Consider the following 144,179-nt stretch of genomic DNA (forward strand, 5'->3'; position numbering starts at 1 on the left):
CCTATGGATCCACTGGCACCATCTTGGTCAGCAATTTCACATTCTTTCACTCACCCTTTTTGTGAATTTTGTGTAATGCTTAGAAGCAATGGACAATGACCCCTTATCAGTGCATTCAGGCATTATAAAAATGCACATAATAATTACATTACTATTTTGTAGAATATTAATAACTAATTACATTGTAAATTTGCATAACAGAATGCCACAACATCCTGATTCTGCAAGTACACGCATAAGCTTTATAATGCCAGTGGAGCAAAATTACCTTGCCAACTGTGACCTCTGTAACATTACAATATTTCTTTGAAGGCAGAGCTGGAAAGTACCTTTAAAGCTATATGGAAAGGAAACTATTTGGAGAAAGTGATAAAATTACTGGCAGCATAGCCAGGATGAGGTGTGATAATCAGAATCTAGGTTTTATGCTTATTCCTTCCCTGAGCAAACGGATTTTGCACACGTATGGGTAATACGCACATTCAGAACAAAAGGCCATCCTCTGAAAAAATTGTTCCTGGCAGGGAATGTTCCCAGCTCACAGAGTGGTGTTTAGGTAACAGCTCCCTGCATTGTGTTGAACTGTTTGTTGCTAGTGATGATACAACTCCTCCAGAAAATTCACAGCTTGTTGCTTCATGTAAGTAGTCTGATTGAATTGTCTGCTGTGGAAACGAAAATAGGAAGAAATTGTCCTCAGAGATTACAAAAGTAAAACTGTCTCATAAATTAAGTGTTCAGTGATGATAATTTCAAATAAACTTTGAAGTTTGAGTTCATTCATCTCTGAAATCAGTAATACTACATTTTAAAAATGCAAACCCAAAATGACTGAAACGGTATTTCTGGGCCATTCAATTAAAAATATTTGTCTTCCTATGATCAAGCTTTCTTACTGAGTAATTAGAGGAGACTAACATTATGTCTATTTTACTGTAGAATTATTTGCTGATAAAGTGTTTAAAAATCTGCTAAGAAACAAGCTTCACCCTTCACGCCCTAAGGGAAGATATGGTCAATCCACCAAGAGGTCTGTATGTATCAGGAATAAAAGATTTAAAGTTCTGCCGAAGTCTTTTAATTCTATTATTCTTCTAGTTGGTCCACACACACTATTTAATGAGTTTCAGGAACAGGTGAGGCACCTCCTGTTTAGTGGTTGATCAATTCATGCTTTTATATGGGCGTAAATTGTACCACAAAAACTGTAAAAACAATTGATATGCGTCTTCAAGGAGAAATTAGAATGACGTTATTTTACCAGCTGTATTTTGTTGCTATTATAATAGTTTAGTGCGGATCAGGAAAAACAACACTTCCAAAGGGCACTCTGCTATGTTAAATACTCATCTAATTCTGCTAAGCAAAATGCAAGGAAGAAATGAGAAATTCCTAATGCCAGCGTACACAGTTTAAAATACTATTCATTTTTTGCAGCAGACTTGAATGAATACATCTTGGAAGAAGCATTTGTTCTGCTAAAGCACTTAGAATCAGATTCTTTTGGGCTTTTAATTTTATTTTTATTTTAAGAAAATATATTTTTAGAGAATTCCCATTTCAAATTATTTCACTGCTATTTAATAATCTGCGGAATACAGACTTAATGAGAAAAGGGAATTTCCTCTAAGAGATATTGGTTTGAGCTGTAAAATTAATACAAGCAAGTACAACGACATGAAATGTATCTATCTGAATAATTTCTATGCTGGACCCCTTAACAGTTCTCTCAAGAATTGTTTTAGTTAGGTGGGTTGAAATTGCTGATGACCTATGCACTATTTTGTACTATCATCTCTGGGAGGGCTATGCCTGATGTTCTGTCCTCAAGGTTTTCAAATCAATCAGTTAAGCACTCTGGGAAACAAGCTATGAGGCTTTGATAAGAAGTAAACCTTGGGGTGATAAGCCAGGATGTTGTTGTAACACAGAATTTCAGTTGAAGGCCAGAGGAGGTGGGGGATATGAGAAGTGAAGCAAGAAGGTGAAACTGTCTTCGCAAGAACAGTGCGTGATCAGCATTGTGATTGAACTATTTACCTGGGGGATTTTTAAAGAAGCCAATGAGATTGAATGTGGCATGCTCATGCAGGCTGGGAAAGTACCTAACAAGGGGAGAAAAGGGCTTGATTGTAATAAAGTTTTGTCTCAGTATCCTCACTGACCTGAGTCCATGTCTCAATACACCACAATATAATATTAAACACCTCAAAACTATTAAGAATACTTATTATGGGCTAGTAGTCGAGTTTGGTGCTGTTATTACAGCAATCCAGTTGCAATAATTTTCAAATGTCGATGTTCATGAAAATCAACTGGTAGCTTGGGATAGTGCATCTCTTTCTACCCAGGTTTTCTGCTTCACATGAGATCACAACAGGTGCAAAGTTTCCATTAACCTTTATCATTGTTGGGAATTTCATCTCTCAGATACAGATAACTTCTTCATATCACTGCCAATCATAGCGTAGCTAGGGTTGGGAAGTTATGTGATGTGCTTCTGAGGTGGACAAAGACTGTTTGGCTTTAGAATTATTTCATATGGGTTACAGAAGAAAGCTCAAAAAAGTGTATTCCACAGGTCAACTTCTGCGGAACAATCCACTTCAGATGAAGTTTATGCTAAAATGCATTGTTTTCATTAACTGTAGACATAGGGATTATGTCATGTAAATCTCTGTGTGAAGCTAAAATATTAATTAAATATTTGGTTTCAGGGAGGGAGGTTTATCACCTTGAAATATAGATGTTTGCAGGTAGCAAGTGAGTGATTTAGCCCATTCTTCCTCACCTCCATTATCGTGCCACTGGAAAAGATTATTTTTGAACCATCCTCTAGAACTGTATATTATTTCAGACAATTTTCTCTTTTTCTTTCTTTTTGTAGTTTTATTAGGTTTTTAACTAACTAGTACATGGGTTGTCTAAAAGAAACATCTAATTTTGTAGAGGTACTGTGACAGCAAAGTTTAATTCAGAAATCTCGAATTACTGAATTTTCAGGCGCAAAAAGATAACTATCTACAGTAGGTTTAATGCCCATTCTTAATGGCTTTTGTATTATAGAAGCCACAAACATTTTTTAAACAGTTTTAATGCATTTCCCTGGCTTAGAATAGGACTGCAAGTTATAGGAAGTGAAAACGCAAGCCTATTTAGTTGAATTTGCTTTATCATAGGGAACCTAAAGTACTTGGAAAGTTCAGGTGAACTGACAATTCAAGAATAGTTTTGGTCTACAAGAAACCAGTAGAGCTGGAATTACAATCTAAAATGCCACAAGTGACTTGCCACTTCGCAAATGTAATCTCCTAAGTCTTTACAGAATGGCATGTGCTGGTCTGCAGAACTGATCCACCTACTACTAACCTCCTGAGAGGGACGCATTTGTGCTACAAATGGATTTAATCTGATGTGAAAAGATATGTGATACACACCCTAAAAAGGCTGTATTCAAAAGAAAGACTACAAATTTGGCTCAGTCACGTGTTTTCCAGGTTCGAGCTCTATCCTTTTTCATATCACGTATGGGTGGGAGATATCAAATTCACATGATTTAATTAAGGGCTATGCTGTATAAACCAGAAGGCTGGGTTTCATCACAGTTTATACCTTCCTACCTGTTGTGGGTTCAGCAGTAGCAGTCATTTTTCTCCTTCTTAGTAGCTGGTGCAGTGCTGTGGGTTTGACTTTCAGCCTGGGAACAACGCTGATAACACCAAGGTTTTTCAGTTGTTGCTAAGTCATGTTTAGTCTGACCAAGGACTTTGCGAGTCTCATGCTCTGCCAGGGAGGAGGGGAAGCAGGGAGGAAGCAGAGACAGGACACCTGACCCAAACTCGCCAAAGGGGTATTCCATACCACAGCACGTCATGCCCAGGATGTAGAACTGGGGGCAGTCACCCGGAAGGGCTGGATCACTGCTCGGTTGGGCTGGATTTCAGTCGGTGGGTGGTGAGAGGTTGTGTTCTCTTCCCTTGTTATTTCTCTTACCATTATTATTATTGGTGGTAGCAGTAGTGGTTTTGTGTTATACCTGAGTTACTGGACTGTTCTTCTCTCAGCCTGTGGGAGTTATATTCTTTTGATTCTCTTCCCCATCCCTCTGGGAGAGGGTGGGGGGGAAAAAGGGGGGAAGTGAGACAGAGACTGCATGGTCTGATTTACAGCTGGGCTTAAACCACAACACTACCCTAATTCCCTAAACTGCCCGGGCACAAACTCACACCCAGACAAAACAGCCTGCATGCCTGCATGGCCAGTGTCCTGCAGGCTGCTTGCCAATGCTTATTACAGCAAGAAACTTTGCTTGCTCTGTGATGGGGAGGATCAGGCTTTAACAGAAGAGCATAAAATCATACCAGTACACCATCTCCTTCTAGACAGGGTATAAAGAAGGCAAAGCCCTCTTTCAGTCTGAGGTTTTCACCTCTTTGCAGAAAAATACCTTCCCAACTGGTAAACCCACTGGTGAGACCTCCTTGACGGTACGATGGATACAGTCCTCGCCTTGGAACTGAAAAGAGAGCAGGAAGTTCCTTCGCAGCCAGCTCAGCTGCTCAACGAAGCCTATTTGTGGGTGTTGAAAGCCCTGGGCGCTGGAAACCGGTGGTCGCTTTAGGGGTTGGGTGGGGAGGGATGACCTCGTCCTGATATTCCCCCTCTTCTGTCACGAGATGGCAGTATTTGGCATCCACTCTTCTGCTCTAGAGATGCCCAAATCCTCTCCCCTGTGGCCCTGTGAGAAGAATTTCAGGGGCTGAGATATGATTAATGTATTTTTCTAGGCAATTCGTTGATGCCAAATGCTGAAAAACCATTAACCTTCAGTTCTTTCCCAAACACAAAGCTACCATGTTAAAATAATTTCCTGATTTAGTCAAGTCTTAAAGGAAGCTGTCTGATGCAATATTGCATGGTTTTAGGGATTTAAACGACTTTGCAATGAACTACCCTAATTTTCTCCCAGGTAGATTTGGCACGAAAAGTGGCAGTTCTCTAACCTCAGCCAATACTATTCATAAAAAAATAAAGGAATCAACACTAATAAGTTCCCTGATTATTTTGATTGGGTAGAGTTTTCAATACATTTTCAGATCACAGATTTGGAATCCCAGATCTATAATTATTGACAAACATTCATCTAATTATTTCCAAATGCATTATTTTTTCCAGATTTTTTAAAAAATATATATGACTATACATATAAGCTGAAAGAGACTGGATGTAGATTAGACATGAGGAAAAAATTCTTCCCTGTGAAGTTATTGAGACACAGGCACAGGTTGCCAAAGAAAAGCTGTGAGTGCCTCATCCCTGATAGTATTCAAGGGCAGGTTGGATGGGGCTTGGAGCAACTTGATCTAGAAGAACATATGCCTTCCCATGGCAGGGGCATTGGAACTAGATGATCTTAAGGTTCCTTCCAATACTAACCATTTTATGATTCTATGATACTACCAAGAAAGGTAGAGAGACACAATGTTAATATTTTTCTGCTTTAATACAGACATTTTTAACTGACATAAATTCTTGTAGTCTTAGGCTACTATAAAACCAGAATCTATAGAAAAATAAATTCATAGGAAAAAAAAAAAAATTCATAGGAAATTTTCCAGGAAGGTCTCTTTAATGACTGTTCCCTGCTAAACAAGACTTTTTATTTTCTGTATACAAGTATTCAGAAAAAAAGAAGTGAAGTCAGAAGGGGGAGAGGATCAGGCTTTCTTGCACAAAGAATCATGAAACCCCAAGGAGTTTTTTATTCAGTCATGTCATGGTTTAACCCCAGACAGTGACTCAGAGCCATGCAGCTGCTCTCTCACTACCAATGTTCTTCCTCCCCCTGCTGCCAGAGGGATGTGGGGGAGAATCAGAAGAATGTAACTTCCATGGGCTGAGATAAGAACAGTCAAGTAACTAAGGTGTAATACAAAACTGCTACTGCTACCACCAATAATAATGATAAGGGAAATAAGAAGGGAAGAGAATAAAATTGCTCACCACCCATTGACTGATATCCAGTCCGATCCGAGCACGGATAAAGCCCTTTGGCGATTTTGGGTCAGGTGTCCTGTCTCTGCTTCTTCCAGGCTTCCCCTTCTCCCTGGCGGAGCATGAGACTCACAAGTCATTGGTCAGAGTAAACATTACTGAGCAACAACAAAAACATCGGTGGTATCAGTATTGTTCCCAGGCTGAAATCAAAACCACAGCACAGCACCAGCTACTAAGAAGGAGAAAAATGATTGCTACTGCTGAACCCAGGACAGTATCCACCCTTTATTCCATACCATACATGTCATGCTCAGATCCCATATTTTCAACATACCATCACTCTTATCTCATATATATATATATATATAAAGATATATAAATATACATATATATAGATACCCATATATAAATACACACACACAAAGCAAGAGATGTCATTCTTTAGTGCATGGATAAACCCCTATAAACCTGTTGAGTCTTTTCGGTCCATGGTGTCGGGCTCCATCTCTTGTAACAGTCTTGTAACAGGAGAGATGGTGTGCAGTGTTGGATTGTTGCCCGCTGATGACAGCGCAGAGCTTGCCTGGTTTCATCAAAGTTCATTCTTCGTTGGTAGGATGATCAGAGCGAAGTCAGAGCCAGACGTTGCTGACCTGAACACATCTAGTTGGTGGGCTATAAAAGTGCTACATAGCAGGCAACAGCATTCAATTGAGTTCATTGGCTGTTTTCCCCTAAAATCAAATTCCCTTGAGGTATGCATCAGACTTCCACATCTTCCCACATTACCCACCACGTATATCTGGGTTCCTGAGAAAAAGCAATCCCATGAGTGGGTTTGCTTTTACCTGAAGCAGGAATAACTCAGATTGTGTTCCCCCACCAATTCTTTACGTGCACCACAGGAACTTTATCCCCTTCTACAGTATGTAGAAGTTCTGACTGGGCAGGGCCAGCCCAGTTGGCAGATCCCCTAATGTTGACCAACAAAGCAGCCTTTTGTAAGTTTGTATCCCAATGTTTGAAATTCCCACCACCCATTGTTCTCAGTGTGACTTTTAACAACCCACTGTACCGTTTGATTTTCCCAGACGTTGGTGCATGGTAGGGGATGTGATATCCCCACTCAATGCCATGCTCTTTGGCCCAATTGTCTACAAGGCTGTTGCGGAAATGAGTCCCATTATCTGACTCAATTCTCTCCGGGGTGCCGTGTCGCCACAAAATCTGTTTCTCAAGGCCCAGGATAGTGTTCCAGGCATTGGCATGGGACACAGTACACATTTCCTGCCATTTGGTGGTTGCTTCCTCCATAGTAAGCACATGGCGCTTGCCTTGACGGGTTGGTGGGAGTGTGATATAATCAATCTACCAGGCCTCCCCGTATTTGTACTTCAGCCATCGTCCTCCATAACAAAGAGGCTTTAACTGTTTGTGTTGCTTAATTGCAGCACATATTTCACAGTCATGAACAATCTGGGCAATCGTGTCCATTGTTAAGTTCAGCCCTCGATCACGAGCCCATCTGTATGTTGCATCCCTGCCCTGATGGCCTGAAGTGTCATGGGTGCACCGGCTGAAAAACAATTCACACTTATGTTGCCAATCTAAGTCCATCTGAGCCACTTCAATCTTAGCAGCTTTATTCACTTATTCTGGTGTTCCTCAGTGGCCCAACTCTTGGATACATGAGCATCCACACGGAGTACCTTCACCACCACGTCTCAGCACCTCTTAAATTTTTTCTCCCTTCAAGGCAAATATGTCTCAGGTGTAGCAACTGTGTGTGCTTCTACCCGCAGAATGGGACAAGAGGGCAGAATGAACAACAGGATAATCTGAATGCCTAAATCAAACAAGATATATCACAAACATTCGTAATACCCATGGTGATTTGTCCAGTTGTAGATGACATGCTTTCTAGTGGTATCTGATGGAAAATGAAAAGTTTCCAGAGGACAGGGTTTCAACTATCTGGTGTGCTTGTAGACTGAGTAAAGACATTTCAACCAATTACATTTTCGTTAAAGGAAAGTGTTCTTCTCTGACACCCATTTTATGCATAAGTTCTAAGGGTTTTTCTTCAACATGACCAATGTTCAGCCTTTTCATATTTCCGAGACCAAATAAATACTAAAGAAATTTAACAGAGAATAGCAAATGATGATGCAAAAGAAAAAAAGAAAAAAGCGTAATCAGAAAATCTGAATGTGACAATGAGAAACCTTTTGTTTATTTTCTTACCTGTTGATAATGCACTACGTAATTGGCCTGGATTGACACGCAAAGTTTGCCCTAATGCATGTTGATCCATTTGTAATTACATTCATATCCTGTCAGTCCTACCATAATGCACTACAGCTATAGAGCAGCCTTTCAATAAAATCTGGAAACAGGGTCTATTGAGGAATTGAAATGAGAGCCTTATAGATTTTAAGTGCTTCAGTGTTAGTGGTTTTAGGTTGTCAGCTTTGATTCATGTAATTTAAAGTTTGGAATACATAAATATGTAGATTGCCCCAACACTTAGCAAAGGATTGGATATAATTTTGAAATTACTGAAAACTTATGCTCCTACAGATGGATCAATTTTTGAAATAATTGTCTCAGAAAAATCTTACCTGTTAAACCTGACTAGCCAGACATATGTTGCAAAATATGAATTTTGTCCTATCATTGCTTTGATTGCATTCCTTTGATTGCTTTATGTATCCCCTCCTGCTCTCTGAAAGTTTATCCATTTGACTACCTATGTTGGAACTACAAAAACGAGGAAATCCCATTCCCTAAATGTGACTCCTAATATAATAAATATAAGTTGCTGCGATCTAGAAGTTCTCTGCTGACTTGTCATATGTTGGCATACAAAAGTCTCCCATCTCAGAAATGTCTTCTGGCATGACACGGTTTTCAGGAAGAGGCAATATCTTGTTTTAGATCAGATATTGTAGCTGCAAAAAGGCAAGATTTTAGATTTCCATACTTCCTTTGGGTTTGATAAACAATAAATATTTACTTGCCTTTTGATGTCTGCACTTCCTAGTTAATGAAATGAGGTGTTCAGTCCATAGGAGATAGGGACCTTGGAGAGGATGTTTTCCAAGAGTTCTTTTAAGAAATGCTTATATCAAGCTGTTGAGTTGGTTTTCCACTGTCTTTTGCTTATTCCACAGTACCATTCGGTTTAGATTATACACTTCCAGTAAATTTAGTTGATTTTCTAAATACCAGTGATTAAGGGACCTATGATAGGCTATTATAATAGCATGACATTACTTACATAATTACTTCAGTTCTATTATTGCCTTACTTATGTAATTACTTAGTGATCATAGAATCATAGAATAGTTAGGGTTGGAAAAGACCTTAAAATCATTTAGTTCCAACCCCCCTGCCATGGGCAGGGACACCTCACTCTAAACCATGTCACCCAACGCCTCATCCAACCTGGCCTTGAGCACCGCCAAGGATGGAGCATTCACAACCTCCCTGGGCAACCCATTCCAGTGCCTCACCACCCTCACAGTAAAGAATTTCTTCCTTATATCCAATCTAAACTTCCCCTGTTTAAGTTTGAACCCATTACCCCTTGTCCTGTCACTACAGTCCGTGATGAATAGTCCATCCCCAGCATCCTTGTAGGCCACCTTCAGCTACTGGAAGGCTGCTATGAGGTCTCCACGCAGCCTTCTCTTCTCCAGGCTGAACAGCCCCAACTTTCTCAGCCTGTCTTCATATGGAAGGTGCTCCAGTCCCCTCATCATCCTCGTGGCCCTCCTCTGCACTTGTTCCAACAGTTCCATGTCCTTTTTATGTTGAGGACACCAGAACTGCACACAATACTCCAAGGGAGGTCTCACGAGAGCAGAGTAGAGGGGCAGGATCACCTCCTTCGACCTGCTGGTCACGCTCCTCTTGATGCAGCCCAGGATACGGTTGGCTTTCTGGGCTGCGAGCGCACACTGAAGCCTGCTCATGTTCATTTTCTCATCAACCAACACCCCCAAGTCCTTCTCCACAGGGCTGCTCTGAATCTCTTCTCTGCCCAACCTGTAGCTGTGCCTGGGATTGCTCCGACCCAGGTGTAGGACCTTGCACTTGTCATGGTTAAACTTCATGAGGTTGGCATCAGCCCACCTCACAAGCATGTCGAGGTCCCTCTGGATGGCATCCCTTCCCTCCGGAGTATGAACCGAACCACACAGCTTGGTGTCATCAGCAAACTTGCTGAGGGTGCACTCAATCCCACTGTCCATGTCACTGACAAAGATGTTGAACAAGACCGATCCCAACACCGATCCCTGAGGGACACCACTCATTACCAGTCTCTAGCTGGACATCGAGCCATGGACCACAACTCTTTGCGTGCGGTCATCCAGCTTTAATACATAGCACTGAGCTAATACACAGTTTTCCGACATCTTTATTATATGCATACAATTTGGAATGCTTTTAATTGTGCGCAGAGGACATGAGCTCAAGAAAATAAGCTTTTGTATTCCAGGATAGTTATGGAAATGAAATTCACCTCTGGGCAGTGAGGAAGCAGGCAATCTACACAGTATTGTGTAAGAACTCATTGTGTATATTAAATAGGCCCGTGTTGGGCTGACTGGCTCAGAGAGGCAAATTTCATCCACACCAGATTACACTTACACAAACTGCACAATAACTCCTCAGATATGTAGTTGTTAATTGCTATTCAGTAAGGAAAGTACAGAAAATTATTGACGAGGGGCATACTGTGCTATGCTCCATTTCTTCCTATGTTATGGATTGCAGAACCAACTTGATTTAATGACAATAAGAAATAATGTATTTTGCCATATAATAGAAATGTGGTTGGTTTAACTTCCAAAAAACAGACTACTGGGTTGGTTTGGGTCACTGCCACATAGTATCAGGAAATAAACTGTGAAATAAAGTAATTTACTCAAAGGAAGCTGTAGATTCAGACTGATTGTTGTAACTCAGAGAACTTTAAAGGCTGGAATTTTTCTTCTCTCCTTGAGTACTGGTTTTTAGCTATAAAGTAATGGTGATACTTCAGGAACGTGATTGTGCTTCCTTTTATTTTATGCATTGCAGACTCTTTCCTTGCTCATTATATACCCTAAATGTATACCAAGTAATGTTCATGTTAAATGAAGCAATAGATAGTATGTATAATGTGATTATTTTAACAAGCCTGCTAAAGCTAACAACATTCTGATTGAGTTGCAGCAGGAGACAAAGCAAAAGTGACAGCTCATAAAAGGAAACGCAGAAAATTGCCAGTCAAAGGGAGTATTATAAAATATATTCAAAGAAACCAGCCAACTTGGAACACTTCTGTGCTGAGAGATAAATGTGAAAGTAACAAGGCCCAGAGATGCTTCTAACAACACTTCAATTTGGGCCACTTTTTCTTGAGGGGCCAACATGGCACAAAAAATAGGGTTTGGCCAGGGAATAGAGAATGAATGTGGGGAATCACAGGGGGAGACTAGAAAGGCAAGCAGAAAGAGGCAATCAGAAGCAGCAGAGGACAAAGCACTTCTTGCCCCACAAGTAGTTATATAGAATATTAAAATCTCTGTTTTAGGTATGTCTAGCACAACTGAAAACTTTTACAGCCAAATTTTTTAAATCTCTTATAGTAAGAACTAGCTTGAGACATTTCAGAAAGATCAGTGTCCAGAAGGCAGACTATTAAGCAGACAGTGTAGATTGAGACCACTTTCAGATTTGACCTGTAAAACTAAAGCACCCAGATGACTTAATCACTGCTTTTGTGTAACAATTTGATTTTGATGAGATTCTTCATATACTGTGATAGGACTTGGATTGATTGTTCCTATGCTTTCGCTCTTACATTTAGGACTTTAACTTCCTTCTGAACAATTACTGAATACAATTGCAATTGTTATAATTATAAAATACAATTGTAAATAATAATAATTTTATAAATATAATTATTATATTATAAATATTATATATTATATTATTATAATATATATTATATTATATATAATAATATTATTATATTATTATATTATATTAATTATATAATTGTAAATAATAATAATAATTTTATAATAATATAAAATACAATTATAAAAAACAAATTGTTATAATTATAAAATACAATTGCTTGTAAAGATAAATTTCACAGTTTACTTTTCTACTGAACTAAAAAGAAAAGAGGTGTGTTCCTATGTAATTGTGACTCAAGAAAGCACTATGAAATGACTTATTTAGAATTTGTTTCCAAACCATTTTAATTGAACATTTCAAAACTTAGGCAAGATAGAATTACTGACATGATCTTCTTTATTTCTGGTTGTGACTTCAATGCAGTTTTTAATTAATTAGAATCTTGTATCACAAGGCTTCAGTGATATTTCTATACTTACCAATTAGCTTCAAAACCAGGATGTTGTTGCAAATACCTAAACATTTGCAGTAGATTAATCAAATAATCAGATTTACTTATTTGCTTATCTGTTTCAGAGGGAAAGCAACTTTTTTAACCAGTGCAATTCCCTTGTCAGAAAATTAATCTTTAACCTGAATAAATTTGTAGACAGACCCGAAACCATAAAGCATAGAAGCTCAAACCACAGTGCATTTTATGGATACATCCATAATTCCTATTTATATATGAATCTTACATCACAAAAACATTAATGAAAAAGAGACAGCGAAGGAGCTTTTCTGATTTTCCCTAAGACCTTGATTTCTCATAACACATAAACAATAATAGAAATGATATAAAAATTACTGTGTGCTTTGTGTCAATGATTGGACCTTTCCCCCGCTATTCCTTCCAGGTTGCTTAATTTATCTCTGCCCTACAAGTGAAACATTCTGAACCAACAGTTTGGTTTGTTTAAAATGTCTTTCCTAGAAACTAACAATATACATGTTTCATCCTGTGCTCAAGGGAAAAAATGTTTTAGTTGTCCTGTAGATCGGAAGACTTTTAGTTGTGTGTAATGGGGCCTGTCAAGAGTACTGATTACACTCAAAAAGATGAGAGTAAGTCAAACACTCTAAAAAGCAGATTATATTATCTTTGCTTATAAGTATATAATCAAATATATCCTTGTCCCTAAGCAAAAGCAATCTTATGGGTGGGTTTGCCTTTACCTGAAGCAGACTGTCTTCCCCAGCAAATTCTTCACGTGCACCACAGGAACTTTATCCCCCTCTACAATATGTAAAAGTTCTGATGGGGCTGGGCCAGCACTGTTGGCAGATCCCTAATGCTGACCAACCAGGTGACCTTTGGTGTGTATTCCAAGGTTTGAAAGTCCCATCACTCACTGCTCTCAGTGTAGTTTTTCACAGCCCATTGTGCCATTCAATTTTCCCAGAGGTTGGTGAGTGGTAGGGGATGCAATACACCTACTCAATGCCTTGCTCTTTGGCCCAAGTGTCATAAGTTTTTCCGGAAATGTTTTCCATTTGATTGTGTTTTGTTCCATTTGAAATCGTTTTCTTCTCGGTCTCGTGATAAAAAGGGCTTACAATCAAACTGTAATTTAGGATGTGCATTCTCCAGAACCTCACACCACCTAAGAAAGCTTGTGTTTCTTCCGTATTAGTTAGTGGAGACATTGCTGTTATGTTGTTGATCACATCTCTGGGGATCTGGAGATGTCCATCTTACGACTTTAATCTTGACACAGCAACAGAGTCATGCCAGGTCATTGATTCCAATGAGTGGGCATATGATGATGGCGCACTTTGTGTAGATTTCCACCACATGGGTTGTGTACATTCAACTTTATCTATATCTATGGATGCATTCCCAGCATCCGGCCTGTAACAGATCATTTCTAAAATGGCTGATTCCCTCAGAGATATCTTTTTCCCTTTGAAGGTGCTGGATAGTGTTGAACAGGGCTTTGTAAGCTTAGGCAAAGCCCCAGCACGTTGCCATAATTTGTCCTTTGTTGTAGGTGCATTGATTCTTCACCTTTTATCGTCTGTGTAACAGCTACACGTATATTATGAAGCTTTGCTACTTGCAGTCGTTATGCAAATAAATGCACACATCTTTTCAAACACTCTGCTGCAGTGTTGCTTAATTAAAATATCCGTATGAAACAGTATGAGAATTAAAGTGTTTCTCAAAGTCTGGGCTACTAGCAATGATGCTCCTATCTTACTGTTACTTCTTAATAACATGTAACATGTCAAATGCTCTTCTTATTTATCATTATCTCTGTTACAGATAAATATTATTGTTAGATTTATAGGATATTTAGCATTATAATATACAGTACTAGGACTGCATCTCATAAGTGTTTTATTTTCATATATAAGATAGTACGTATTTTACATTCTGCCTTTCATGAAAACAGTTTTGCCTAGGACTGTTTTGGATTCCAGATTAGTGATTTAACTGGACTCTATATACCTGATCCCTGTGGGAGAATTACCCATTGTTTCCATCACAAGCCCTTGTCTCTGGTACCAGTTATATTCTTAAAATTAAAATGCCTGTTAGTCTAACTCAACACAGCTGCCAAAAAAAATATTAAAGGAGCATCATGCAACTGTCAGGTCTCTTCTGACTTCTGCATAATCGTGCATATTTTGTTTTTAAAGGCAGTTTCAAACTGTTAAATTGATTACTAGACTCTTTTTTCCATTTGGATCCATTTGGATTTCCATTTGCTCAGTTCTTTTTCAGTTCCACGCTAGCTTCCTCCGAAAGTACTCTTCACAAGTGGCTACTACAAGGAATATAGCCAGTATAAGAAACACGAGTTGTTCTGGTAGCATGGAAACTGCTGTCAAGGTGCAGTGTTGGTGTATGTTTGTGAAGATCAATTGTGAAGAGTGAGAAAGTTGAAGTTAAACTTTTAATAGTAATAGAATTCATTATTATTATTATTGTTATATATATGAGAAAGATGAGAACTCTGGTTTGTCACTGACTACAGCAATAACCTATGTTTAAACAAAGTCTTAAAGGCAGCAAAGTTGACAGTCACCAGGAAATAATGAGAACAGATAAATATTACAGTTAAAAAGATTTAACACAAATAATCAACGCTTGAAATATTTTTCAAGTTGAAATATCGTAGGATTTTTTCACTCTAAGTTACTACATATTTTAGGATACCAGAAGTAATTTTAGCTGAAACAAAATTGAAATTTACAATTCCAGTATTTCTCTCATTCATATAAAAACCAAACAACACTGGAAATAAGCTGTTTCAAAATCTGCTGAAAAGAATTAACTTTAAAATTACTTTTGAAACACTGTTATAACTGAATCTTCACAAATTTTTCTGAAAATCCTAGGGAAATTTTGCATATCAGAGCTTTTGGATGTTCAGCCTATGTTGCGCCAAGAAATCTGATTGTTAAAAACTTTTTATACTCTCAACAGGTAAGGTACACTAGCGTACCGGAAACAATATTCAAAATGACAGGTAATGTTAGGGTCTTAGGGAACTTAGATTATGAGACGTAAGAATGGTAGAAGACAGACTCCCGTACCATTCTTCTGAATCAATAATTCCAATAGAAATAGATGGACAATATTTTAAATCTATAGATCTAAATGCTTTTTCTGCAACAAATTGTAAATGTAAATGTTAAAAATGAAAAATTTGTAACAAGAAATCAAACAAGTAATTTATATTTATCTGAAATGCCTATGGACACTGATGAGAAAGAAGACATAGCTACATTTTTTTTTTTGTTTTAGCACAGTGTGGTCAGATTTACATTACAATAAACTAGAGATTGAATCTCAAAATATTATTCTTCTAGTACACTGTTCCAGAGTTCCTTCTGGCATCACAAGCAATGCCCCTGAACTATGAATGAAAGGCAACAGGAGGTTCATACAGTTTTTTGTGGGGACACATTTCAGATGAGCCTTTCTTATTTTCTCCCACTTCACTCTGTTTCCCTTCATTTCAAGTTTATTTTGTGGAAGGATAGACAGAGAGGAGGCAGGTTTTGTTAAGGTGTCAAGAAGAAACCATATTTTTAGACCACTAAAAACCTTTATTAAAATAAATTGTTACACAGTTGCTGCAACTGGAGTTTTCATTCCATTCATAAGAACTAACTTTCTGCGTTATCCCAGACTTGCTCTGCAAAAAAGTTCTTCCAAGACTCATACACATCATTACACTTCCAAACAGAAACTAGTATGGAGGAAATGGATAGGTTTCATTTTAGAGCCATTTTTTTATTTCATAACAAAATAAAAATTTTCATAAATAACATCCCTTTTTCATTTGATATTTTTGCTTATTCTCCCCAGTCTTTTTTTTTTTTTTTTTTTTTTGACCACTTCTACTGTGTTGTGCTGCCAGTTTCAGTCTTCCTTACATCATTGTTTTTCTTTCTTAATGACACTCCATAACACTCCATAGAGTGGTTTTTTTTTTCTGGCTGCATTTTTGTCATCAGTTAATCATGAAAGGCTGCTATGAGCACATTCTTTGGTTACAAAACTGCTTCCAGTTTGCCCTGTGACTCCTGTAAAAATGGTTTCTTAATTTTATTTCAGTTCAGAAATAAACATTTATTTGATATGAACCCCATTATGTTGTGTTATAAAGGGGCTTCTCGTACAACAGATGATTTATAGGATTTTCTCCTTGTGAAACTTATGGAGCCATCCTAATACTGCTTAAACAGAGTTTTCTGTTATATGTAATTAATGCTTGAAGTACCATGCAGATGTATAATGCTGAAACATACTTTCAGCTGTGGCTTCTTAGAACTGGCATAAGGAATAAAAGAATAAATATTTATGATATTAAAAACTAATTCTGAAGTGTGCATTTAGAAACTTAATTTGGCCCAGTATATTTATTAGGCAATGGCCTAGGGGTAAAGAGTTACGATCTGAAAATTTTATTTGGAGACATTGCTAAGGGCATGTTTAATCTTTGTCCAAACTGCAAAACTTTCTCACATAAAAATTTTATTAGGCAGATCATGACAATAGCTGAGGTCAGCAGAGGTAGCAGCTACATGTCTGTAAGAAGAGAGTGTGATTTAGTTCCTTCCCCAAGGAACAGCAGAAATACAGTTTGCACGCCTATCATATTGGCTGGTGTGAGCATTTTTCTGAGCACAAGAGAAGCTCTGAAATACTAGGGGCTAGAGGCAAGGAGGCAGATGATTAGAAGATAAATGGTCTTAGCATGAGGTCAGGCAACTTCTTCTGTAGGGACCTTGTTCAAATTGATAAAATGTTCCTCTAGACATTCTGAATTAATTTTATCCTGAAATAATTCTGAACCCAGGTAAGTAGATGAAATGTATTATGCAAACTCTTTCTTTTGCTATGCTTCTTACATCAGAAAGTGAATAATGGTGTGACCTGCTCATTCCTTTACAAGTCCTCTGTCTTCCTGGGAAGTGTATAGGAAGCAGATTTGAAATGGACTGAGGCATCCAAGATACTGTTGTGAACAGAAGGCCACATCGATGCAAGCTAGTGAGAAGTCTCCAACTGCTTATCTGTGGGACACTCCTAGCATGTGGTCTTTTTACTTTTCTGAAGTGCTGTCCCAGCCTGCTCTATGAAGTGACTGTAGTGCGAGATTCTACTCATAAGAGGCCTTTTCAGCTGTGCTAGAGGTGCAAAGCAGTACTTCCCTGTTGCTATCAGAGTACATCAGTGAAGGCAAGGCACAGCTAGTCTCTACTTGCTATTAGTCAGGCAGAGACTTGAGCTGAAGTGGGAATTTTGGCCAGTCTGGACATGGAAGGGATAAGAAGAGCTGAGAGCTGCCCAGGGACAGCTGAGAGCTGAATCCAGGACAATTAGAATTAACTATATGTCAGAAGTGGCTGGTGAGAACCTACAGAGCAAACAGAAACACAGAGGAAAGCCTTTGGGCACATGTGAGAGATTTTTAACTGCTGACAGCCCGGTGCTAGATGGGCATTGCCCAGTATGGTTTGGAAGGCGGGTAGTTCAGTTGCCTTGCTGTGCGTGTCTCATGGTCACCATTATGTTAGCATACATCAGTCATAATATAGCTACATGGTTTCTGCACAAGAGCTGGCTTCAACCTGGCCAACCTGAAGTGCGGGTGGAGTGGAAGTTTCTGTTCGTGTTTAGGAATAGGTCTAGAAACTTGAAAATTGAAATTCCTTCAGGAAACAAGAAATAAGTGTAGGGACATGCGTATAAACTGGTACATTAAACAGCAGGGAAGATTTCTGAAATAGTAGATTAGCATATGAGTACGGAATAAGGATATTATTATTTTACAGGCAGTGCTTTCCTTACCTCTTTCATCGCATTTCTATCTTGAGGCTGTCTGTAAAGAAAGCATTTACAATAATTTTTTCAAATTCTGAGGCTACACATAATAAAACTGTGAGGAGATGTATCATTGCTACAAGATACCTGTCGGCTGTCACACAAAGCTAAACGTGGCAGACCTATGGAATTTTGAACTTTGCTGTACAGTGTATCGCTGTGGAAGACTTACAGCTTCACTTTTGAAGAAAAGAGTTTTACTTTGCTGAGGTTGTTAGCTGCAAAGTAATTGTGATACAGATCAGTTGTTTTAGCTTCCTGGGCTCATTAGATACCTTTATGATTGATGTTGCAGAGAAAGTTGTATTTCTTTACAAATTGCCCTTCTTTATTTTGAGATATTTTCCTCAGTTTTAGAGTTCTGTTTTCCATTTAATGTTTTGAACAGGTTAAAACAGTCATGGCTGCCCAGGGAAGTGGCTGGGTCACCATCCCTAGACTTGTTTAAAAGACATTTAGATGTGGCACTGAGGGACATAGTTTAGTGGTAGACTTGGCAATATGTTAGGTGTATAGTTGGACCTGATGATCTTAAGTGTCTTTTCTAACCTAAATGATTCTATGATTCTATGTTTGTATTTGTCTATTACCATTTTCTTTTTAAATTGCATCACTAAGGCTGACCTGGATAACTGAATATGCCTCTATCTTCCTTTCTTTATAATCAGTTTCAAAGCTTTGTTTCCTCTGGGTAAACTGCCAAGTTAAGAACTGTTATACTCCAGCTGTGTTATATTAAGTTGCTAAAAGATTCATTGCAAACACTAAAAATTCCATGATACTTTGTCTGCTAAAACTAAGAAAAGCCATGCCTCTGGCATCTGAAACTCCCATTGTTAACCATGCAGTTGGGCTTTGTTGAAGATTTTTTTTTTAAATACTGGGCTGTGTGATCTATTGAAAAGCAGTAAGAAAACTTTGATTCAGAATGGGAATCTAATATCTGCTTGACAGTAAGATTTCAGTAATTCCAGACTACAATGACAGGGTTCATATGTTTAAAATTAAACACCTTTTAAGAGACTTTCTGGGTGTGATATGTATTTTAAACTGATGCGACTCAAATCTATCAACATAATAGCTCTAGAGATCCCCATCATTAGATTTACTGAAACAAAAGACAAGTCTACAATTGCCAAGGCTACTTAATTGCCCAGACTATGTTTCTGGTTTTCTTTCCTTCTGTGTAATAAACTCAGTATGCTACTTAGCGTAGGTCCTCCTACTAGTGCTGCCTACTTGTCTTTCTGTAAAAAGATCCAAGGGATTTAATTAACTTATTTAAATGTGCTTGTAAGCTAGACTGAGAAAGGACTCCTCATTATTTCCGAAAGAAGGAAATCAATTAGGCTTTACCGTTCTAGCTGTCATGCTGTTGTAGGGCATTCTACAGCTGCAGAAACAAGGACTTCAGTCAGAATAATTCATAGAAGCCATACACTACCTTTGCTCAGAAGTGCAATTTTTGGCATGGAGTGCTTTGTTTTCTCTTTTTTTTAATGTTTCACTGGCCCCTTGCTCCACCTAATCCCAGGAGATCTGAAGGCATCCCTAACTGTGTGACATTAAGAGGTAAAGTTGAATGAACTATTGTGTGTGATTCATGGAAGATTGTAATATTTTAAATATGTATGTGTTTTTCTGGCTGTGTGATATTTATGTACTCTTATTGAGCTGAATAAAATTCTCAGTCTTTCATTTATTTTTTTTAATTTAGAAAGTTATCCAGACTATAACCACAGTTTACAATAGCCCTGCTACAACCACTGTAAAAGCATTGGTTATTAATACTTACTAATTTTTAGTAAGTAAATGAACAATTGTTTAGTTTCAGGCCATTGTTTATTACAGCAACTCTTTAAATTTGTACGCAGCGACCACAGAATAGTGTTACAAAAATGTGTCATCCTGCTCAGCTAGCTGCATAATTCATTTACTCCCATTTGCTTCCTCTGGAGTATGTTTGGGCTGGAAACCGGAGAGATGAGCTCCATAAACATCTGTTTCTTTCCTGTTTCCATGTTCTTAAAATGGGTCAGTGCTAGTCTCCTCACCTGGGCACGTTTTGTCACAAGACCCGGCCTACTGAAGGCCTATGTGAAACCTCATCAATGAGAAATGTGTGCAAATGGAGACACGGGCTGACATTTCACAACCTGTATGAGTCAGTCCAAGAAATGGTCCATCTGCCTGTCGCCACCCTAACTCCAAAGCTGAGATCTTGCTCCTGGGTTCTATCTTCTGCTCTGTAGTGTGCTGTCTTCTGCTTGCAAGACTGGAAATATTACAAGTCTGATAGGAACCCTGATGAAATTTGTCAAGTATGTCACATCCAATGAGATCGGGTGTCAGCCCTCATCATAGAATATAATTATTGATGTCACGTTCATAAAAGTTTTAAGTGTCTTCACCATATTAACCTGAAATTTTGCCAGCTTTTTATATTAAGTCTTCCTCACTGAAAAATGAATCAGAGGGTAAATCATCTAGAGAAGGAAAGAAAGGATTTTTTTTTCTAGCACATATAAACCCCAAAGTGTTCCAATTACGTGAAAATAAGAAAATTAAGCTGCACATACTTTGTGCAAAAGTTATTAAGTAATATATGTTGCCATACAACGGAAAACACTCATGAATCAATTAGCTGACAAGCTGCCTTTCCACAAAGGGTGTCTGATCAGTGTGTTATCAGCACTGTTCTCAGGCTAAAGTCAAAAACACAGCATTGCACCAAGCTACTAAGACGGATAAAAACAACTGCTACAGCTGAACCTAGGACAAGGAAGCATATAGAGAGTGAACAATTTTATTTTGCATTAAATAATAACTCTAAAGTAATTTGAACACTGCAGATTTGATTAACGTATTTTTTTAAAACACCAACCAACAAGTTAATAATGAAATAGCAATATAAACCATAGTTCTCAGTGGACAAGTACACCCAAAAAATGACACAAATAAATTAGATTTTGATAATATTCTTCCTACTGTTGGCAACTACAGGCTGTGAAATGATTATGCTTTCTCTTCTTTTATTTTACTTGAGCTTCTTGTTGGTCCAATTGTGACCAAAAAAAAAACAAACCACCACTCGATTTTTCTTTTTAGTTTCTCTACCTCAGACTTCTGCCAACAAACGTCCCTTTACATTTTTGTAAGATGTCTGGCCTATTGAGATAATACGTGTCATGCTGGATGTGTCTCCTGTCAAAACTTCCAAATCCAAAGCATTTTGCTACAGTGACCACAGAGGAGAAAGTGATAATCATTTTGATAAATTCCTTTTTCCAATGACAGAGAAAGAAAGATGCACTGGGTATGGGTTTTATCTCATAAGGCACAGAGTTTATTTTGGTCTCTTAACTGGATTTCTAAGAGAAGATCCTTCATTGAAGGACCATTTTACAAGGACATGTATTGACATGACAAGGCGGGATGGCTTTACACTGACAGAGGGGATTTAGAATAGATACTAGGAAGAAATCTTTTACTGTGAGGGTGGTGAGACACTGGCACAGGTTGCCCAGAGAGGCTGTGGCTGCCCCATCCCTGGCAGTGTTCAAGGGCAGGTTGAACAGGGCCTAGAGGAACTTGGTCTAGTGGAAGGTGTGCTCATCTATAGTTCAAGTTGTATAATAAGTATTTCAGCTGCTAACACTAATAAATTTTACATTCAGTTACAACAGTAAATGCATCTTAGTGAGCTAATTTGTTCTCTATTAGGGTATTTCCAAGTTAATGGAACTTATTAATGTTAATGGAATTGCTAGTTGGCATGTCAATGGAGGCCTTGGCAAAAATGACAGCCTGTAGCAATGTACCACTTCATCATATTAAAATGGAGATAAATTTAAAAGTGCAGCTTGAAGAGCATTTTTTAATTAATTAAAAAGTTTCATCATTCTCTTGAGTTCTTTGCTGCACAGTCCTCACACAAAACTCAACTTTACTGAATTTATTTGTTCGTCATATTTTCACATTGTAAATGATATGAAACTAGTTTTCCTCTAGTCGCTTAAGGACAGATTTTAGCAATCGTGAAAAGCATGAAATAGTCTTGTGTATAGAGATAAAGCATAAGTATACATGAAGGTATTAAGGCATGAGATTTCTTAGAGAATAATGTTTAAGTTACTTGGCTACAAAAGGGGTTTTGTTTTGGTTTGCTTTTCTTCTTTGCAAATCCTGAAAGAAACAATAGTGCCCTGACATTTTAGTACAGCCTCAGAGCTTCAAGCTAAGCCTCTGAAATCTGTATATTTCTGTACATATTACTTGTATGAAATCATTGCACACAGTTAAAAGCCTTTTCTTCCGTATGTCATCCTTTAATTGTATGGTAAGTCACATTTAAGCGATTAGAATTTTATAGCAGTCTTGTTATCTTTGTTTTGGAAAGAGTCTGCAGAAGCCTCAAAGTCTGACTGTATGTAATTGTAAAGCTTTGTATTTAATGGCTAAAATTCACTGCCTATATTTGCTGATGAATTTAAATAGACTGCAGTTAAAAAAAACACAACCAAAAACTCCAGGGATGGAAATTACCTAAAATATTATAGCATCTATCCTTTTGCCTCTGAATCTGTGCTACACCTGACTCTGCACAGTATGTTATTCAGTGTCATGTTTTGTTTAATTTTGAAATTCTACGATTTTGCTTGGGAGCATGTGCTGCACACAAGGTAACAAATTGTCATGAGCTATCCCTTTTATGTCTTATACTGTTTACCTCATTTCAGCCAAGCTAATACCTTGTAGCTACATTCCTCTATACTGTTCTAATTTCATGTCTGCTTTTGCAAGATAAGCAATTCTCAGACGAGTAGATCTGGCGAATAACAGGCAACTTCACCCATTAGAATAGTGAAAAAATGCTTATGTTTAAAATTCTTTGCTTTTACTTTCTTCATTTGTGGTTTGCAGTGGCAAACATAGTGAGACTAGTCGATAGTTGAGTTCCTACATAATGCTGCAGTGCAAACTAAAATTACTTAATAAACATAGCAGTAGTAATGACTTTCAAAGTGGATAGGTGTGTAACACAAAGTAGGAATTTTCCACTAAAATGTTTTTTATATTTCTCTGACGACGTTCGACATTAGTGAGTGGTACTCAGCCTACAGTATGCATAGCAGAGATTTTGTATGCCTTTATGTTATTATCCTGAGTGTTCAACTGCAGTGAACAAAAGCCTTCTCAGTGATGTCTGACTGCTGAAGCAAAAAACTGGGCAAGGGAAATAACCAAAGTTCTAACCTTTCATTATAAAACATTTAGAGTTCTATGTTAAACCAAATCTCTTACCCAGTTCTTTGATAATACCTATAATTTACTCATAAATATAAGCTCACTATTTTCATGTACTATCTTTTATAAAGCTGTAATGGTTGTAATCTGTAAGTGACTATCTTATATGTGAACTGCTTCAATACATCTGTATTGTTACAGTTAAGATTTATGCTTTGATTCAGCAGTGACTCAACACAGTGTTTCCTTTGAAGTAATAAGGAAAACACATATTGAGCATATTAAATATCCTATTCTTTATGATTCACTTATTAAAAACGAAATAACTATATCCTGTAGATAAATGTGGATAAATTATTTCAGCATAAGATGAAATATTATTCCTATTTGATCTCTAAGATAACTATAGATTTTTTTTTTTTTTCACTATCCACATCCAGAAAATCCTGTAGTTATGATAGCATCTAATCATACCTATTGCAAAGCCAGATTCACTGCAAAATTTCTTTAGCAGTTGCACTGCAATCAGGGTTGGACATTATCAAAGAGTGAAATTATAAGGTGAAATATTTGCATAATCTATCTCTCTATGTACCTTGTTAGGACTTTAGACAGTGACAATTAAAATGATACCTGAGTACTTACAAAAAAGTTCAGTACCCTAAAAGAGCAGTGGAAATGCAGCAGTCATCCAGAACAAGAACAACACCAGTGAGTCCAGGCACGATTTCCGTATCATAGAAAGTGGTTCCATTCAGTGCCGAATTTGCCCTTTATAGTCATTAGTGTGCTTGAGATCCAAAGTAGTCAGGCACCAGAATCCCCTTCCACAACACTCTCCTAAGAAAAAGGCGGTGTTGCAGGAAGCAAAAAAGTCAAGTCCTCTAACAGTGCAGACTAACATTGCTCAACAGATAACAAGAACCTGACATTCTCTTGTGCCACCTGGTGATCTAGCCTATTAGACATACAAATAACATGATTTGCTATGAGTGTAGCAGTTATAGGCAAGGGGAATCCCTTCATTGTAAGAACCTTTCTCTTGGTTTAATAGGCTTGCAAGTGTGGTTTGGGTACCTTGTGAAGAGCAAAGCAGAGCTTTTACATCTCTTCTGCCCAGGTCTGGCCTACTGCTGATACTGCTTCTTTCCGACTTTCTGAATCCTACCACACCACCTTGGCAACACAGCCTCCATCAGCAGCCTGGGAATCCTACCAATGCCAGCTACATGTTCGAGTGTCCCCTACAAAGGAAGTCTTTGCTTTTGGAATGAGGAAAGGAAGATGGGCTTGAGGTGAAAAGCAGTGGTCTGAGACCAAGTGAAACACCAATGAACTGAATCATAGTGAACCATATGTCCTGCAAAGAAATTGTCCATATTGTCCACATAAAAACTGCCCACATAAAAACCCTGCCTTTTTAACCTCCCTCAAAGGAGTTTTCAAAAGCAGATGACCTGCAGTAATATGATGAACAGTGAGGTATGTCCCCATGTCAGAAGTATACCTTTTCAAATATGATTCACTCATGGACAATTAGAACAACGGAAAATTTGACCAAAAGCAGCAAAATGTCAAGCAGACAGTCTGTCTAACAGAAACCATTCAGTAACAATCATGAAGGACAGTATTGCACAGCCCGCAGGCTGTTTCTCACTTCTAATTCAGACATGGAGAATGCTCCATGCTCACACTGCAGCATATCACAGACAAGGCAACAGCAGAATGGAGCGCCATACTTCTCTGCTGTGTCTTTGCAGAATACTGGCCTACAATAAAAAGAGCTTCCTTTCATCAAGTGCGCAGCTAAGGTGAAAATACAATTTTAATAATATAAAAAGAAAATCTCTGAAGAGGAAGACTGAAAATATCTGGCTCTTCCTTTATTTCTTCTGTCCTCTCAATGATAAGTGAAGGATGGAATATTTTTTTGCATTAAATATTTTTTAACTTTCAGCTTATTTTTAAAGAAAGCTTTCATTATGAAGATAATGCTTTTTTGCTTTCAAATTGGCTGTACATGCAGTAATAGGATTAATCTTGAGTCCTTTTTTTAATTACAATGAATTGTTGGTTAAACGTATTCTGAAAATTATTTTATAAATAAATTCTGAGTGCAGTGTACAGTTTGATTTCAGTTTCAGCAAGACACCTCTGTGTATGAGTGAAAACAATGCTAAGGATATCTTAATTAATTATAGAGACTAGATTTAGCTTTATTCATCATCCCATCCTTCCTTTCATATCTACGAGGCAAAAATCAGAGACAAATACAAGGATAAGTCTGTGTCAATAATTCTTTGCAATGCATGAATATCTAGAATCCTAACAAAGTACAAACACGCTTCTGCTTGAGTGAATGGCTACCAGTTGTATTAATGTCCTTTATTTCACCACTGTAACTGCAATGCATATTTCTACAACTAGAGATAAAAAATTGTTGAAAACCCTGAAGCTTACAAAAGAAGGTGTTGAAAAGACACCAGTACACCTATGTAATAAGCGACCTTGTTTATGGGACCATCTAGCTCCTTTTGTACTTTTCTTGCACCTCTGAAAAAGTATTTTACTTTCACATTGGCTGCTATCATATGTTTGCTTTATTGTTTCTGGCAAATGTGAAGATGACATTCCTGAGATCTTCCTACAATGCCTGTGTGACTATTGAGCCATGAGGATGAACTATGCACTTGTAGCCCATACGGGATGGGTCCTAAATTTCAGTTCTAATGTTTCTTATTTTATGTCTTTATGCTGAGCTTAAAAGAACATCTCCCATTTGGATTAAAATAATATGAGAGTAAAAGCCAAATAAAAGAAATAGGAAGAATGTCTTGCTCTGAGGCTCAAGATCTTACGTGGTCTACATCATTTCTCTTTAACCTCCCTCCTTCCAGAAGAGTGTTATAGGAAAGGTAATTCTCTTCACTTCCTGTTCACTGCAGAATCGAAATGCTACTGTATCAAAACAATTTCTCACAAGATAATGCACAATAATTTTAGTAATTTATTGAATAAACAAAAAAAAATAGCTGGCTCATATAAGTGTTCAGGAGAAGAATGTACATAATTGAGTTCACTGTGAGGTAAAGCTGAGTAGCAGTCACACAGCTGTAATGAATTCTATGCTAAATTCTTTTGGAAAAGCTGGTTATTATCATTTTCTGCTACCCTTATTTCTTTCTTCATGTACTGATTAGTGGAGGCTGCTGAGAATCCCAGAGGACAAGATCAAGGGTAGTGGTGACTTGGTTGCCATGGAATGAGTAGTAACCCTCTAACAGATGATGATGAAACATTAGAAAACAATAAAAAAATATGTAAGCCTAGTGAAAAAAATCCTATAAGCACTAAATAAACACTTGCAACTACAGAGAACTAAATCCCATGCTAAAATATGCAATGGGATTTGAAAAGGGTGCTCATTGCCAGACTGCAACATTGGAAAACCAGACATCTCAGATTCTTGCACTAGTATTTGCCTTCATGATACCTGAATTTATGAGATATGATGGAAGTCATAACATCCAAAGGCAAATTGTCACCAGTGAGGTTAAACACTGTCATAAATCATTCAGTGTGTTGCAAGAGAAATTCAGGAATCCAGTGTCCCTAATGAACGAAATTAACTGTGAAGCATGTATTTTTCACCTGTCTCTAGCCCACTGCCAGTGTCCAATTAGAAGAGGAAAAGTTTTCATGAAAATATTATTTGTTACTTTGTGTCCCTAAGTAAAAAAACACCTTGACAAAGTTTTGTGAGAAGTTCTAATAAAAAAGACAACCTCCCCTAAGACTCCTGGAACGTCGACTAAAAAGGGCAAGAAAGGACACAATTTAAAACCTGAAAATAGCTGAAATAAAAGCAGAAGCACTGTTTAACTCTGGAGTAGAAAAGGAAATTGACAAGTCCAGGGTATGATCAGGGAGCTGACATTTTGCAGGAGGTGGGAGCTGAGGGTGGTGGGGAGGCCAGCAGGACTATGCCTGCCAGGGTATAGACCCACTGCAGATACACCGCACCCCAACAAGGAGAGCGGTGCAGGGCTGGGAGAGTGACCGCGGTGGCCAAGGGATCTGAGGCAGCTCCACCAGCCCCACTAATGAAGCAGGTTTTTCTTGCCTCACAGCTGTTTTTCCAGCAGTCTCATCCAAGGATTCACCTTGGCAGGGCTGAGCTTGCATGTAAGGCAACTAAACTCCTGTGGCTTAGGGAGAAAACATCTGAGCCCGTTGGTGTGCTGAGTGCCTGCCTGACAGATACTGGCTTTAAAAATGTCAGGACATGGAACTGTTGTCAATTTTCTCTAAGTATAAATCGTACAGTCTTGTGTTTTCTAATAGTAATGCAGAAGATCCAAGACAAAAGTACTGGTACAGTTACAAAAGCAAAAACCCATAGAAAGATACTTAATGAAGGTGATGGAATTGTTTATCTCTCAGTAACTTTTAACGTGCTACACATGGAACAGAATTTATTCAAAAGTGTAAGTAAGTTTGTTGCCTTATAAACCTCTGCTGTTTTAAGCTGATGCTTCCACAATCATAAAACTGGATCAGCACAGTGATACAAACGTGACATGAATCAGTGACTGCACTTCTGTAGAATTTAACAAAGAATGTGGTAAAGAAAATAGATAAGACAAAAATCTTTCTTTCTATCATTTTCTTTCAGGCAAAATAAAACCAGTCTGAAGCATACTTATGCAAAATCTGTGAGAATGTGCTCTTTGCAGGTTGACTTATACCACAGCAGGGCCATGTACTACACAACTGCAGCGTTTTCTGGTCCAGCACAGGGAGTCTGAGTGATGAAGGAACCTTCTTCCTAGCAAGGCAGCACGAGCTCCTTTGTTAACCATGGATTTGATGCCACCAGAATCACAGCTAGGTCTTCTTATTCAAGGCTAATGTTAACTGCCTGTATTTCATTAGTATGAATTTATTTTTTCAAGAATGCGTTCTTTTCATTCATATTTTTCTTTTTTTTCAGTTGTGTGCTCTTGATTGTTTTTTTTTTAATTATTATTATTTTTATTTTTAAAAAGCTTCTTTTAATTAAGTGTAAGACTTCAAACATTTTGCAAACCTTTAATCTAAAAGGATGTTACAGGATGATTTCATGATGGAAACCATGAACCTAGCATTATCATGTGTCTTCACTACCATGATGACTGCATTCCAGTGTAAGAAATATGTTTTATTTCGGCTACTTATACATTTTATGCATGCTACAAGCAGCTCAGAATGCAACACCAAAGACACCATTCAGAGTGGGGTGGAAAGCCGTGCTCAAAATCTAGCAGAAGCATAGGCCAACAAAAGAACTATTAATGTTTATACCTCTAAAGGCATGGAGCAAGAAATCTGCTGAAATTCTGAGTCTTTCTATATTGGCATGTAGATTTCAAACCCTAATTGTGGAAGTATGCAGGAGTACAAAAAAGATAAAAGTCTCAAGATCAAGGCACCTCAGTTTTAACATCTGGGAGGGCTATAAGAAATCCTAAACAGTTTTTCAGCACAGACTAGATACTGAACTGGGGAAAAAAATAACAGTGCTAACCTTTGCAAAGGCTGAATCTGTACTAGGCAGTGCATACCAAGAACTGGTATTGTAAGGAACCAAGACCTATTTTTTCTCCCAGTTGAGTTGATGAAACTCAGCGTGGGGTTGCTATTGTCAAGTGTTAAGGAAGGATTGCGTCTAGGAAGCATAAGCCTCTGCATCTCTGCAAAAAGCAGAGAACTGAAAGCAGCTCCATGTACATGCACAGACATATGTCTTCATGCTTCTGAGCTAACTTCCCATCAGTGATTTGCTTTTGTGTCAAATTCAGTGTACACATGCTATTTCTATCTTTTACTGGTGTGATATGTTGAAATACAGAGACAGATTTGTTGCACAGCAAGGTAACTCAAGGTAAATGCAAACAGAAATCAAACCAGCCTTATGTATTAGTGAGTAGGAAGAAAGTAAAAAGGTCCTTACTGTAAAAGGTATGAAGGAAATTGACTTGGTTGAAATTTCTCATAGGTAGAGTAAGGAAGTTGCTCAATAAATATCAAAACATTCCGTTCTTTCCTTGTCTAATGTGTTTAAGGAAGTTACCTGTTCCTTTCCATTCTGCTGGGTTCCTTTCTTTTAATTTTCATGGAGGACTGCAGATATATGGATCACAAAAATGCCAGGTGAAAGTCATCAGCTAATTGTTATTTTGCCTCCTTTACTGGTCAAACATCTCCCTGTCTTCCTTCTTATATCTACTCTTTTTATTTTGGCAATGCTGACAGGAGACAAAATACCCTAGTAGCCTAACCAAATCAGAAAATTAATGTGGGGTGCTATTGATGTAACCCAGATTCCTGGTACCTTAAGGATTGCAATGTCTGCATTGGTTTCAACACACAGCTATTGTAATCAGATGTTCCTTTCTTCAACAATAAATGTTAAGGGCAGGAAAAATGTATTTAGTATGTATTGGAACTAGAGAGATAGTGGAGAAAAGTAGTACCTGCTTAAGTCACTGTTGCAAGCTTTTTTATGTCCTGAAAAATAAAACCAGCCTTCTGTTCTTAATGCTAAATTTTGTGACCACATCAGTTGATTGTTCTTCCCTTTTCCCATTTCAATTTGTTGGGAATTCTGTTCTCAAAAAGCAATAGTAGCTTTTGATGAATATTTCTGGTAGTACAGTATGATTAGAAGTGGAGCGAGCATCTCAAACAACAAGTAGAAGCTATATAGTTGTGGGCAAAAGTGCTTCTGACTCTTTTTTTTGGCTGATTTTTTGCTGGGGAAGAAGTTTGATGGTGGTAGATCTCGCCTTTAAGGACGTAACTTCAAGAAAACATTTTGCTAAAGAAGAGATGTCTTCCTAATTTGCAGGCATAAATCCATTCCCAACTCTAAGCTTCCAAGTGCCTGATTTATTTTGGCATGTAACTCACCAGGAGTCTGACCAGGAAAGCAGATTCTCTGTGGTTCTGAGACTCTTTGTAATCCAGGGAAACTGGAGAAACTCCTGAAAAAAAAAAAAAAAAAAACCAAAACAAACAAACAAACACTGTATCCCCAAGAAGTAATTTGCTCTCTGCAGCCACATTCTGCATGCAACGCTGGAGCAAAAAAATGTCTGGCTCTGATCTTTCTAATTTTATCTATTTTATAAGCATAGGGTGAGGAATGGAAGAGAAAAGCCATTTTTAAGAGCTTGTTTCCTTCAGATAGGATGTACACAAGGATACTGAGGGAGCCAGTAGATGTTATTGCTCTGCTACTCTCTGTCATCTTGGAAAAAATCATAGAGAATGGGAGAGGTGCCTGATGGTTGGAGGAAAGCCAATGTCACTCCCATCTACAAAAAGGGCAGGAAGGAGGACCCGTGAAAATACCGGCCATTCAACCTTGCTTCTATCCCTGGAAATGGGATGGAAGAATCATTCTGGAGGTCATCACCAAGCATGTAGAAGAAGATCATCAGGGGTAGTCAGCACTAAGAGTAAATCTTGCTTGACCAATCTAATAGCCTTTTATGATGACATGGTAAGATGGGTCAATGAAGGGGAGAGCAGTGGATGTTATCTACCTTGACATCAGCAACGCTTTAGACACTCTTCCATAACATTCTTGTAGGTAAGCTTATGAAATGTGGGTTAGATGAATGGACACTGAGATGGATCAAAAACTGGCTGAATGGCAGAAGGTTGTGATCAGAACAGTAGAATCCACTTGGAGGCCTGTAGTCAGTGGTGCTGCCCAAGGATCAATACTGTGTCTGGTCTTACTCAACTCCAAATCCTCAATCTGCTCGACCCTGGTGAGGACACATCTGGAGTACTGTGTTCAGTTCTGGGCTCCTCAGTACAAGAAAGACAAAGACACTCCTACACTCTGTCCTCTGTAGCAGTGGAGATGACATATAAGGTCCTTCAACTTGCATGTAAGTAATCCTAGATATATTAATTTTTGTTTTTAAATATACAAAGTCAAGTGCTGCATCCCTGGTAGGCAGCAAGTTGGCTGCTTCAGATGCTTACAAGTGAGAGGAACCACTGTCAGTTTTCGAAAGTTTGGTCGGGTTAGTATGAGCAAGAAATCAAAACAGATACTAAGTTTTCTGATTCAGGGAGGTTTTAAAAATTCCTCTGACACTGGTATCAAGAGAATTCTTTCCTGAGGCTGGAAAAAGTTCTCTGCGAAGAGCTCACAGTTTGAAAGAAATGAAGCTGAACTCCTTGGGCACAGCCGTTCTTTTACAGGTTATTTTATTTCACACTTTTCCCTCTGTACAGTTCAAGTTTCATGGTGACTTTAACAAGCCTTTACAAACGGCTGCTGCATTTTAACAGAAAGGACTCCTGGTTTCTGATGTGAGACAGAAGAGCTAATTAAAAAAAAAAAACAAACAAAAAACCAACAAAAAACCAAAAAAAACCACCTCCCCAAAAAGATACAATTTTTGAAACCAGTCTGAGCTAATTGAAGTTCCCTCCTATGACATTGGGACTGACAGTATTTATAGCAACCTAATTTAATTTTTCACTTCCCCAAATGGATTCACTGTTAATAGTTTAAAGAAGTACGTGAAACTCCCAGCAGGCTCAGCTTTCTGGTCTAGAAGGCTAATGTATGTGGTATTTAGCCAACTGCTGGAAGAGAGCCTTGTTCTCTGAACAGTTCAGTGGGTGAACTGGCATTAGTGGTTTGCTTTTCTCTTTTCTTAATTTGCTTGTGTTAAACTGCTCTGGAATTTCAGTCTGTTGGCAGAAATGAATATGTGCTGTAGGGCTCGAGGTCTGTGAAGTTAATTAACAAATTTTAGGTGCCTTGTCACCTTGTCTTTTCAACTACTGGTTACCTTTCAGCTGTTTCAGAAAAGCAAGTCTTGTGGACATTCGATACTCTCAATCTAAAACAGGAGATTCTCTCAGACTCTTCACAAACTTACAGAAGAAATTTTGAAGGGAAAAACCAAAATAATCCTAGAATGTTCAGGATTTTGGATGCAGAAAGACAGTTTTTTATTTAAACAACATCTTTGCAGCTCTGTTGTGATTTAAGCCCAGCTGCTCACTCATCTCCTTCTCTTCACCCTTCCCAGGGAGCAATGGGGAGGAGAAATGAAAGAATGCAGATCTCATGGCTTTTATATTTTAGTTCAATAACTAAAATATAACATAGTACTATTTATAATAATAGTCATAATAACAAGGGAAATAACAAGGGGACAGTATATGAAACTAAAAAGGGGAAAGGAAAAAAGTAGGCACAAATGATGAACAGTACAGTGCTCAGCACCCACTGATGGATACCCAGCCAGACCCGAGCAGGGATCTGAGCTTTCTGGGTAACTCCTTCAAGTTTATATACTGGGCATGATGTGCTGTGGTATGGAATACCCCTTTGGGTAGTTTGGGTCAGGTGTCCGGTCTCTGCTTCTTCTTGGTTTCTTGTGCCCCTCCTCACTGGCAGAGCATGAGAGACTGAAAAGTCCTTGATCAGGGTAAGTGCTACTGTGCAACAACTATTTTATCAGCATTATTCTCAGACTGAAGCCCAAATACAGTACTGAATCAGCCACTAGGAAAAAAATAACTCTATGCCAGCTGAAACCAGGGCAAACTTTTCAGTACTACCTGTCCTAAGGCACGTCATGCTTTTTTTCCTGTTTTCTTTCATGCATCGATATTTACAAAGGAGAGTGAAATGGCCATAGTCAATGGTTTAATGATAGTCATCAAACTCGATCTCTAGAAATTTTCCACTAACTACACACCCAATCCATAGCTCTGGTTCTGTGGGTTTTGAGAACCATGATGCTCAATGCTGTAACTGAAACAAAAAACTGGGTTTTGGCTAGGATGAGCAGAGGTAAAAGATTAAGATTAATTACTCATTCATTAGCTCTTTTTTTTGAGATGCTTTCTTTCTTGTTCATGAGGAGACTATAGCTTACATCAGTGCAAGGGAGCTCACCTGTGTAGAAGCCATGTTCGGTAGGTAAATCCAACACCAGCTTCTTGGCATGGGTAGCCACTGAATTCCTGCATTTGAGAATTGACATGTGAAGATGCAGCTCAGGCCAGAAAAACTAATAAAATCCAGGCAGGCTGACCAAATCTATTTATGTATAACCACATTTACAAAGTAAATTCATAAGTTCTAACAGCATTAAAAATTTAAAGGTCATTTACTGTGTTTAGGAAAATGTAGGTGTACTTTGTACTGCACCAAGTAGATGTTTTATTTGTTGTCGTCTGTTTTCTCCACATTATTTTCCACATAGCATCCTCTTGTCAATTATTATTTTTTTTCTTTATGTGGCAAATAGAAGCTCAACAGATACTCAGATTTATGAACTGGGCCCTTTAATAAAAACTCTCTAGGTAAAAGTGTCCTAAACAGCAAACTTGATAATTGCTGTGCCAAAGTAATACCTGCATGACTCTGTAATCCTATGATTCATGTCTTAAAGACAGGGTGGATTGAAGTGTTGTACTGTAACAGTGAACCTACAAACACTGAAAACCAGAATTGACAGCTAAGGTCACGTTATATTGAGGGGAAATAAAAATGTCACTGGCAAATATGGGCTGAGAGCAGAAGGTGGACTCCTTTCTATGTACATAAGCAAATGATGGTGTGCTTTAATATTTACGTAGCTAGATTGCTCTGGCTTGAAAAGCTGCGATATGTTAAAGGGAGTCTGGGGTATCCCAGATGCTGTGGGCTCCAACTCTGAATGAACTGCAGATGCTTTCTGACTAGTTTTGCAGTTTATGCATGAAGCATATGTTAGGAATCTACAGGCAAAAATTCTGTTTCTTCAACACCTCCACACACTAGCTGCCTCTGAAAGGTGGCATGCACATCATTAGCATAGGTGAGCCAGGAGCTTTAATTAACAAATATCTGCACAGGAAAGAAGCCTTGTGGAGACGTCAGAGCTGGACATCCATTTTAGGATTCTCTGCAGTTATAGGATTACAAGGGTTTGTGACTGAGGAAGTGATTCCCTGTTAGTTACATGTTACCAGTAACTGTGGAGTAGTGAGCTAGATAGCTAGTTTTGGTACAGATTACTACCTCTGTGAGCATATAAAGTGCTCTGACCTACAACACTGCTTCATAAAGCAGTGTGGCATGCAGGCTTATGCAATCAATCAGTGCCTTCTTTCCTCTTGAAAGATTACGCTAATTTCAGAAAAAATTAACAATGAAGAAAACAAAACAAAGAGTAAAACCAGAATTTTTTACAATACCACTAGCTGGGGGAAGAGAGGATCAGATATTACTATGTTGCTGGCGGCAGGGCTGTGGCACAGCAGCATCCATGGCACAAGACCTGGATCCTTGGCTAGAATCTGTTGAACAGCCAGTTTTGCAGTCTCTCCACTCACAGAACTGTTTAAATGTGAGTCTTTATGAATCACATAGAGAGTACTTAGTGTTGTGCTTGAATAAAGGTGACTTTGAGTGTCTTTTTGTTGTTGGTGGTGGTGGTAGTGGTTTGTAGTTTTGGATTTTTTTTAAATGAGACCTCTGGTCTAGAGTTCTGCACTGTCTTTCTTGCGATAACCTAAAGATGAAATATACAGGTAAATTAATTTTAGAAATATCTCTTTTTTTAATCTTAATTCTTGCAAACTGGTTGTCTACAATCTTAGCTTTTTATTTAGCTTTCTTAATTTTAGATAGACAGCAGTCTTCAAATGATTATGGTATTTGGTACCCTTCCCAGTTAGTTGCCATGGCCAAGGAAGTTGCAGTGGATTTGTATTCAAACTCCAAACCCAACAAAAAACTTCAAAGCCAACATAAAATGAAAACTGAAAGGGGAACCTCAGAAAGAGCAGCACAAAAATCCAAAGCCTTAGTAAAACAGTTTAGAATTTTTTGCACTATCACTTCCTAGGGTAAAAGAGGTTACATTGGGCGAAAGATAGAAGATAGAAGGTTAAAGTGGTACTAATAAAATCGATACTAATAAAATTGATACGCTGACATATTGGCTCTCAAAAAAGAAAAAGAAAAAAAAAAAGAAGGCAGGATCTGGCATAACAAAAGGTTTGGTCATGTGAGAGTAGTGCATTTCCTTGTTTATCGTGTGTAACTGTAACTGATAAAGTTAGGTTGCCAAGGATTTGCAGCAATGTATCTGAAAGGTTATGTCTTTTTGAAATAGGATATGCAGATTCCATGTGATTAGCAGACAGCTGCCAAGAGCTAGCTGATAGAAATGCTGTTAGAGCAGGAGGTGGCCTATGAAATTAGGGTGCGGTCTTCATGGAGACCTACAGATTCTGCCACAGTTCCATATAGCGAGCTTGGTGGATGAGTTTGTCCCATGCTTTTAAACTTGTATAGACTTAGGTGCCTTTGGGAATGGGTAGGGATAGTCTCCCAGCATACAGTGACACCCAAAACACATAACAACCCCAACCTTTGCTAATCAGAAGAAACTGTCCCCACTGTCATTATAGATCATCTAACATACTAGTAATAATGAAAATATAACAGAGAAGGGAGCACATTCTTTCAGTGATGTGAGGATGGATTGTTAGTGATGATCACACCTGTTCATTTCAGCAGCCTGTAGCTTTATTGTGCTGCCTTTTGTTTAGAGCTGTCACAGATGTCAGCTTGAAGCAGAGTGAATAAGTTTTCTGCAAAGAGGAACAGATTTGTGTAAACAAATCCAGGGAAGAACTCTGCTGTTACTGAAATGAAGGGGGGAAATGAATAATATATAAACATTTCCACTAAGTGTACCTTAAGGGAAAAAAATACTCTAAGCTGTACCTAACTGTAAAAAGATGTGTTACACAATTGAAAGACTTTTAAAAATTGACATAACTGATGGAGTAAGTTAGTAACTGTTGTAGGGGGTAAGGAAAATAATGCTGAGCATCTTTGTGCTTTGTAAGCTATGTTCCCATCATCACTAACAAAATCTGTTGGTTTGAGTAGTACTGCCATTTGCTTCCTTCTCAAAACAGAAGTTTAATGCATGTCACAACAGATCTACAGCTAAAAGCAAATGAGCAAAAATAATTGCAAGTTTGTGTTATGGGTGTGGTTTTACCTACAGATGCTACAGATGCTATCCTGCCTTTCCAGCTAGAAGTAAATACTGACTGACACTGTGTCTGTCTACTGAACTGTGGCATGAGAAGGGGCCCATGCTCTGTAGGGGGAAGTTGGCCAAATGTGTTTTAAGGGAAATTAGTTTTCTCATTGAGGACAGATTATTTAATGGAAGAAGTGTTATTCTCCTTCATGACTTGGAAACAGTGAAGGAAACTTCTGCTGAATTGCAAATGAGTAAATATGTGGCTGAAATGCCTCTAAAACAAGTTGTCCTGGGTTCAGCAGTAGCAGTCATTTTTCTCCTTCCTAGTAGCCGGTGCAGTGCTTTTTGACTTTCAGCCTGGGAACAATACTAATAACACTGATGTTTTTAGTTGTTAAATAACACTCCAGTCAAGGACCTTTCAGTTTCATGCTCTGCCAGTGAGGAGGGGCACATGAAACCGGGAAGAAGCAGAGACAGGACACCTGACCCAAACTAGCTAAAGGGGTATTCCATACCACAGCACATCATGCCCAGTATATAAAATTGGGAGAGTTAACCGGAAGGCCCAGGTCATTGCTTGGGTTGGGCTAGGTATCAGTCAGCAGGTGGTGAGTGACAGTATTCTCTTCCCTTGTTATTACCCTTATCATTATTATTGGTGGTAGCAGTAGTAGTTTCGTATCATATCTTAGTTACTGAACAGTTCCCATCTCAACCCATGGGGTTTACATTCTTTTGATTCTCCTTCACATCCCTCTGGGAGCAGGGGCGAGAGGGAAAAAGGGGGAGAGTGAGTAAGCAGCTGCGTGATTCTCAGTTAATTCTGGGCTTTAAAGCACGATAAAAGTATAAACTATCACTGTTTGATTTGCCTTATGTGTGCTGCAAAGCAGGGATTGAGCCAGCATCTCCATGAACACCCAGACTCTTAGCAGTATACTGTGGAGTCACTTTATTATGAATACATTTGAAAGGCTTCGTTTATTTTTTATCTTTGTTCCCATACAGAATAAAATTAAATGTTAAAAGTTGATGTGGTGCTGAACAATTACATTAGTGTTTAAGACTCCTGTAGTTAAATGGTTTCCCAGCTGCCAAGATAGCAGCAGCAGGGTGGCAGGACCTATGTGCCATTCCCTACTGCATCCCCACACAACAGCCACTGCTTCGATTTCTTTTCCTTCGTGGCTGTTATTTGCTAGAAGCTGCAATAGTAGTGGAATTCCCTTCTGTTCTCCTGGAGAACAAATATGCAGCCAAATACCTTCTTTCCCTTGGAAGATGTAACAGGTCATGAAGGTCTAATATGTAAATATGTACAAATTGCATAGGACGTAAGAAATGGTTAATGCTAGCCCAGAAGAATTTATATAGTAACGGAAGTGTGCTAATCTTACAACTATAGGTGCTTCAGAAAGTTAAATCTTAAATTAAAACTATTCCTTGACTGATTTATATATGTGTGTGTATATTATGTAAAAATTGACTTTGGGTGTAGCATTCTCCATTAATTTTTATTTATTTTCTCTCCATGAGTGTCAGGGAACAGCTGCATTCTCTTTGCTTATAGCATGACAAGGCCCCGAATTAATTACACCTACGTAGGGTGCCAGGTATTTGATGTTCCAGCGTTCTCTCCCAACATTACATGACTTTCTCAAAAGTTGATAAAAACTGTTTGAGGATTTCTAGTTAGCAAGTGGGCAGCTAAAGTTAACCCTTCACAACTTGTTGAAACAAGAGAGTCCCTTTGAGAGAGTAGTAAATGAGTTCACTGGTGGATGGCCTACAGTAGTTGTGTGAAGTAAACTCCCAGCACAGCTGAGAATGGACACTTTTGTTCATTATGAATGAAATAGACTATTTTACAGAAACCAGTATTTTTTGTTCAGACCTGGAAGGCTGCGGCTGTTACAGATGAAACAGCACTGGGTCTCAACCCCCAACCAGCAGGTGAAATGTAGTATTACTTTCTTCTGATCCCATTAAACAACTAAAGAGCTTTGTTTAAAACATTCCGAAATCTTTTTAAAAGATTTCAGAGTTAATCTAGACTAATTTTAATTCCAAAATATTGCTGTGGGGTTTTTTGTGGCTTTGGTTTTAATTATAACCTTTTCAACCTTTCTGTAATTCTACCCCTTGTCCATTGTATTGGCATACTGGATATTCTTCATCTAGCTGTCTTTGTCACCGAACTGATAGGAACTGGCCAAAGTTAGCTGGATGTGAATTTTCTGGAGTCCATTGAATTTTGAGCTTTCTTGGCTGGGAGGAAGACTGAAGTGTTGAGTAACAAAAACATGACTCCAGATCATTTCATGCGCCACTAGTGCCCGTGTTACACTTGTACCTATTTGTCACTACTCAAAGACAATACTAATGACAAGCATGTGAAAGTCCAGAAGAAAACTGATCATCAACAGTGAAGGAGGATACATTTTTTGAAACAAGTATCCATATTTTAAAACAAATTTTATAACTCAGCATCGACTTTTTTCTTCAAAAACACAGTGCTTATCCCTTGCCAGTAATTCAAGGAATATTGAAATAATGCAAATACGAATGAAAGGAGAAGCATAACATTCAACTTATTCCATGTAGTTCTTTCAGAGTCTAGTGTAGTTGAGAACAGTGATGTTGCATAAATATTTTAGAAGGAAATCCTCTTGCAATTCTTTTTAAGTGCCTGGTTAACATCCAATGGTTGTGCGTTACAAATTATATCTGAAATCGTTAAATATATTGTAAAAGAAATCACTTACAGCATTTTACATATTATTAAATTCTTGTAATGTTTAAAGTAAGAAATGAACAGCAATAACACTGCTAGTTTAGCTCTTTACCTTTATTTAACATGTAACCAAGTATTCTACTAACATTTTGTGTGTGTGTGTGTGTACTACAGAAATGTCTATGATATGCTCTGGGAGTTTAAAAAGACCAAATTTAACTGACAGGAAATGAAGTTTAAAAAATAATTTTCATAATATTCTAGAACCAGGGCTCTCAAAAGAATTAAGGTACTTTACATACCTCCTCCCAAAATAGTCAAGGTGTCCAGTGGAGTGCTCAGACCTGGCTTTGGGATGCAAAGCATCTTGGGAAATAACAGAGAGAACTAACTCATTGTAAAAAGATGACAGAATCATAGAATCAAAGACTGACTAGGGTTTGAAAGCACCTTAAAGATCATGCTGTTCCAACCCCCCTGCCGTGGGCATGGATGCCTCACACTAGACAAATTTTTTTCAAGGCCCCATACAAACTGGCCTTGAACACTGCCAGGGATGGAGCAGCCACAGCTTTGCTGGGCAACCTGTCCCAGTGTCTCACCACCCTCATAGCAAAGAACTTCTTTATATCTAACCACAAATCTCCCTGTTTAAGTCTGAACCCTTTGCCCCTTGTCCTATTGCTACCTTCCCTGATGAAGGCATTCTTCTAGGCCCCCTTCAGATACTGCATGGCTGCTACGAGGTCTCCATGCAGCTTCTCTTCTCTAGGATGAACAACCCCAACTTTCTTAGCCTGTCTTCCTAGGAGAGGTGCTCCAGCCCCCTTACTCTCCTCGTGGCCTTCTTTTGGACTAGCTCCTACAGCTCCATGTCCTTCGCATGTTGAGGACACCAGAACTGCCCTTCTGCTCCAAGTGGGGTCTCACAAGAGCAAAGTAGAAGGGCAGGATAACCTCCTTCTGGTCCTGCTAGTCACGCTTCTTTTAATGCAGCCCGGGATGCAGTTGGTTTCCGGGCTGTGAGCACACACTGAAGCACATACATGTTTAGTTTCTCATCAATCAACACCCCCAAGTCTTCCGCAGGGCTGCTCTGAATCCCTTCTCTGCCCAATCTGTAGCTCTGCCTGGGATTGCCCTAACCCAGGTATAGGACCTTGCACTTGGGTTTCTTGAACTTCATAAGGCTGGCATTGGCCCACCTTTCAAGCGTGTCGAGGTCCCTCTGAATGGCTTTCCTTCCTTTCAGCATGTCGACTACACCATACAGCTTGGTGTCATCGGCAAACTTGCTAAGGGTGCACTCAATCCCAGTGTCCATGCCTCTGACAAAGATGTTGAATAGGATCAGTCCCAATACCGACCCCCTGAGGGACACCATTTGTCAGCAGTCTCCAACTGGACATTGAACAGATGACTGCAACTCTCTGCGTGCGGCCATCCAGCCAATTCTTTATCCACTGGGTGGTCCATCCATCAGATTTATGTCTTCCCAGTTTAGAGACAAGTATGTGGTGCAGGACAGTGTCAAACACTTTGCACAAGTCTAAATAGAAGACATCAGTTGCTCTGCCGCTCTCCATCATTTCTGTTTCACTGCCGGCTTCCTACAGAATTAGTCTCTAAGGCACAGAATCATTCCATTATTTCTGGGGGCAGAAAACCCACACCAATATTTGTTTATTCTTTCTGTTATAGAACTTTAAAAGCAATTTGCTTTCTCTTTACATTACAGGCCTTTCATTTTTTCTTTTTTTTTTTTCCTGCAAAACCAAGGTGGCGGGATAGAAAAAGCCCAGGACTAACTACACAAGAGGCATTTAACAACAGCACTAGTTCTCAAAGTGTTTCTGGAACTTGTATGATTGAGTTACTCTGTCTGATTTGCTTCCAAATTTTTTTTTTAATATTACACTTTCACAGTGTTGCCTGCTGCAGAAGGTCAGACTTTGTCTGATTCCAAAGAGGAAGGAGCAAAACACTAAGTGGCCAGGACTTCCTCCCATCCAGTAAGACAAGGAAGAGGCTGTAGGGAAATACGTACTTTCTGTGGCGATCTGAGCCTAGCCTTTCTGCTTTCAAAGGCATGCACCCTATTAACAGGGAGAATGAAGCTGATGGATGGGTAGTCATTACAGCTTGCACCTGGAGAAGAGCAGGAGAATAAATCTGAGTGCCAGTTCTTGCTCTAAGTATCTTTAGATTTGAGTCATCTGGGCACGTACACAAAACTAGACAGCTGAACTAAATCATGCAAAAATGAAAACCTTTTTTTTTTTTTTCCTACTAGTGTTCTTGCTACCTTGGGTTTGGGTTAATTCAAATGTTTTTCCTAAAAAATTCCTCCACACCACTCCGGGTGTAGATAATGTACATTCATCCCTCAGGGTTAGAAATCAGGCCTTAGGGAAAAGAGTGATATTTCCTATAATTACTTTGGATAGATAACTTTATCGTTCTCAGTGACTTCCCTTCCATGGAGGAGTAATCTAGCAGAAACACCTGCAACAGGAATTAATTCATTTGCCATCAAGATTTTCTGAGTGTCATCTTGGAAATTACTTTGAGCAGTAACACATAGGCAGCTTCAGCAAAGGTTGTGGTTCTGTTCAAGTGAATTAAATAGAGCAACGAGATAGATAGTGCTCATTCACAAGACCAAAATCACCACATCCTTTAATGGGCTCCTTTGTGCAGTTTCCCTGTACCTAAGTACAAGATGCCTTGGTGCTCTGCCTATTTATCATGCATTCAGCTGAACTAAGCCACAACTGCTCAAACTACTGTAAAATAATTTGTGGAGCAATAACAGGTGTGCTATTCTGTAGCTCTTTGCAGGGCAAATAGCATGAGTCAAGGCAGGTGTAACTTCATATCCGGAAGTATGCATTCAAATGCCACGAGCTAGTAGCTGGCCATTTCAGACACATGTAAGAGGTATTCTCTCCACTAACTTAGAAGGTTACAAAAGGCCTCTGCATCTGACAATGTCTTTTTTGCATCCACTAAGCAAAGATCAAAAGGGGCTGGGGGGGGGGGCGACTGTGAAGACAGCTTTAAAAATAAGAGAGAGACTTTGCCAATCTGCTTGTCATTTAGAAAAAGCTTAATGTATAAATGTCATGGAAACAAGCTATTCTTTCTAAATAAAACCAGTACTGTGGTTCTTATTTCTTTCTTCTTTTTTTTTTTTTTTTTAATCTTTTCAATGCAGAGGAAAAAGAAGGCAAATGTTATACAGTTAAAAGCAAGTATTTTCTATTGTGGCAGTCTAGCTATCTGCATTTCCTTTTTCTTTTTTTTTTTTTGTCCAGTCCTCTTTGAATATTGTATGCATTCACTGGAGATCTTTGAGCAGAAATCTGTTCTGCCCATCTACTTCAAAGGGGAAGTAGATGTTCACATGGGGGAAGTGTAGGACAGGTGTCCTCACGCTGCCACCACACACCAGACCATATCTACACTGCAGAGATGGCCCATGTCTTCTCCATGGAAGATGTGGACATCACTTCCAATGAACAACTCAGATGTACCCATTGATCACTGACAGAGAGTCCACAGGCTATGCCAGCTGAGGATCAAGCCCTCTCTCTGTCCTAATTCTCGCTCTCCGAAATTTGTGGCAAGACTTATTTGGAAAGCCTACCTGCTACTTGCCCATCTCTCTTCTGCTTCCCTTCAGCAGCAAAGAATATCTGTAATTATGGAAATGCATTTATTTCATACTGCTGTATTACAGCAATTGCTTCAAATTGAAAATAAATATAGCTGAATCACTGAATATATTTTATAAGCTAGTGAAAACAGTAGAGCATGGCAGTGAATATAACTCCGAGAGCTCTAAAAGCAGTCTATTTCTTACATACAATTTTTATGTTTAATTTCATGCACTTGATAACAGAAATTAAGTATGGCCTAATTTCCTACCACTGCACATTTGATACTTGATTAGCTTCCTCTGTGTGTAGACTAACTAAAAAGTCTGCAAGAACAGAAACCCTTCCAGCTATTCTTGCAATATCTTCCAAAGCACCTTGGAAAATAATGGGAAAGCTGCTTCTCTCCATACCTGACAGGGGATAGTTTGCTGAGCAGACAGTAAAAGGTGTTAGAGCACCTGCTGACCAGGTTAATGGTCAGCAGGGCACAACCTGTGCCATATTGGATGGGCACAGACATTTTTTGGCACATCCATGGGAGCAGCCATGGACAGCTACCTAAAGTAAGTGCAGATCTCCAAGTGTGGGCACTGAGCGCAGCAGCAGGAGGACTTCACACTGTGGTGAAACCACAAATGTAATGTACTTGTTTACCATCATTAGCCAAATTGTGATTCAAAGGAAGCTAACAAAGCTAGGTGGCTTCCTTACAGCCCTGGGGCTGTCTTCTGAATTCACATGCTCAGGAGTGAATCTGCATTTCTCACTGTCACACAGCACAAGTGAGACTGAACTCCAGCCAACACAGATATCTAGAAGGGCTAATTGATGCCTCTCCTTGCATCAATTTCCACCACAATCCCCCCGCCTTTTTTATTTTTTAAATAGACTGTAATGTTTAACCACTTGGAAGCCTAGCTCTTAAACCTCATTGCTAAGCCAAAACACCTTACTAAGTTTTATTCCCCTTGAATCTGGAGAACTTGGGCTGGTGGATCTCAAAAACACGTACTTGTCCAAAAGGGTCCTTCTGAGTGGCACAGTGTTTTCCTGCGCTCACGGTGGAGCAGCAAACTTTGTGCTTTGCTCCTAGCAGTGGCACAGCCTGTCAAAAGGAGAGAGGTCTTACCACACTTGAGATTATAGAATCACAGAATGGTTTAGGTTGGAAGGGACCTTAAAGATCATTTATTTCCAACCTCCTGCCCTGGGCAGGGACACCTCCCAATAGACCAGATCACTCAAAGCCCTATCCAACCTGGCCTTCAACACTGCCAGGGATGGGGTAGCCACAGCTTCTCTGATTAACCTGTGCCAGTATCTGTCCACTCTCACAGTGAAGAATTGCTTTCTAATGTCTAATCTAGATCTCCCCTCTTTCAGTTTAAAGCTATCCCCCTTTGTGCTGTCACTATCTGTCCTTATAAAAAGTCCCTCTCTAGATTTCTTGTACGCCCCCTTTAGGGACTGGAAGGTTGCTCTAAGGAGATGGGTTGGAAACACGTTTTTCAGTCCGTAAGACCATTTGAGAAGTATAAGAACATAGTGATACAGTGACAGAGAAGGAGAAGCGTGGTTATATGCCAATGCTCTGCTACAAGAGCCATGATCACCTTCATGTTGCGTCTGGCTATCTGCTCTCTCCAGTTACATGCCCTGGACCAGTGGTCCCTCAAGTGCTCCATGAACACCTTTCCCTTCTGATCAGTACTGGTGGCTTTGTATCACGGGTGCTGACAGAGGCAGCCATGGTTCCCATTGATCAGCAGTCGCTGGAGGAAAACGCATAGACAAAAGGGCTGCGGGTGGATTGCAGCAATGGAGGGAGTGATGGTGGCATGCACTGTTGAAAGACCTTCTAACCAAAACAGATGTGTGTGTGGCAAGTGATGTTTGCAAAAATAAAATCTCAGAACTCTGATCATTACTGCAGTACTACCCAGTGTGCCACAACTATTTGAAACTGCAGGCAGGTTTTGTTTTGCAGTGATTCTTAATGCGGATTTCTTGTTCTACGCATCACAGGCTCATCTGCTGACCACTGGACATCTAACTTCTCCAGCAGGTATCTGGGCTCAGTCACTGTTAAGAGCACTGCCACATATCATTTTCCACAGATTTGTGCCGCTCACTACATTGTATAGTTTTTGTTTGTTTTTTGGTTTTGGTAGGGTTTTTTTTTGTTTGATTGTTAGTTTGTTTATTTGTTTGTTTTCAAGGGAAGTAGTGAGTCTGCAAAGCTGCTCCCAAGGTATTTTTTGTTTGTTTGATCAATTTTTTCTTGAGACCACTTGAAATCTCATTTCTTGCAATTTTTCTGGAGGGTAGGTGCAGGTCATTTGAAACACTAATTTAGCAGAAGCTCTTTTAGGTTTCTCCTGATTTCCATTACAAAATATGGAGTTCTTTCTTTGTTAAAAAAATCCTACTTTATTTTTGTGTGATGAGCAGCCCTCATATTTCTGTAATTGCTTGACAACTTCTCCATATAAGGTGATAGTATTAAAACACAGTGTGTCCCTATTATTCATTGTCAGAAAATATAATTGTAGAGTCTGTTACTTCTCACTGATACGCATGACTTTCAGATCTGGAATGAGGCTTCACTTAAACCTCTTTAACCTCTTAAGGCTCTGAAGCCTGTAGCTTCACCTCTTTAACGTTTTCTTTTAACTTACTATTCCTGGTGCTACATGATGTTTTGGTCATTTATCTGGACTGGAAATATTCTTCCACTCAAAGACCTGCTTTGTCGTAGCCATGTAGTAGAACATGCAACTCCTCTTTAGACTTACTTGGAAGTGCAGGTTTGGAAGGCAACAAGAGATCAGAATAGGCGTAATTTTAAAGTAAAACCTTTTAATCTAACTAAAAGCTTGTTGCTTGATTCATGTATAATTGAAAAGTCTAGATTCTCCTAAATATTTGAAGATATAATTGATTTAAGTGAATCTGAAGGTAAGGAAAGTCAGCATAAAGCAGTTTATACTTCACTTTGCACCTGATGTGGTTACTTGCCTTGCAACAGGTTTATGTTTGTGGCTTACAGTTTTTCTCGCATTGCAGCTGTGTTATGCATTACACAGAAAGACTTTGAAGTCCTCTGCAGGAGAATCTTCTTTATATAAAAGCCTAAAATTATCGGGCTAATGGAGTTTCAACTCTATCACTATAGTCTAATATATGTTTGTGCTAATTCTGACAACTGTCCCCATTTTAGCTTTCTCAGAGCACATCTACACGCTATAGTCCAGACTATGCTGCACCTGCTCCATCCATGTACTGTACTACCCATATGCAAGCAACATGGCAGGGACTCAAGTGCCTGCATTGGGCTTGGTGCTATGCTAAGCTATGAGTCTTAAGCAAGAGTTGCATCAATTAACACAACTCTCCTGTATATTGCAATCATCTTGCACATCAGGCTGTTCTTTAGAGGTGGTTATTCCCTGAGTGCTGTGCTAATATAGTGAATGAAACTTGTGGACAAGAGACGATATGCAGATGGTAAGGCACTCAGGTGGGTCAGAGCCACACCTGTGTGCAGTTGACTGCAAAGTATCTGCTAAGCATATCTTTTTCTTTATGCTCTCAGTCATGGAGATGGCAAAAATCCTCATAGGTACTCATTACAAGGTTTGGAGAAAAAAGGCTACCAGACTTTACAGCTCAGTCTTCTCTGAACTTTTGATACAGGTATAGGATGAGATTAATAAACCTTGATTGACAGATGCAGGTTAATTTTATTATGCATCAATAAAGTTCCACAAACAGAAATCGTTGGGTCTGAATGTGTGTAAGCTTCACCTCAGGACTGTACTGATATGGCAGTGCTCTTCCTGTGCTACGGCTGGCTTCTATCTAGGTAGCTGGAACTGTTGTTGGAAAAAATTTGTGGCCATTTCTACCTCAGCATTTAGACAGGCTGGTGCAGGGTAGGTTTCTGAAAGTGAGATACAGCAGTGCTAGCTTTTTCCTCCTTTCCCCTCTTTATCTGGCTTCTTTTTACCACTTAATATTGTTTTGTGAGGGGAGGACTAAAAGGGCAGAAGGACTTTAAGGGCTTTATTCTAGAAAAAGAAACAATACCAGCAACAAAATATTTGGCAGATGGTGAGAACAGACTTACTAATCAGAAAATCTTTCTTCCATAGATGAAACTTACTAAGAATTTTTAGTAACTTTTAGTTAGGGGAAAAGAGCTTTCAGACCATTTCCATTTGTAGTACTGACATGGTAATAGATTTTATTCTGAATATTAGACATTCATATTTAAACCATTTATTCTTTTATGCTTAGATATGCTTTTAGTGTGTGGCATATAATTTGAATGTTCACATATGATCTGACATGGAAAGAGTCTTACAAACTGAGAGGCAGTATGCCTATTACCTAACTTTGACTTCTAGTGACGATCCAGTCTGGGAGAAGCACTATTTTAAATAGCTCACAATGAAAGGTATGGACTTCCAAAGGCATGTAGAGCTTCTAAGCAGGATGCTTAGCTTTTAGATATTGAAGCTCCTTCTGTATCGGATCCATCTTTATGGGTAAGCAGCAGGCAAAGAAAGGCTGAGTCTCACAAGTATGTCTGGGAAGATCTGCAGCCTTTCAGTAGATAATGATTTGCAGAATAAAGAACTGCAGAGCATTTGCAAGTATAATATCTGTGAATGTATTATTCCAATCCTGCAAAAACTTAAATGTAACTAAAAACTACTGTTTAAATCAATGTACATAGTTTAAAGCATGGTGAATAGGCCTGTTGGCAATCTTAGATTTCAGTCCTTTCACGCAAGATATCTTGGCTAGGTGTCATTAAAAAACGCAGTGATTAGCAACAAGACTCAAAGTAACTGAAAAATGGAATTGATGTCTGGAACACAGTGTAAAGCAGCTCAATAGCAACCAAAAGCCAAATTTTCCTGTAAGCAAAACTAAAGCAAGAGGCACATGAAGTTTTTCAACTGTAACATGGTAAACATGCCACATGCTTTAGGAAAGATTCCTTGATATTTTTAAACAATCTTTCAAAGAAAAATCTACATTCAACTACACAAGCAGTTTCAGAGATCTGTCATAATGCTACTTTTTCCTTTTGGTGAGCTCATATGCTGAACATAGTGAAGGAGCTCAAGCTTTGAAAATAGAAAATCAGTAATGGAATTTGTGGTATTAGAAAACTCAAACAAGGAAAGACTTTTGTATCAGGAGTAAGAAAATCACACCCATATGCTTTGTGCTCTCCTAAATCTCATCTCACAGCCCTGCTTGCATAAAGCTCCTGCTGGGTTTCGTGGGTTCAGGCTCCCATCCCACTGTGTAAAAGAAATCAAGAGGTCAAAGACAACCATTTCTCCTTCACATCTTCAACCTTAACTTTGACAGATTGGCAAGAATTTTCAATGTAGAGCTACAGTTATTTAAAAACACAGTTAAAAAATAGGTCTTACAAAACACAGAAAAGATGTAAACAATGAAAGAGCTAGTTCGAGCCGACAGGACAAAAAAGGAATGTATTGAAGCTACAGCAAGTGCATTTCACATTCAATGACAGGAAAAAATATTCTAAATTAAAAACAAACAATGGAAGAATGAACAAAAACAACAACAACAAAAAACTTCAGAAAAAGTATTCTGAAATGTGGCTGTAAAATTCCAATATTATTAATGACTACTTCTAATCCTGCCAACAGTGTAAGGCAGGTGGCCTCATGATCACTCAAAATCTCATGTAGCTTAGGACTGGGCTAGCACAGTATTAGTACTATATAATATCCATCTTTTTCTTTGGAAATTAGCTTCATAAAAACAAAAGCAGAACTTCAAACACTCTGCATACTGCTTATTATTTCCTGTCACAAAATACCACACACTGTAAACAAGGCACTCCAAGGGCATGCAACTGTCCTGCTTACCTAGTAGGAAAAGTACTGCAAAGTCATCATCTTTCTCAAGGACATAAAAAGTGTTGGGGTAACTCTTCTCTTCATAAGCAAGCAATGCATCTGGATATTTTGGGTGTTGTGGAGAACAGCTCTTCTCTCTCCTCCAGCATGGCTCAGCCCTGACTTTCTGCATCACTGTCTTCCCTGCCTGTTGCTACAGACCAGAACTCACAATATCTCATGGAGCAATCAGCATTCCTTCAACATCCACGTTAGTTACTTCTATGCAGACATAGTATTCCTTGGAGGCAGTCAGCCATGCCTACTTGTATAGCTAACATGCTAGCATTACCCTTGAGAGCCAAATAGTCTACATTAAATAGTATCTGAAAAGTCCTTAACACTCTTGTCTGTAAACTGGGGGGAGGATGGGACTAGTATATTTCATAAGTAGCAAGTACTATAAAATATGTCATAAAGTCAAGTAATTTCCTGTTAATAACTAGGAATTGTGAATGCAAGTTGCATATGCTGAACATTAAAGCTTGCCTAGATTTGCTACTCCAGAATATAAACTAGGTGAAATGTCAGCCAGAACTTTTTCACAAATGTGCGCACTATGATTTGTGAGTTAAGAAAACAGGAGACCTTATTATTTGTGCGTGGAAATAAAATCCCACAGGTTTAAATCCACTGTTTAAATCCAATCTACAGTAGTTCTTTTTAAAACAGCTATTGGAAATATTGCTTGAAGTGTCTTGCTAAGCTTGACTGCATCGCAGAAACCATGGGGACTATTCAAAAGTAATGTATACAAAACACTGTGCTGCTATCACACAGCTGTGTATACTATAACTCTTCGTGTCAGTCATTCATTCCAGAAATATTACACACAAAAAATGGAGTGGAGAAAGGTGCAACCTAACACTTTCAAGAGCCAAACAGCGTGAATGGGACCCTTCTATTTTGAAAGTGATGCTTCTGTACGGGCATACTTACCTGGCGTAATTATAAGACTGAATCAATGAAAAGGCATTTTTGCATGCCACTATCTTTAGAAATAGCCAGTTTAAAAGATCTTTGTCATGGGCATTGCATTAAGTATATAAACGTATATATATTATCCGCGTGTATACAAATGCATGTTAAACAAAAGCCCTATGATGATTTAAAAAACCCATAGCATACTTCATAACTTATTTTTTAGGATAAACTATATTTTTACTTCAGAAATCGAAGCTATCAGTGACCTTTTAAAATGACTATATGTACACAGGACATTGTCAGATTAATATTGATTTTTTTCCCCCTCCACTGCAAGCAAAGTTTAGAGAGTTGGCTTTCATACTCAGAAATACTTATCAAGCTTCAATTTTGCTTCTTGAAAGCTGATAATTAGGCCTTTTGATTATGAGCTTTTTTTTAATTGCTAAGTCCAAGTAACCAAGAACTATGTGCAGAAATTAACCTTTTTATTATATTATATACTGTAGTAGTAAAATTTGTTTGAAGTGCATGATTAAAAAGTTAGCGAAATTACAGAAGGAACAATCTAATATAGCAGTAATAGGTGCATTCACTGTGCATCTGAGAGGAGGAGGGGGGAAAAAAGAAGAGTTTTCAACTCATTTTGGCCTAAAGCATATTCAGGTTTCCAGGACTCTGACATCAGAACCCAGATAACACTGGTTAGAACCATAGGGCTTTACAATAAAAGCTAAAATATTGACCATATGATGGCAAAAAGTCTTTATTTTGTGGTTAACTTATTTTCTTCTAGCTACTCTCTGATGAAGTTGGTGGTGCTGTAGAGGATGATCTCCTTCTTCTTGACAAAGATCGTGATCGTTCAGCACTGTAGGCAACATGCTTATCGTAATTTTGTATCTGAGCCTCAAGGAAATCCCTCTGTTGCTGGCTGATTGTCTGACTAATCAGTCCAGGGAGAGCTTGAATGTTACCAATTAAAGTTTCCAGTTTAGTTTCCAGTGTAACAATTCTCTTCTCAAAATCTTCGCTTCTTTCATTTAAGTCAGAAATCATGTCATACATGATGTTTTGAGTCTGAAAGCAGAAGGATATAAGCAAAGGTTTAGAGAGACCTTGCAAATATTTCAACAAGCAGCATGACTCTTAGAAGGGTTTGTAAATACTTTTGCACTTCAAGGAAAGAAAAAAAAAAAAAGGGATACAAACATTATAACAATATCCAGTGTTGTGAAATAATTTTCCTTGTAGATCCACGATAAACTTTCTACTAAATTGATTGAGCAGGAATGTAATCTGCTGTGAGTAGCACTTTAGTTGTTACGGTATAAATGAATCAGTCAAAAGACCAGGCCTTTTTTGGAAGGTCAGGTGCTTAGAAATGTACCATGCATTTGTTTGTGAACAAATTCTTTGTTAACAGTCAGTTATGTAAGCCACCAGGAGACTGAAGGCTCCAAAGTTGTGATCCATCCTTGTCTCTTCTGTATTTCCTCTGATTTTCAACATCCTCATTCTTCTAAGCGGTACACAAATGTTTATTTGATTTCTCCTTAAACTGAACAGGTACTCCTGAACTGGCTGTAATAACACTAGTTGGGTGGATTGTTTTTGAAATGTAGTGTAAGGAGGCAAACATCATGTTTCCCTGCGTCCACATTAACCAATACATCCACCCTTTACAAAAAAGTGTTTGGCTTTAGCAAGTATATAGGGTGTAATTTAAAACACTATAGTGGTCAGTAAAAATGTGATCTGTTGTGATGAAATCTGTTATTTCATAGAGACTTGAAACTCGTTAAAAATAATTACTGAATTTCTCCCTGATAGACTGAGACTTCAGATTAGGCTTAAACTAGCGTCAAAACCTGGATGTAATTCAGTGGAAAAACTCATTGAAGTTTATAAACCACCCTAAGGGAATGAAAATTAATTGAAGGAAAGCCTGAAGTGTAAAGCACTTCAGTATCAGATGAGTGTTGATAACCCATTTCTCTGCCTCCTATTTCAAGATACTAGCACAACTCTTGAAAGCAAAACAGTCTGTTAAATAGTATCTGAAAAGTCATCAGCTGCCAAAAGCACTAGACTGAAATGTATTTTCAGTAACTGAAGTTGTCAGGTGGTTCTCTAAAGCAAAAGGGGAATGAACACTGAAGAATTTAATCTTTGTTTTGATGCATTTTAAATTGAGGAGGGGTTTAAGGTACATGAAGAGGTGTACAAGAAGCCCTTAGGAAAAGACCATTAACGTCTCTAATGTAGCCTCAAATTGCGATCAAAGTAACTGTTAAATACTGAGGTCTAATGTGAAACCTGGAACGCTACCACCTCAGCCCTCTAACTCTGTAGTTATTATTCTATATTAATGAGAAATACCAGCAACAGTAGATAAACAGTTTGCAACTGAACAGTCTCTTTTTTTGGCAGCTATCATTCATTAGAAAAACTTATACAAATGCAGACATAAATTTACTTGTCTACACACACTGCTGCATAAGACAAGCAGAATACAAAACCAGAATGTCTAATTCCAGTCTGCATGAAAGCCTGTGTACTATGGTCGCTCACAGTACAGTCACTATCACTGGGTGGGAAATCTCTTTACTACGCAGCACTACACTACTACAGCCCACTCACAGTTCAGCATTCACCATGACACTGCAGTCACTTCAGGAGCTTTCAAGATCAGTTTTTCAACACTGAAATCCTTTTCAAATGTAAAAAAAATAAAAAAATATATATATTAAAAAAAAGGTGCATTCAAAATTTGGTCAGAGCCATAAACAAGATGTTTCATTCAGTCAGTATTACCACAAAACACACACATATTTTAATTTTCTACAAATAGCAGACTTGTTAACAATATTTGCATGTATTATGTATAACATTTTCACTTACAGACTCTTCAGTTTGAAAGGATGAATGTTGAAACAACAGAAATTGCCCACTAACCTTTGCCAGGTCCACCAAAGTGTTGGCTTGATCATTCAGTTTTCTTTGTTCCATTTTTACACTTCTTAATCTAAAAAGTGGAATTTTAAATCAGAATTTTTTTGTGCAAGTGGTCATATTAGTATTTCTGAAAGGCATGCACAAAACTTACAGGAGCAAATAACTGCATGGACAATGCCTTGAGTACTTTGTGTAAAGTCAGAATTGGTCATGTGCCCGCTACAATGGGAAGCATGCTTCTTCAGCACCGCAAATAAGGAAAGAGCAAGGAAATGTGATGTTCTTGAGAATACCATTTGCCATAGTCAAAGTTGAATTCAAAAAGTGAGATAATAGTTTATCCAGGCTATATGAAAGAAAGCCATAACATTCCTCGAAGCCTCAGTATCATGACAAGTAGATATAGGAAGAAACATAGAAAACTGTTTTTTGTCATTTATGTTGTAGCAAACAAGAATCTTCCCATGCCTACATGACTAGATACAGGTATTATCCCTGTTCTGTCGGAAATGGATTGGGTTAGCAGGTGTTTGAACCTGATGGAAATACAGTGATAAGTGAGTTTCTCATCACTTTAAACAGAACTTTTATCTGACCAGCAGCTAAATAACCAACATACTTGCCAATACATTTGATTTTCTCACACAATTTGTGAATCTAAATACGATTACATTTTAAACTTATATGATACATTCCTTTTCAATGCATTATTTAAACTACAGCATTGAAAAAATATGAAAAAAAGCAGCAAAGGTGTATTTTTACCTTTTTTTGCCTACCTCTGTGCATTATAATTATTGATGCACATTCTTTGAAAGACATATACATGACCTTTCTTTTCTGTTCCCTTAAACAAAGTTCATGTTTTTCAGATTAACTTCCAGAGGAGTGGTGTGTAGATGTGATTTTCACACATAAGAAATTTCTTCCTTAATACAAGTTTATTGTTCACCAGAGAAACACTTGGACTTTCAATGTGTTTTCTGGTGGCTGTTCAAAGCAGGAAATAGCAGTTTTCAAAAACAACATAAAAAATATTTAAACAATGTGTGTTAAGATATTAGTCTACTAGTATCTCAAGGGCCAAGCAAGCTAACCATTTGTTTAGCTGCCAAGTGAAAATAATTTCGGCAGCATTTTGTGGCAGGTGGTTTGCTAATGCATAATCTGCCTATTTCTCAGGGATGGTGTCACTTTGAAAGCTAGTTTAAAGAAAGCCTTCTTGGAGATATCCCAAAATCAGGAAGTTTCTTTTCACATCTTTAGTTACAGGGCATTGCCCTTCTTATCTAAGATAACCACCACGAGAAAATTAGTTGTGAAGAGTGAAATATCTTTTTAAACACATGGAAATAACACTGTTAAGCTAGAAATAATTGTTCATATAAAATTGACATTCCAGCAGCTTTTTACTGCTTCCCCTGGAGGTACCCTTCAGAGCACAACATAAATGCAGATTGTGGGAATGGTGCTTTCAGAGGCTATAAGCTGGAGCTATCATAAAGTAAAAAATATGGAGGAGTCTCCAAGGAATGCAGTTATATCATTACGATCTCACAGCTGAAGAATTACTCAAAGGTAAGCATGAATGATTTGACTGGAGAATGATAACCCTAGTGAGCATCTCTCAAATAATTCACAGAATATGTGTCTTCTGCATTTCTCAGCATTCACTGACTCATCTGTTTGCCCGTTAGTATTTTAATTTTAAAATACCAAGAAATCCATTGTTATTGTAGCAATACAAGTACAAGCTGACACCAACACGGTGATTCCTCATGATAACCAACCCAATACCTACCACAGACTGTAAAAAATGTATCTTTGGGTAATGGCAAGTCTTTAGCTTCAGCGGCCGGATTTAAAGAAAACTGTCAGAATTTTGTTCCTAAATTCATTAAGAGAAAATATGAAACATCTTAATACGAAACTTCACTTATCACAGCAAAAGATCATGATTCTGGATCACGTTTCCATGGCAGCAATCAGACCACTGAAATTCACAAATAAAGACTATTTTTTGCATGCAGACGGTGGTAAATTCTGCAAATTTAGAAAGGAACAGCTTATACAACTTACTTCCGAGCTCTATTTTCATTTTGTTGAAATAAAAAGACAAAACAAAAGAAAACAAACTGTAAAATATACTAAAACAACCAAGTGAGCACAGTGAGCTCGATTCATCAGGTGGGAATCCTAAGGAGCTGCTACTTCTTTCAATCAGTAACTGCCCGAGGTAGAGTCTAACTCACTTCTATTCATGATGAAGAAACCTGCAACCTGCAACAGCTTCAAACCTTCCCATTAACTATCATCTGTAGATTTTTCTATTCATACAATACACAGAGTGCTTTTTGATACTATCATTTAGAGTGATGATTTCACCATCATCTCATGTAGAGTACATGAGAAGCAAAAAAGATCCAGACTAGCTGAAGGTAGCTTTAGAGCTGTGACAGTGAGTTTGATACTGCTACCATGACCTGCTCTGGTTTCTTGTATAAAACTGGCCCTGAAACTTCACTCCTTTTAGTTCTGTCTCCAGAGAAATGGTTGAAAAGGTGAAGGAGGGTGACAAAAACCCAAGAATCCAGAAAGATGGAAAAGAGACATACACATCATGAGCCTCTTGAGAATAGTGCAAAAGTGCAAGAGCAATGTTTTAATCCATGGCACTTTCTTCAGCATTTTTCAAAAATTATCCTGGTTTTGGTTTTGGCTGGTTGGTTGTTAGGGGTTTTTTTTTGTTTGTTGGGTTTCATTTTCTTATTTGGTTTTTGTTTGGTTTTTGTTTATATACAAAATTTTTAGAAATGGGATGCATAGAACTAAAGGACAAAGGGAAATTCATTATTAAAATAGCTGTTCAAAGTTTGGCTGGCACAGCTAGAAAAAAAAATTACTGCTGTCACCTTCTTCACCCCACCTGATTAATGAATTTTTAAGGCAGATGCAGAACAACACTTTACATCTTGTGAAGCTCTTCTGGGCTTGAATGATATATAATGTTGCAGATAGAGCCTGCTGTGCTTTTTAGATTCTTCTCTGAATATGCATACTCTTCTCTGAACATGCATACACACAGACACACACACAGACACACAAAATAAATAGCAAAGTTAAAATATGAAGAAATAACCTTTGCAATCAAGGACTTAAGGCCAGCAAAGGATGCATAGGTCATGCCATCCTCTATTCCAGAACCCCTGGTACTCTTCGCTGCCTCCCAACCCTTTAAGCTAAGAAGGATGACCAAACTGGGAAAATATACTTTTTTATATCCATACAAAAATGCCTTGACTTTTGTCATCTTTTTATTCCTTCAAGTATTTCTGCAATAGCACAGTAATATTTAATCCTGTAAGTTTGCTAAATATAATACACTAATCAAGGTTTATAGGATACTTCACTCCTTAAGCTTAGCAACCTCCTATTTTAAAACATTGCTATGAAATGGAGATACTGTTAGCCTATATTTATTAACAGGAACTATGATAACCTGGCCTTTCCTTCCTGTTTTTCCTGCAAGATGACATAAAGGTGTTCTTTTCATGATGGACACTTTCCTTGTATCTCCTCACAGGATGGCTCAGACACAGACCCACACTGAAAAGTTATCAAAATGTCGGTTTGAAATTAAACTTACTTTATTTATCTACATCTCCCCTGTGTCTCATGGGAACTAATTGCATAGGCTGTACAAATGGCTGCCCCAGGCTGGATGGGGACATTGAACAGAGCAGACAAATTGTGGCATGGGTCTTGACCATTCCTCAGGAAGTATATATGGTTCCTGGGGACAAAAGTCTCTTTTTTTTCCCCCATGTAGTCCAAGGAAAAGTAACTGAATCATTGTACAATTCCGCTGGTTTTGATGTGCTTCATGACAGATATGTATTATGAATTTTAGATGAATACTTATAATCTCTCAACACCGTAATTCAGCTTAATCATCCTACTGGTTACAATTTTCAGGTTTTCAACTCTGGAAGGTTTCAGTAGAGAGGAAGAACTCATCTGAATCTTGCCAGAGGTGCTCAAAGGTGCTCACATAATGACTGTTGGCATGTACTGCCATCTTCCCTGTGTTAGGCATCATAGCTGACGTACCAACATTTGATTTTAGGCACTGAGAATATACGATGGAGAGAGACAACTGTTGGGTATGTCCAACAACACTCGATGCATATTCTTTTCATTAATAACAACATACCTACTCCTAGGCTCTCTTCTATCACATGATTCTGATTATTATTAATTATTAAAACCTACTGCTAATGAAACTTTCTTCATTTTCTTCTGTCTGTTGTAGCTTGTCTCTTACTACCTGTAAGCAAATGTGCAACAGCAAAGGATCGTCTCAGCAGCAAAAGACAAAGTCTTAGATAATTCAAGAAGCATAGGAAACTTCTAAAACAACACAAACAAGTTCTATTTACTGTGGACATACACAACCAGCATACTTTTTAATTTTTTTGTAAACAGGTAACATAGTAAAACCTTATAATTGTTTACTCAAGCAAAAAAACAACCTCAAGAGTAATTTCAAGTATAAAGGCGGAGAGAAAAAGGAGGGTGGGAGGGAGCAGGACGGGACACGGAGACTGAGAGTGACTATGAGGGAAAGAGAAACTAAGAGAAACCTGGAAAGAAAAGCCAAAGCAAAATAGTACTTACTGATGAATAGCTTGCAAGAATTTGCGTTGATGTTTCCTTACTTTTGCATGGTCTATCTTTTTAACCAGCTTTGTGTTTTTATAAATTAACCATGTTTCCCTGAGTACATTGGCCGCTGCATTTTTCACCTGTTTGATAAAATAAAAACACCAGGCTGTCAAAAGTCACATTGTCATGTTTTCTCTTTTCTGGAATACACTCCTTCTAAAGCACTTCAGATCCTGCCTAACTGTGGGAAGTGGATACACAGGAAGCGCAACACCGAGGGCAGAAAACGTAATTGGACCAAAGCGACTGCTGAGCAATTTCCATGTTACTTATAAACTTGGGACCAGCTCTCTTTGCATTGTGGAATAATTTGTACCTCTTTAAAGAGGAAGCACTGTTCGGTGGTTTTGGCAATATAAATTACAGTAAGGAAATACTAATGCTTTATCTATATGACAAATAAATTAAAATGTGCTTAATAGTATCATAAAATTTCTCACTTTCTTATTTATGGTTAGTACCTTTTCAATCTCTTAGCAATTTAACAGTCTTTTAAAATATCCAGAGCTGTTTGAACACACTTTTTCCCCCACTTTTTTTTGGTTTATATTTTTACTCTTGTTTCTTTTTTACCATTTTCCCAGGAGATTTAAAAGATCTTGCGAATTAATATGGCCAGTGTTCTGTTTCATAAGTCCTTTGATTTTTTTTTTTAATGAAGCTTTCCATAGAATGTTAAATGTAAAAGAGTACCTACAGTTCTTCAGGCCCTCCAAAATTTTCAAGAATGCTTAAGAACATCACAGAACTTCAATGCAATGTTAATTAAAGACAGAATAACTAGTTACTTGCAAAGGAAAACTGTCCTTATTATTCATCTGTATTTTCTCTCCCTTCAACTTTATATCATGTCAGTCACTGCAGCATCAGAGCTAAGTCAATGTTGAATGAAAGCCATCACAAGAATGCCATGCAGAAGCTCTCCCTAGCAAGAGATTCCCACCTTGTCCCTGGAGAAGTGTTGCAGAACCTTTGTCCTGCCTTTGGTCAAAGCACAATCAGTTTGTGACCTGATGTGCATCTCAGATTTGTTCCCTAGGTTTGTTATTCACGTTCTCTGAGTTTCAGGAGTTTGAAGATACCCAAGCACCACTTGGATACAGTATTAGACCAATATTTAGATTTATATGAAGAATAAAATAAAATTTAGATTTATATGAAGAATAAAATAAACCTTAAAAGGCACAAATGAACACCAGACTCAAAATCTGGTCAATCTTTACAAAACTCTTTTCTTCCCTGAAAGACAGTTTGAACTCAGCTGCCAGATCATCCTAGAAAAGTGCCCATGTTAGGAATGAAAAAGTTGTCTGTGGTTTAGTATCAACAAGGCCTTAACGAACTGTAACAGGAGTGCAAACCAACACGCTCAAATAGAGAACTGAAGTCAAACACCTCTGTACCTATGTAAGAACTGTCATCCCACTCATCCTTAGACTTCCCCTGACATGACTGCTTAGGGTAGATACAGGCTGTCAGTGCTTATGGGCACAGAAATGAGGGAACCAGCACAACCAGAGCAGCCTGCCAGCATAACCTGGAAAAAGCTTGTGGAGACATGACACAGCTCTCTGCAGCAGAGGACCAGTAGCAGCACAGCACTGCACTGATGCATGGCGCTGTGCCAGGCAGCCAACCTCCTTCCCACTTGGACCAGAGAGATGGTTTCCTGCTCAGGCATCAACATCCCTCTCCACCCATCAGCAGGGATAAGTTCTGCTGAGTTCTGTTGTAACGGCCTTCCTTTCCATATTGGCTCTTCTCAACAATGAAGATCAAATAAGTTGACAGGACTGTGTAGATCCCACTAATTTTTTTGTATTCTCAACAGTGACCTGTTTTATTTCAATAAAGGACTTCTATTGCCTGTTTGCCGCATTCTTTCATTTTGCCAAACATTACTGTATTTCAAATGATATTTCATTTATATTCAAATACTTGAAGTTACATTTCAAAAGAAAAGATTTACAATATTTTTCATGAATTTAATGATTTCTAGAGGATTTTTAAAAATACTCTCTTCTAAGAATATTATCCACAAATGTTGTTCAAGGTAATTCTATAAGTATGTGCTGCTAAGTGAACCCTGTGTTGAGTGCAAAAGGCAACTGGAAAGACTGTCTCACTCATAATCTATGAATATGTCTTTTTCTTAAGAACACCCTTCATAGCTTGTAATTCCTGTATCAGTCATTTCACCTATTTTAGCTAGAAAAAATTTGCATATTCTTCTCATATGTGGCATGAAGTTTTTTTAGCTTAACATGAGTCTTTAGTTAACAGCATTTAGCTGTTGGTTATACCAATTATATTGCAGCTGCAAGAGAATATATTCTACAGAGCATATTCAAATTTTCAAGATCTCAAAGTTGCCCTCAATTTATAGAAAATCTTTAGGCATTCAATTCCTTCTCCTTGCAAAATCACACCCTTGAAAGATTTCAGTATAATGGAGCAGGAGACTATTTAAAACAAATGCAGAAATAAATTAACACACATTTCCTTTTCAGTTGTGAATATAAATTGTGACTTACTCTTTTAGTTAGCTGGGTGTCCATCATGAAATTATGCACATGTTTTTCTGCTTTGGTAAGTTCTAACTTCCTTGCCACCACAGCTACCACCAGTGCAGTACACCCAGCACCCTGAAAATAATAAAACAAACCCCCAAGATGTTGCTATTTCATTTTGCACAGTTTTTAGTTTCAGTTTCTTCTTTGCTGTAGAAGTATGGCAGGCACCAGGTGGTTCATCCCTGGTAAATAGAGTGAACATGCTAAAGCTATTTCAGTTCAGAGTAATAGGAAAAGTCTGTAATTACCGGCTGGTCTATCAAGGCATCAAAATTTTTGTGAGCAGCATCATTTAAAAGTTCAGTTTTTCTTCCTGCAGGGGTTGAAAATCTGAACACATCCCATTTGTAGTCCATAAACAAAGCAGGTGATAAAAACACTTTTAAACCCCGGAACAGTTAGTAAATAAACAGCTTGTTTTTAACAATTGTCTAAAGGTTACAGCAATTGGGAAAGAAGAAATAAGATGAGATTAGTATTGAGCATACAAAAAAAGCTTTTTAGGATTTTCTGAGGGTGTAAAAATAATCATAAATTTAGTATTTACTCAGTATATTTCCTTGCTGTTCTCTGAGTCCTTCAAGGATCTTTTCTTATAGTATTGCTGCTTATCTTATTACAATTTAAAATAGCACACATACACAAGCCCATTTCTTCAAAACTTGGATGGGGAAAGTGTCAATTAATTTTCTAATTTGTGTTGTATATATGTATGCAAGAAGAGCCAAAGCCAGTACATACCTGTTGCTTTGAAATGACAGCGCCTTTATCATCATCACAAATTAAAATGTGGGGTTTCTTTTTCAGGGAGGAAAGCAAAGGATGCCGAAATGAAGTAGGTAATGAGAAGCAACATTACACACATCTAAAGGTGTCATTTACTTTACACTATGAATAAATTCTGCTGCCTTAGTTTTGTTTTTTTTTTTGTTTTGCTTTTAACAACTCTTTACAAGTTCTTTTTTAAAAAGTACAAAAAGAACATGAAATATGCCAGGCTGTGTTTAACTTGCAGTTTCACCCCAACCTAGTTATTATTGCACTTGTATCAGTTACTGTCCAGTATGAAGCAATCTCTTGTTGTACACTGAAGCTTACCACATTTTCATTCACAGAGCTTTCTTCCATTGTTTCTCTGTATCTCCATTCTCCACCTCTATGAGTGCCTTACTCTCTCCAGAAAGTCCAGAAGAAATATCTGAATCCAGCTTTCACAATAAAATTCCAGTACTAAACACATAGAGACTGCAAAATAAATTAACTTGTTGGAAACCCTTATTCACATAGTGTCCCCTCACGAGAGAAAAAAAAAAAAAAAAAATCTGCTTTCTTTGCTTACTTACTAAGGCACGCAATGAATTTTGTAAAAGACTCCAAGCAATTAATTCTTCATTCCCTGGTATATTGTTCCAATAAATCCATCTGCTCCCTCACAAACACCTAACTCTCTGCAATTAATTCTCACCTAGCAAAGCTTCTATCCCCAAGGAGCTCTCAACAGTCCTTTGAATAAGTCCTTTGTAATTTTGCTGCATTTTCTTCTTCCCCTCAGTCCTCAGTACCAAGCTTTCTAGTTTCTGTTCCTTCTGTTCATGGACATTTACTTGAAGTTTGACTCACCCCACGAGGTGAGTCAAAATGGGTCTGTAAGTTCCTTGGCTTCTCCAGATCATTAAGAGTTAAAAAGGCGGAAGACGGACAACGCAATTTAAGGCTGAGCATTTCAGAAATCCACCAAGCCCTCTGAGAAGTCAGGAGATGCTCTACCATATGCCCTACCTCCCCAGAAAATACGCAGCTCTCCTTTAGTCTCCTTTCTGTGAAAAATGGCAGAAGGGAAGTGCTGAAGACCTTTGTGGGCAAATAAATAAATGAGTTACCCCATACATGAAGAGAAAAGCAGACATCTTTTGGTCCAGTATGTCAAGATAACCAGGATCAAATTAATGGCGTAACTTGAGTTCTACCTGCTTATAGCATGAATGCTAAAACAGAATGAGATTATTCATAGCAACACCCCTGGCAAAGTGGCACAATATGGCTGTTTATGCCAAGTTACCAGGGCAGAGAAATTATCAGATGACACCTCCCATAGTCCCCCAAAAAGCCAGAGGAATGGTGACAGACCAAAGGAATTTGGTCTGATTTGAAATTATTCCAGCCTTCGCGATGAATGCTTTTCAGAGTGACCCAGCTGTTACAAGGGCCAAACGCTGTTAAAATAAGTAGCTTTTTATTTCATATTAAAGACTCTGCCTGCAGCAGCAGAATACTGTCACCAGCAAGCTATGACAACCACATCTGTGGTGCATATGCACAGCAGTGCATATATGTATTCCTTAGCTCCAGAACAGCTTACTACACCAGCAAGGTATTCCAACATTCAGGTTACCCCTCCTGGCTTTGTGGGATATGAAGGATCTCAATACATGAAAATGAGCTCTTTTTAGCATTTCTGCAAAAGAATGAAGTGTTACACTGTTTGTGTGTTTACGTTTCACAGTACCTTGAAGGAAAACGATCTACACCCATTATTTAAACAACTAACAGCTTACAGAAGTAAGACTGAAATTCCACTTAAAGTACATAATGCTATTTAATATTTTATATTACAAAGGTCTGTGCTATTTTATGGCTCCGTGAAGATCTCAGCATCCTTAAAGATACTAATAAAGTGAGAATTATTCCAAACTGCAGAAATGAAGTAGAGGCAATACAGTTACTTTAAAACGGTAGAATCGCAAGCATCAAACTTCCCGTGTTTTGGAATATCCTGATTCAGACGAAAATCAGTAGCATGAATTAAATTAATTCATGTTCATCTGCTCAGGTTTTTTTCTTATATCAATGCTATAATGCAGCATCTACTTTTTTATTAAAATTACTTAGGCTAAGCAAAAGCACTATAGCATTAATTTCAACTGCAAGGACAGCTATTTTGAGAATAAAATTCAAAAAATTCTTATATTTGATTACTGTATTTTATAATTTCCAACAGAATTCTATTTTTCCTGTTATGAGTACACCAAACCACCGCTTCAAGCTTTTGCTTAACTTTCAGGGGAATTATACATAATAAAAAAAAAAAATTAAAAAGGCAGGTATATATTTTCAAGTAACAAGGCAGTAATTATTTCTACTTGGAATTTGCTCTCTTCAGTCAGCCTCCTGTCCACCTCTTGCATTAAAGAGATTGTAGTGTATTTTGGCTTAGTAAGCACACTGATTTTAAGGGCACTTAGGACTTCCAGTGTGTCAAAATTTGAGAGGAAAGAGAATGAAAGAATATTCATAACATTCCCTCATCAGTCCATCGCAATTTCACCTAGAGATATATGTCTGAAAGCCACCAACTTTCACCTCACTGAACAGTCCATTTAAGAATGAGTAATAGGACAACTATGCCATCTTAGTGACCTAAAATAGTTTTGCATTATTTATACTTTCATATATTCAGTGCCTCCCTGGCTACTACTGTCTCCAGTGGAGTTTGCACCACAGCTAGAATTTTACTGCAACATGTAAACTTCTAAGCTATAGTGTGTCTGCTACAACCTTAGTTGATTCCATTATTCCTTTCTCTATGGCATCACATATAGAACATTTGCCCTCAGTTGCAATATTTTGTAACTCCTGGCTCTTCCTTCTCATGACTCCAGTAAGCCCCTTGAGACAAAATCTTTTGCATCATCTCTTGACCTAGGAAAAGCTTCATGGACACATGTGCAAAGCTAATGCATAGTTTTCTTTCAAATTTCTCCCCTTCTTTTTAGGATAGCAAAGCCTAGCAAAACCAGTGAAGGTACTTAAGAGTCTGGTATGTCAAGATCATTTGTTTTGATCCTGCATAATACCTCCTTGTTCTCCACTCTCTTTGCTATATGGGGATGGTAAACTGTTCAGGAACTTGGACTACATGTTGGTACTATCTTTATACAGTACTGGTATCAATAGAATCAGGTGCTAAAGAGTCCTGAAGCACTATATGAACATAAATAACAATAAATAATGAAGGTAGGTCTGTATTAACCAATTACACAGTACACATCATAACAGGAGAACTGACTTTGCCTTTTTTTTTTCTCCTTCAGATCCTGATGGGGTTTGCTGACATAATGTATCAATGTACTTACTGCATCCTATACCAGCTGATATGCCTTCAGCAGTCTAATCACAGTCCCTTGTCCTCTTCGCTGATGCAGCCCTGCCTGAGTTTTCTGCTGTTATCATCAGAACCACCAGACCAGAGTTGACTAACTTAACAACTACTACATAGAATTTTACATTACGGTAAACCCAAAAAGATAAAGCCATGACAACTAGAGGGAAAAAGCAGGTGTTGCCCAAAGCGTGTAATGAGGGTGAGTCTATGAAGTTTATATCAAGATCATGACTTTTGTACTGTTCACGAGTGCCAGGACTGAGGGTTCACACTGGTGCAATACACAGTGATTGCAAAACTGCAGCTTCAGGCTCCTATAAAGTCTAGTATTTACATCTAAGTTCTAGTGATAACCAAAAAAGAGGTGCTTGCAACTTTTCAACTGAAGGGTTGTCTAAGGTAAAGAATAGTTAGCACTGGCTGATAAACTCCACTGAAAACAGCATTTGGTCAGCAGAGAAACCTGGTACTCTAAGTATATGCCTCTGGCATTTCCACTTGGTTCCTTCTTTGCTAAGGTTCCAAAATAACTTTACAAGGCAGCAATGAATTTCTGCAGCTGCCTGGAGGTCATATATATGCCTGGAGGGTGCTATTGGTGTGAAAGAAAACAACACTCCATGTCAGTGTCTCAGCTGAAAATCCCCTGGCAGTTTTGGTTTACTGGACTGGAAATGAAGTGTGGTCTTTAGTGCTGCAATTGCCACAAAAATGTGGCTATACTTGCCTGTAACTGAAAGCAGGCATTTCCCGTATTTCTTGCTCACTTCCCTTGGGATCCACCAAGGGAGTGAAAAGGTCCACTTTGAAGACATACTTTACCTAAAGAAAACTCTCCATTCCATTACCGGGAATGAAAGACCATGGCAATGGTGCAAGTATATACAGTCTACAAGCCAGCTGTCCTGGGTTCAGCAGCAGCAGTCAGTTTTTCTCCTTAGTAGCTGGTGCAGTGCTGTGGTTTTGACTTTCGGCCTGGGAATAATACTGATAAAGCCGATGTTTTCAGTTGCTGGTCAGAATGTTTACCCTGACCAAGGACTTTGTGAGTCTCATGCTCTGCCAGGGAGGAGGAGAAGCCGGGAGGAGGCAGAGACAGGACACCTGACCCAAACTAGCCAAAGAGGTATTCCATACCACAGCACGTCATGGCCAGGAGGTAGAACGGAGAGTCGCCCTGAAGGGCTGGAACACTGCAGGGTGGGGGTGAGGTACCAGTCGGTGAGCGGTTGTATTCTCTTCCCTTGTTATTTCCTTTATCATTATTATTGGTGGTAGCAGTAGTGATTTGTGTTATACCTTAGTTATTAAACTGTTCTTATCTCAACCTGTGGGAGTTCCATTCTTTTGATTCTCCTCCCTGTCCCTCCAGAAGTGGAGGGAAGAAGCAGGGGGGGGGGAGCGGGAAGTAGACTGCGTGGTTCTAATTTATGGCTTGGGTTTAAACCACGACACCAGCAAATAAATATTTCTTTATGACTACCATAAATTTTGCAATTAATCATAGCAAACTTAATCTTATATCTAGTGAATAAATTCAGAAACACTCACCATTATTCCAGTGAGTAAACAGACTCCTTTGCCACAGTATGTATTAGGTACCATGTCACCATATCCAATGGATAAAAAAGTTATTGAAATCAACCACATTGCTCCAAGAAAGTTGCTAGTAACATCCTGTTGATCATGGTACCTGAGAAGAAAAAGAAAATGGTTTTGTTATTGTGAAAACTTTAATTAAAACTTTTGTGCTGCCATAAAGAAATCATATTAACTGGTCATACAACCATTCTTGTTATTACCTTTTTGAGAGCAGCTATAAGGAAATAAATAAAAACAAATACAATTACACCAGCAATAAAGAAACAGAAGGTACCACAGCACCAGCAGTAGATCTACTCAGATGGTTTATAATTCAGTATATTTATTATTATTAAAATGTTGCTGTTATTAAAATAGCAGAAACCTCATCATTTAATAAAATCTCTTCATCGGGATACAAGTCCTGCTAATCCTCTGCAGCGGTGTAGGACACCAGTCTACTATAGTTGCTGCAGTCTGAGGCAAACATGAAAGTCAAAAAAGGATGTGTGAGCAAGCAGACAGCAGAACATATCTCCATCTCCTTGGCTCAAATGCAAGTCTATAACCTGAAATCTGATCAGGAACTCCTTGTCTGAAGTCACACAGGCATAAGTATGATCTATGATGACTTCTCTCCTTCTAAGAAATGTGCCAGCAGCCAGGGAGTGATACAGCTGGAACTTACTACTCACTAGGCAATACTCATCCCATGAAACACCATTATCCACTGCTCTCTAACCAGCATATGTAACTCCTGCAACTACTCCAATTAAAACAAAAAATAGCTGAACTATTACATTTGTGCAAAAATAGCATGGCTTGATTCCTTCCCAAGCCAAAATGGGTGGGAGTTTTACCATTCATCTCAGGAAGACAAAAATATATTCCTCAGCTGACAATACTGCAGTGGCTTGGGTTGTCAAAGCAGTATTCCAGATTCTTTTATCAACCAGCAGTCCTTTTCTTCTCTATCAGTATCACGATTTTCAGTACCACTTTCCTTCAGAAATATGCTCACATTTGATGACATTTCATTTACTTGGTAAATCATCTTTTTAGCTGCACACAGTTATCACACATTGACATCTTGACACCTAAGATACATTCATCTTAAAAAGAGATTACTAAGACAAAATCCAGTATAACATGAAACTTGACCATATTCACATTAATTCACACTTAGTAGTTTGATTTCAGTTTATCTTACTCTACGGACAGCCTCTGGTAACTGCCATCTTTGTTTTGGCTTTCTTGAGCAATTCAAGGAAAGAACTAAAAAACCTCTTTTTGTAGGGAAGAAAATGCTTTTACCATAACCATCAAGTAATTCCTAGTCTGCACTTCAGTGGCAATCCAGGCTGAGTTTAGTTTTCTCAAACCTTAAAACTTTTAGACTAATAACAGCTGTGAACAGGCTCAGCCCATTAAATCAGAAACTTGCCAAGACTGTTGAGACACTGATAGATCTAACTAGCTATTAGAGCTCTCCCACAGTATCAGGCCATTCTGTTAATATGTGCCTTTTTAGTCTTAGTTAGATGGTAGGTACTGGCAGCTTTTCATCTGTTAACACAGATAAAAATAATAGACAGGTGATGATAATAGACAGGTCTTTTTATTCCTTCTCCCTTCCTCCTGTTCAAAAGGAGGAATATGGAAGGAATGGCAGTGCTGACTCCTAATAAAGACAAGAGAAGAAATTTTGGCTGCCTTGACGAGTTAAGGATCAGAAAGGAAGCTTGAAAAGTGTATGCCACTCCTTATTTTTTTTTTGACATGCCTGTTGACATCCCCCAAATATTTATGAACAGCAGCACAAGTGTTCTTGCCACAGAAAAAGCACTAGGAATGTGCAACACACTATGGCCAGTGTCTGGATTTCATACAGACTTACATCAGCAGCAGTTCAGAACCCAACCAAAAGTAATGGATGCAAGTAATCTCTCTGAATTGCATTTTCAGGGGACAAAATGTTCACTATTTTTCTATTAAGTATATTTCTGGACTATTTATGGAAAACTAATAAATCCAACGGAGAAATGTTCAGTATCTTTACATAAGCAGCTTGTGTTATTCTGTTAGCTAAGATGGATGGAAAAATAATCTAAACGAAAACAAGAGGACAGAGGAAAGAGAAATCAACACACACACATAAAAAGGTGAGATGGCATGTTTTAAGAAATTTTATACTTATATTCTTTAATATAAACTGCAGCTAAATATAAGTTTGTAGGCATAAAATTATTTAGACTCTTAGCTGCTGTCAGGCATCTACTTCTCAATGCCTGGGCAACGACTAACCTGCCAGCAGAGAAAGTTTAAGGACGAACTGCCGTTTGTTTCAAAGGGTACCAAACTTTCATTTGATCTCCACTGGTAAAGGTCTTGTTTTGTTTTCCTGGTGCTGTGAAGAGCGGATGCTCTGCTAAATCAGTACACTTGTCTGCAGTCATGGTAAGATTTTCCATCTTTCCAAGAGAAGCCATTCATCTATAAACATAATCTGAAGATACCAAAGTTGCTGAAACTCCTCAAAAGAGTTATCAGGCCATTTCTTTTATTTTTTTTTTTTTTTTTTAACCTGCATTCAATAATTGTGTAAGAAACTGAAACAGAATATGTTGAATCAATTCTACAAGTATTAGGAAATTGTGAAACCTTTAAATTTGTGATACAGCACTCTACTAAGAGGAACAGCAGCAAAGATAAGAGTGCTCAGCATCAGTTTCAAGCTACATGTAGTTCGCTGAAAAAAAGCCTTCAGAAATAGAAGTTTTAGAAATTAGAAACAGAATTACTCATAATGAACTTAAAATTAAGCCCATCTTTTTTCTGACATAAAATGGCAGAACTAGGTAAATGTTAGCCTTTCTTTTCTCTTGTAAGTCGAAAAAGCAGGGATAAAAAATAAGGAGAGGAAACTACACAGCAAAGATGATGCTGAATCTCAGAGACTACTTTCTGACAAATTGAGTACTCTGAAAGTATTATTTTTTCATGGAACTAATTTCATTTATCAAATGCAAATTACTATTTTTTAATATCTTGGTTTTCTACAGCCGAAGCTGATGTATTGCCTTCCATGAAAAGGAATCAAGTAAAAGCTCATGGCCATACAACCTGATTTTTTTTCTAAACAGACTCTGGATCAGAGCAGAAGCATGTGGTCAGTGCAAAAAATTTCCATTGACTGCTTCAGATTTTGGACTAGGCTCACACTGGCCATCACAAACACTGCTGGAGCCATATGCTTAACTTAAATCAAGCTAAAGTATACTTTTTCCTTGAATATATTTTAGTTTCCTTTATGAAAAGGAAAAGCCGTATTAAGTTTAGTTTCTGTTAAAGTCGCACTGCTTGAAACTGGAAAGACTTTATTGACTATTTATAATTTCAAAATCAAACTTCGCGTCCTTCTGAGAGTCATCTGAAAGTTGTGCCAGATTTCACTATCAGCTTATTTGTAATGTACTGGGGACAGTCAGTACATTTAATATTATGAAACATGAAGTACAAAACCATAACTATATATTGCTGTATAGCAAATGAAACAAGGAAAGCACTTGTAACCTAAATATTTTCCACTTATATTTTTATGTATGAAAGTTCAGCATGAGGTTGTCAAAAAAGAAAGTGTTCTCATTTTTAAATTTTGTTCTTTTCATCAATCCATCAGAAGGCTAGGAAAATCCTTCAGGATGAATTTTTGTGGTTAATCTAGAAATGTTCATTTACTCCGTAAATTGATTGAGAAAGGTTATAAACATAGAGGACAAATTTCTGTGTCTCTGGTGCTGTATGCCATACTCTGGAGTGAGTATGTACATGATCAACTAAGGGATGAACTTCTGCCACAAGTCTCTCCAAGATAAACTCAAGAGAATACCATAGTTCCATCAGAAATGTAATACAGCTGTACACAGTGCTTAACTCCGGTAACAATGGTAAAGGCATATCATCCTCATTTGCACACATCAACCTCTGCAGTGCCAGATCAGAAGACAGAAGTATTGCCCAGCTAAATGCTCCCAAAAAGAAAATGCTTAAGAGACCTTCACCATAGTATATTAAAAATACCAGATGCAGTTAATGGTTTTCTTTCCTCTGTTTTAGGCCTAACTATTGAACATGTCGGAAAATCCTTTAAAGAAACAGAAATTATCTAATACCTACTGATTGTCCTATTGGTAATTTCTATGCAAATCATACCATAGATGTGTGACGCATCTATTTGACTTTCATACTTAACTCTTTGGTCATGATTGAGGCAGGCAAGCACATAATCATATTTAACTAAGGATGCGCAGGACCGGATCATGTGAATTTGGGACTCCTGGCCTGATATGAAAACTCGATTTAATTCCAACTCTTACTAATTATTTCTTTTTTCAGACTGTGAAATGGTTCGTAAAGGCTATCAACATAATTAGTATTAATTAGCAACAAAGAGTATGAGGTGGAAGATGAAATGTTAAAAAATTTGAAATGTAATTTGCAGTGCTCTATTGGCCCAAGAAATGAGACAAGCTAACCAATGGGAGAAACATGGGGAAGTGTACAGAAGCAGGTCTAGCTCTAGTGAGAAGAATGCCCTTAGAGAGCTATTAATCATCCTCCTTTCACTTGCTTAGCAGAGCTGGCCTTCTGCAAGAATATACATATACAATACAAACTGAATTCAACAGAACAAACAAAAAAAATCACAGGCGTTTGTAGAATTTCAAATGTGACTGCGAAGCTACAACTTTTCTGGTTATCTTAACTGTTTCAGCTGCCATGCTTCATAAAAAGTAACTGAGATTATAATTTGAAAGCATCAAGACAGGTAACAAAAACAGACTTCCCCCCCAACCCTAATCTCTAACCCTAAACCCTAACACTAACCCTAACCTTAACTCCTAACCCTAACCCTAAACCTAACGCTAATCCTATGAGTAATGACTACCAGGTTACAGGTCAAAGACATCTTATCCTGTCAGCAAAAGCCCATGACATTAAAGAATAAACAAGTTAGAGATACTCAGCAGAAGATGTTCAGTTTGGGAAAGTTAAAACAGGAGTAGACAGTGAACTGCAGATGTGTGTTATTCTTGTAGAGTTCAGACCACTTCATTCCTAAGTGTAATTTTTCTGCAGCTACAAAACATTCATTATAAAAACTTATAAACAAGGCATATTTAACACAGACTGAATTATAAGCGTTCAACTACACCTGAGTGCTACCTTTTATAGAACTCAATAAAAGATGTGACTAAAAGTAAAATTATCTTCCATCTTTAAAAGAAAAAAATCAGGTTTCTCTAGATTGCAACTTCTGAGTTCAAGAAATTTAGTTATGAGACCCCAAAGGCAAAGAGGACATCCATTTATATGGATTAAAAATCCCTTGAAAATACATGAGATCTACAGTCTTGCTTTCCCATGCCACCCAGCTTCAGTCAATTACTCCTTTAGGTTCAGGAGTTCTGACTGAAGAGAAGTAGGGGTAGAGCTGCAGTAGAGCCACACAGCCTTCTACAGGAGATAGTCTGTTTTCTGAGTATCTTCGCCCAAAGCATGAGAAAGCAAAATACAAGCATACAGAATTAACAGCATTTCCTGTATTTTCACACCCCTCTGTTTGCTCCTCAGAATGGGTATAGCGAGGTACCTCTACTGGTACAATAATTTTAAACAATATAAAAGCATTATAATTTCATAGAAATTATTATAATTTAATAGGAATTAATTATAATTTAATAGGAAAATTCAAAATATTTTTTTTTTTCAGTATAAGGACACCACAGCAAACAATAATAGTAAACACAATTCCCTGCATGGAATAGACACTGAATTTAAGTGACTTTGTTCAAGGTCACAAAAGAACTGTAGGATGGATTCTCTTTGTCATGCTTTAATAAACTGAATTTAAGTGACTTTGTTCAAGGTCACAAAAGAACTGTAGCATGGATTCTCTATGTCATGCTTTAATAACCAGAACATCCTCTATATCATTAAATAATGCTTTTTTTTCCACTAAAAATTTCCACTTTTTAATACTTTTGTAAATTTATAAATTGTTCGCATATATTTCACATACTTTTGTTGGTATACTAAAACTTTCACTTCAATGTTCTATACTACAAGCAAAACTACTGTGGTTACCTGAATAATAGCAAAGCATTAGGGCTGACCCTATTAAGACCATGTTAACATTATTTTAGTCTGATTCTTTATTTCCCTTTTAAGGAAAGTAAAAATGAACTGATAAGTGTGTAATCCCTAGTGCAGATTGTTGCATTTCCAGCAGACACCAGAGACCATGGCATCTGCTTCTTGGCCAACTATTTGTGCTAGATCTCATTTTAAAAAAAAAAAAATCAAGAGAAATCATAGTCCTTGATATCAGAAATACAATCACTGAAGGACAAGAGTGTCCTGCTGTGGCATACTGATTGTGTCAGCAGGTCTTCTGCCTCCCAGCACACAGAGAATGAGGAAGGCAACCAATGTGATCTGCTAACAAGGATATTCAACTGTTGGAGCAAATACCGCTCTAAAAGCAGTATTATCAAGAATTATCAAGCACAACTTTTGTTAAATGCTGGTACGCTTGGAAAAGGAAGAAAATGAATGCTGCAGGTATGACTGAAAGCTGACAAGCATCTTTGGTATATTAACTAAATGTAACATATAATTTGCTTTTGAATACCTTGGAAAGAATCTACTGTGAAAGGCTGCAATTTAACACCAAAGTTTAAACAGTCACGATTACAATTTTAGAAACTCATTAGTCAGAAGGCGTATGATGATTTTCTGAAAATAGGATGATTAAAAACAAAGTCAAAAGGAAAAGACATTTGGGCATGAATATTTGGTCTGAAATCTCACTACTTAATTTCAAGCAATGTAGTACCCCTGTGATTCCAGGTTGTGGGAAGCTTTGCAGGTCACATCTGCTGCAATCTTTAAAGTGTAGAGTAACATAAGAGATCACCTTTAATGCAAAGAATTAGAACATAAAATATCTTATTTCTGAAACTCAGTGAAGTGATAAATCATTTTTATTAGAAGACTATTACTTAATGCAAATAATTTTTGCAAGGTTGTTTCCCACATATTCTGCATGCCCAGAAATAATGCAGTTCAGGCCCTGGACTGACACTATGGTCAGAAAGGAAAACATTCTGGATAACTCTCAGGTGAAGCCAATTACACCAAGTGTCTACACAACTGACGAATTCAGTTTATTAAGGAAAAACTATGCAGTGGCTGAAAGAGGCAGGACAAAGATTAACATCATTCCTCTGTAACTATCAAAAGCAAGCCTGAAAGAGAACGCACATCAGAGCGAACTCCACATTCTCCTACCACTACCCCACTGCAAACCCACCAGTTGGTGTACAATGTTTTATAAACCCATGTTTTAAGTTTCCCCCTCAGATGTACAACAGAATCAGAGAATCAGAGAACATTTTGACCTTAAAGATCATCTAGTTCCAACCCCCTGCCATGAGTAAGGGATGCCTCACACTAGACCATGTCACTCAAAACTCCGTCCAACCTGGCTTGAACACTGCCAGGGATGGAGTATTTACCGCTTCTTCTCTGAGCAACCTGATCCAGTGCCTCATCACCCTCACAGTAAAGAACTTCTTCCTTATATCTAACCTAAACTTCCCCTGTTCCCCCTTGTCCTCTTGCTACAGTCCCTGATGAAGATGCCCTCTACAGCATTCTTGTAGGCCTCCTTCAGATACTGGAAGGCAGCTATAGGGTCTTCACCTTATGGGGCCTTCTCCAGGCTGAACAGCCCCAACTTTCTCAGCCTGTCTTCATACGGGAGGTGCTCCAGACTCCTGATCATCCCCGTGGCCCTCCTCTGGACTTGCTCCAACAGCTCCATGTCCCTCTTACGTTGAGGACAACAGAACTGCACATAGTATTCCAGTGGGGTCTCATAACAGCAGAGTAGAGGGGCAGGATCATCATTTAAGGTTAAAACTTAAAACAGGGGAAGTTTAGATTGGATATAAGGAAGAAGTTCTTTACTGTGAGGCTGGTGAGGCACTGGAATGGGTTGCCCAGGGAAGTTGTGAATGCTCCATCCCTGGCGGTGTTCAAGGCCAGGTTGGACGAAGCCTTGGGTGGCTTTGTTTAGTGTGAGGTGTCCCTGCCCATGGCAGGGGGGTTGGAACTAGATGATCTTAAGGTCCTTTCCAACCCTAACTATTCTATGATTCTATGAATAGGATCGAATCTAACACTGACCCCAGGGACACCATTCGTCATCCATCTCCAGTTGGACATTGAGCCATTGACCATATCTCTCTGAGTGCAGCCGGCCATCCAGCCAATTCCTTATTCCATTCTTTTGATGGATGTGTGGTCTATCCATCAAATTCATGTCCCCAGTTTAGCGACAAGGACTGCATGCCAGAGCACAACAAACTGTCAAATATAGCCAAATACTGAATTCAAATTAAAGCCACCGACTTGTCTGACATGACTGATTATTAACCAAAATACCTTCCATGCCTTCTCATACCATCCTTTCATACCATCCTTCTCAGTCCAGAGCTGGACTGAGGGAAAAGCTCCTCCCCTTTAGATTTCATGTCCTATATCCATACTACACTATGGATAGAGAAATGGCACCAACAGAAAACAAGCCAAAACATATTCAGCCAATATCCTCCTCTCCCTTCAATCAGCATCAAGCTGCAATGGAACTAAAATATTTTTTTCTTCCTTTTACATCAAATACTTCTAACATTTACACAGCAGCTAAGCGAACAATGTCCTTTGACTCCTGGTTATTTTGTTTCATTTCAAAAGCATTCAGACAGCACGAGTCAGCTGGCATGAAGCAATTAAGGGCACAAAACCATTACTGGCTCATAGTCCTTTTTGCAAACAAAGACAAGGTACTTCTAGGTTTTTTTGTATTATTATCTTTCACATTTGTGAAAAAGACCATAGACTTTAAAGATAATAATTAGGCACTGGTTTAAGTCTTATAAAAAAAATTACACTTCCATATCACAGAACTGTTAACTCTGAGATAATTTAGTACCAGTTACTCATGCAGTACCTCTTCCTGAACATGGACTTTCATGGCTCAGCTGACTTAGCTTATGATAGCATGAGATCACCTGGTCGTGGCTTCAACCTGTATATGTTTTGAGAACTACGCCCCATTTTTTAAAGATTTTTAGTCACATCTCTATGCAACTGTTTGCTCAGCTGACCAGAAGCATATTACTTTGAAACTCTGTCCTTTATATCTTTGTTGGCCTGCTATTGATACTATGACAGAAACAGCCAACCAAAGATACAAGGACGAAATGAAACGGAAGATCAGCTACTCTGCTTAAGCATCAAGGTGCAAATGTTTAATTTTCTGCAAATGAAGACCATGCTCCAAAATGGATATGCATAAGCTAGCAGTGCCTTGGGTCATAATTACTAAATTTTACCATAGCTAGAAGGAACTACACCCTATCATGGAAAGGTATGAAGTCCTAATGGGAAAAAAAACCCAAACCAAAAAACAACACCCCCCCCCCCAAAGAAACCAACAGGCGGCCAGTCAGGCTGGTTGGTCTGGCTGGGGCCAGGGAGGATCAACTATCTGTTAATGCCAGCAGTGCAGCAGGAGGTGGCAATGCAGTGGAAAAGACTGCCCCTGGTTGCTGTGGACACCAGACCTTCACCACCTACTGTCTAACTGGGGTGATGAGTGTCCTAACATTTAATCTAGTACATCACTAAACTCCAGCTAGATTTCAGGTCTGTTAGTAAGTAATAACTTACTTGTACACTTTTAAGTTCTGCAAACCCTGCTTGCAAAGTCTCTTTGCATCTGCTGAAGATGCCCAATAACCTACCCCAAAAAAGGGGTCACAGAATTACAGGCAAGGAAATAAAAGAATAGCTGTAGTAAGTGAAAACCCCTGGATTGCAGAGATACTAGGTTTTAGTTTCTTAATCATCTTACACAAAATCCTGATCTTTAAAAGAACATGTTCATTTGTTAAGCCCACACAACTCTCAACTCCCATGTTTTTAAAACCTTTCTGCTTTGTACTCCAAAGTTGCCTACAAGTCAAAATATTTTTAATGTAGACTGCCCAATAGACACAATAAATACTATGTAACTACATGTGTATCTACTCAAGTTTATGATTATTAAGAACACTCTTTAAGATGATCACAGCCTGCTTTATTATATCATCATAACAAAATAAGCAATGATTAACATTATTGCACTCCTAAGACTGGGAGATGATCCTGCAATCCTGGCATACCCACAGTATGAATTCTATTCAGTTTATAATAAGTGAATAATTTATTTACACTTCTAGGGGATCATGATTATGACAGAAGAATACATTAACATTAATATGAATAAAAATCTGTCCTGTCGTTACATCTGTCATTTGTTGTTTATGCATTACAATGTGTTTTATTGTTTCAAAGACAGCATACACTGTTTTTTACTGCTATTTTCACCCTGGAAGTAGTCTTCTACAAGTCAAAGTTATTTGTGAATATTTAATGAATTAATGGAATAAATAAGACTTTTGAAAACAAGACAACACAAACCCCCTAAACCAAATAGCTGTTTTATTCATAGTTATTGCTAGACATCCTTCTCCCTGTTTCTCATACAAATGCATACTGACATAGATAGATATTCCAAGGTGATGAAAACATCAATTTTCATGCACGGTGATGTCAGTAACAATGGTTGCTTTTTTTTTTTCTGCCAGGCATCCCTACTTCCTAGCATTGCAAAACTTGTTTTCAGACCTGCATGCAATTCCTTACAACTGATACTTACGTTTTTACCAGAGGCTTATCTCAACAACTTGGCATGATTTGCATGATTACAGAGTCAGGATGCAATCATTCAAGCTCTTTCATCAAAGATTTTGAAGTCAATGCAATTCCAGTGGCGTTTACAGATTTTGCATCAGGTTCCAAAACAGACGGTAAGCCTCATGGCAAGGACAGCATCTCTTACTGTTTCTGCTCTTACCCAATTGGGGCAGCTGCTACTCTGGGAGATTTGGAGTAATTTTTACTCTCATTGCACCTTTGTAATGACAGGTCTCTTTTGCTGCCAAGCTTAGCAAGCAAGTATAGCACAGAGACCTTAACTTAGTGCCAGCTCATTCCAACTCAACCTGATGTATGTTCACTGTGCTGTGTGCAGTGTTTGCACACACCTAATAGGAGTATAATTAACTGACCCTACTATCTAGTGGGTTTTAAGGTCCCATTTCAGACTGGCATGAACACAGCTTCCCCTCTGCAAGAGAGACTACAGAGCCTCTCACCCAGCCTTCTCCAATTTGGGCAGCGAAGTCTTTGCAGGGAAAACAAGCCAGCTAGCATTGTGTTACTCCTGTCTGGGCAGTGTTCTCAGTACAAGCTGTCAGCATGATTGGTATTGATCAAAACTGAACAGTTTGTCTTAAACCACTGTATCAAAACTAAAGTCTTCATCTAACGTCAGCAGTTTTCACAAGTGATAGCTCCCTCCTCGCTAGAAATTATTACATTTATTGTTACTGCAATGTCATATGTGTGTTATTCTTGGATACCACTTTGCTAAGCAGTGTGCAAACACAGAACAAAAGACAGCCCCTGACCCAGAGTCTTGCAATTTAGATAATCTCAGATACTTGTCCAATTCACACTGCACTGATAGCTTCAGTTTTCTATAACATTCAATGAACCACACTTGAGGAAACTCGTAGGAATTTTACCAACGGATTTCATTTAACATAGAACAAGGCTTTAAAAAGAAATCTTGCCTATCAATCTATTTTAGAGAAAAAAAAAAAAAAAAAGAAGGTAGATTCATGTTCTATTTTCTAATTCAGGAATGTTCTTGATTGATCAGCCTACGAGCTCTGAACTAGTATAACATCACTGTTTTTGGAAGTATATGAGTGTAGGTGATAACACACACCAACACTTGCACAGTATAAAGATTAAGAAATAAAGTCACGTATTATGGCCCTAATTCCAAATTCTCTGTTAGGGAGTACTATGTGTCTGGGAACACTGAGAACTCAGGAACACATACACTCCCCACCGATAACAAGGGAGGAAAAAGGAGAACAAGGGTTTTGTAAGAAACAAATCATAATGCATTTCTTCTGACTGTTTCCCAAATAAAAACGTCTAAAGTATATTACAAATGTTAGAGTGTAATGTATTTTTATTAAAATATTTAAAATATATCAGTGTGCTGGTTATGGCTGGGCTACAGCTAATTTTCTTTGTATCGGCTAGTATTGGGCTGTGTTCTGGATTTGTGCTGAAAACAGTATTTATAACATAGGGATGTTTTTGTTGTTGCTGAGCAGTGCTTACACAGAAGCAAAGCCTTTTCTGCTCCTCACTCCACCACACCAGTGAGCAGGCTGGGGGAGCACAAGGAATTGGGCGACACAGCCAGGACAGCTGACCCCAACTGACCCAAGGGATATCCACACCATATGGTGTCATCAGCAGCATGTTAAGTTAGTTTTAAAAGGACAGGGAAACATTCAGAGTGATGTTTTTTGCCTGCCCAAGTAACCGCTACAGATGATGGAGCCCTGCCTTCCTGGAGATAGTTGAACATCTGCCTGTCCATGGGAAGTGGTGAATGGATTCCTTGTTTGTCTTTGCTTGTGTGTGTGTGCAGCTTTTTCTTTACCTATTAAACTGTCTTTACCTCAAACCCTGAGTTTTCTCACTTTTTCTGATTCTCTTCCCCCACCCTACCAGGGGAAAGCGAGCAAGAGGCTGTGTGGGGCTGCGCTGGCAGCTGGGTTTAAACCACGACAATCAATACAAATAAAAGTGAAAAAGATGTCTGTGTTTCAGTCCAGAAATATCATTGAAACTTTACAGAAATACTAGTATCAGGGTATGAGAATTTCTGTGTTTTGGGCCAAAATGGGGAACAGCCTTGTCACTTGCATGAATTTAGAAAGCTGAATGTCCTTCCCTATACCACTTTGCCACTTCCTTTACCTAATCATCTTTTTTACTATATAAAACCTCTTAAAAATAAATTCTAAGGTTGAGTTCCTTGGAACAGAAGGCAGAAGTTGTAAGCGTACGCTGGCCACTACTGTGATGTCTCTACAATACTTACAACCAATTTGCTACAAATCACATACCATCTAAAGAATAACTGTAGCGAAAACTATCGCTGATTTTGAACCTCTTAAGGCGAAAAACTACCCAAGGAAAAACCAAAACCAAAACCAAAACCTGCATGTATTGCGACAGCAAGGGGAAGGAGCACAGAAAAGGAAAATAACATGTAAAATATTTAAAAAGAACCTTCTAATTTTTCCCTCCATATAACCACTTCTTTCAACTGTGCAATTCCCCTCACATTATCCCCTATAATTGACCTTGAAGACTTGAATTTTTAGGACTGAATTATAAATTCTCAATAAAAGAAATTTTTTAATGTATAAGGTCAGAGCTCAGTCAGCATTATCATCCATTTATTAGCACTGAGGCGACAACCATAACCCAAACTCCTCGCTGTGGCTGGATACCCAGATCAAGAACCAAAAGAAAACCAATAGTATAGCCTAAATCCCCATTTCAAGGTGCATTTTTCAAGTATGTTAAGCTACTGAAGCAAGAAATTTTAGTTTGAAGTGATAAGAAATTGATTTCTGCTTCAGTATGATCATATTTTCTAACGACTGTTTTTAAGAAATTGTGGCAAATAGTTTTGATTCCTCTAGCAGCAAAATATTCTGAATAGTTTAAGGTGTTGGTTAAAATGGGAAGGAAAAAAATGAACTACTGCATTTAAAAATGCAAAGACCATAGGATGTGTCTTTGTATCCAGTAATGAAATAATAATAAAAAAATCCATAAATTCTCTCTGATCTGAAAGAATTTGGAGTGTGTACAAGCATTTTTGCTGAACAGAAAAAAGATTGTTCCCTGAATGAAGTTTTACAGATTAGAGATTAATAGGAAAGAAAATTAAAAAAAAAAAGGCATTTTGTCTTTGAATGAAGATAAGTCCTCCTTTGTAGGTATTCTTATTCTCTTCAGACTTTTGAAGTTACAGAAACAGTCTTCACTTTGCTCACCATTCTTATGAGACACTGGAACTACACGAGCTTTTCCACTCCACTGTGTTCTCATACAACTGTTGTATGTATAAATCCTCTGTAAATAAAATGGAATTTAACCTAAACAAAACTTTTCCTGCTCTAGTTAGATGACCCTGAAAAAGAATATATTTTTTAAGTAAGCAAGGACAGTTTTTTGTGCTTGTATCACAGTATCACAGTATCACAGTATGTTAGAGATTGGAAGGGACCTCAAAAGATCATCTAGTCCAATCCCCCTGCCAGAGCAGGAACACCTAGATAAGGTTACACAGGAATGTGTCCAGGCGGGCCTTGAATGTCTCCAGAGAAGGAGACTCCACAACCTCCCTGGGCAGCCTGTTCCAGTGTTCCGTCACCCTCACTGAGAAGAAGTTTCTTCTCAAGTTTAAGTGGAACCTCTTGTGTTCCAGTTTATACCCATTACCCCTTGTCCTATCATTGTTTGCCATTGAGAAGAGCCTGGCTCCATCCTCATGACACTCCCCCTTTATATATTTATATACACTAATAAGGTCCCCCCGCAGTCTCCTCTTCTCCAAACTATAGAGACCCAGCTCCCTCAGCCTTTCCTCATAAGGGAGATGCTCCACTCCCTTAATCATCTTAGTTGCCCTGCGCTGGACTCTCTCCAGCAGGTCCCTGTCCTTCTTGAACTGAGGGGCCCAGAACTGGACACAATATTCCAGATGCGGTCTCACCAGGGCAGAGTAGAGGGGAAGGAGGACCTCTCTCGACCTACTGACCACCCCCCTTCTAATACACCCCAGGATGCCACTGGCCTTCTTGGCCACAAGGGCACAGTGTTGGCTCATGGTCATCCTGCCATCCACTAGGACCCCCAGGTCCCTCTCCCCTACACTACTCTCTAACAGGTCGTTCCCCAACCTATACCGAAACCTGGGGTTGTTCCTGCCCAGATGCAGGACTCTACACTTTCCCTTGTTATATTTCATCAAGTTATTCCCTGCCCAACTCTCCAGCCTGTCCAGGTCCCGCTGGATGGCAGCACAGCCTTCTGGCGTGTCAGCCACTCCTCCCAGCTTAGTGTCATCAGCAAACTTGCTGACAGTACACTCAATTCCCTCATCTAAATCATTGATGAATATATTAAATAATACTGGTCCCAGTACTGACCCTTGAGGCACTCCACTAGATACAGGCCTCCAACTGGACTCCGCCCCATAGACTACAACTCTCTGGCTTCTCTGCTTCAGCCAGTTTGCAGTCCACCTCACTACCTGATCATCCAGGCCACACTTCCTGATCATCCAGGCCACACTTCCTCAATTTAGCTATGAGGATGCTGTGGGAGACTGTGTCAAATGCTTTGCTGAAGTCAAGGTAGACCACATCCACCGCTCTGCCATCATCCATCCACCCTGTTATTTCCTCGTAAAAGGCTAGGAGGTTGGTCAAGCATGACTTCCCCTTGGTAAAGCCATGTTGACTGCCCCTCATAACCCTCTTATCCTTGACATGCCTTAAGATGGCATCAAGGATAAGGTGTTCCATCACTTTCCCAGGGATGGAGGTGAGGCTGACCGGTCTATAGTTACCCGGGTCCTCTTTCTTGCCCTTTTTGAAGACTGGAGTGACATTTGCTTTCCTCCAGTCCTCAGGCACCTCTCCCGTTTCCCAAGACTTGGTAAAGATGATGGAGAGTGGTCTAGCAATGACTTCTGCCAGTTCCCTCAGCACCCGCGGGTGCATCCCATCTGGACCCATGGATTTATGGATGTCCAGATTGCTCAACTGGTCCCTAACCCATTCCTCGTCGACTAAGGCAAACTGCTCCAGTGACCTGACTTCATCTGAGGTCTCAGGAGTACAGGGCTCTTCAGGACTGCCTCCGGCAGAGTAGACAGAGACAAAGAAGGCATTCAATAACTCTGCCATCTCTGTATCTTCTGTCACCAGGGCACCCATCCCGTTCACCAGTGGGCCAACCTTGCCTCTGGTGTTAGTTTTATCAGCTATGTATTTGAAAAAGCTCTTTCTGCTGTCCTTGACCCCTCTTGCCAGATTTAATTCAACTTTTTGTCTTTTGCACTCCCTTCCCCCAAGTTGGGTCTACTATTTTCGGACTAGAAACCCATCTATCTTGGCTTGATACATTTTTGTGAGGGGATGACTATACCCATTATTGCACCAGTTATTATTACTTTCCATGTCTATAAGGCTAATCCTAGAAATCCAGACAAACTGAAGAATATGTTCTTACTTGTATTCCCAAAATTCTTTTGCTGAGAAAACACAAACAACACTGTTCCAAACAGAAGGACAATATGAATTTAGAAGAATAGAAATCAAGCTCTACACACATTAGGTGTCTCTGCTTCCTCTATTAAATGTACATAAACTGTTTTCAAGCAGCTGAAAAACCCATCATTTAACTATTAGTGTTTCCAGATACATTTAGGAAACCAATTTCTTATTTGGATCAATTGTTCTTTTTTGCATTTGGTTTATGTATATCAGACATTCTCTGATGTACTTCTGTGACAGACTGCCTTATTGCCTTCATTGTTTGATAGAACAATAGATCTGTTGTCTGTCAGTAGCATTTGCAATGAAAATACAACCAGTTACATCAGTTTTTAGTTATGAGTTGCTTTGAGAGATAAGTATTATAAAAGAATAGCCTAACATTTACTGTTAATCTATACTCAGTCTGCAAAACCAGGAATTAAGGCTAGAAGGCAGAGAAGCATTCATTCATTGCACAGCTTCAAGTCAAGATGACGATGGGTCATTTTTGCTCACTCTTGTATTGAATATTTAACAGTTAACGTCTGCCGCCACTGGAGAAACATGACTGCCATTAGTACATTTTAGATCCAGTGAGCCAAGAGAAGGTAAAAAACTGTGACAAACAGCCAGCATTTATCAACACATAAACAATATCTGATCTGTTGACAGTAATTAGACATACTGGCTAGAAAAAAAAAAAAAACATCATTGCTTCAGCATTTGTGGGCTAAAAATGGATTTAAACTAAATACTCAGACTTGGTTTGGTTGGTTGGTTTTGGTGGTTTTGGTTTTTTGTTTTGTTTGGGGTTTTTTTGTTTGTTTTGTCTTGGTTTTGTTTGTTATTTTTTTTTAACTACCAGTAAAAATACGCACACTGGCACTGCAGAAACTGCTAAAGGCAATTTTCGATGCAGTCAAGTGTGGCCTTGGGATTATACATACAGTGTACAATCTAACATAAGGTCCTCAAGCCAAGCAAAGAATTTAAACACGTACTGCAAGGAAATCAGATTAGCTAAGAAACTTTTTCTTTTTTTTTCTCCTGCATGAATTACAACTGAATTACAAGCAGATGCATCCACCTTCTTGTACCAAATAAATACTTAACATTTGCCTAGCAGTTTTCATGTGTGACCTGCTTAATAGAAGTTTTGTGAGGGAATAGTATTTCCAAGAATTAAGACCCATGTTTACTTATTTGTAGAAAACAAGAATGAGCAGAGAGCAGAAAAGGATTTCACCTTCACACACAGATGGATTTGTGTGTATGTGTTTTGTTTCTTTGGTTGGTTTTCTTGCTAAAGCAAGGAAAGAATACATATCACAAACTGATGGGCAGAAGAAAGGACGCCTAAATGAACTGTTCAGTCTAAACTAACTTCATTGCCAGAAGTTAAGAGTGGTACAAACAGAACCAAAAATGGTGCTAAAAATGTGCTGAGGAAGCAGAAAATCCATTTTTGTTCCCAGTTCTGCCGCTGTAAATCCACAGTAACTCCAGGCACATGACATGAGCTGTTCTGGATGTACATGGGCACATGCAGCTCATGTTTCCCTGACACATGGGCACGTTAAAGCCATGTTGTGCATTCAGAAGGCAAGGTACTTTCTTCCTTTGCACAGAAAAAAATAAGAGATGAGCAAGAGAGACTACCTTCTACATAACCTAGAAAAGCAGCATGCTTCTTACAGCAGAGATAGGTCTCCTCCAGAAGAGCAAAGCAAATTTATCACTTTTCAATGACATAATGCTCTACTTTTTCTTTTTTCTTTCTTATAAACCAAATATTTCTATTTTAACAGCTATAAACAACTGATGACCTTGCACAGAGCTATCTCAGTAACAGAATCAGTATGGGAAACTGCAAAAAGCAATTTGCTTAGAGGGCTCATAATTCATACATGAAAGTAACATATTCATAACTGCTCTACATAGTGTGCCTTGAAAATGTTATAAACACAAACACCTATGGAGTTAGATCCAATAAAAACTTTGATTTTCATTATGAAGCCCACATAAGACAGACAGCAATACACTGATACCGGCAATGAAAAAGCAGGTATTAAAACCTATGTTAATTAATCTTCCCCTCAAAACAAACATAGGGCAGTAAAACAGGAACAGTTTCTGGCATTGTGTCCACAGCAACAACTCGTACTTTCCCACTTTTTACTCCCAAACTCCCTCAGTCAGATTACTCTGAAGCCCTTCCAACCCGTTTATACTCATCTGGCTGTCCACCATCATTATCTGAACTACATTCTGCCCTCATGGATGACCTTAAACTGCAGTTCTGGAAAATACCTTGCTCATCAACCCACTTGCTATAATTAGCATTCTGAGAGCTAACAGTACAGCCATTAAGGCACTGAGAAAGACACGTCCTGCCTCAGCTCAATGCCTATCAAGTGATCAGTCAGATGACCATTAAGACAGTGGTCTTTATTCAAATGGTCAACTCGCCTGCCTCAACCCATGAGCTGCCTCTATAAGATTTTAAATAGAGGCATGGATAATGATGCTCTTTCATGTCACCTTCCTCACTATGAAATGGGGTGCTCCCAAATCTCTCTCCCTATTCCTAGGACACCCTGCAATAAGTTGAAGATTTTCCACCTGAAGTAAGGAGAAATTCACTCCAGATCTAACAGTTGTCCCAGGCACTAAATCTTTCATAAAGAATCATTCTAATTGTCCTATCTCATGTTCCTAAGCAATCCCATCCAATCAGAAGCTCATTTCTTTTTTGTTAAAGCTGTGTTTGATAAACTAAATTTCAAGCTGTTAGCACTGACAGGAATTTATTCTTCACCTACACTGAAGTCTGTAGGAGAGAGGGTAGGAAAACTACCTGAAATTAATGAAAATCTCCCTCTCAAATGCACTTGTTCTGATTTTTAGTGGAAGAAAAAAGTTGTATTACTGTAACTGTTCTGCATGTTCCCTTTTTTTGATCTTGCCAACTCCCCAAGAGTATTTTGCATTCTTTTTCTTTTTTTGACAAACTCAAATTAGAAAGAACAAACAAACAAAAACCAACAACCAAAAAACCCCTCATATTGCATTGGAGTTTTACATGGCTATTTTATCTATTTTATCCTCAATAAATTTAACTTACAAACAAAATAAATTAAAGCTAGTATCAATGCAGAATATCAACAACTACTTTTAAAGACATTTTATGCTATCCATCCACCGTTTTAGTGAACATGCCTAAAGTTATACCAAAACACTGATATCAAATTGCAATGCTACAGTAAACAGCATGGCACAAACCGCACTGCTGAAGTCCTTCAGCTTAACAGGCAAAGCATTTCTGACAATATGTGACAGAATCAACATTCGTAATATCAAGGATCTAGAAGCTCTATTCCATTGAGTGTTTAGGTCCCCTAACTCCAAAACTGAAGAGTAAAAACAAGAGAGAAAATAGAAAGATAAGACAGAAAGAACTAAACAAACAAAGCAACCTTACCTTTCACAAGCTCGGACAGTCCATGCAGCAATTATCCATAATGAGATACTAAAAACCAACAGTACAGTTCCTGGACATATTGTCATGAGAGTCTTCATAACAAAACGGGTATTGAAGTTTATCTTATTTAATGCTCCAATGCTTCTAGATGAGGCATCGGTGAAAAGTTTGCTGTGCAAAAGCATAACTCTGGCAATAAGATACAGTCTTAAGAACATTGGTATAGACAAAATAATATCCACATCAGCTGTTGTTGTGGATGGAGCATAAGAAAAGGCGAGCCGGGCTGTCCATGTAAATGTATAGTTTCCAGGTATGGGATGTATAGCACACACCAGTATTTCCAAGCAGATAAAGAAAATACGCTCATAAGTCATGGCTATTCTCCAGTCATCTGCTCCATTGTCCACCATGAACAACTGAAATAATAGAATATAAAGTTAACTTTAGTATGTCATTAAAAATACTTGTTATAATGCTATTTTAAAATACCATAGTTTTCAGAGCTGCCAATGACCACTAAAAAAAAAATAAATATGCCATTTCAGAAAACGACATCACAGAAAACACATCACAATGAACGGAAACATAATGTTGGTTAAGACAAAAAGAATTTCTCATGCACTGTTTTAAAAACTATACATGAAACTGAATTTTCACATATTATTTACTAAGAATTCTTCATATTTTCTTTAATTGTCATTTTTGATAAAACAAAACTCTGGATCAATTAAGCTTTGTCCCTTCAAAATCAATTGCTTACTCTATGTTCAAAAAATTGAGAAAAATTTAAGAAAGTGTGAAAGTGTTTGTAGAGTGGGTATCTAAATTACACTAAACTTATTAAACTGAAAATACTTTTATATGATATATACTTTATATGAAAATACTTTATATGATGCAACATCAAGCCTGCCCTTGCGCACATCCATGCATCAGCTTGTGTAGCATAATGACAGCTTTTTTCAAGCTTCAGGCACCAATACAGATCAATGTAGGATGCAAAACTACATGAGAAACTGCACAAAGCCTAAAAAACATATCTCACGGTGAAAAACTGAAAAACAAAGGCCAGTAAACATCCAAGTAGTCCAGGCAGCTAGAAGATGTCTACTCTGCCTGTATTTGAAAATTAAATGCACATGTTGGTTCTTTCACAAAGGCCTTTGATTTGCCACGCAGGAACAAAAGTACTGAAACATTTCACACTGTTTAGTAAATGATGTTCCTTATGACTTACTAAATAAATACTTAATCAAACAGTATTTGTCACTAGTAGGGTGCAGTGGTATGCAAGAAGTTGCAAATACTAAACAAAAAGGAACATAACCCATAATGACAAAGAAGATACAATTTCAGTGACAGGAGAACAGTTTCTTATCACTTCAACTGTAGTTCGAATCTCAACAAGGCTGTTCAGTAAAAAGGCAGGAGGAAATAAAAATACTCTGGCAAGATGAATAATTAGATTATTCAAAACTAATGGGTGAGAAGGAATAGTACACAAACAATGTGCTTCTTAATTTAACAAAAGTATTTTCAACACATACACAGCCAAAAAACCAATTACTCATCTGCACTGCTCTTTGCCCCTTTCCATCTTGCAAGAGTTCAAAAATATAAGCCTGATCTCCCTCTATCTGATTTTTAGAGATCAAAAACACCCTCTACATTGTCCTTCCAATATATTCAGTGTATCTTTCAGAAAACTGCTCAAGTCATTTGTCTAGAAGTAATAACCACAAAATTTACTGTAGTTGAGTTGATACTAAAAGAAATAAGGAAGTTAACCATGGTAAGAAACAAAACTGATTTCTGCATTTGTAGACCTGTTTTTCATTCCTTTACATTCTTCCCCTCCATCTGACTGTATTGGGTGTCAGTGACAAGGTTTTGGTAGAGGCTGCAGGGGTAGTGTCTGCAAGAAGAGATAGGGCTTTCCCACTCCAGGAAATAGCTGAGCTCACCAGTGAAGCTGGTGGTGCTTCTGCAAAAGTGTATTTAAGAAAGTGCAAAATGCTGCCTAGGCAGTGAGAACTGAGGGAAAAAATGTGTGAGGAAATGCTAAGGTCAGAGAAGAAGGAGGAGGAGGTGGTTCAGGCACCAGTACAGAGATTTCCCTGCAGCCCATGGAGAGGACCACAGTGAAGAAGGTACTTCTCTGAAGCCCATGGAGAGGACCATGCTGGAGCAGATACCTACACTGTAGACCATGGAGTACCCCACACCAGTAACTGCTATCAGTCCCATCACAGAAGTGGTACATCAGTTTATGAAGAGGCCCACATATTTAGAACACCCAGAACACAGATGAATAGTAGCCAGCTTGACTGAGAAAGAGATAATATAATATCAAATTATATTAAACCTCTCAAATAATATATATAGTATATCAAATAATATCTCTCAAATGCTGTGTGGATTTCCAAAGAAAAGAATAAAATAAAAACAGAGCTAATATTTTAATTCTTAGATATATCTCAAATACACGTCAAACTGCCAGTGTTTTAAACGAAAATTTCATTTAAAAATAAAATTTCAAAATCTGCTGAAAAAAGCAGTGGTCTTTTGTCCTCCCTTTTTACCTATTATCTTCACACATTTCAGAAAGAATTCTATATGCAGAAAGGCAATTCAAGAAAAACAATTCAATTTAAAGTTAAGAATGGAAGAACACCAAGTTAGGCATTAAAATTGGATCTTAGAATTTTTATAAGAGATAGATTTATTTAATCATGGAGTTTTTAAAAAACTTTGAGATGTCATTATGGAACAGATACTTGATAATATATTCACCTGCCAGCAGAGGAAATCCTAACATGCTACAAAGAAAGAAGCTTCTTAGTAGTGCTCACTAGAACAGGTTATATTTGCAGATACAGAAGATCCCTATTAATTTCCCTTGACCTCCGCTGCACCAGTTTCTTCTAAGGAAAATAATATTTTAAGGTGATACTATCTTCAGCTGTCATATAATGAGATTTAAGGGGCGAAAACGTGGAAGGTAGGAAACACCAAAAGCCCTCATGGACTACAGACCCAGTACAAACATTTCTATTTCATAAAAACATTAACATTTCAAAATAATCTTCATAAGGAAGAATTCCTTACAATACTGTGTCTCTAAAATAAAACTGTGCTGGATTTCAAACACTCTGGAACAAATATGAGTCTCTGAAACAGGCTGTAAGTAATAATTAAACTGGGACATACTAAGATGACAGAGAAATTAGTACAGGTTTTCATGTCCATTTTATATCCTTGCAATTATGCAACCTACTAAATGCAAGTTTCACTTTTCATTTGGAAGATACAGATGCATTTGTGCATTCCTACGTGCTTTTCTAAGTACATTCTCTATTCAGAAACTGAGGAAGGTAAATGAAGAAGAAGAGAAAGAACAGCTGAATAGCACAATTTAAACGGTATGCATACACCCTTCTAGCTGCTTTCAGTCAATCCTGTTATAACCATTCATTAATTTCAAGATACAACTCCCTCTTTGAATGGAGAATGATGGTAGCAATAAAAATAGAACAGCAAACTGTTCCTATAGAACTGAGTCTTGCACCCCACAGAGAAGGCCAAAGTTCAGTCAAGGTCAAAGATGTTATGCCTGTTCATAGCTTTCAAATGTTTTATAATCCTTCAGCACTGAAATCTAATCCAAGTACTTCATCAGTGTTCTGCAAGGCTCTTCAAATGGAGAACTCTCATATAGCTTTATTAAGTCTACACTCCGTAAGAAAGACATAAGAAAAATTGTTTTCACCTGAAATTGTTATGTATTTTCAACATTTTGTATATAAATTCAAGACATTAATGAATCTTTAACTTCAAATAAACTTGATATTTGTAGTGCCACGCTGAAAAAAAAAACAAACATGAAAATAAAAATATCATAGATATTTATATTAGGTATGTGTATATTTACATAACATTTTGTTAAATTGATGTAACACCAGATGAGAAAAAGAGATACACATTCAAAGTAGACAGACTGCACACAATGACAGCTGAGACCAGAGACTCCTCAAAGCTACTTAAAAGAGTAGCCATTTTCATAAATAAATAGTATATCAAAACAAATTTATATCAGATTATCGAAGGATGTTGGTGAATGCAAAGAACAAGGAAACTACCCATTTTCTATAAATGCCTTTACAATCCAGGTAGAAGAGTTAATCTGAGAATTGTATTACTACCTTGCTGTAATACTGTTTGGGTATGTTAACACAGGAGTAATGAGGAAGCAATAAACAGTGATAAAATAGCTTCAGCTGTACTGGAAGTGACTTAACAAATCTCTGCAATTGCATAATTTAAAAATCCAAATTTAATATGATTAAATATCTGATTCACTTAAACCTTACTAAAACTGACAGGGCTATGATTCAAAAGTAGCAATATATAGTCTCTGCAGCTGTTGATTTGCCAAAATTTTTGACCAGACATTTTCCTACAGTTTCTGTTCCCCAAAATACCATCTATACAACAAAAAAACCCACAACATTATAGCACTCAGAGAGGGCAAAGATACTGCTTTTGTCTTACTACTCCAAACAGCCAAGTTACTGTCCCTCAGCACCCCATCAAGTACAAATTCTTAAAAACCATCTGGAGATAGGAGACATCTCAAGCCTTTAACACAGCTCCCCCTAACCAGGGGATGAAAAAGACCTTTTCCATCATCAGAAGACATGTAACCAAATGGTCTATAGGTTATCTAAAGACCTCTTCTTAACCTTGGGAGAGCCTGCTGAAGTTCCTGAGGGCTGCTGTACTCCTCATCCTAATTACAACACAACAGAACAGAGACATTAATCATACAAGAAGTCATTAAGACATCAAACACCTTCTGCCTGCAAAGCAGAGAAGGCAACTAATGTTTTTCTCAAAATTACATGAGCACTTGGTGATCTTACACTTTCCAGAATGTTTCCCACATCCAGAGATAAAACCAAACTTTCTAGTAGGTCATTAGAAATTGATCCGCAAGGTCTTCATAGAAAATAAACAGAATATTTCTGTTACTATGTAACAAATGTATTTACTGGGTGACCAGAGCAATCCAGAACAGCAGCTTCATAAATTGGCAGAGATGTAATTAAAAAGATACAGTTTCCAACCATAGCTTTTTTTTCCCCCAGAAACTAAGCACTAAACAAGGTTATCTGGATGTAGCCAACCCTAAGGAAACATTCCAGCACTAACCCAACCTAACCTAACTACAACATTTTCAGAACTCAGCTTCCATCAGCCACCACACATCTGCTCTTGCTCCTCTGGCTCACTCTCCCTGCTAAGAGAGTGCAGGAGGACATGAGCTATGCCAACTTTATTGTACCTAAAATAGAAAGATACAATGAAATGCTCAGGTTCCCTATGCACTTCCCCAACTATAAAAAAATTACCCCACTGAACAAATTTTCATGCTAATAAAATAATCCTAAAATCTCCTGAAAAACTTCTGGTCTTTCAAGTCTCCTACAACTATTACAATGATATTGGCAATACAGGCATGGACACAATGATTTCAAAGTTAGGGATTAATTTAGTTTTGCATTGATGCAGCAATTTCAAAACTTCATATATGAAGAACACAGAACATCTTACCACAAACTAACTATGCTATTTTACAGAACTAATTTTCAGAATGCATTTTCAAAGAAACTTAATGGTCTGTGTTATATTTTTCCCCATTTCGAGTACCTCTGAAATAAAGTAACTGTGATTCTACAACCTTCTTGCAGAACAAAAACTACCTGGGGAGAACTATCCACATTCCAATATTTTTATGTTTTAATTTTAAATTATTTTACAATTCTTCAGTTAGGGTTTTTTTTTTTCCTTCATTCAGTACTAAAAATAATCTGTTCTACAGATCACTGCATGAAGAAATGCCATCTCCCAAAACATCTTCCGTCACTGTTCCCGATGTGAGAGAGGCCACACTCTCTTCAGGATGATCAGCTTCATTACTCCTAGGAAAACTGGAACCAATTAAAAAAAGGCAGCATTTTCTGAAGAAATTTGCAATGTTTTTGTAAGTGAATAGGGGAAACAAAAGTTGAAGGAAGAAACACCAAATCTGATGCTAGATCAAATGAGCTAACTCATTCATCCTGCCAAAGGAGTTCACCAGCAACTCTAAACTTAGAAACCTTTTTAAAGGGCTGACTGGTAGCAACACATCATATATACATCAGCTCCTACTTTAGTGTTTACTTACGATATAAATACTTCAGGAATTTTGGGAAGTTTGTGTGTTTGTTTTTAAACTGGATAAATTTTTATTTAACTGACAATGGGTGAATACACATCAGCACCACTGGAATTGTACAGTCCCTGTAGTTTTCTTACTTTCTCAGAAACACAGTTAAAGTGGGAACTTCATTTAGGGATATGTTGAAAATAATACCAAATACAGAAATGCAATATCTAAGCATTTAAGTGTTGTCCTAAAACAAAACCACTTACGTAAGGGAAACTAAGAATTGGGCAGCAGCAGAAGCAGAGTTAGAGGTACTTGCATATTTAAAATCCTAAGAAATGTAGTCACACACTAATCCTAAGTGTATAGAGACATTCCTGCAAGAACTGTCTCTGTAATTCACCTTGGTAAGTAAAACTGGGAGGGAGCAGTAATAAAGCAGCTATTTAGTTAGTATCTGTTACCCCTGAAGGCCTGTAGTGGGCTTGCGACTAAATCACATGGCAGATAAGGTCTTTAAACTGCTTCAAAGATTAAGTTAAAATATCTTTACGAAGGGCAATTTTCAGTATCAGCTTAAATAAACACAGGCATGAGTTTCTTTACAGGCATTTATTTACCTGTATTTCTTGATAGGTAAAATACTGGTTTACTTGATCAGTACTAATTACGACTGCAGCTACTTCCTCAGAAGAAAAGCAAAACAAAACAAAACAAACTCCCCAGAGAAAATCAAATCCAAGTACATCCTGTCAAACAGGCTGAGAAAACTGGGTCTGTTCAGCCTGGAGAAGAGAAGGCTACGTGATGACCTCATAGCAGCCTTCCAGTATCTGGAGGGGGCATACCAGGATGCTGAAGAAGGACTCTTCTCATCTGCAGCACTGCAGCAACAGGACAAGGGGTAATGGGTTCAAACAGGGGGGATACAAGTTGGATGTAAAGAAGAAATTATTTACTGTGAGGGTGATGAGACACTGGCACAGGTTGCCCAAGGAAGCTGTGGCTGCCCCATCCCTGGCAGTGCTCAAGGCCACGTTGGACAGAGCCTTAGGCGACATGTTCTAGTGTGAGGCGTCCCCACCCATGGCAGGAGATTTGGAACTGCATGATCTCTAAGGTCCCTCCCAGTCCTAACCATTCTATGATTCTCTAAAACACCTCCTACTAGGCACCATTCTTGTTGCTGTCTCACTACTTACATGAATGTTACAGCTTCATCAAATCTGTCCAGTTTACAGCAGCATTCTCAGGTCCTTAAAGCTCTGTCCTTAAAGCTACTTCTTTTTCTAAGAAGCTTGCGGACTAAACACATGAAACAAGTTTGCAGTAAATGCTGCCAGTCCCCTTATTGTCCACAGTTTAAACATAAAATTTCTGTTCAAAATGTTTTAGAGAGCTTTATATTCACAAACATTACGCTCAACAGGACAGCAGCAGAAGTCTGATGTCTAGCAGTTAACACAGGATGATACCAGCCACAATATACATGCAAAAGTCACAGATGAAATGCAAGAATTATTAACTGAATAAGCTGACATCTCTGATCACAGGCTGGATATAAAACACTTGTTCACCTTTTTTATTTTCTTTCCAAGTGCCAAATGGCAGGGGAAAAGAATGGTCTGCCAGCTTACAGCCACACTTCAGATGTTCTGCTGCATCCTGTTTTCGTGCTGGGATGTAAACAAATATCTATTCTTATATGTCTGCACATAAAGATGGAGAACCAAACATTTTCCTATCTGACAACCACATATGGAAAGCAGACTGGCCAAGCATAATCCATCAACTTTATGGGGTTTTTTATATATTTTGCCATTAAAATGTCTTAAAACCATATAGAAACTGAACTAGGAATACATCAGGCCCAGCACAGGTCTATCCTACAGCACTGATCTAGTATTCTAAACTGTAAAAATGGACACATCACGACAGAATGCAAAATATTGGCTTTTACCATGAAGCCCAAACCTGACTGAGAAGAAAAGGAGGTGGGCTTAGTGTGAAGTCACTTTACCCATGACACCATTAAGATGAAGAGCTGTCATAGGATACCTTTTCTGCCATACTGGAATGTGAATGGACAAGAATTTCTCAAGAATACAAGAATATATCAGTCCATTCCTTATGCAGAGCCCAAGAATAACTCTTGGGCAGTATCCTATGAAAGAATCTACAATTAAATGAACCCACTACAATCCAGATGTAGTACCTGCACAGTCAAAACTGAATTTTACAGCTATCGCAGAGAGCCCTCCCATGGGCAAAAGAAAAATGGGTAAAGCACAGTCTTGGTTTAAACCTAGCCAGGAACTAAGTACCACGAAGTCACTTGCTTACATTCCTCCTTTCCCCTCTATCTTGAGTGAGACGGAAAGAATATAAAAGCCATGGATCGAGGTAAGAAGAGTTTAATAACTAAAATAAAGTACTAATACTACTGATAAAAATGATAAGGGAAATAACAAAGGGAGAGAATATAAAACGAAAAAAGGGAAAGGAAAAAAAAAAAACCAAAACAAACCAGCAGTGATGCACAATACAGTTGCTCACCACCCACTGACTGATACCCAGCCTGACCTGAGCAGCAAACAGTCCCTTCCGGGTAATTCCCCACAGTTCATATACTGGGCATGACGTGCTGTGGTATGGAATAACCCTTTGGCTAGTTTGGGTCAGGTGTCCTGACCATGCTCCTTCTTGGCTTCTCATGCCCCTCCTTACTGGCAGAGCACGAGAGACGGAAAAGTCCTTGATCAGGGTAAGTACTATTTAGTAACAACTAAAACATCCATTCGTTATCAGCATTATTTTCAGACTAGAACCAAAATACTGCACTGTGCCAGCTGATACGAAGAAAATTAACTCTGATCCCAGCAAAACCAAGACAAGAGCATCCTTAGCTTATTCATAATTCAATGTCTGTTTCCAAATCTTCTTGAAAAGATATTTTAATAATTACTAAGATGTTAAGAATTGAATCCTTAGCATACAAGGATGATGCTTTAAATTGAAAGGCTCTAAAGATCCCACTAATTTAGATACTCACAAATCCAGATTCTCCTCTAAAGTCGGAACACATCTCAAATGTCCATGACTGGTGTAAAAATGGTAATTAATGAGAAATTCAGTGAGAATACTTTTGACAAAAACTTCATTAAACCTAGGTGTTATTAGTGAATGCTCAGTGACCGTTATTGCTTAGTTGCATTTATTATCTGTTTCAGGTAAAAAATAATTTACTTTTGCTGTCTATCCACACTTGAACATTCAGTCTTTCTTCCTTTTCCGAGGCTGAAATCAGAGTTCTGTGCATGCGAATTTTATGGATGCAATGGTATAGACTGAATCAAAGCTACTATGCAATTTTTATTTTTAATTAAAGAGATGCCTCATTCCCTGGCTGCAACAGGTCTTACTCTTAAAAGCACAATGACTGTCTCAAAACAAGAAATGCCCATTCACCACCTGGGATGAATCTTTGTTTTGTTAAGAGACTGAAGATGAAGCATTGCTTCATAATGCATTATTCTAAGGAAAGACACTACTGTCAGAGGTCAAGGGTAAGGCAAGTGTGTCTGCATTCACCTGTAGTGATGCTACAGATGTTGCAGTGGTATGACAGCTGGAATAAACAACTGTAATAGGAATAAAATGTTTCATAAAGATTCCCAACAGTATCTGATCAGGACATACTGTGGAGCACTGCACTCATTTTACATTGCAGTGTCTGGGATACCTGCTAAAGCAGGCGGACAATTGTTGAAAATTACAGGCACAACAGGATGACAACAAGTGTCTTATTTACATGACAAAGGACAGATCTCAGCATAACACTACAAGATATGCAAACCTGAGCTTCAAACGTAGCTACAAAGTCTTTCCCAGATTACTTCCACAGCACTTGAACTCTCAGTCTCAGCAATTCCTTTAGTAAAAGCACCATTTAAGTGACAGGAAAAAAAAAAAGGTGAGGATTTGTCCAGGTAATTCCCTTTGACAATAAAAACTACAATAGAAATGCTTGTTATACATATATTTCACAGTATCACAGTATCACAGGATGTTAGAGATTGGAAGGGACCTCAAAAGATCATCTAGTCCAATCCCCCTGCCAGAGCAGGAACAGGCTATATTACACCTACTCATCAAACCACTGAACTGATACGTATCTGTTTATGGAAGACAGCAACACAGCAACAGCATTTATTGCAGACTACAGGTAAGAAAGCTCAGGAAGCTCTCTACCCACAGGTGGCAACAAAATCTATGGATATGAAATCATATATATTTATTTGTCAATTATTTTTTATTTCAAATATGCTCTTTTACAACCAAAAACTCTTCCTATTTGCCTCTGATACCTTCTTCTGAATAGTGAAGTTAGGTCCCTTCCTACAGATACATCCTTACCAACAGAAGTGGTTTTGCAAGACAAACTGTATTTAAGAGTTACACACGTACAGCCTTTTAACTCTATACGTATGACCCTCATGGCGCTTACAGTCTTCCCTAGCTTTGTGATATCTCTTCAACTAGAACTCAATAAACAATTCTGCTGGTCTATCCCACAACAAGAGAACCCAGATCTCCCCTACTCATCAGGATAGCTCTACAGTATTAATATGCAAAAAGTTCAGAAGGTGTCACTTTGACAGAGCATGTTTTTCTTTTAATAAATACTTTATGTTTCTTTATATAAAAAATAAAAAAATTCTTTATATATTAAAAAAATGTTTCTGTATGAAAAAAAAAAAAAACAAACCAAAACAAACAACACAGACCAAATTACTCTTAAAAAGACCAAGAGTCGCAATTTTAAAATATAAAGATATTTAAGGTCTCCCCTTTGTTTTTACTTTCTATGGAATTCACAGTGGTATTTCCATCTGCCATAAAAAGGTCTAGTATTTCCTCAAACGGAACTTAATTTTGAAAGGTCCATCAGTCCCCACCAAAATGAATGAGATATGGAAAAACCTTAGAACATGCACACATCCATCCCCCTTCAGAAATCATGCCTCTTTACTCCTTCATGGAGTATCTAGCATTCACATCCTTTTGTTTTTAAAACACCAATTTTAAAATGTCAATTTAAAATGTCAATATAAAACTATGTTAATTAAGGAGAGTTTTCACACAGATGAAGGAGCAAAATTGCAAGGACTGTTCAAGAGGGAACAGATGAATGAATCAGTAATTTACAGACATATGATTCCCAGCAACTGTATTAAAACAGTATTACAGGCAGTATTTATGTATATTAACAGAACATTTTTGGTTGCAAAGGTCTGGGTTCAGATACACCATTTTCAAGTATAAAAGGTTCATATTTTATCAATCCCTTTACACAAGAATTATTTCTAAGCTGTAAAACATGTTCTCATGATAATCTCTTCTGATCTTCTGACAGCTGTAAAGTACTTAACGTAGCTTTCGTTAAAATAATGGAACAAAGTTCCATTATTTTACATAATAGAAGTTACACAACTTCATTAAAAATACACTGTGATAGACAGGTATTTCACATATCACATTTTTGAATTGGAGGTTTTCCATTCAATGTAACATATTTTATGTTATTGGGGTAAAAAAAAAAAAAAAAGAGACATGAAAAAAAGTGATATAAAATTATTTTTGTGTGTGTGTGTTGTCCTGATATGTAACTTTTCTCTTTTCCACAGAACACAGCAGTGGAAACTTCCTCACAAAACTACTTGGTTTTCTGCATACTTTACAGTTTATTTTCAGTTACTAGAAGAAACTTTGTACAACAACCAATATATCCATCTTACCTGAAATCTAATCACAAGATCAGCCTCTTCTCTTAGGCATAATTTACATCTTAAGAGGAGCTTCACAGGCTCAGAGAAGTAACATCCTCTAGTAAGGGGATTTACAACAACTTTCACCATCAGAATCATGGGTGAAAATGGCTGGCTGAAATCACATAGAAGCTTCTGCACTGTTTTTTAATTCTCCCAACTCCTAAGCAGCAGTCATTGCTGTTCTGATCTCTGCTCAAAACAGACAGAAACACAAGAGCCTTCAGCTACACTTGGCACATACTCACTTAAACTCAGGCAAACCAGAGCTGCAGTAGCTGGCAGAACTTTATGAAAGTCCCCAGAGCTGAAGGATGTAATGTATAATACTTTGACATTAAGATGTGAATGTAGAATGCCTCTAAGATCACAGACCACAGTACCCCTGTTGATTTCAGCTAAGCTGCACGATTAATACAAATCCAGCATCTGACCTCTGATTACAAATGTTCTCCTCCAACATGGGCAACTGCATACCTTCTCCACACTTCATTATGCACTACTATATCTTGATAAACTTCTAACAGCCTCATTAAAAAAATGGCCATAAGAATGGTGTATATGAATACATAGTCCTAGGAATGGCCAGGCCAATCGCTCAGTGTTCTGAGCATCAGGTTCAATCTCCTCCTACATGCTAATGGAGCCTCTTGGAAATAAAGGCATCTTTTACATGGAACTTCAGTGCAAAAGGCCTCAGATCCTTTTGGATGCTGACCAAAGTTAAACGATTTTCTAGCCTGCCTTCTGTACCATATGCATTACAGTGCTGCATTTCAGAGACACTGGGCACCTGTAACTTTTCCTACATCCACAGGTTCTGCAGATGCAATCTTTCAAAAATCTATTGAATGGAACTAAACCTAAGTATTTTAACAAAAATACTCTAAAGTGGTATTAATTTGGAATATATGGTATCCGTGAATTCCAACCTGATTTCCTGCTGTTCAATACACATATGGAATGTGTGTTAAACTTGATTAGTAGAAGAGAATTTTTGAGTCTGCACATTGGTATTGTGCCCTGAATCAAAACTGCTACACAGTGAGTTGTTGTTATCTGATCCAAGGCCTATTAAAATAAACAGGAAAGAAATCACTAAATCTCAACAGGCTTCAAATCAGAATAAAATAATCATTCAAAGTTTATTAAATGATTTTCACCTGTTATTCAGCATACTTGTTCTCTGTGCTCTTAATCTAACTCATTTGTTTCTGCAGCAGTTTCACAGTCTGTGTGTGCAATCCCTGATGTTTCAAGTCAAGACTCAGCAACAAGACTGCCAGGTTAAGACTGCCAACAAGACAGCTAATAAGATGCTATGCTAATGAGATGTGCATGTACCACACCAGTGAAAGCAAAACAATCTGGCCTGCAGGATACCCATTACTTCATATGTCAAGAAATTGTAAAGCAGTTTAACTTCCTATTTGCTCATGAGTGCATAATTTTCACTGCAGAACTTTCCGCTGATGCCAATGCATAAATGTTGTTTATTGCTACCATGCTTTATGGAATTCATTTGCAGGTCAAAATATGTATTTATTATCATTCTTTTCTGGTTTTGATACTGCTGGTTCCATTTCTTCAAGTTTTCAGGAACAGGGAAAAGAAGAAAAGATTCATGATTCTTTCTCTCAACTGTGACCACTTTCCATAAAGTTAATGAAGACTCAAAGTGTGTCACTCCACATCCATCAATAGCACATTATTTTCCCACCACTTCAGAACCATCTAGAGACTGAAGGTGGTTTCTCCCTGGAGCCCTGATAGGCTCTGCTGTGAAAGCAATGGCTTAACCTTAACTCTGGTGTTTGCAAGACTTTCCGCATGCTAGTTCTAGTATGAACTAGCAGTACATTTTAGAAATGGTTAGAAATCTCAACTGACATACAGAATTAAAAATACTACTAACTTCTACCAAATACCAACTGCTTTCATGTTTCTCCGTGACTACAAGCATCTTATCAGGGAGAAGGAAAAGAGGTTCAGATTCTGTCCCAGAGAGCACAGGTTAGCATTACTCAGGATTTAAATTACTATTATTCAGGAAAGGCAACAGAAGAGCAACATTTATTTACAGAAGGGATATACAAAGTGGTCCAGCATCAAAGGAAAAGTGTTCCAATGGGTATATTTTTCCAGTAACCACATCTCTCAAGAACTACCAGACTGCAGTGGAATGCCCAACAAAAGACATTAAACATGTCCTACTGGCAACCTCAAAAAATTTCTACTTTAACTTTTTGCTCTTAGTAACACACAAAAGTGGCAGTACAATTTGCACGTAAAAAGCCTTTCTAGCAGTGCTAGAGAGAGACAGAGAGGTCTATTTTTCAATAAAAGTAGAACTGCGGCTTTACCGTGTGAACTGCCACCCAGAACTTTCTTAAATACTACTGTATTTATTGATCTAGCAGCAAATTCCACTAAACACACGTGGAATGGCCAACAAATTCTGTAGGAACTACCATTTTAACCATATTCCACACTGCTGCTTTAACTACGTAATACAGTATTAAGTAACAAACTGTTTATGCATGACGTGTATAATTTATATATCAAAAATTATTATGATAATTGGATCACACCATCCTCTTAGCTTTTTATCCTCCATTTCTTCAAACTCTCAACTGGAGTAACAGTCAGAGAAATACCTGTTCTGGACTGGGATAACGATGAATCATATTTTTCCCATTGTCTTCCAAACACAGGGCACTTACTCTGAAGAACTGAATCAACAACCACACAAGCCTGGAGACAGAGCAGTGTATATTTCATTATCTCCCAAGCATGATGACTTTAACAGCATTAGAGGCATAATAACAATGGACCAAAAAGAGAACACACACGTTTGGGGTTGTGCTATTCTCAACTCCAACATCATTACTGTTTTTCATTAGGAGTTTTTTCAAGAAGAGGGAGGGATATGAAGAAAATTTGCTTGTAATCTTTATCTTCTTTTATGAAAATGGTAATGTAAGCTATAAATTATTATTTAAACCCAGTTGGTTTCACCTGACTTTTATTACAGTCTTAACACTAACTCACATCTACTAACTTTAATTACAGCTCACACTTTATTCTTATAGAATCATATAATATCTTTGGGTTGGAAGGGACGGACCTTAAAGATCCTGTAGTTCCACCCCCCTGCCATGTCCAAGGGACACCTCACACTAGACCAGCTTGCTCAAAGCTCTGGCCTTCAACACTGCCAGGGATGGGGCAGCCACAGCTTCTCTGGGCAACTTGTGTCAGTGCCTCACCACCCTCATTGTGAAGAACTTCTTCCTTATATTTAACATAAACTTCCCCTCAGTTTAAAGCCCCCTTGTCCTGTCAATACATGCTCTTGTAAAAAGTCCCTCTCCAGACTTGTTAGCCCCTTTAAGCTATGGAAGCTGCTCTAAGGTCTCCCTAGAGCATTCTTTTCTCCAGGCTGAATGAGCCCAACTCTCTCAGCCTGCCTTCATAGGAGAGGTGCTCCAGCCCTTTGATTATCTTCATGGTCCTCCTCTGGACTCACTCAAGCAGGTCCACATTATGCAGAGTATTAAACAGAATAACTAATACAATGTGATACTGAAACCCTATTTGATAGAAATAGTTCAACATTTCCAATATCACAGCATCCATACAACTGTCCTTGTCTAAACACTGCAGCTACACCCTTCTGGGGACCCTAGTCTATCAGATGCAATGCTCTGGGCAAGTTCCAGGGAACTCAAAACAAAAATCCATGTGGCTAACAGGCTTTGCAAGCGAGACTGAAAGCACGGCCAGAGGGATCCGGGTGTGGCAGGGCAGCTAGCCTGTGCTGGGCCGGTCCAATCCAGTCCAGTCCAGTGAAATCCAGTCCGGTCCAATTCAGTCCGGATCTCGTCAGTCCGCCCTGGGGCGCCGCGCAGGGCGCTGTCTGCGGTGCTGAAAATACAACGGCAGAAACCACCCCTGCCCCCGAGAAACAGAAACCGAGTGTGCTCCAGCTCCACCACCACATATCAACCACAGCCCAACCAGGGAAACAGGCTGAGAATGAAAACTCACTCCTCTCACCTCGATGTATTATTGATCTTGGCTCTTGGGAAGAATCCCTACTAGCTTTATGGACTTCCGTCCCGACTCCTTTAAATCTGGGACTGTCAAACCCTGTTTTAACTGATTGGTGGACTCTTTTCAGAGCAAAACATATGGTTAAGGTAATCTGGAATTTAATTTCCATTTAATGGAATGACTAGAGACACCTGCTATGCTGCCAGGCAATGCCCACTGACTTGCTTGCAGCATGACTGTTTGGATTTCCTACCAATAAAACAAGGTCACAGACTACTGAAAAGAATGAGAAAGATTATTTCCATTTGCCAGCATTCTAGGTCATCAGAAGTTTCTAAATATTAAGCCTGCAATCGCTGATAATTACTAAACTGTCAGCATTTCATTTCTCAACATGTTTTGTCTCATGCTTTGTTAAAAAATTTACTTACGTTTAGATTGGTTTGCTTCTACCATAGTATGAAAGATACGACACTGCAAGCAGATTACATTGACCTTCTTCTATTCTATAAAGCTTTTTTTCTTCTCTCAGTGAATTCCTGCTTAGTTACACCCACTGTTTAAGTCTAAGTATGCTTCAGACAAGAATTAGAAAGGAATGCTCAAACTTGAACAGGGTTGACAAATCGATAGTGCAAACACGGGACACAACCAACCATCTTTGGGCATGATTCTACAGAAGTGATTCATTCTGCTACACACAGCAGGATACTTGCTTGAAATAAAGGCATGTGTGCCTTCAGAAAACTGTCAGCTTAAAAGATTTCAAACCCATTACATTATCAGGGTTACACGGTATTTTCTTGCACCTGGGGAAGACACCGTATATTCCTAAGCCAAAGTATTTTTAAGGTACTTCTTGTTTTCAGATGTCAAGTGTAACATGAATTTACCACCTCAGATAGACGTAATTTTTGCTCTGCACATTGTTCATCTTATTTTCAAAAGTAAAGCATCTGAACAAAACCAGACTACACCTCAATTAAAAAGCTATCAGATATCTAGTAGCTAAGGATGGTACTATGCCCTCTCCATCTAGCAAGGTCCTTGAAAAAGAGAACTTCCTTTTCAACATGAATGATAAATCTACTTAAAACTGCAGCTCACTCCTAGCCCTGCCACGACTACTGCATTTTTCAATGTCTCTCAGACTAAAACATACAGTATTGCTGTTTTACAGGCAGTGCTGTCAGGCAGCACTGAAAACTACATTAACCTTGATTAAGTCACATGGTTGCATAATTCCCTCCATGTAGTCACATACATGAGAAAGTTCTTTAAAGCAGTCAATTAAAAAAAACAACCAAAACAGAATTACAACTTTTTAAGATTTTTTTTTTGATTTGTAACACACTCCTAAGGGAATTAAAAATTTGTAACTCTTTACCTGAAAAAAACCAAACAAACAAGTCTTGGAGTAACCTTTATAAGCTGACGCACACAGTGACCTACAACTATTTGGTTATCTTGCATAAAATTTTCCATTTAAAGTTTCTAGAAAATTAATAGAGTAATTCAAATGTTTACAGAGAGGTTTCTTCCCAGCTTTGCTCTTCAAGCCTCAAGCACCACTTATGGGAAGATACATCAGAGAAGGCGGTTCTCACATTGCAGCAGCACTACTTACTTATTTTTATACAGATAAAAAACCCTCTTCATAAGTAATCCAGGAGTTTATAGAGATGCTCTTTCACCAGAACACTTGTTTATTGAATACAATATCATTAAACAGCATTCAGTATCTTTTATATTTCTTACTGCAGAGAAACTGGGTTCTGAGCCAGGAATAGAAGTTTTGCATGTGCAAGGACTGCACAACAGTATCCAATTTTGCAAAGAGTCTTCAGTAACATAATACTTCTCTAACATTACCCTAAGTAGGCGGCTATGGTACCATTTCACATTGAAACTACAGCATTCATTTGCACAGAAACAGGGTACTATGCAATTCTTATTTTATCCTTTTTTTAACTGATTGGTACCAGTGGAAAGGAGAAGTCTTCTATGTCCTCGAAAGCTGTCGCTTTCACTTGCAGCTCAAGATATCTTTCAGTTAAAGAAGCTGAAAAAGCAAAAGCACTGATGTATCTGCAAGTAAGGTATTTTCCCCCTCAAAACTTTGAAATCTGTTGTCTGTTGTTTGGCATTTCAGTTTAGCTGAAATGCCAAATATTTATGTCTTTGTTAAAAAAAAAAAAAAAACAAAAAAAAAACACACACACACAAAAAAAAAAATACAAACCACCAAACAACTAAAGTCAGAGCTAACTCCCTTGAAGAGATCCTGTGACAGTATTTGTGGGACTTATTTTACATCTTTGATCATTACATTCATTCTACCTTTCTTGGCAGTTTTCTTCTGTCACAATCTTAGCAGCTGTGCAACACTATATAAAACACAGCCCTGGAGGTATTTAAAAGACATGTAGATGTGGCACTTAAGGACACGGTTTAGTAGTGCTCTTGGTGATACTAGGTTAACAGTTGGACTCTATCTTAGAGGTCTTCTTCAACCTAAACAATTCTATGATTCTGTGATATTTTATCTCTTCCCCCTCCTCTTAAACATTCTTCTAGAGTACAATCCAGCTAAGTTTGTTTGTTCTGAGACAATCCAGTTAAGATTACATACCTTGCACAGTGAAAACAACCTTGCCATCAAGAGAAAATACACAGCATGAAATTTAGTCATTGGGAAATAAAAGACTGTTGCTGTACATCTCCTACAGAAGACAGTAGGCATGTCATCAAGAATGTTACAACCTCAGAGCTAAGCAATCCTATAGCATAACCACTGGCAACATTCCCTAACAAGCAGAGCTTCCTAGCACATACATGCCCACCGTGTTTGTCCCTGGGGCTGGAGGTCCACTCACCAACGGCAGGCACGCAGAAATAACTTTTTGCTTTTCTGAAGTGCCAAGTACTTACCACCACTATGCCCTCTGAGAAGCCGCCTCACCCCCCTCCTACCAGCTACGCCAACAACGGCCACTGACCCACAGAAGGAAACATTACCTGTATTTCCCTTGCATGGTACACGATGATGAGCCCAAGCAGGATAATCGTGGAGAGGCTAATAAGGCATTTCAGAGCAAGGGAATACAGCGACTCCTGCAATAGAAAGACACCACCATCCCTCAGCGACAATGGGCCGCTCCCGCCCGACGCCACCCAGCTGCCGGGGCCCGGGGCACCCCATCAGTGCCGGGGGTACAGCGCCACGGGACGGGGCTGGGACGGGGAACGAGCAGCCCCGCCGCGCTGGGCTCTGTAAAAGGGGCCGGGGCCGCCCCTCCGCTGGGCCGTCGGAGCGGCTGCCGGTACCTTGGTGTAGGCGCCCCAGGAGAGCTCAGTCTCAATGACCATGACGACGATGCCGAACATGCCGAAAATAAGCGCGTAATCGCTGAGGCGCTTGCGCTTCTCGAAGAGCGCCCGGCGGTGCCCCAGTTTGTACCCGATGTTCTGGTTCTTCTTCTTGCTGGACTTGCCCCCGCCGTTGTTGGCGCTGCCCGGGCCGGGGCCGGGACCAGGGCCGGCGGGGCCGTAGAGCGCCAGGTTGTTGGAGTTGTTGTGCTCGGGCTTGGAGACCACGATCTCCGGAGCAGTGGGGGTGCCCGCAGTGGCGGCGGCAGCGGGGCTGGCGAGCGGCTGCTGGAGCGGCTGTGACTCGGAATCCAGCTCTTGTAGATTCCTGCGGGACGAGCTCAGGTTGCTGAGCGGCCGCATGACGCCGCCGTTGTACCTGCAGCTGCTCATGGCTATTTCGGTGAATGGGTTGCTCTCACGGCGCTGGTGGTGGTGGTGGTGATGATGGTGGTGATGGTAGTGGTGGGTGCTGCCGCTGCTGATACTGCTGCTGGGGCTCGCTGCCTGCTGCTGCTGCAGGCTGTGGCACTGGTGGTACTGGGCGTACTGGTGATGCTGCCTGGACGCGCCGGCATGGCTGGACGGGGTGAACTCGCTGACGTTTAGCTGGCTGCCCTGCCGGGAGGAGGCAGCGGAAGACAGCGGTGAGGAATGAGTCCGGAACGTACCCGAGTGGGGCGAGGAGGTGCGGAGCAGCAGGGGCAGGTTATCTCCCGCGGCTGCCGCAGCAGCCCCGTAGTAGGCGCAGTTGTTGCATTGGAGGCATGGGCTCTGCTGCTGCTGCTGCTGCTGCTGCTGGAGGAGGCTCTGCTTGTCCTGGCCGTGCTGCTGCTGCTGACAGTGCGGCGGGCGCTGCGGCTGCGGCGGCTGCTGCTGCTCTGGGCCGAAGCCCGCCGGAAACTGGCGCGGCGCGTCCATCCCGGTGCCGTTAAAGCCGCAGGAGGACCGGGCGGTGGTGCACGCTGCGCAATGCGTTATGGTCGGCAGGGGAGAGCCCTGCTGCCGCCACGAAGGGCCCATCCCGGCACCCGTAGGATCCAGCCTCTGCGTTCCATTGGTCGGGCGAACCAAAACAATGGGCATCACGTCACCTGATGGGGGTGGACCGGCCGCGGCGTAAGGCGGTGGGGGCTCCGCAGGGTCCCCCCGCCGCCCCGCACCGCGCGGGGAGCCCGCCTCCTTGCGCGCTCCGCGCCCTCAAGTAAGGGCTGCCTTTGGCCCTCGCTCCCGCCCCGCCCCGCCCGCCGCGGAAGCCCTGGGGCTCCCGGGGGTCCCCGCGCCGGGAAGGGTTCTTCGCGGCAGCGCTCCCCAGCTCCCCGGTCCTCACATCTGCACCGTCTTCGGAACATGGGCGTCGCGCTCCGGAGCTGTCCAGCAGCGCCTCTCGCCTGTCGCCGCTGCCCCCACCGCCGCCGCCCTGCAAAACACAGAGTCGCGCTCGCTCCGCTCCGCCGCCTGCCGCGGACTGCCGGAGCAAGCTGGGAGAGGCAGTGTCTCCGCGGGCTGCCGTGGGGCCTGGTAGCGGAGAGTCCGCCCGGGCACGTCTCCGCCTGTCACCGGGAGAGGGATGGCCGGGGTCTGCCCCTGCCTGCCGGCCGCCACCCCGGACACCCGGGAGCACCGCTCCGGCTGGAGCTTCACCGTGGAACAGGTTGTTCCACGTGTCCCTGAGTGGCTGCGTCCCTTCCCCCCCCCCTCCCGCAACAGTGCAGTCCTTGGCGCTGGTCGCCGGCTATCGTTCTGTCTCTTCCCCTTCCGCTCCCAGCTGTCACCAAGTAATTCATTCCCTCAGCTGCCTGTGGCAGAATCTCTGCATTTACTTAAAGAAAGGTTCTTTACGGGAGCAATCGTGAACGCGGTAAGTGACTTACCTTGTTAAAGGTGTGGCATTCCTGTCCCCTAGGTGATAAGAGGTTTTGTTTTGTTGGAGGGTTTCGGTTTGTTCGGTTTTGTTGTTGGTTTGTTGTTGGTTTGTTTGTTTTTCTTCTCCAGTTCTCCAGCACTGTTCAAGCAGCTTGAAAAATCAACTGGGAAATTTGATAATGTGGAAGGTTTCTTTACATCTTCAGCTTCTCACTAACGTTAAAGACAAAACTCACCAAGCCCTTCTAGGATAACAGCTTATGTGCTTAAAATTTCTGTGTCTAACACAGCATCCAGTTTCCTCTGAAACCCTACACCCTTGAATGGCTTGCAGATTAGAAATATGGGTGAGGCATTTCCATTAGAAATATGGAAGAGTTTTAAAGTATACTCAGCTATAAAATTCCACTGATTTATTCCAAAGTGTACCTTTAAATAAAGGACATACAGCACACACACAAACAACCCTCACTAATATAGTAAGTGTCATGGTTGATAGATTATATAGATAATATAGATAATACAGATTATTTAGAGAGTGACCAATACAGCCAAGTTGTGAATGAAAATCCACACACACATTCTTGAGTGAATGATATAGCACTTTCCAAGTACTTCAGTCTGTGTTTTTAAATTACATTGGAGTGTATTTGGATGCTCTCCATTGCACTCAGTTCCCCTGAGCATCAAAGACAAAGAAAAAAGACATTTTTAATAATGAACAGGCTGTTTGACACAGCTTCAGATATGCCACTGTTTGTTTGAAAAAAAACTAGTTGCTAAAATTCCGTCTCACTGTTTCTATCTTGCCAGTGTTTTCAAACACATACAAATCAAATGGATCTTAGAAAATGAGAATCGTAAGGAACCTGGACTTTTATCACTCTGTAAATTAAAGTCCTGCACAAGCGTGCTGTTAAAGTAGATGTTTTGTGGACTAGTTAAAGATGTAGATAAGACAAGGTTTCATCATCCCTTTTCTGTTCATGCCGGGTCCTTAATGTTTGCTTAAACCTTTTAAGTGTTCTCCTTAACAGAAGTCCTCAGGACCTAGTTTACCATGAAAGGCTTATTAAGAAAATTGTAAATCTTTATGTTTTATTTAGAAGTCACTGAGGCTTTGTCCTGAAGCTTAATCGTAATTTTGAAAAAAAAAAAAGTGTCAGTAGACCAAAATATATGGTAGCTGTATTCTATATGGAAAAATGATGGCGTTTATTTTTCTAATTCATATATAAAACTTGCAAGCCTCTCTACTGCTGCTAACCTGTTGATTTGTAGAAATGATAAGAGGAGAGCTGTTACCAGCTTTCAGACATTTCACCTACTTGCATTATACAAGTAAAAAATTAATATTCCTGTGTTTAAAACAAGAGGTCATACTAATCACACAGCATGTTATAAAATTGATCGACTAGGGTTTTATTTCAGTTCCATTGTGCAACCTGGAATATCTCCCCACAGGTTCAAGGACTAAAATATGAATGACTGAGAGTTTGCATTTTCACAGCTAAGGAGATGAATTTTCCTCTCTATGAAACTGATTAATGAACCAGAATAGAAAAATGTGGTTTAACATCTTCCCTTGTAAAATAATTTTGAAGTTCACTTTTAAAAATTAGTGTATTTGTTTTCAGAAATAAAGTATATTCTTCTTGAAAACTGAATTGTTATATTCCTTTTTTAATCACACATTAACATGGTTAGCTCAGAATTGTTAAATCATACTAAACTGATAACAATGAACCCCTGTGAGACAAACATTATCTGTTTGGGATTGGGGGCTTTGGTGTTTTCCTACATTTTCATTATATACTGGATGGAACTGCTCTTGCTGATTATTATAGGTGCTGTTGCTGGTTTGTCAAAGAGACTGTTTTTACACACGTGTGTGTGTGTGTGTATGTAAACATATGTGCATGTGCACCTTTGTATAAAGTAACAGAGAGACAATTACTGTAGAACTAATTTGATAATGATGATTATTGGAGATGTTTATAAAGCAGATTTGTTTTCTAAACCCACAAAGTGAAAGAACAAGATAAATACTGTTGAGCTAAACTATGCCAACAGCAGGACAGGAAGCTCAACAAACACAGGAAAAATCAGATTTCTGAAAGGAAAAAAACATTACGAAATATTTGAAGTTACAGCTAACAAGAAGTCATTTGAAAAGCTCACTTAACGACATGCAGTGAAGATGCAACACTTACAGGTATTAGAAAGCTACTTTGGCTGAAATAAAAGGTATTAGAAAGCTGCTTGAGCTGCTAACTTATTGCCAGACCCAGACTCTGGTTAAAATCACTGAGAATTCTGCACTCATAAAAATGTCAAAAAAATTTAGAAAGAAGGAAACCAAAAGGAAGCAAACGAGAGAAGGAGAAAAGCTTAGGAAATTCCATTCTGTGATGGTAGTTTGAACTCAAAGCATATTCTGCACAAGGCCTAGAAGTTTCTAGAAAGCCTTAAAGCAAACAGCCTTGTCCAGTTCAAAATTAAAAAAAAAAAAAAGCAAGCAAGTACAGAGCTCAGTGTGCATGTAGAAGGATGTCACTCATTGAAAGCAGGGTCACATTAATAAAGAAGGTGACAGGGGCAGCAGTAGCGATCATTCAAGGGTATGAAAGCAAGATCATTCAAGGGTATCCATGCCACAATAAAAATGACAGCAGGACAGCTGCCAAGACAATGGCATGGAAACTACCCACATGAGCCACCTGTGTAAATTTACCTTTTGCATAGTGTCTGGCAGGGCTTTTAACCACCAGATGTCTCTGACGTTGTCACATAGTTTTATGCGCTAACTGGAATCCCACACCTGCTGGACCTGCACTTCAAAGAGTTTTTTATAATGTTCCACAGTAGTGGGGGAAGGAGAAGTAATACCAAATAATGACTCCATGTAAATAGTATAGCTATATATTAGAAGGAGGCATGTTTTACTTTTTCTGCTTTTGATTTTATACTATTCAGTAATCTGCACTTACTTCTCAAGCATATCACTAATAAAAATGAAGATTCACTCCAGTTCAAAACCTTTGTCTATTTTCTGGGACACGTAAGATACAAAATATAAGGACACTGGATTGACAGCTCTAAAATAGTAACCAAAGTTTTCAAAAGTGGTAATGTCTTAATTAATGGGAGTGCATCTTAAGAGCAACCTAGGATTGCTGCATGCATTTCCTCTATTCAAGGGGCTTTCCTCAAGGGATGGAGTTTTTTCAACATTTTTTTGCTAGCAAGACTTTTTTAATTGTTAAATATGTTAGAAGTATTGGGTTTGGTCCACAAAACAGCTGGGGAAAGTATTTCTCCCTTTAATTCACTTTTCCATCCCTTCTGGATATTTTTATAGTACTTGGAGATCACACAAACCTAATGATTCCTGTCTGGCCACTACTTTTTTCTCATTTTCAAAGGATACTGCCACCTACAAAGAATTTCTTAGCTAGCTAGTTGCATCAGCATTAACACTATTTTGCCCAGGCAGTACAGGTGCTCAGCAGGTGACTACTATATTGTGTTTAATCAGACTACCTTTTATTATTCTCACAAACTGGTGCGGTTTTGTAACAGAACTTTAACTCAGTACAATTACTGAAATTACAGCATCATGCAGTATTTTGGTTTCAGCCTGTGTGAAAGCAAAGACTGACTTTGAGTGTGTGGTGGGGTTATCATGAGTGAGGGCTCATTTTTACTTTTGTAGAATCCAGTGTTTGAAGAATTTTGATCTACTGAGTCCAGTGAGCCATTGTTTACATCTAAACGTAAGATCATAACTTTCAAATTTGGTAGTACAAAAGCTGAAGATGTTAGCAGTGCTTTTCCTCTCCATAAAATGTGTAATTTCTGATTCAGGTAGCAGCTGATTCTAAATAATTACATTTCATTTGCCCATGTTTGAAAAATAAGTATTTTTTTCCATTGGTACTTACTGTCTGTGCTTCCATTTTACCATGAGAATATAGTTACTATAGATTTGCACTGGCAGTGCTGTATGCGATTTGAAAAATGCATTCGTGGTTACTGAATAACATGGTCCCTTATTAGTCTGTAAAACATGAAAGGTGAACTTTGCTTTTATCAGATGGAAATATGTGGTGTGTATGATTGCTTTCAAATATTAAATGCACTGTAGGTTGTTGCAGTCAGTAGCCCTCCCAGTTCAAAACATGTATAAAATTTAAGGTTGCATTTTTAGTTGTGTTTATTGGGGCTCTTTATTTGTTTCTGCAGTCCTGATACCATGAAAGACCCTACAGCTTCCACAGCACTTTGAAATCCCATGTCATGGAAGTCTGTTTGTTTGTTGCTGTCATTGCCATACCTGAAACCTTTTGGATACATTCATAACACACACAAAACATCAATGTATGTCATGGTCCTGTTTGCAGAAATTGTATCTCTAAGTTTGAAAACTTTATACACTTGCAGAACAAATGGAAGCAGAGGGAAGATGAAAGCCAATGTCCAGTTTCATGTTACCTGCAGTCCCACTTTCTACTTTATAGTTTTTGTGTGGTTGTTTTTCTAATTTATGAGATGGCTGAGTCAAGAAATTAATTTGGGACAGAGGAATGGGGCAGTTGCTAAGGGAAGCACATCTCACTCCTTCCTTCCTAGCCAGGTCTGTCTGCAGCACCTTGTTTTCTTCACTCCCCATAACCCCTCCTTCTTGCCCTTCCCTGTTGTAAAGGAGAAAGTACATAGTACCTGACAGCACCTCTGGGTGAGGTGGTGGAAGAATAGCGAGTTATTCAAGCCATCTGTGCTTCAAGCTGGCCCTGGCGTCATAAGCTCAATGAGCAACTATTTGAAATGATATTTCAAGAAGTTCTGGGAAGTTTTATAAATTTTTCATTCTCTGCAGTATATTTTTTCCGAATTCTCTCCTTTATCCCTTATATTTTCATACTACTGAACAAAAAATTAACTGTGTTTTTGAGGAAAGGGCTAGACAGTTTTAATTACCGAAACTAATTTTAAGGAGAAAGGGCTTAGGACTTTTCACACAGCCCATAAAATCATCCCATTCAGAACACATTTCTATAGAATTGAACTTACTTCCTTCCATCTGTCTAAAAGCCATCTCTGCAACCCAATATATCAGATTAGTAACTCTTGTATTAGCAAACTGACATTTCAAAATATATATAACACTGTAGACTGCTTTTAAAAGTGAAGATAATCAGACTGTTTCTCAAAGGACTTTGTTTTTTTTTTATTCTGTCTGCAACTTCATACGTTCAAAACATTTTCTACATTACAGTGGTCTGAAGCATAAATGGGAAATATATGGATGGTATGGTATCTTCCTGATCAGCATTTTAGATTCTTTTTCTTTTTGGAAGATCAAAACCAAATTTGAAATGGAAAAGATCTTCCAGCTTTAATTATGAAATCTCTGTTGTAACTATTATAAGGTATGTCCTAGAAGCTCTTTCTCAGGCTAATTTTCATAATATTAAAAATGCATCAGTGTTCAAGCTGATCTGAATATAACTAGATTTTATATCTCACAGAAGCCTATCCTCTGGAGAAGAAAGCCAGGGCATTGTAGGAATCTTTTTTCCCCTTTGTGAGCATTACTGCGGAACTAACAAGGCATGTAGGTAAGAGATCTTCCCATACTGTCTCAGGAAATAGCAATGCATCCAATAGATGTTGGACAGTGTTGAGAGCAACAAATTATCTAATTGTCACATATTTCTCAGTTATGCAATTTCTTTTTAAGAGCAGAATTCCAGTATTCAGCCAGCCATGTTCTCTGAAGCAAGACGATGCAGCATGCACCTGCACCTCCACGCGCCATGTTCCTAGGCATCTGATCCGCACTGCAGAGCTCAAGCACATGGAGGAGAGGGATTAGCAAACCAGTGTGCAGAGCTTGAGCTAGTCAGGAGTAGGAATTGTAGGTAGGGATATGAACTCAAGACCAACACTTTACTGATGCCTTTCCTATTCAGGAAAATGCTGTCCTGATGGGGTAGGAATCTAAGCATTTTATTTTAAAAAATCATTAGCCCTTTTATTCTTCTCTCAAATGTAAGATGGATGGGTCTGGGTATTTCTTCTCCACATAAACACAGTAGGGTAGGAAAAGTGATTTTCCTTTCTGCCAGCTTGGATGGACTCACACATGTACTCCATCTCAGAAAGCAGGTCCTAAAAACCAACTGTATCTTAGCTGGTGGAAGGAACTACCAATCCTTTCCCTTACAGTTGTCCACCCATGAAATGTGAGATGATTCATTGGGTCAGGCACAATGAGAGTACACAAGACACATGCATGGATCTAGCCAAAAAGCAGTCATTCTCTTTGGAGTAGGAACAGGGATACACCCCTAGGAGATGAAGAGAGACCCTTTCAAAGACCCATCTTCAAGACCAGTGTGCAAATACCCATCTCCAAGACCAGTGTGCAAATACCCACAAAACCCCAACATCTAACTGCTCTCCTCTTTGGGGGACCCAAAGGAGGCACCTGGCCATCACCAGGCTTTCTCATGTTCAGGCTTCTATGGCTGCTTCAGTGCAGTAACAGTGTTTGAATGCTCTGGGGAGCATGTAGCACTTTGAACCCTGGATTTTAAAGCTTATTTCATAATTGTCTTGAGGCTTAAATGGCATTTGATCAATATTTCCAACAATTTCTAAGTGCTTATTCTGACCTTCAAGAATCACTTATACTTTACAATACCCCAAACTGACATCACCATTAATCTTGCATGTGGAATTCAGCAATTCACAGAAGTAAATAATAAATAAAGCCCGTCTCTACTTTATCAAATAATCAGCCGTTTTTCAGTGATCTCAGTTCACACCCTTATAATGCTTTTTTTCTGTGCATTAGGACTGAAGTTTTTGTATTTCTTCTTCTGAGGCAGTTACATTTAATGTTAAACAAAAAAAGTTGCTGAATGCAGTCATGCCTTTGAAGTCTGGCAGCTAAGACTTCACAGAATCACAGAAGGGTTTGAGTTGGAAGAGACCTTAAAGCTCATCTAGTTCCAGCTCCATGCAGTGGGCAGGGACACCTTCCACTAGACCAGGTTGCTCAAAGCCCTGTCCAGCCTGGCTTTGAACACTGCCAGAGATGGGGCAGCCACAAATTCTCTGGGCAACCTGTGCCAGTGTCTCGCCACCCGCACAGTGAAGAATTCCTACCTAGTGTCTAATCTCAATCTCCCCTCGGTCAGTTTAAAGCCATTCCCCCTTGTCCTGTCACTAGATACCTTTGTATAAAGTCCCTCTCCAGACTTCTCGTTGGCCCCCTTTAGGTACTGGAAGCTGCTCTAAGGTCTCACCTGAGCCTTCTGTTCTGCAGGGTGAAGAAGCCCAACTCCCTCAGCCTGTCTTCAAAGCAGAGGTGCTCCAGCCCTCTCATAATCTTTGTGGTCTCCTCTGGACTCACTCGAGTAGGTCCACATCCCTCTTATATTCGGGGCCTCAGAGCTGAACGCAGCACTGCAGGTGAGGTCTCACAACAGCAGAGTACAGGGGGAGAATCACCTCCCTCAACCTGCTGGTCATGCTCCTTTTTATGCAGCCCAGGAGCCTGGGCAGGTGGCTTTCTAGGCTGTGAGCACACACTGCCAGGTCATGTTGAACTTGAAGGTAAACACCATAATTTCTTCCTCTGCAGCAATGAAAAGCTCTCTGTCCAATACAGAAAAATACCAAAAGAGTAGCATAAGAACGTCTCTGCTTAGAACTTCTTGTGCTGTCCTGTGGTGCTGGTCCCCCAGGCAAAGCCAGAATGGGATTGAAAGTTTGCAATGTCCTCGGTGACTTAGTTTAACAATAGGACTCTGAGTCAGAGAGAGAATACTGTCACCTACTATGAAAGTATGTGTTTGTTAATCTATTTTCCTTTTATTGTGACAATGAAACCACCTTTTTTTTTAATTATTTTTTAAATGATATGATACTGTGGATTGAGAGTTTCTGGTATCATCAGGGAGGAAAAAGAACTCCTAAATCTGGTTCGATGTTAACCTAAACTTTCTAACTACCCTGCTGAAAAATGAATTATTCACAGGTTTACTCCTAACTTCACTCAACTTCATTTCAAGTGTAATGCTTTCATTTCTACAGGCAAGTATTTACACAGACCAGATGTGTGCACCAATGAACATTTGCTCACATCTTTCTACAAAAGTATGTCTTTGCAGATGTACATGTATATCTTGTGGACGTAGTCTGAACTTTTGCTTTTGAAAACTGTCCTAAAATACAGTGACAGATGTAATTACAGAATCTAGGTCAGGATGAGAAAGCCACAGCAAGTGAAATACAGGAAGCATTACTAAAAAGGCATACATTTAGGTGTCATCTTCTAATTAAATGTAATGGCTTACATTTGCAGAAATGTGGCTGCTGTATGGTAGGCACAAAGTATGCTAGTATGCTTTCTTCTACATGTGTACCTGTGTAACTTCAGGGCTGCAATCAGATGGAGAAGTGCTAAAGCGCAGGAAGTGGATGCACAGTTCCGGCACTGGAAAGGAGAGTGGCACTTCTGCCTCTTATGAGGCAGAACATGAACATGCATGAAAATGTCCTGTAATTTGCCCATAAACAATTTCTTTGTAAGTGACTAAAAGCCATTTAAGTGGATCAGTGTTGCTTACTGGTCTGTGACCTGTAAAATCAAACTAACACAAGGCAGCAGTTACTATGGAGGAATACTGGAAATATAGAGATGATCTATGTGAGGTGGGAAGAATGGTAACGAGGGATAAAAAAAGATGCAATTCCAAAATAGGTGTGACAGCAGATGTTTAAAAAAAAAAAATTAGACATGGGCATTGAAAAGTGTAATTTCAAGAATGAGAGGTGATGTTTTGGCAGAAATACAATATACACACAAAAGAAATTGTCTAAATTCAATGTGTCACCAGCACTGAATTTCTTTAAATGCAAGAATGTTAGTAGTTAAATGCCAGTGATAAATTCTGGGATTTTATTCATATAGAACACAACTATCATTTTGACCTAAGTCCTGAACAACAGAAGTTGGCTTGCTGGTGTAAGATCTGTGATCTTTGAAGAATAGTTCTACCAGTGAGAAGATCTTGTCACCTTTACAGACTTGATCTAAGTTCTCAGTAGGCAGAGAAGGTGGTTGAGATGTCCTTCCCCTCATGCTCAGCAAATAAGACCTGGGAGCATCAGGACTGCCCTTCTTTGTAATCTGTGGAGAGAAGGCAATGCCCAAGCTACAAGTTTTGGCACATTTCATAATCCTGACAGGATCTAATCAGGGATTCAAAAGATGGAGTGTGCTGGGGACCTGGTAGTAGATACAGGAATAATCCACCCCCTTGCTATTGCTTAGAAGAGCAGGAGGATGGAGGATACATTCAGGCTGATTTTCAGTTACTTCTTTTTTCATGTTTGTGTGTGGTCAGTACTGATGGTCATTCTTGGTGTTCTCACTCTTCAGACGACAGGGACTGCTCTGACAACACACTTTGTTTTCTCCATCATTTCCGCTTCTGTTAGTTGTATCTGGAATACAGGGTCTATGTCAGGCCCCACATAAGATCAACTGCAGTCAAAAGCTTTTCACACTTCACATGCAAGAATGTGCCCTCATTTTATAGCCCATCTATCAAACAGGAACATACTCCAACTCAGGTATAGATGCAGACCAGGAAGATTTACGATCCCAACTGCCTGAACACAGTTTTAAGAAGTCTTACTCTAAATGTCACAGTAACATAATACATTTTAGTGTGTTGGAATACAGTACTTAGGGGTCTGTGGGCATTTAAAAAGAACAGCCCAAATAACTAAGGCCAATGTTTTAATAAAGCAGCTAAAAACACTTGGACTGAGAGCATCTAACAGCACTGAACACAGCATTCATACGGGAATGTTTTTTTGGTTTAGGGATCTACAGGAGCTGTTCACAGGTGGACAGATTTCTACAGAGATTGAAGCTCTTCCAGCCACATGGAATGTGAAGGGAAGTGAAAATTTTGGCAGAAATCATGTGGATGTCATTTGTCATTTGCTATATTTGGGTATAAAGTTCTGTTTATTAAAGCAGTTGCAAGTAGATGAGGAATACATCTGTTGCTATAAAGAGATGTAGACTGTGAAACAGAACACAAGTGTGAGAATTAGCAAAAGTATTTTAGAGGCTCCTGGGACCTCATGAGATACCTTGGTCCCCACTGCTGAGTACCACTCACTAACCAGCTTGCTACAGTGAGACTCAAAATAAGTGGCAGCTGGCAATAGTGGCATTGAGTGGAAGCTTGATGTATTGGGTTTACATGGCAAAATTTTGGTAACGGGGGTGACTGCAGGGAATAGCTTCTGTGAGCAGATGCCAGAAGCTGCCCCCACGTCAGACACAGCTAGTTCCAGCTGGCTCCAAAGCAGACCTGCTGCTAGCCAAAACTGAGCCCATCAGCAATGTTGCTAGTGCCTCTATATAATAACCTACTTGAGAAAGGATGAAAAAATGCTGCACAACAGCAGCTGGATTAGAGGACAAACAATATGTCAGAGAAAGTCTGCAGACACAAAAGAAGGAGGAGAGTGAAAAAGGAGGGGAGAAGGTGCTCCAGGTACCAGAGCAGACATTCCCTTGCAGCCCATGGTGCAGCCCATGGTGAGGCAGCTGTGCCCCTGCAGCCCAGGGAGGTCCTTGGTGGAGCAGATTCCACCTGCAGCCTGTGAATAGCCTCATGCTGGGGCAGGTGGATGTTGTTTAAAGGAAGTTGTCATCCTCTAGAGACCCTGTGCTGGAGCAGAGTCCTGGCAGGAGCTGCAGCCCTGTTTAGAGAAGCCCATGCTGTTCGTAAAGGACTGCACCCTGTGGAAAGGACCCACACTGGAGAAAATCATGAAAGACTGGGAGAGACGCCATGCTGGAGCAGGGGAATAGTGTGAGAAGAAAGGAGTGTGTGAAGAGGAAGGAACGTGTGATGAAATGACCACAGTGCCCATTTCTTATCCCCTGTGCTGTATGCAGGAGGAGGTAGAGAAGTTGGAAGTGAAGCTGAGCCTGGGAAGAAGGAAGGGGTGGGGGCAAGGTGCTTTTAGATGAATCTCACTGGTTCCTACATGTGATAACATCAAAGCATGAAGGGTAAAGCCTGAGAGATGTGTAGCTTGCTGCAGTCCAGCTCCATGCATCCACAACTGGCAGATCCAGCCCTCCACTGGCCGGCTGGGCAGCAGACATGATGTCTGTGTGTGGTCTGAACAGGAACCCAGTGGTATCAGGCCAGTCACTGTCAAAATAGATGTCTGCCTCTTAGAGAAGAAAATATACATTAACTGAGCTTCCATTTTGGAAGTTTCATGGGAGAAAGTGCCAAATCAGCCGAGGTGCTGAAAAAGCTACAAAAGCCAAAACACTGGTGGGTCACTGTGATGGCAGAACTCCTGTCGGTGGTCATAAGCTTTACTCTCCAGAAGTGTGAATAAAAGTTGCTGATGACTTTTTAAATTAATTCTGCAGGCATTTATGGAAGAGGAAGGCTGTTGGTGACAATGTAGCAGGGATTTCAAATGACATGGGACTTAGGAGCTAAAACCTATGCTTTGAGTTATGTTTGAAAACGAACTGGTAGCCAGTGCATTTGAAGACCATGTTTTCCTCTTTGCAAAGAATCATGCAAGGCAAATGAATGCTAAAGTAGCACATCCCAAAATAATTAGCTATAGCTGTACTAAGAGATTCATATACTGTGGGGGATTGAGCTCCACAATTTAAAAAGGATGTTAAAGTACTTGAATGCATCCAGAAAAGAGAACCAAAACTGGTGAAGGTGCTGGAAGGCATGTCCTGTGCGGAGCGGCTGAGGACTCTGGGTTTGTCTACTTTGAAGAAAAGGAGGCTGAGGGATGACGTCATTGCTCTCTGCAGCTTCTTGAGGAGGGGAAGTAGAAAGGGAGGTGCTGAGTTCTTCTTCCTGGTACCCAGTGCCAGAACATGTGGAGATGGCTCAAAGTTGCGTCCGTAAGGGGAAGATTTAGACTTGATGTGAAGAAATATTTCTTTACTGAGAGGATAAAGGTCAAGGGCCGAAGGCCCAGGGGACGTGTCTCAGCTCAGCCTGGGGCCTTCAGTCCCTGCCTGAGCCATGTTGTAGCTGTGCCTGTCCCTTTCCCTGTCTCCTGGATGGGCCTGGGACCTGCACAGCAGAGAGCTGCTTTCCTGGATGGGCCCTCAGACCTAGGGGATCTCTTGTCATGCAGAATTGTAGTCATAACCTAGTCTAGTCTGGTCTATTCTATTCTGTTCCATTCCATTCCATTCTCTATGCTCATCCTGAGCTGAGGATGAATGAAATTGTTATTTCCCTGTAATGCCCGGGGGGTTTCAGCTCCAAAACCACTTTCAAGAACACAAATCACAAAGCTTACATGTTGAAACAGGATTTTATTTTATGATTTTATTTTATTTGGTTTGGTTTCTGTTATACTATGATATTTTATTTTATGTTACTTTACGTTATTTTATGTTACTTTATGTTATGGGGTTTTGTTTGTTTTTCTGGTTTGGGTTGGTTGCTTTTTCTAATCTGTTTCAGAGCTGATGCTCACAAGCACAACACAATGCACATGTGTAGCCAGAAGTAGGCTGATGCATTCTTCAGGTTAGCTTGAAGAAACATCCATTGCAGTCTGGCAAAAGAAAGCCACTGAGCCACAAAAAGCAGCAGCAGGAAGACAGGCCAAGCAGCTTCTGTCTACTGAAGAGTGAATATGAAGAATGACCATCAGTATCGATCACACACAAAAGTGCAAGGAGGAGTAGAAGATGTGGTACTGTGGCATATTTCCCAAAGCATAATACCTATCGATGATGAGCACACTTTTGTCTTCCAAAATTTGCTTGGCCGCATTGCAAACTAGACAGACTTGGCCAGAGATGCATGGAAGGTGCTGTTGTGACTGCCCAGCACTGGTGTTGCACGCAGGGTGAGCTGGAAAGCAGCAGCTTCTGATAGAGCAGGAAGGGAGCCTGTCCAAGCACAGGCTGCTGTGCACAAGGAAGAACCCCTGGGGAAATGGAGGCAAGGGAAGAGCAGAGCTCACTCCCACTCTGAGCTTGTTCTGAGCAATGGAGGCAGAGAGAGCCAGGGCACGAGTGGTGACTTGGAGATGTGAGAGAAGCCACCACAACTGAGCCCAAAGGACCCTGGGGGAGGCCTGACAAGGGGCGGTGCTCAATGCTATGCAAGACAAGCAGGCCTCTGAGGGCCATCCAGGAGCCACTCTGGGAGTCTAGAAAGCTTCCTCCCCGCAGATGGAGGCAGGAGGGCCACCTGCGTGGAGCAGAAGCAGCAGCCTTTGGGCCAAAATAGCCAAAGGAGCCATATTAAGGGGCTGTGCTTGCCCGTGGAGGAAGGCAAAAAGTCCCCGGGGACACCCACAGGCCCTCCGGGGGTGGAAAAAGCCTTCCTGCCCCCAGCTGCAGGGCACCAGGGGCAACCTTTGTGGTGCATGAGCACCAAGCAGTAACAGCCAGAGCAAATAAGAGGAGCCCTCACAAGTGGTCTTGCTTGGTGCTGTAGAGGGAGGTGAAAAACCCCTAGGGACCTGTGCCAATCTGTTCTGGCGGAAAATTCCTTCCTGACCCCAGCACTGGCAATCGGCTACCCCTCAGCATATGAGCAAGACCTGCTCCTGGTCCACAGGCTGGTCATGCCTCCCAGGAGATGCCCAAGCACTCTTCTCCCTCAACCTGGAACCACCTTAGGGGCTTTCAAGGGTGGCAAAAAATCCCTGTCCTGATCAACCGTTAGAGCAAGAATCCTTCCCATGCCTGGTGGGGCACCAGTGGTACTCCAAAGCACAGGAACCCCTGGAAACATCTCGGCATCCAATTTCTGGCTCCCTGGAGGATGATGGTTAGCTCTGCAGTGCTCCTCAAGAAGGCATTCCTATGATCTGGCCATGGCTATCCTGCTGAAAAGGATTGCTATCCTTCAGATGAATTTTGAAGGTGGTGCTGCCAGGAGCTGGCCTTGCAGTGGAGAACTTCCAGCAGCCTCGTGCAGCCTCTGGTCTTCTTCCCTCAGCTCCTTCTAAGTAACTCCACTGACTCCTCAAGGATTTCATCTTGGATGTCTTCAGACTGCCCTGAGCCATTCCTGTCAGGACACATGCTCCCCCAGACTTTGTGACTGCTTCGTTGCCAGGTGGAGGCACTATGACATGGAGGTGATAGGCCCCCATGTGCAGCCCTGCCCTCTGCCCCCCAGTCCAGCATCCTCCAGAGGAAGGCCTTTGAGGTTTGATAAACTGCAGTTATGTCCATTAAAATGGGTGATGGGATCTTAAACTGTCACCTTTCAACTTTCCCTCTGAGCTCCACCACACCTTAGAAAACGTGCTGTCAGAAAGGAGGAGGTGGTAAAATCTGGTTCCTGTTGGGAAGACTTGACAACTTTAAAGCAGTTTTACAGGATTTTGAAGAGACTCAGTAGACGTTTTTCTACCTCTTACTTGAAAGCATAAATTTTCAGAAGTTGGTCAAAGTAGTGGTAGCTTCTGTTCATATGTCAGGGAACACCAGGGGCTATAAAAGTTGCACTGAGTAGAAAATTAAGTTCAAGCAGAAATGTATGGGTAGAGTCAGCAACATAAGTAAGCTTGGACACCGACCAAAATGTTAGAAAAACAAGTGACCACAAACTAGAGTATTCCGATACCCACAACACTCTGTTGAACACTTATCTGGTGTAAAGCGTTAAAACTTCAAAGAAACCAACATGGTTTTGTGGGCTTATTTATAAGCTACCAGATTCTACTCATTTGCTCTTCTGGTTTCTTATGGCCTCAAGTTTTCCAGAGACTGTGAAGCCCTCTTCTGTGTCCAGGGCATCTAGGTGATCTTGAGAGTGTTTAAGTGTGGCTGTCATGAGGCTGCAAACAACTTTCTGCTGTCTCTGACAGGGTGCACCCATCTGTATGTAGTATCCCTCTGGGTCAGGTGTCCTGTCTCTGCTTCCTTCCAGCTTCCTATGCCCATCCTCACTGGCAGAGCATGAGACTGAAAAGTCCTTGATTGGAGTAAACATTACTTAGCAACAACTAAAAACATTGGTGTATTATCAGCACTGTTCTTAGACTAAAGTCGAAAACACAGCACTGCGCCAGCTAGTAAGAAGGAGAAAAATGACTGTTACTGCTGAAACCAGGGCATACTCCAAAGCAGAATTTATTAAATCTACACAGTCTTGGCTGTGAATGAAGTACACAACTATTTTGGAGGACTTTCAGTATATTTAGCATTTTACAGAGTATCAGGCCAAACAAGCTTGCCTGAATACATCCTGATGATGTAGACTCTACTCTCCCTGCAATATCACCGAGTGGTTTAGCAGAGACACCAACTGAGCAGAGCAGAGAGACTCTAGAGAAATCAGTAAGGTCTGGAGAAGCAGAGGCGATGAGTATGAAGGGATGCTCTGGTGCTACCTTTATTTGTTTGCTCTGGTGCTACCCTTATTGTTCTTATTTAAGAGCCTGATTTTGCAGCTATGTGTTTTCTCTGATGCTGTGGAAGCAGTTGTGTGAAGCAAGAGCTCAGCAGTGTAAACCTCCTGCGCTGCTGCCTTTACAGACAAATATCACTTTCCTGTCCAGAGTGAATCATGTGACAAAAGCAGCCCTCTGCCATGGCTGCTTCTTCTCACTAGTCCTCTTGATGAGAAGTAAGCTATTTGCGTTTTCTTTTTCCTTATTGCATGTCTGCTTGCCTCAGAGAGATCTACCAGTGCCACAACAAACCCCAAGCCTGTTGCAATACTACAGGCTGTGGGAAGAGTGGCTGGAAATCTGCTCAGTGGAAAAGGGCCTGAGTGTGCTGATTAACAGAGCTAAGCATGATCCAGCTTGTGCCAAGGCAGCCATGAAGGCTGGCCTGTATCAGCAATGGTATGACCAGCAGGGCAGGGCAGTTATCATTCCCCTGTACTCAGCACTGGTGAGGCTGCACCTTGAATCCTGCATTGAGTTCTGCGCCGCTCACTACAAGAGAGACACTGAGGTGCTGGAGCAGGTCCAGAGAAGGGCAGTGGAGCTGGTGAAGGGTCTGGAGAACAGATCTGATGAGGAATGGCTGAGGGAACTGGGCATGATTTATGGAGAAGAGAAGGCTCAGGGGAGACCTTATCGCTCTCTACAGCTGATGGAGGATGGAGTGAGGAGGTGGCTGGCCTCCCAGGTAACAAGTTGTCTCCAAAGGACAAGAGGTAACAGCCGCAAGCTGCACCAGAGAAAGTTTAGATTGGATATTAGGGAAAAAGTATTCACCAAAAGGGTGGTCAAGCATTGGAACAGGCTGCCCAGGGCAGTGGTGGAATCAACAGTATTCAAAAACCGTGTAGATGAGGCCCTTTGTGACACAGTTTAGTGGTGATCTTGGCATTGCTGGGATAAAGGTTGGACTTTATGATCTTTGTCTTTTCCAACCTAGTTTATTCGGTGTCTCTGTGACATGGGTGACAATAGCCTGGTGACCAGTGTGGCAAAATGAGTCCTGGTGACTACTGTGGCAAGATCAGTCCATGTGGAGGGAGGGACAGCCATAGCTCTGCTGCTTATAGCAGCCCCTTTCGAGTGGGCATGAGCCCCATGCAGTGGGTCATCAGGTCAGCTGTGCCAATTTGATCTCAGCTGTGTCCCATAGCATTTTTGGCAGTGATGGCTGTGAGATTAATAGGTTGAATCTCTCTTCCAAAGTCTCTTATTTGAAATACTAGATATAAATCTAAATTGATACCCCAGCCACCTTCTAATCTCTCTAAGCTTAAAGCTCAGGTTTACTAATACAGTAATTTGCAAAGGTTCACATTTTATGAAAAAATAATCACGTTTAATACGTGCATTTTGTTTGCTTGCTGCTAACATTTCTGGTAGGAGAGAGGACAGGTCCTATTCTGGTTTTCTGTAACATGCATTTTATTTTTAGGCTCTTCTATTTAAAACACTATTTTTATAACACTGTGGAGCACAGGTATTTAGAATAGCACTCAAAAAGGCTAAGAAGTGAGGGCAGCATGTAGTATGTTTTTTTCACAATGCCTTTTATCCCTGGCAGTGGAAATTATGCCTTTTTCAGCCTCCTTTAGCACTGAAGTGCTCTTCTTGAAGGAGAATGTCCAGTGCAAACACTTCAGAGAAGGCTACCATGTTGCCTTCCAAGTTATTAAGCTATTCTTGTTATTCTTCATCCTATTACTTATATATGCATCTTTGGCTGTGACTGCACACAATAATCCTACCCCAGGTGACTTAGTAAAAGGTGAGAAATTGTTCATTTATTGCAACATTAAAGCAGTAGTTTCCCAACTTGATAACATTTGTTGAAACCAAGCTCATCTACAAAGTCCAAGCAAAAAACCCGTCATAATTAGTAATGACAAGCACATTGTAACATCTGTTATCCTCTTAAGGCATGTGCAAAGATTAACCCAGTTTACTTTTCAGGAGACTTATAAATGTTCAAGTTTTTCTAAACGTGCATAGAGCAATGCAGTCAAGGGGACAGATCCATTTCTGCTATACCTGTGAAGAATAAGGCTCAGGCACCCAGCAAGTCGTGTCTTAGAGGCGGTGAGCCAGATCTTTAGCTGATGTATTCTGCCAAACTGACAATTAGACCAGGTACTTAGCAAGTCTGAAAATTAAGCCAATTACTATGATACTAACAGATTTAGTGCTCCTTCTTAATTCTAATATAAGCTTTTATTTTTCAGTACTAGGCAGAAGGATGAAAGTGTTCCAGGCCTACAGAGAATAATGACACTGTGCCACTACAAGCAAAGGCAAGTGACTTCCCTGGGTGTAAAGACGTTTTCTAAAATGATATGAACAAGACAGTGTCTTTCATGAGGATATGGAGAAAATGAGTATGTGCTTAGTAAACAATTCAAGAAGAAAGTATTAGGCTAATCAGTAGTTTTGATGGTGGCATTCATTCTTTTGTAGCATTACAGTATTAAGTAAATATCAATATTATATTAAAAGTAAATTACTGGAATTATGCTAATTCAGGGAGTAGGGAAATATATGAAAAGAGGCATTTAATATTGAAATCAGACATACTGGAAAACTGTAAAGTACTTCTTCAGTAACATTATGAGAGTAGACACAAATAAGACATGCTGGATGAGGACTTTCAAGGAGAAGCCCAAAAAATTTGCATCTGAAATTTGAAGAACTGTGCACATTATTCATTTTGTTCAGAAGCAGCAGCACTTTTATATTTCTGTGTAAAGAGATTATGTAAATAAGTTTATTGCATGAACATGTTCTTGTATATGTTCATGATTTATATATGAATGAATGAATGAAACAGATAAGGAGATTCAGACCAGATTATCCCTACTTCTTACAAAAAGCAAATCCTTCATATAGGTTCATATAATTGCCTTGCACAATATAGCCTCTTAGGAATCTCAAGAAATAGAATTACTTGATAATGTTTTTGTATAATTCTAGAAATTTCTTATGCTAAGAAGCCATCCCTTTACGTCTGTTTTGCTAAAGAGAATCCTTCTCACTTTGATTAACTGAAGGAATAACATCACTGATTAGTTTTAAGACGCGTAACAACAATAGGCATTTAACTCTGACTAAATAGTAATAAAGAATAAACATTAATTGACTATTAGCATTTTTTCACCACAAGCCCTGCATATAGGAATAATATTTATGGTAATGTCATTTCTAGTCCATCGTGGATGTTAATGTCCAATTTTTACAAAAAATTAAGTTAATTTATGCTTCTTTAGCAAGGGAAATATCAGCATTTTTATAACTTACGTTAAAAAGTCCTTTCGCATTGTCTTAATTTTCTCGGAATACCTGCATTCCCATGGGATCTCAAGAGTGAACTTCCTAGAGGGTAATTCTTGCCATTAAATTCCTCATCTCCAGTCAGCTTTCTCCGGTGATTCAGTTGAGCAGAAAGTACATGACCAAACTGGGATGACGATGTATCATAATCTTGATACTTGGGAAATTATAAAGGATTAGTCAAGCACAGTGACCAGGGGCAAAAGAAAAAATCATTAGAAGAGAATCCAGATTGGGAGGCTGACAATAGCTCACAATCTTACCTTTGAAACAGTATTTTCTTAATTTTAGAAGTACTTTGAAAAAGTGCTCACTTAAGGTAGAAAAATGCCATGTTTTGCATAGCTGCTCTGTAGCTCCTGGTTCCAGAAAATTTCCTAGAAGATGGATTTCTTGATCATGGCTTACATTAACTATCACCTGAGTATATCTTTACAATAATTGCAAAAAATTATGAACTCTTTTACACTAGAACATCAATTATATAACTCTAACACATTTAACCAGTGATACTGCTCACTACTGAATGCCCATTCACTTTCACAGGGGATTATTTAACTTCTGTGACAAGAATTAAAGGTTCAAATGCTGTGCGCCACAACAGAAGTAGGAATAAATGCTGTATTTCTCAACACTATAGCAGTCTTTGGGTACTTAGCCACTAATATGATCCAGAACCTTCACTTGCTGATTACAACTTGGAACTTTTACATAGTACACTGGAAGAGTTAGCCATCTAACTGTGAAATTCAGAAGCAACACATGAACCTGATCTATAATGGCAGATAATAATGGATAATGGCACTTCTCGAAAATAAGATGCTACCATACGGTACAGAAGATAGACTGCCAGATCCAAACTGTTTTCTGGGGCAGAGTACCCATCACTGCTCCCTGCAAAATGAGAGGTGGTAGAAAAAAAGAATAAGAGGATCTGGTGGTGTCTGTGCCATATTTCACCTGCTCAGCATGCACCCAAGATGCATAGAATCATAGAATAGCTGGAGTTGGAAAGTACCTTAAGATCATCTAGTTCCAATCCCCCTGCCATGGTTAGGGACACCTCACACTAAACCATGCCACCCAGGGACTCATCCAACCTGGCCTTGAACACCACCAAGGATGGAGCACTCACAACCTCCTTGAGCAACCCATTCCAGTGCCTCACCACCCTCACAGTAAAGAATAAATAGGGTTGATATCTTTGATTGCTTGATTATCTTTAATGTGCATCTATTAGCTCAGTGCTTTAGGAACTAATCTAGAGGGTTTTCCAAAGTGGGACTCTTAGTAGAATACACTTCAAACACTCATTAGTACAACGACTGGAAACCAGGCTTCTAAGTCCCAGATTTCTTCCTCAGACGTTAGTCTGTAAAATTTTCCAACAGCTAGTTAATTATTCTGTTCAACAGTAAGAGTAATTGAGAAAACCTTACCCTATATTCTGGCAATTAGAGATTCCAGAGGGATTTAAGTTTTTTTCATATAAGAGAAATCTACAGAATGATCTCTTCCATGCTAGGAGGCAATCCTAGACTCTAAGATTATTTAATAAGTGAATTTGTTGGATGTACATATAGGATTTAATCCTGGGCATCTTCAAAACCAAGTGACTTGAGAATTTGACTAATAGAAGGGAAAGTATCTGTACAGTCAAGGAGCAGATGTGATAGAGGCCTCAAAACCTTGATTTATGATCCTTTGTTTATGTCACATAAAGAAGATATCCAGATGGAATTAAAGTTCAGTGGTGGTAATATAAAAGGGTAAAGTACGGGCTCAACCGAATTGTCTGTACCTTCGTAAAGCACTGGTGCTCCCATAAGCCGTTTCAAAGCTGATAAGATAAAAACCTTCATGTTACATAGCACAAACTTGCAGGTTTTAGGTAGTTTCAACATGATGATGGATAAAGTTATATTTGAGAAAATGGTGATTTTGCTACTATATGCTACTGGTTTGGATGCTTGCTCAGAGAGAGGGACCTGATCTGCAGTTCTTGTCATGTGTGTGCAAGTGTTTCAGACCCAGCAGTTAAAATTTGAGTGGAATTTTAGAACAACTCATGAGTCTGTTAGCCATTTCTAACTTGTCCTAGGTAAAGGAAGGAACAGAACTCAGCTTGGCTGCCCTGTTGGGAAGGAGGAGGAAGAGAAGTATTTCCATTTGCTTGGTTGTGCTCTAATTCCCAGCCTTACAGCATGTTCAATACTGTGTTGCCTTAATACTACAATATTTCATCAGTGGCAACTGCGGCATCAGCACAGCAGATGATAGCATTCATAAACCATGTAGACCAAGCCCTCAGTGACATGGGTTAGTGGTGGCCTTGGCAGTGCTGGGGAATGGTTGGGCTTGATGATTTTTGTCATGGTTTAAGCCCAGGCCATAAATTAGAACCACACAGTCTACTTCCCCACACACACCTTTTCTTCCCCTCGCTCCTGGAGGGACGGGGAAGAGAATCGAAAGAATGCAACTCCCATGGGTTAAGATAAGAACAGTTTAGTAACTAAGGTACAACACAAACCACTATTGCTACCACCAATAATAATAATGATAAGGGAAATAACAAGGGAAGAGAATACAACACCTCACGACCCATCGACCGATAACTCACCCCCACCCAGCAGTGAACTAGCCCTTTTGGGTAACAGTTACATCCTAGGCATGATGTGCTGTGATATGGAATACTTCTTTGGCTAGTTTGGGTCAGGTGTCCTGTCCCTGCTTCCTCCCGGCTTCCCCTCCTCCCTGGCAGAGCATGAGACTCAGAAAGTCCTTGGTCAGACCAAACATCGCTGTTATCAGCTCTGTTCCCAGGCCAAAAGTCAAAAACACAGCGCTGCACCAGCTACTAAGAAGGAGAAAAAATGACTGCTACTGCTGAACCGAGGGCATCTTAAAGGTCCTTTCCAACTTGGTTGATTCTATGACTCTATAGATATTTTTAATACTTATCTCCTATTGATTTCTCAGTAAAAAAGGATATGGGGAAAATAGATAGAGGGAGTATCAGCCAGTGTTTACCTATGCATTTGAATCGCCAAATGAATCACCAAGATACAAAAGCTAAATTGCTAACGGCAGTCTATACAGCTTCATGCTCAAGACTACATATCGAAACCAGACAGTTGGCAAATAGTATGGTGCCAAGGTTCCTGAGAAGATAAGTAATTTTACAGACCAGTAAATCTGATCTCAGGAGTGCAAAAACTGAGTAAGAACTATAATAAAAGGTAGAAGTAATACACACTTGGATTGATATAATTTGGGGAAAGAATTTTTTTTCTTCCACTTTAAGAAGGTCCCTATCTAAAAATTTTATCATTTTTACTTTGAGGAAGGTAGAGCCGTATAAAACACCTGTATTTTCAAAAGGCAGTTTAGTGGAGCCCTGACATCAAATTATCTCTGCAGTAAATAATAACTTGTGCCCCACTGATTTTTCTTAAGCGTTAAAAAAGATGGCTATATGGCAAGGTCACAACACTGAAGTTTACTAAATCGTTTTGTTTACTGATGCAGAATAGCAAGTAAATTCATCTAAACATTTCAAACCCATTAAATCTAACAGTGGGGGGGTGGTTTCTTATGCATATACACTTCAAGAGTATATCTGGTTTTATTATAGGAGGCTAAGTGTAGTACTAAATGTTAGCAGCCCTGATAATCTTACTGCTCTTCCACCAAGGTCTTACTGTAAATTAATGAAGCAAAGGAAAATGGCAGCTGAATAGGAACAAACTTTACATTAAAATACAGCATACCTTTATTTTGCTTGTTGTGAGGGTGCAAGTCATGTGGCAGGAATACTTCTGCTAAGAGATGACTAGTCAGGCGGCAAAGAGAGAGACTCCTCCAGTAAACCATTCAGGGAGCTACATCCTGAAAACCTTTCTTGCCTTGACTTTAGGGGAAGACTGTTCCCATTACTGAGTTAGCTGGATAACCAGAGCCATTAGATTTTAAAGTGAAACATGAATAGCTTTTTATCAAAAGCTTGATTTCATCAAGGGTGATACACAGAAAGTTTTCTTTTCCTTTTTGGTACAGTGTATTTTTTAATCTCTTTTCTAGCCACCCTGTGTGCCTGTAGTAGCAATAGCTTGAGTTTTATATATAACTATATGAAATCACAGATTAATTTAATTAAAAAAAAAAAAAAAATGGCTTGGAGGTGTGGGGGAATAGAGTCCTTGGGTCATTTTTCAACTTACTCAAGGTCAATACTTTCCATGCAATATTTTTCTCCACTTTCCCAAAAGGAATCGTGTGCCTGACATTTTGTCATGGAGATTAAAAAAAAAAAAGCTTCAGATTTTATCACATTTTTGCTTTTCCATTGTACTTTACCTATCTCTTTCAGTAAACTAGATTTTTGAAGCAGTTTTAGACGACAGTATTATTATATGGAGAGGGGAGATATAGAAGGATTGTTAAAAGAGAAAAAGGAAAAGAGGAACAGTGTGGAGAAATGCTAGTCTTACCAAAAGTGAAGTACCACTGTAATGGAGATATTCAGCTAATGAAAGATAAGCCAAATCCTCTTTGTGTACAAACTTCTTTGAATTCTGTTTCATCTAACACAAATAGTTACTACACAGAAATAGTCACGCTTATCTTGTAACCTTCTAAATGTAAGAAAAATAAAGGAGAAATGAAGACATTGAACCTCAGCATTTGCGGCTGGACTATTAATGTCCATTCTATAAATATGTAGGAGATTGTTTTGTACTCCCTTTGTTTTATTGTACTGCCTCACATGGCTAAGCCAAAGACAATAAAGGACCTATTTTAGATTTTGTTACAGCTTTTGAAGCACTCAGTATTGCAAAAAAAGACTGCTTTCTACTTCAAAACTGCTTCCAATAACATTTGTACTTTGCAGATGAGTTACAGATGCTTTGATTTCAATATGGGGAAGAGGAATTGAAAATTACTGAGGCATCAGAGAACTGGATAATCCTTATAGGTCTCGTCTTCATAAACTAAGTTGAGATATTGATGACACAGCACAGGTTTTTATCCCGTATTTGTAAACATATCTTATGTTAATTTGCTTAATTCATTGGTCTGCCTCCTGACAAGTGCTTTGCTGAAGAATCTTTCTCTATCTTGCTCTACCCTCTCTGTATCTATCACACTTAGCATGATACATGAAGCCACTGTGGTACACAGAAAGGTTTTTGTGTATCTGGTTTGCTGAGCACTGCAAAAGCCTGACTTTCAGATGCCTTATGCACCTAGACTCCCTGTACAGAGGAAAGAAGGGTTTCCAAACAGGATCCACAAGAGCTGGCTAATAGGTAAGAACAAGTGTAAAAAAATGTGCTTTATATAGGGCCTGTTCCCCAGGTTAGTCCAAATCAAAGGTGAACACCTTTCTCCACTTTGAATTCAGAGCCTGAAAACTCTCCTCAACACATGTCAATATAAAAGCAAGCCAGAGACAGGAACAGCATCTTCCGTCCTACATCATAGTCTTAGGATTAGAAACTTATCTTTCTTTTTAGAAAAGAAATATACCTCAAAAGCTAATATTTTACTAGGTGTACCTCTCTTCTGCCAAATCATTTAATAAAGTCTTTGAGGCAGAAACAGAGAAAAGGGGCAGGACTACACAGCCTATGGGCTCCAATATTCAGTGAAGCAGGGATTCCTGATGTCTGCTTCCAGCTGTGTTTTGGAGAAATCAATCTCTGTGGTTCTCTGCAGCCCTGTCTTTGCATTGGAGGTGCTCCAACTCCCTGATCATCTTTGTGGCCCTCCTCTGGGCTTGCTCCAACAGCTACATGTCCCTCTTATGTTGAGGACACCAGAAATGTACACGGTACTCCAGAGGAGATGTTACAAGAACAGAGGGGCAGGATCACCTCCTTGAACCCGCTAGTCACATTCCTATTGATGCAGCCCAGGATAGAGTTGGCTTTCTGGGTTGCAAGCACACACTGAAGCCGGCTCATGTTGAGCTTCTCATCAACCAACACCCCGAAGTCCTTCTCCGCAGGGCTGTTCTGAATCCCTTCTCTGCCCAATCTGTAGTTGTGCCTGGGACTGCACCGACTCAGGTGCAGGACCTTTCACTTTGTTTCATCGAACTTCATGAGGTTGGCATTGGCCCACCTTTCAAGTGTGTCAAGGTCCATCTGAAAGTCATCCCTTCCCTCCAGCGTATCAACCAAACCACACAGCTTAGTGTCGTCTGCAAACTTGCTGAGGGTGCACTCAATCCTGCTGTCCATGTCGCCAACAAAGATGTTGAGCAAGATCAATTCAGTCTTTGCTGCTGTAATAGTCCCAAGGTTACATTTTCAGTATTTATGTGTATTTGACTATAGTCATCCTTCTAACCACTTTTTTTTTTTTCTCTCATAAGAGTTTTAGATCTGTTAATGCAATAGATACAGATTGAAAAAGCAAAATTGTTGAGAAGGTAATACCTTCAGCTAGGAAGCACAAATTACTTGACCAGCCAGCTCAGATGCATCCTACAGGCTTGTTCCCTGCACTTACGGTCTCAAGGTAAGCAGCAGAAAGAACCAAGTCTCCCTGACCCCATTAATGTAAAAATGCCTTAAGTCTCACTGCTCTCTGAGGCTTCTGTCTTAATCAAACATCCTTTTATTTGCAAAGAAAGCAAACTTCACTGGAACAGAATTAATTAAAATTTCTTTGTTTTTTCTTTTACAATCAATTACAGTAAATGCATTTAAAATTTTCAATAAATTAAGAATACCAGCTTGAATAAACAAGTTAGCAACTACTGAAATTGATTATACATATATGTATACATATACATATATATGTGATGTATAGTATCAGCTGGTGAAATAACTGCTTTCCTAGTGGTAAAAGAATTGAACCTTATCATCATTGCCAAACTGAAAAAGGTTAGTAATTGCAATAGGGCTAGATGGCTACAAAGCACGACTGAGACTGGAGAGAACTCTGACAACCCTGGTATCAACAGAAAGTTGTCATATGCGGGTAAAATGGAAAGCAAAATTTATGCCCTGTATACTCCTTTCCCAGCATTTCTTTACCCTGACAGCCATTAACAGAAACAGCAATTACATCCCTTTTCAACACATCTGGAAGCACTTGTCTTTAAAACATGGCCTACAGCTCTCTCTTTCATCCCATTGTTCATTCAGAAATGACAGGCAGGATTACATCACACCCCAGCTCTGCAAAGAAAGAGGTAGACAGAAAACTTAGGTCTCAGTCAAGGATGTGCAAGTGACCCGTCTAATTCCATAAGGCCTGCTTTAAACTGCATTGGTTTTAAAACATCAGTGTCAAAGCCCTTGAAATTTGGTGGCTTTTCAAGTACAAAAATGACAGCAGAGCATACAGAAAATAAGGGAGTCCAGTGCAAATGGAAAAGTTATTTATATTGGTAGAGCCTAAAATATACAACTGCTGAGAACATATGAAAGAAAAGACTCTACTAAGATTTAACTATGGGATCAAGTCTTAATTAAGGATGAGATGTATTCCTGAATAACATCTTTCATCTGCCCAAAATATCTTTTTTTTTTTTTTTTTTTTTTTTTTCACAAATAACCCAGTATATCTCTTTGTTCCAGCACTTCACTGGAGCACATGTAATTGAATTTTGTGTGGTAAGTTTCTGCAGACTGTATTGATCAGGCTTATATGAAGCTAGCAGAGTGCCAAACAACAATCTATCCAGCACTGGCTTTATATTACAGAAAACTGAGGTGAAATTGACCTCAAGGTGTCACCCATCCAATTCCCTTAGCCAGTTTCCTTCTGGCATTCCTGACATCAGTTTGTCTAATCGAAAAGCCACAAGGAAGGGAAAATACATTGCACTTCCATACAATCTCCTCAAAGGCTAAAAAAAAATCTAGCAAGCTTTGTAGATAGACAAAAGACAACAGGTGCAATCTCTTACTTTAGGGAGGCTGTTAACTATCTCTCAAATCCTTTCCGTAAGCGTTCTGCAAAAATACAGTCCAGGTGGGATCTACCATGAAACAAATATAGCAGTGATTAGAAAAATCATAGGGTAATTCTTAATATTTCACCATCAAACTGTAAAAAAATATCAAATGTGTTTTCACATTAGACACAAATCCTTGATTAGACAGTGCACTTGAGACATTTTGTGTGTGTACGAAAGAGAAAAGATTGCACTCACTTTGGCAGATAAACAGTATTTAAAATTATCTTGACAAGTCAAGGAAATAATCTGTGCATGATATTATGTTTCTGTGACAATAACCAACTGTGGAAGTTCAACCTGAAGAAACTTAAGCACCAGCTTTACAGGAAAAGAGATGGAGATGGAATGACTCACAAACCAAAGAGGTTTCACCAGCTCATACTTGTGCAATATGGCATCATCTGACGCAGTCAAGACTATGGAACCCACATGAGTAAAAGCCTTACTAATGAGAATCCTGTGTTCTAAGTACCATAGTTTAGAAACTAGTTGTATTAGTGGAAAGCTTCCAGAGGAGATTAACAGATGGAAACATAAAGGGCAGGGTGGGTGGGTGAGCTGGAGATGGCAGGGGTATTTATTTGGTCTAGGGACTACACTGCAATAAGCAAATTAATAAATATATTCCTTTCTTCTGGATGTAGAAGGAGAGGCAATAGTACTTTAATTGTGTGGACAGTTAAGGGCAAGGATGCATCATCTAAAAAAGATTATAGAATCTTCTAGGAAAAAAAAATATATTTGGAACCTTCCAGGCAGACTTCCTGAGGTGCAGAATGAACTAGATAATAGTTATTCTATCTGTAAGTGCTAAGAATCCAGCTCCTGCTCTCAGCTGTGTTTTAGAGAAGCTTGTGATAAATGCTTGGCCCAATGTATATAATGACTCACCAGCTTAGATCATGTTTCCCCACTGCGGACACCATAAGTACAATGCATGCTGTTCTTACCACAGTCAATGCAGCTGTCTCTCACTGACCTCTCCAGCAACACCATCAAAAGACTATTGTTTGCTGACCTACCTTGTGTTTGTATCCCTGACACATTTCTGGAGGGCAGATGCCTTTTCCAAATCCATTCCTATTTGATTTTTAATCAAGATTAGTTTTAAAATACCTCTACTTAATGCTTCACCTGTGGGGTTTTTTTTCAGTGACAGCGCTGCAGTGATGACACAATTGAACTTCCATCTACTGGCACACAAAGGCAGAGAGTTCTCCTTGCTCAGCATTTCAGTACTTTGGTGTTATGCCAATGCCGTGTGATGCAAGCCTCAGCAGCATTGTCTTTGCATGCCTACTGGAGCGCAACGTTCAGTGCAGCACAATGCCATGTATCAGCTTTTGTGTGCTGGTACAATTGATGGCAATAACCCCTTGAATTAAATGCATCAATGTATCAGAACAATAGATTGTGGGGTTATTTTTTTCCTATTTCCAATTTAGAGGAACAAATGATTTTTATTTATTTCAGCTTTAGTTAGAGCTGGTAATAGAGTTGGACTTATATCCACAGAAAACAATTAAAACAATGTTGTGTGTTCACCTTTTCTTCTCTGTTGTTGCTGCAGAAAAACACCTTTAAGATGGCATAGGAAATATGTCCGATTAAAAAAAAGGACAGAAAAAAAAGAAAGCCAACTTTAATTCTCCTCTATTCCTGCTATCATCACAGAATTATCTTCAATAACACTTTCCCACCTCCATAGCAAATTGCATAACATTTCTGAGAACAAGTTCTTGTCCTAATTTACAAGAATGATCCTTACTTTGGCTGAGGGAATGACGATGTCTGTTACTGACAAATTCTCTCGAATCTCCGGCTTGTCATCCTCTCTGAATTTCATACCAATACTAGATACAGAAATTTCTCCAATTACTGCTGAATCTTCTACCTCACTTCAGAAAAACATTTACATGGTTTAGTGGTGGCCTTCGTAGTCCTGCGGTAATGGTTGGACTTGATAATCTTAAAGGTCTTTCCAATCTAATTGATTCTATAATTCTATGATTCAATGAAAACTAAATGCAGACATCTTGAAATTAGTCTTCAGCATGTAGATGCCAGACATGTCTGGAGAGAACAGATTACCCCAAAAACCTGACTGGAACATGATCTTCTTACATTAGTGTCCCAGATTGTCTTAATTTACCAGAGAGGAATGAAACTTAACATATCACTAAATCAAGATGATGGGGTGCTAATAATGGCACTACTGCCGCTTTGTATCCCCAGCTCACTAGAAACTCTCCAAAGAGAACCTGGTTGCAGTGATCTTGCTGATTACCTTCTCCATGCAGAGCTGTGTTAAACCTTGTATGTGAAAAGTGCATAAATCAAAGAATTAATAAAAATGTAAGAACAGTATGGTTATTGTGTAATATGCCAAAATCTGTCTCAGTTTGTCCATGTGAAAATCTAGTTTGTGCTTGATGCAGGTTTTTAAAGACCTGGTTACTCCAGAGGCACATTCCTTTTCAGGAGTCCTCTTAAGACCACAGCATTCTTCTGAAGCAAGGCAATACCCACAAGAGAAGCAAACAGAAACATATTAAAAAATACTTCCCTTTAAGACCTTCAGGGATTGAATTTCCTGAAGAGATCACTCTTCCTACATTGCAGAATTTTGCCTGTAGGTGTTCTTCTGACCATAGCCATGGAAGGGGAAAAAAAAAACCCCATGCACTACACAAGCTAGAGTATCACCTAGACTGCAGTGCTTTTAGAAATTTACTTATGGAAATGGTTTGGGTTGGAAAGCTCATCTAGGCTACAGTATTTTCTAATGAAACTTAGATGCATTGGCAATTCCAACAGCCTTAAGGAGTGACAAAGCAATTAAACTTCCACATGGTGACAGCCCCTGCAAATGTTGCAGAAACTGTAGTGCTTGGACTGGTGCCTAGCTGTGTAGAGTATTCCCGATGGCTATTCCTATAGAAAGGACAGAAGTTTTTTTTTTTCTTACTGGACAAGAACTCTCATGATTTCCTTTACATAGTAAAATAAATTAAAATAAATTCACAAATTATGTCAGACAATAGCAGTGGAAATTCTGTCAAGTCCAGGATGAATTTTATGTCAGAATACATATAGTCGTCTGAAGAAGTTATGGCATTTGTGTGCAACATAGAAAACAAAGGTACAGGATTTATTGCTAGTTGGTAGAGACTACACTTGAACCAGGGCTACCTTTCTGAGTTTCTCTCATAAGTTCTCCTGTCATGTTATCTACCTTACTGATTTATGCCACCTAACTGAGGTAGAACAGGAGTGTATGATGAAAAGGCTTTGATTTCTCCCTAGCCAAAGTGCACTGTTCTGGACAAAATACTTTGTTTCCCTGAAAAGCTCAGTGAATAAATTGTTACACACTTTTGGAGAGGATAAAAAGAAAGCTCACTTAGAACATTGTTTTATTCTTCTTTCATAACTGTTAAATATCTGTGGATCCAAGGCAAAAGTTGAGCCAGGCCTCCATCAGCATTTTTTTAATTTTTCCAATTCACTGAGATGCCAAAGTTCAATATTTTTGTAGAAGCCATCCTTTTCACCTCTGCAAACATATTTCCTCACTCAAAGGCTATGTATATTACACATATATGTATACAAATCAGTGTTTCAGACTCCCTGTATATAAACCAAGAACAACATTTACTATGTTTACAAATCTCATAGATTTGTTTGAGGCATTAGAGATTGTTTTTAGAAGAAAACAATCACTCTAGAAATTTTGCTCACCTATTATTGCTTTAAAATTTTTATAAAACATGGTACCTGTAACATCCTCTATATAAATTACCTATTTAACTACCTTTGCATTCTCAAATCATGATCTGAGGTATAATACAATAAAGATGCTAATAAAGGATGGTAATGTGGCCCTTATGAGGCATATGTGTGTAAGAAAATTGTTTAAACAGCATGCTCGGAAGAGTGATAAGTTGTTTTTGCAGAGAAGTGTCTTGTGTCTCATTAGACTACATCAGAAGTGACAAAATATGAGGTTCTTATGGAGCTGATGGCATAACAGCAGACCACCAACACACTACATCTGATAGCTACTGGGAAACTAGTGAGCAAATGATCCCTTGGGATCTCATTCAGCAGTAAAACCTATGAAACGAACAACAAGAAAACCTAAAAAAGTTTACTGAATACACAAATATTTGCTGATAAAACACAAAAGCCCCTGGTCCAAATTTAAAATGATCCTTTGGTGTTATTATGTTCCATAGAATATATAGGAACTTTAAAGTATTTTGATTATTGTAATCTTTAATTTTAAAAAAGCCTATAAGATAAAGAAATGAGGGATATTTTTTCCTGATAACTGGAGAAATGCGCATACAAGAGGGCATGAGGGAAGGGATGTAGAAAAAGAACAAAATTAGTTAAGCTCAGCAGTATCTGAAAATGGAGTGTCAGAAGGAAACAGCAGGAAATCTTACTTTTGCTTTGAGTTCTAATTTTTTCTGTTCATAACTTAGAGCCATATGCAACAAAAGCATTTTACTGGTGATCAGAAACAATCCTATTTTAAGAATATAGGACCTGTACAAATTATTTGCCCTCAAGTGACAATGAGAAACTGCAATTTTCTATTGTTCATGGTATAAAAATCAGGGAGCGGAAAGAATTTTACCTGCCACTAGGCTCACAGTTCAGAGAGATTACATCAAATACATAGAGTGTGCAGTAGCTTTTGGAGTCATCTTGACGATGTCATCACAGTGACAATTTCTTCGAAGTCTGACGATATAGAGTGTTATGATGCGAAGCATTAACCGATGTACAGGGGGGGTTAGGGTTAAGCTGCTTGCTTAACAACGTTACTGTTTATTCATGCTTACTCAACAAATGCGTGCTCAACACTTGTGCTTGCCGGAACAGGGTGAGAGGACCAAGGCTATTGATAAGAGGAAGGAACAGTAACTCGTTTCCTGTTCTCTGGACCCCTAAACTGGCTGAAATAAGGTTTGTGTCTGAACAGCGACTAAATCACCAGGGAACATGTGCGATGACTAGAGGTGAAAAGTTCAAAGAAGACTCTTTACTTCATCTTGAGACCCTCGCCCACAGCCACCAGGAGACACTACTCAAGCAAGGACCTTTTACCTCATCATAATACGAGAGGGGATAGGTCATGAATACTTATAAGTGTGTTGTGTAACCTCGTGAACATGTATAAATATGAAGGAGAGCAATGCTGAAGCGCACATGGCTTTGGAGGAGCGATCCCCCATGCATCTCAGCGCTGAATAAAGCATACCTACTTTATAATTTTAATGAGTTGTGGAGTCTCCCCGCTTATCAATTTAGTGAGCCAGCCAGGAGACCTCTGTTCAGCTGCAGGATCGGCTGAGGGGTGGACATCCTAGGCGCCCCAGGCCGTTTGCCTGGAGGACCTCCACTTCTCATCTGCTCACTGCGGGAACAGATAACAACCTGTGCCGACTGCGGAAAACAGTATGCTTGGAATTTAGGGGGCCTATAAGTTGTACGCTTGGCCGGGGCTGCTGGTAAGCCGCACAGAGATGTCTGGCGCACAGCGTAGTTCCCCTGGGAAGGTAGGGCTTGCAAGCAGTAGATTGCAGAGTCGTCAACCGATAGAGCAGCCGCTAGCAATCCTGGAAGGTGGATCAGGCGAGTCTGGGGTTGGGGACTTGCCTACCAATAGGGCGGCCGCTAGCAATCCTGGGGGTGGATCAGGTGAGTCCAAGGAGTCGTCAGCCGATAGAGCGGCTGTGGACCAGGAGAGTCCGGGGTGTCCGCTGCATCCCAGATTTTGGGAGCCAGGACTGACCTGCTAATGACTGTGTAGGAAGCAGGAGAAGGGTAAGTGGAACCATCATGTGAGTGTGTCTGTGGGATCCTGTGTGGGTGTGAAAGTGTTTTGTGTGGCTGAGACGTGGCATAGCTACAAAGCAAGTGTGGAGTCCTGATCCGTGGTTCCATGTTCTCCGCGAGGAGAGTGGCCGGAGACGGACAAAGCGTATTTGTTTTGTGTTGTGTCTAAGTGTTCTGTGAGACTGAGACTTTGCATAGCTACAAAGCATACTTGTCTTGTATTGTGTCTATTTGTTCTTGTGTGTATGTCTGTCATCAGTGTTAACAATTAACAGTGTTTAAGCGGTAGCAGAGGAGTAGACAAAAGTAAACCGTGGCTAATAGGGGTGTTAAGAAGAGTTAAGAGACTCTGAACTATAATAAATGGTTACAATTAATGTTGTTTTAATGCAGCAAGGAAAATGGGATGAAGTAATGTATGCAGGTATGTTTTTCACTTTAAGAAACCACCCGGCATGACAGACTGGATGCAAAATTAATATAGCTCCGCCAGATTCCTTAATTTTGGCTTTGGAAAAGGACAGGGAAAAGCTGAAAGTTAAGATGGAGAAATGTTGTTCTGGTTGTGATATTGGGGGAATGATGTTTAAAGTTAAAAAAACAGTAATCAGGATCATAGGTAGGAAAATTATGCATCACAAGTACCTCTGAGAGCAGCACCCTCTGCATCTGTCTTATCTGATATTGATAAGGAGGAGGAGATTGCTGTCACTGGCAACAAGCGGCAGATTCACATTCAGAGTTAAGAAAGGGTTACAACAGAAGTGCTGCTGCAGAGGCAGGCATCTGGAGCCCCTGCAGAGCAGGGTGTGAGGAGGAAAAAAAAAAAAGGGAAAGCCAAGGTGGAAGGATGGGAGCTCGCACAACTCCTGTGTTTGAGCATGGGATGGGTGCTGGGGCAGGCGGAAAAGTGGGAACAGACATGTTGACAGACGGGAGTGAGGGGTTGTTGAATAAATGTGAATGGGAGTGAAAGAGGAAGCATGGAGAACGTATAGGAATCAGGAACAGGTAGAAAAGAAAAAGCTGAGTTGTGCTATAGCCATGGCTGCGGTGGTTGCTTTGAAACTAGTGAAGGAGGAATGTCAGATGGAGGGGGGGGGGTGGGCTCTTCTTCTGTGGAACTGGATCGGTGTGCATGCTATGGGGAGTTTGGATGCTGGAAGTGAAACTGCCCTGGAGGGGAGTGCCGTGGGGTGGCTCCGGTGACTGAATTGGAACTAGACTGACAGAGACTTGGGGAATCTTCCCTAGCAGATCCACTGGTCATAATGAAGCTAGGGGACAAAGAAAAGGAAGTGGAAATTTTGGTTGATACGGGTGCAACATATTCAGTTTTAAACAAAGCTTTAATGCCTTTGAGGGATGATTATACTATGGTAAAAAGGGCCACTGACAAAAGTGAAAAGGCTTATTTTTGTAAACCATTGAAATATCAACTGGAAAAATAGTGGGGCATCCATAAGTTTTTGTATATGCATAACTCCCTAAAAACTCTTTTGGGAAGTGATTTGTTAGAATATTTGGGAGCAACTATTACTTTCAAAAGAGGCAAGATCACTTTAGAAGTAAATGACCAACAGTATATAGAGATGTTAAGCTTAGTTTTGATCACTAATCACGTTGAGGAAGAAGTCCGAGAAGATATACTGGATCAAGTATTCCCAGGAGGATGGGCCACAAATATACCTGGAAAAGCCAAAAATGCACCCCTGATATGGATTAAGCTCAAGGAGAGAAAACAGCCAACCAGGATTAAACAATGCCCCCTGAAAAGGGAATATAGGGGAAGAATTTGCCCAATAATTGAAAATTTCCTACAGCTAGGACTGCTAAAATAGTGCCAATCTGATTTTAACACCCCTGTTTTACCTGTTCGTAAACCTGATGGGTCATACCAGGGGGTACAGGACTTACGGGCTTCTAACAAAATAACTGAGGATCTTTGCCCTGTAGTAGCAAATCCATACGCTTTACTAACATGCTTAACACCAGAGCTAACTTGGTTTACCATTCTAGATTTGAAGGATGCTTTCTTTTGCCTCCCTCTCCACGAAGCCAGGCAGAAAATCTTTACATTTGAATGGGAAAGCCCTAAGAGTAGGCGCAAAACCCAGCTCACGTGTACGGTGTTGCCTCAGGGATTTAAGAACAGGCCCGCCCCGTTTGGAGAACAACTTTCAAAAGACTTAGAGTCCTGGGAAACTTCACCGGAAAAAGAGAAGTTATTGCAGTTGGTAGATGACATCCTAATAACTACTCAGAGAGAAGAGGCCTGTGTGGCCTGGCCTCGGAAACGAAGGAAAACCTGTATACCACGATTGCCTGGAGACTACTGAGGCCACATGTTCCAGTCATCCGGATCTGAAAGATACCCCTTTACACGACGCAGAAACCTGGTTTACTGATGGAAGCAGATATGTCATCAGTGGAAAACGGCATGCTGGATATGCGGTTACCACCTGCAGAGAGACTCAAGATATGCATTTGGGTCATATATGTGCATGGAGCCATTTGGCGAGAGGACTGTTGAACTCGCAAGGGAAAAATATCAAACTTGCGCAAGAAATAGTGAGACTGTTGGAAGCGGTCCAACTGCCTGAGAAGGTAGCAATCATGCACATCAAGGCACACCAGAAGGTGAGCTCAGAATTGGAAAAAGGAAATGAACTGGTGGATAGAGAGGCAAAAGCAGTGGCAAAAGGTGAGATAACAATTGAAGGAGCTTTAATTCCTGACGGGAAAATTTCCCTGGAAGGTAAGCCAAATTACAACAAAGATGACCAGAAATTAATCCCAGACCAAGAAGGAATATTCAATGAGGAGGGGTGGGCCAGCACAGCACAGGGAAGAATAATTGTTGCCTCCTCTCTGTTATGGTCACTAATAAGGAACGAGCATCAAAAAACTCACTGGGATGTAGATGCCTTACATAAATATTTAACAAGCAAAATTATGGCTAGAAATTTGTATGCTACTATCCAACAGGTAACCCACCAATGTGATCTCTGCCTCCAAACAGACCCCAAAAATAATCCTAAACCCAAAATGGGTCAAACTGGGAGGTGCAACAGGCTAGGACAACAGTGGTAGATCAACTTTACAGAACTCCCAAGAAAAGAGGGGTATAGATATTTGTTGGTATTAAAAGATACCTTTTCAGGTTAGCCATAGTCCTAATCTCTGTAATTTTGTTGAGATCACTGAGTGTGACTTTTTGTATTTAGCACCAGTAGTATCCCACCAATTGATAAAAGCTAATTACACAATGTACCACAAATTATCACCTACACCCTTTGGGATGAACCTTATGTTGGTAAGGCAATTAATAAAGCATCAAGACCTAATTAACACTTTGAAATAGGTCCAGAAAACTGGAAAGAAAACTTTGATTACAATTCATCATGATACGGAAGAAATAAGCAGAGTCTTGCGAAGGGTAAGACAACATACAAGTCACCACTGGTGGGATGTACTTTTCGAATTGTCATCCACTGCAACTGGCATTCTAAATACATTGTGTCACCCTGTTATTGTTCTTCTAATATCAGTTACTATTAGCTTTGTGTTATCCATTGTGTTATTTGTTTGGAATTGGAAGATGCTGCGACAAGTGATGATTTTGACGTCTTTGTCAAACGCAAATGGTAAAGCACTGAAAGATACCTTTCACAGGAGTTTGCAAAAAGAAAAATCTATGTATTAGTAAAAGAATTTGCTAACTTTATAGAAAAGGGGGGACTGATGCGAAGGGTTAACCGATGTACGGGTGGGGTTAGGGTTAAGCTGCTTGCTTAACAACGTTACTGTTTATTCATGCTTACTCAACAAATGCGTACTCAACTCGTACCGTGCTTGCCGGAACAGGGTGAGAGGACCAAGGCTATTGATAAGAGGAAAGAGCAGTAACTCGTTTCCTGTTCTCTGGACTCCTAAACCAGCTGAAATCAGGTTTGCGTTTGGACAGTGACTAAATCACCAGGGAACATGTGCGATGACTAGAGGTGAAAAGTTCAAAGACTCTTTACTTCATCTTGAGACCCTCGCCCACAGCCACCAGGAGACCTTTTACCTCATCATAATACGAGAGGGGATAGGTCATGAATACGTATAAGTGTGTTGTGTAACCTCATGAACATGTATAAATATGAAGGAGAGCAATGCTGAGGCACACATGCCTTTGGAGGAGCGATCCCCCATGCATCTCAGCGCTGAATAAAACATACCTACTTTACAAATTTAACAAGTTGTGGAGTCTACCCGTGTATCGGTTATTTTGCATCCAAGTTCTGGACCATTAACACATTTGGGAAGGAAAGGAGTACATCATAGTACCCTCATATGCCACATATGTCTTGCTGTGAAAAAATCATCTTTTTTCCATTAACAAAGGGCAGCATTGTTTCTTTATCTGATCCAAA

The 144,179-nt window shown here is 39.4% G+C and overlaps 1 protein-coding gene across 1 annotated transcript; it reads right to left on the reverse strand.

Moving 5' to 3' along the window:
• Positions 1-50,681: 50,681 nt before the first annotated feature.
• On the reverse strand, positions 50,682-106,570 carry KCNN2 (potassium calcium-activated channel subfamily N member 2; the record flags this gene model as incomplete). The annotated part of the gene is made up of 9 exons (XM_080637699.1): positions 50,682-50,969; positions 52,848-52,917; positions 57,525-57,652; positions 60,107-60,217; positions 65,859-66,000; positions 85,752-86,170; positions 104,868-104,963; positions 105,177-106,312; positions 106,549-106,570. The coding sequence occupies 9 exons, from the start codon at positions 106,568-106,570 to the stop codon at positions 50,682-50,684; spliced, it is 2,412 nt and encodes an 803-aa protein (XP_080493825.1).
• Between the last annotated feature and the right edge of the window lie 37,609 nt (positions 106,571-144,179).

Source organism: Psittacula echo (assembly GCF_963264785.1).
Source record: "Psittacula echo genome assembly, chromosome: Z".
NCBI lineage: Eukaryota > Metazoa > Chordata > Aves > Psittaciformes > Psittacidae > Psittacula > Psittacula echo.